At 46.5% G+C, this 135,324-nt stretch overlaps 2 protein-coding genes across 6 annotated transcripts; both read left to right on the top strand.

Moving 5' to 3' along the window:
* The first annotated feature begins 33,440 nt into the window (after positions 1 to 33,440).
* On the top strand, positions 33,441 to 96,784 carry LOC115081539 (oocyte zinc finger protein XlCOF6-like). 4 transcript variants are annotated; one of them, XM_029585974.1, is made up of 5 exons: positions 74,946 to 75,176; positions 84,679 to 84,805; positions 88,458 to 88,571; positions 91,981 to 92,094; positions 92,998 to 96,784. In XM_029585974.1, exons 1-5 carry the CDS (start codon positions 75,153 to 75,155, stop codon positions 94,554 to 94,556), a joined length of 1,938 nt encoding a protein of 645 aa, XP_029441834.1. In that variant the 5' UTR covers positions 74,946 to 75,152; the 3' UTR covers positions 94,557 to 96,784. The 4 variants fall into 4 exon arrangements, with proteins under 4 accessions (XP_029441836.1, XP_029441834.1, XP_029441833.1 ...); XM_029585973.1 differs by having other exon boundaries at positions 92,995 to 96,784; XM_029585976.1 differs by lacking the exons at positions 74,946 to 75,176; positions 84,679 to 84,805; positions 88,458 to 88,571; positions 91,981 to 92,094 and adding exons at positions 33,441 to 33,600; positions 38,567 to 38,693; positions 44,844 to 46,346 and having other exon boundaries at positions 93,553 to 96,784.
* A 3,391-nt stretch (positions 96,785 to 100,175) lies between these two features.
* LOC115081538 (oocyte zinc finger protein XlCOF6-like) lies at positions 100,176 to 111,912 on the top strand. Of its 2 annotated transcripts, none has more exons than XM_029585972.1 (3): positions 100,176 to 100,418; positions 103,769 to 103,895; positions 109,268 to 111,912. In XM_029585972.1, the coding sequence occupies exons 1-3, from the start codon at positions 100,395 to 100,397 to the stop codon at positions 111,436 to 111,438; spliced, it is 2,322 nt and encodes a 773-aa protein (XP_029441832.1). In that variant the 5' UTR covers positions 100,176 to 100,394; the 3' UTR covers positions 111,439 to 111,912. The 2 variants fall into 2 exon arrangements, with proteins under 2 accessions (XP_029441832.1, XP_029441831.1); XM_029585971.1 differs by having other exon boundaries at positions 109,265 to 111,912.
* Positions 111,913 to 135,324: the final 23,412 nt, after the last annotated feature.

The raw sequence follows: 135,324 nt of genomic DNA, 5'->3' as shown, positions 1-135,324 counted from the left end.
ATAGAGTGTATATTGCTAAACGGCTTAGTGCTGATTGCCTATTGAATACCATTAAGCGTATATTGCTCTCTGCTTAGTGCTGTGTGCCTATTGCTTATGGTTGTGCGCTTGTTCTCTTCAGCGCCCTATTGCTGCCGCATATTATTGCTGTTTGTGCGCCTGTTGTATTACGCGCCTATTGACGCCGCGTATTGTTGCTATTGTGCGCCTGTTGTATTGCGCGCATATTACTGCCGCATATTATTACTATTGTGCGCCTATTGCTGCCGCATATTATTACTATTGTGCGCCTGTTGTATTGAGCGCCTATTGCTGCCGCATATTCTTACTATTGTGCGCCTGTTGTATTCAGCGCCTAATCGTGCCGCATATTCTTACTATTGTGCGCCTGTTGTATTAAGCGCCTATTGCTGCAGCATATTATTACTATTGTACGCTTGTTGTATTGAGCGCCTATTGCTGCCGCATATTATTATTATTGTGCGCCTGTTGTATTAAGCGCCTATTGCTGCCGCATATTACCGCTATTGTGCGCCTGCTGTATTAAGCGCCTATTGCTGCCGCATATTATTGCGCGTTTGTTCTCTTTGGTATGGATCAGCGCGCAGCCGCATCCTCAGCGGCGCAGCCGCTTGTCTCGGGCATTTCAGCCCTTGGCCTCTGCTCTGCATGCCACCTTAGAGCCACACGCAGTACTGAGCCAGACTCACTATGTGCCCAATGTGCGGCGGCAGGGGGACCCTCCGGCCAGGACCAGTCTCAGCCGCAGTTTCTTGACAGTTCCCCTGGGGCTACCCCGGATTTGGGGGGCAGTCTTGACCATTCGGGAATCCCGGGGGATCTTGTACCCCGGCGATTAGAGGCTGCTTCCATTTCCTGGGTGGATCTCTTTAAGGGGATTCATGCCTTCGTCCAGATGCAGACGGCTTCCCGTCCCGGCCCTACTGTCCCTGCTGCTCCTGTGGTTCCTGCTGTTGCTGCGGTTCCTGCGCTGGCTGCATCTGCGGCGCCTGCTGCGGCCGCCGCTACGGTGGCAGCGCCTAGGGATCCTGTGCCTGGACCCTCACAGCCTTATCGGGAGCGGGACCTCCCGCCACTAGACAGTCCGGATCAATCGGACCAGGAGGTTTCGCCGGATGAGTCCGACCTCCCGGATGAGGGGGACCTCCCCCGGGGATTGAGCCATATAGAACCATGAGGCGGTTCTTCCTTATGGAGGACCTCTCGGACCTCGTGACTCAGTGTCTGGCGGAGTTGGATATCACTGGTCCCAGTGCTTCGGTACCTTCTGCGCAGAACCCCCTGCTGGAAGGTCTTCGTCCTACAGCTCGCCATTTTCCTTTCTTGCAGGCAGCTCAACAACTCATAGATTTGGAATGGGTGGCTTCCTTCAAAGGGGGCCGGGCCCTGAAAGGCATGTACCCGTTGGCACCGGCTCTCCAGGACCTGCTGGCATGTCCTCAGGTAGACGCCTTAATTAGCGCTGTGGTCAAGCGCACTACTATTCCAGTGGAAGGGGGGACGGCCCTCAGGGAGCCCCATGACAGACGAATGGACACCATTCTGAAACAAACTTTTGAGGTGGCAGCTCTTTCTTTGCGGATTGCGGCCTGCTGCACTGTGGTGACACGTGCCTGCTTGTCTCAAGTCGGGAACAACGCTCCAGCGGCTGACATGGAGTCCGCTCTTTCCTTCCTCACCGATGCCGCATCGGATTTGGTTCGCACTACAGCTAAGGGGATTTCATCCTCCGTAGCCGCCAGGAGGCAGCTCTGGATCCAGCCGTGGTCAGCTGATGCGCCTTCGAAGTCTCGTCTCACCAGGTTACCCTTTCAGGGCTCGTTTCTGTTTGGCAGTGACCTTGATAAGCTAGCCACTACCTGGGGTGCCTCTCCTGTGCCTAGACTTCCGGAAGATCGATCCAGGAGGGGACAGCGCTCCTTTCCACGGCCCTACAGGGGCAGGAGTTCCCAGCGCTTTGTTCCGTATAGAGGGCGCTATCAGGCGACTCGTCCTCCGGCCAGGAATCAGTCCTTTCGGACCAAGCAGCGCAAGCGGGGGGCTGGCCCGGGCTCGGGCCCCGGTCGCGCCCCGCAATGAGAATTTGCCGATTCATCTGGGGAACGAAGCCATAGGGGGCGGGTTGACCCTCTTCTACCCCAGATGGGTCGAGATTACGTCGGACCAGTGGGTCCTTGCCGTTATTCGGGAAGGATATTATCTGGATTTTCATCTTCTTCCTCTGGACAAGTTTGTGGAATCTTCATGTCCCCGGCACAAGAAGGCAGCGTTGGAAGCTACCCTGGCGAGGCTCCTGTCCTTGAATGCCATCCTCCCAGTACCTGCCTGGGAAGTGAATTCTGGTCACTATTCCATTTATTTCATGGTACCCAAGAAAGGGGGCACTTTTCGGCCTGTGCTGGACCTCAAGTCAGTCAATCGCTACTTACGGGTACCGAGGTTTCGCATGGAAACTCTGCGCTCCGTCAAAGCCGCAGTCCAGCCCGGAGAATTCCTCACGGCATTAGACCTGTCAGAAGCATATCTTCATATTCCAATCCATCCGGATCATCAGCGCTACCTGCGCTTCAAGGTTCTGGGCCGCCACTTCCAGTTTCGGGCTCTACCCTTCGGGTTGGCCACGTCCCCACGGACATTCACCAAAGTGGTAGTAGTGGTGGCAGCGGCACTCAGGCGGGAAGGGATTCTGGTCCATCCCTACCTAGACGACTGGCTGATCAGGGCAAAATCTCGAGAGGAGAGCCTGCGGACAACCGACAGAGTGATCGCCCTTCTAGAAAGCTTGGGCTGGGTAATCAACCTCAGCAAGAGCTGCCTACTGCCTTCCCAGTCAATAGAGTATCTGGGAGTGCAGTTCGACACTCGGGCGGACACGGTCAGTCTTACGACCAAGAGACAGTTGAAACTTCGACAACGTATCCAGTATCTGATGAGAGCCAGTCGGCCCATAGCCTGGGATTATCTGCAGGTTCTGGGTCTCATGGCATCCACCCTGGAAGTGGTGCCTTGGGCGCGGGCCCATATGAGACCTCTACAGCATTCCCTGCTCTCTCGCTGGAGCCCCCGTCGACGGGACTATTCCACGCACCTTCCTCTACCGGCCAGAGTTCGGACCCAGCTGCGGTGGTGGTTGCAGTCCAACCACCTGAGCCGGGGGTCGAAGATGTCCTCGCCCACGTGGACCTTGCTCACCACGGATGCCAGCCTGAGCGGCTGGGGAGCACATTGCGAAGAACTCACCGCGCAAGGGCGATGGAACAGAGAGGAGTCAACGTGGAACATCAATCGCCTGGAGACCCGGGCAGTCCGCTTGGCATGCCTTCGATTCGCTCACAGACTACGGCACAGAGCTGTCTGAGTGATGTCCGACAACGCCACCACGGTGGCCTACATCAACCTGCAGGGCGGAACCAGAAGCCGACAAGTATCTCTGGAGATCGCCCCACTGATGGTTTGGGCAGAGGCGAATCTGCAGGACATCTCCGCCGTCCACATTGCCGGGAAGGACAATACCACAGCAGACTTCCTCAGCAGAGAAAGCCTGAATCCAGGAGAGTGGCAGCTGTCCCCCACAGCTTTCCAGATGATTGTCGATCATTGGGGGATTCTGGCCATGGATTTACTGGCGGACAAGTCCAATGCTCAAGTACCCAGATACTTCAGCCGCAGGTGCGACCCGTTCTCGCACGGCGTCGATGCCCTGGTCCAGCCATGGCCTCCAGGGACTCTACTATACGCCTTTCCTCCGTGGCCTCTGCTGGGCGCCCTCATCCACAAGATTCAGACACACCGGGGCCTAGTTCTTCTAGTGGCACCAGACTGGCCAAGAAGACCCTGGTACGTGGACATGAGAAGACTACTGGCGGGGGAGCCTCTTCCCCTGCCTCCTCTCCGGGACCTTCTACGTCAAGGTCCCATTCTACACGAGGATCCAGCTCAATTCTCTCTTATGGTCTGGCCCTTGAGAGGGCTAGACTGAAGAAAAGAGGTTACTCGGGGCCCGTGATTGATACATTCCTCCGAGCTCGCAGGTTTTCCACATCCCTCACCTACGTACGGATCTGGAGGGTGTTTGAAGCATGGTGCGACACTCACGGCGCCAATCCACGTGCCACCACCATACCTATTGTGTTGGATTTTCTGCAGGATGGGCTTCAGAAGGGTCTCTCCCTCAGCTCCATCAAAGTTCAGGTAGCGGCACTGTCTTGCTATGGTCCCAGGAGGGATGGCAAGACCATCGCCAAGCACCCAGATGTCTCTCGTTTCCTGCTGGGTGTCAAGCATATTCGTCCGCCACTAAAGTGGCCTGTGCCCTTATGGAACCTTAATCTTGTTTTGGATTTTCTCGCGGGATCCACCTTCCGACCCCTTCGGGGCTTGTCTCTCCGGTCTCTCACCTTGAAGTTGGTGTTCTTGCTGGTGGTGTGTTCCGCACGCTGCATCTCGGAGCTACAAGCACTGTCCTGCTGTGATCCTTTTCTACGAATCACTCCGGAGGCTATCCATCTTCGGACGGTTCCCTTCTTTCTCCCTAAAGTGGTTTCACAGTTTCATCTTAACCAAACTATATCCTTGCCTACCACTGTAGGTTTGAAGAAATCTGAAGAAGGCCGGTTATTACGCCATCTCGACATCGGCAGATTGCTGCCCCGGTATCTGGACGTGACACGAGACCTGCGAAAGACAGACCACCTGTTCGTCCTACACAGCGGGAAGAAGCAAGGTGAAGCGGCCTCTCGGCCCACCATTGCCCGCTGGATTAAAGAAGTTGTCAGAGCAGCCTACGTGGAGGCTGGGAAGGCTCCGCCTCTACAGGTTGGGCTGAATCCAGGATGCTGTCGCCGACAGAAATCTGTAAAGCAGCGACGTGGTCCTCCCTTCATACCTTTTCCAGGTTCTACCGTCTGGATGTCCAGGCCAGGGAGGACTCGGCTTTTGCAAGGGCGGTACTACATGGTCCTCAGGCAGCCTCCCACCCCGGCGGGGAATAAAGCTTTTGTACATCCCATTGGTTCTGAGTCCATCTGGCTACACGCCAGGAAATGTTGAGATTACTTACCTGGTAATCTTCTTTTCCTTAGTGTAGACAGATGGACTCAGCATCCCGCCCAGCTGCCTGTGTACATGAGTTTTCACCCGTTCCAGGTAAGCCAGGGCATTTGTTTACATAAGAGCGTACACTCTACCAGTATCTGCGCTTTCCGGTTGTGAATGCTGGCGGTCTCCAGCCACTGTCAATCGGTCAGGGGAATCCTGTTTTCACTTTTCACTGAGCGTCTGTACACACATCCATAACAGCTTTTGCAAGGAAGATTACTGAATCGCTGCGCTTACTGTGGGGCTATATACCCCGTGCTGACGTCAGATCCGTCTCCAACTGCTAGCACGCGGATACTATCCCATTGGTTCTGAGTCCATCTGTCTACACTAAGGAAAAGAAGATTACCAGGTAAGTAATCTCAACATTTCTTAATCACCTTTTTGGCAAATATTAGGATAAGGGCAATGGTTTCTCAGAGCAGTAACTGAAGGTCACTCCAATACTTTGACGTGTCCGACCCAATAGAAACCATGGCTTTCCCAATAGGTGAAAAGAGACTGAGGAACCCAACATAAGAAGAAAGGATCTCGTGTTTTCAGGTCTTATATCTACTAATTAACGATGGCAATAATAAACAGACCACTGGCAAAGCTTCTATTCACCCTAAAACTTTCCAACAGAACTTATTAGGTCAATGGAAATCAGCAATTTTTAACTAAGCCAGTTTTTATGGTAACAAAAGTACTGCCGGGGATGATGGTGAAGGTAACAGCTTAGCTCAGGGCTTCCCAAACCTGTTCTGGGGACCCCAAGATCAGGGCCGGTGCAAGGGGATTTGGCACCCTAGGCGAGCCTTCTCCCTTGCGCCCCCCCCCGTTGCGCCGCCACCCCCCGGTCTCGGACCGGATTCCTACCTCATTCTCGATCACGCCCGCTGACTGTGTGGTTTTCCTGTCACAAGCAGGTTGGGCACTGCTTGCGGCCTGCCAAACTCCACTCCTCTTTGCCACCGCTTGCGGCCCCATATGACTCACACCCAGTGGCGCACCAAGGGTCTCCGGCACCCAGGGGCCAATGCATTTGTGCGCCTCTCCAGCATCGCCCCCTTAATCCTTCTTGTACTAATGCTTAAGGTCACCGAAAATCAGTGGTGTCTCTAGACAGAAGAATTTGGGGGGGGGGGGGGGCAAAATGACATTTCTTCATCACACCCACCTCTATAGCATGGATCCTGCTTTCAAATTGGTTATTTAAAAAAAGTGTTAATAAAAAAAGTCCAAAGGTTCTTCTGGGTAATTTTAAAAAGCTGGCCAGTTTCACACTATAAAATTATTTGATAGCCTCATTCAACTAATTCTATATGGCTATGAGAGTGAAATCTGGAATTTATAGGAAGGGACAGAATGTCAATATAAATCCTGCACCTCCAGTTCTGTAACTCTGTGCATCCACTGAAATTCCCCCAAACAATGGAGCTTGGATGTTTCCCTTACAGCTCATCATACTAAAGATATTTTCAAATTCTGGTGTCACCTCACAGAAACAGCAGCACAAACACCTTCCCACTGCCAGGCACATTGTGAACTAACACAAAACCCCGCAAAAAAGACACTCAAAATCTATACTGCAATCCCATCGTAACATAACAGTAATAACACCAAGGACTCAAACAACAATAACCCTACCTTTGAAAAAGCAAGGGTAAATATTACACTGGGTCCTAGAATACCAATACACCACCTACTGAGGAAACAAAACAAACCCGATTGCTAATGATCCCTATACAGACACTATATGCAAGCAGAATCTCTCATCATGGTCACACATACAGAGCAGAGACAGACCTCTCATCAAATACAGAATAAAGCCACATAAAGTATAAACAGAAATGTGCAGACAAAAACTGAACTGTAAAACGCATCACGCCAGACTCTATACAGTGTAACAATGGAAAACAAAAATTTCACCATTCCTTGTGAAACAAATCAATAATATAAAGATATATAAATCATTAATCATAATTATAAAACCATACAAATAAGATAATTTCAAAACAGCTGATGAATAGAATATCCAATAATTAAAGATTAATGCAAATTTTGAAAGCATTACCAAACACCAATAAAATATTTCAAACAGCAGACACATCACATACTACCCAATAATTAAAATGGTAGTCAATCAAGAAAAATGAACTTAAAAAGCCACCTTTACTTACCCTCTCCAGCAGTTCTCCTACTCCTTTCCCTTGCAGGCCATACCAGAAGCAGCAGTAGCTGCTGAAGCTGTCCTCACAGTCCTCTTCCTTAGGGACCACAACCAGTCTCTTCTCTCTCTCTCACACACACACACACACACACACACACAAGTCACACTCTCAGGACCAGTTTCTGTCTCTCACACATCACTCATCTCCCCAACCAGTCTCTCTCTCTCTCTCTCACACACACACACACATACCAGTCACCTCTCTGGCCAGTCTCAATCACACAATGCTCTCGCTCTCTCTTACTAACACACAGGCTTTCAATCACACACATGCTCTCTCTATTTCACTTACACACAAGCTCTCAATCACACACGTTCTATCTCACTTACAAACAGGCTCAATCACACACATGCCCTCTCTCACAGCCACAAGCCAGCCAAAAACATGCTCCATCTCTCTCACACACACACACTGACACACACAAGCACCCTCCCTGACTCACATATACACCACACATACAGAAGCACTCTCCCTGTCTCACATACACATTACACTCATAGAAGCACCTTGCTTTCAGACTTGCAGCATTTTTCACTTTTATTAAAAGTGAAAGTGATGCTCCCAACCATTAAATAAGAAAACCACATTCCTATCAGAAGGCGAAATGACACCCTTCCTTCAGGTTCTGTCCGCCCAAGGGACAGCCACCTACACCTTCTCTTGTTTTATGCTTTCGGGCAATAAAGCAAGTGTCTTTCTTCAAACTATCAGGCGTATGATTATTCATGTGGGAGATATGGAACAGAAAGACATCCTTAGTCAGCTTCCCTTTTAAATAGGAAGACTCCAGTCTTAGTCATTTAAAAATATACATTTTCTAAAGGCTTAAAAAAAAAAAAGCCAAACTGTTTCAGATTGGAACTATTCTAGTCTTCATGCTTAAATTATGCTTAAAAAAAAAAAAAACCCACCTGGCATCAGTATCTTAAATTTGTGATTTTGCTGAGATGAACATTTTAAATACTTTAATTTTTTTTTTTTTACTTTAGTATTTGTCTCTACCCACTTTGTTAAATTTTATTTTCCAGCAGAGGGATTCTTAAAATTTAGTAATTTCATCTTTCATCCAACTTTTCAACAACATCAGCCCAAAAGTCGAGGTATATGTATTATCACACTCCATTTTTTTAAACTGGCAGATTCCTTTCTCACATACACATCACATATACACACACACACACACACACACACAGAAGCTCCATTCCTTTCTTACATATACATCACATCACATACACGTATGTGTATGTGTATGTATTCCTTTCTTACATATACATCACAATCACATACACATACATACATACACACACACACACACAGAAGCTGCATTCCTTTCTTACATATACAACACATCACATACACGTATGTGTATGTATTCCTTTCTTACATATACATCACATACACATACATACATACACACACACACACACAGAAGCTCCATTCCTTTCTTACATATACATCACATCACATACACGTATGTGTATGTATTCCTTTCTTACATATACATCACATACACATACATACATACACACACACACACACAGAAGCTCCATTCCTTTCTTACATATACATCACATCACATACACATACATACATACACACACACACAGAAGCTCCATTCCTTTCTTACATATACATCACATCACATACACATACATACATACATACATACACACACACACAGAAGCTCCATTCCTTTCTTACATATACATCACATACACACACACACACACAGAAGCTCCATTCCTTTCTTACATATACATCACATCACATCACATCACATCACATCACATCACATCACATACACATACACACACAGAAAGAAGATCGGCGCAGCCGGTCTAGCTGATCACGTGGCCGAAGAAAGGAAGATCGGTGCAGCCGGAGACCAGCCGCCGAGACTTAAGGGGCACCGCGGCAGGCAGCCAGCCCCCGACTCTCCCTGCCTCCCCCCCAGTGTCACCCTCCCGACGCCCCCCTAGTGGTCCAGAGGAGGGCCCAGGAGCGATCTGCCACTCCCGGGGCCTTGGCTGCCACTAAGCAAAATGGCGCCGGGGGCCTTCAGCCCCTGTCACATGGTAGGGGCTAAAGGTCACCGGCGCCATTTTGCTTAGTGGCAGCGGAGGTCCCGGGAGCGACAGATCGCTCCCGGGGCCTCCGCTGGACCACCAGGGGGGCGTCGGGAGGGTGACACTGGCGGGGCGGCAGGGAGAGTCGGGAGCTGGCTGCCTGCCGCAGCGCCCCCTAAATCTCAACGCTTGGTCTCCATCTAGGCGAGTCGAAGGCTGGCAGAATTTTGAAAGGGCACTTTTTGCCCTTTCAAAATTCTGCCGCCTGCCGCGGCGCCCCCTAAGTCTCGGCTCCCTAGGCACAGGCCTAGCTCGCCTGGTGGTTCCGCCGGCCCTGCCCAGGATCAGCCGGCCTTTCAGGATATGCATAATGAATATGCATGGGAACGATTTGCGTGCACTGCAGATTTCCTGAAAACCCGACTGGCTGTGGGGGGGGGGTCCCCGGGACAGGTGGTGAAGCCCCGCTCTAGCTCTTGGTCCCACAGGAGGTGAAGGAGTGTCGTGCACTGGTTGGGGGCACAGGCAATCAGTAAGTACGTGGCAAGTAATAGACAACGAACTGTACCTGAGGCTGCAGCCAGAAGGCGTGGGAAGTCAGTCTGAGGGTACAGCAGGGCAGGCGGGTGAGCAGGGATGAACTGGAGACGATCCGAGCAGGCAAATGAGCAGGGAGAAGTAACAGGAACTGGAGACTGTCCAAGCTGATAGGTGAGTAGGAACAAGTCACTAAAGACTGTCAGGAAATAAGAGTCATCACAAAGTCTGCGGTAGTAGCAGGGAGCCAGTGCTGTGAGATGGTTTTGAATATTGTAGCCAGTCAGGCCTGGCCCCTGCTGGATGAATGAGCTGACACGGCTGGGCAGACCCAGAAGGAAAGGTGAACTTGCTGGGAGAAGCCGGGTCACACTTGAAGCTAAGGCTCGGTGTTGAGTCTTCCTGCTGATCCAGAGGTTGCTAATCTAAGATAGACTGGGCTTAACAGTACCCCCTTCTCCCCCTGAAAGGCAATTCCTGGGTCCACTGAAGCTGCCTTCCGGGAGTGCACGTGACGGAAGTTTCTGACGAGTTTGGAGGCGCATACATTTTGGGCTGGTTCAGCAATTCCTTCGTATCATATCCCTCCCAGTCCTTGAAGCTGGTCTTGCATTCTCTTGGAGCATAAAATTTCTTTTACCAGAGATTCCTTCTGTTCATCTTATCTTCAATGATAGCTGAGGGGGCATCAGGTAACCTGGGAATGGATTCATGTAATAAGAGTTTACAAATGCTACATGAAGGACTAGGTCCAGCTCTCATGAGGAGACAGAAAGTTTCAACAAGACACTATGCTTGTCTCTAGGGTTTCCATTGATTTTCTGCATGTCCAACAGTACAGAGTACTATAACACATAAAAAGTTTCTAATCCCATTCAAGTCAATTTAAAGTTCCCCAGTGCTCTTCAGAACCAGATTTCCTCATAATGAATACTATTCAGGGGCATCAACAAATAACTCAATTTGCCCTGATCTATGTTCCACATTAACTTATCATCAGGAATAAACAACGGGAACATGGAAATAGCCAGTCCCAAGAGTGAAAGGGGTCAGAGCTGCTGGGAGTGGATGTAGCAGTACCTTCAGAATCTCAGTTACTACTTTTCCAGTTGTTGGTTCTTCTAGGGATGTAGCTCCCGGACCAACTGGAGGCGGAGGTGACGGTGCAGCTGTCAGAGCTGGCAGGAAGAGTAATCTTGTGACAGCTTCCGGCGACATCTGAGGATTCGGCGCCGTCAGCGGCAGATAAATAGCCTGAGGATGCGTGGGCAGCACCAGGCTCCCCTAAGTTTATATTCTGCCATTTTCATTCTAGAAGAAAGGATTTATGTTTTAATTGTTAGCAGAGACTCAGTATATCAGTAAAAACATAGTTTACTTTATTGAATATTTCTTGTTTGCTCTTGTGAGCTTAGGAAATACCACATTTTCAAGGGAATTTGCCTTGAGGAGCTCAGCAGTAACCCGGGCGAATCCCCTCGGCTGAAAATTGCTCTCCCCTGTGTGGCTAAAAGTAATGTGGGCTGTTTCACGGCTCTGCGAGGCTTTCACTACAGCAAGCAAGGGCCTGGGCTGGTGGAAGCTTAAATTTTGAAATCCCTGGTGCATAGTTTACCCTGCGCACTTTGCATCAGCTCTAAACCTGGTGCAAAGTCCGCCCCCTCCAGTGATCCCAAATGATCCGCAGAGCCTTCCTTCGACAATGATCTTGCAGATCCACCCGGGGGCCGCCCAGTGCCCACAGAGGGTTTCAAAATTGCCGGTTTCCATCCGTCTTTCACTCTTAGTAACTGATACCAGACGTGCTAGCACAGCCTTCCCACCCCACCCCACCCCTCCATGCTGTCAGAAACTCTTGACCCTGAATAAAGGAGGGAGTTGGCAAACAAGAAGATGGGAACAAGGAGATTGATGCCTAAAAGTAACAAAACCAGACCGGAGAGTTGTTCTTTTTCATATCCACTTGGACCTCTCACCTGTCCATTTAGCTCTCTGACATCTTCCTCCATTCCATCATCTCTGATAATGGATTATGCCAATTCGGCTTTCGGGATAAGGACGACCATGTTTACTCCAGGAGTTGTTACAAAGCCAGACAGTTCACAAAAAATGGCAATTTTCTCTCCAGACCCTCTCCGTTATAGTATATATGTAACATCTATGTCCTGGAGTTTACTGGGGAATGGCCTAATTAATTACTGCTCCCACGGTTTGAATAGTGAAAAAGTCATCATCCATCTTCTACGCCTGGCCATTGCTGACTTTTGTTCCTCCTAACCTGTACACGGAGGCAATTCCTTGTGACACTGATGCCAAAGACTCATCTCACAGCATTTACCTTTCATCAAGAGCATTGCGAACTTCCTTAACTATCGATAATCCTACTCTGCCCAGACTGCCTATGTTTACTAAACCAGCACTGAAACGTAGTCGCCCGGTGATCCAGCCGTGGGTCTGCTTCTACTTTTAAATCACTTACTATATTGACTGATTAATATCCAGGACTGGGATCATCACCTGGTCCAGTATGCGCCCTGCCCGATGGGTTGGCACGGCCTTCAAGGGGCTTCATCCTAAAAGCGGACAATAGAAATTCATATTCCTGCAAATAAATCACTCGGCTGACTGTCAATGTGTAAATTTAAATCCCCAATTAACAAATATTTTACTAGAGTGAGATAACATAGCCATAAAGAAAATACTCCAAAATGGAAAGAGCCTTCCTGGTAAACCCAGGGGACAGTACAATAATAGAGCCAACGCCCAATCATTCCACCTTAAAACCAATCCTTCACTTCCCTCCCCAAGCTCTAATGAAATTTGCTTTAAAGAAAAGCAGGATTTGTAAAGACAAAATCACTCACATTCCTTTTCGTGCAGGCCCACATTTTTGTAAAGACGGGTACCCAACAGGGCAGGTTAACTGTAATAAAGAAACCTCCGGATCATCAGGCCGGGGTCTCTGAAACAAAAAAGAATTCAGACTTATTTTCGTGCAAAGGTTCCACCACCAATCCGACTTTGTGTCTAATAGAACAAGTAGGCTCTCGGGACAGGCTTGCTGTTCACATCAATAACGTTGCTTTCTGAAAGGTTTCTCTCCAAACAACACACTGTCTAAGATACGGGGCAGAGACTGTGCATACTCTCCCTAAATTAACATAAAGCCCACTGCTAAGGTACTGAAGGTATCTGAGTCGAGGAGCAGCCTAGGGGGGCTACAAACCAAGCGACCAGGGTTTGAGTTGCATTACCCTTCGTTGCCTTAGGTACAGGCCTACAGTACCTGAATGTAATCCACTTTGAAGCAGTGCAGAATTGAGAAATGGGATTGCTTTTTTTTTTTTTTTTCGAGTATCTGCGAGTAGACGACTCCTCCGGTGTGGGCAGGGTCCCTGGGGCTGATGTGAAGTGGCTATTGTGACTTCCTCGGGGTGTACGTTCTAACTGTACAGCAATTATAAGAGAGTGGGTGAAATCTGAAAACAAAACCCAAAAAACATTTCTGATGCAATTATTCTCTTTATTGTAACAAAAACCTCTCTAAATACAGAATTTCATCCTCAGGTTGTCTCCCTCTCCCCAAGTCCCTCTTTATCTATAGCCTTTTTCAAACCTCTATCCCCATCCCTCGTCCACTCTCAAGTACACACCCCCACTCCCTGCACCGGGCTGTTCTCTCATTCACGCAGACGGGCTTAGTCGATCCCCTCTCATCCTCCCCCCCCCCCCCCCGTGGGATCATTCTCTTCTAACCTTCCCCCTCCCCCCAGTCAAGCACCTCCCACTCTTCCCTTTCTCACTCCCTACTTCCAACCTACTGATTCCTTCTCTCTTCCCCTCCCTTTCCGATCCCCCCCCCTCACTTCCTGTCATGACTTGGTGTGGCCCATTGCACCTCCTGGCTCCCGTTCTACCTGCCACCACATCTATGCCTGCGAGTCGCAATCCAGTATCAATCTTGACTGGTGGGGGAGGGGGGGAGCGGGGAGGCTAGGGGAGGTGGGAGCAAGATGGCCGGAAGAGGAGGACCCCTCTTTCCGTAGCTTGTCAATACTCCAAACTGGCCCTGACCTATGTTCAGCCAGGTACCATTTGCAATATCAGCGTCAGCAATTATGGCGGGGACTGGGCATCCCTCTTACTCCATTTTGACCACAAGGATAGGATAAAATCCTGCCCCCTCCCCCCAATAGGACCCATGGATGGTGGGGTAAGATGCAGGGGAAGAGGGGGGCTGGGGCAGCTAAGGGGGAGGGGGGGTGGCTGGCAGCTGGCCCAGAGGGGCTTTTTTTTTTTTTTTTACAATTTCCCTGCCATACCGTTTACTTGGCGGGAAGACGGGACCAGGGCTGGCAGCCTGGCTGTTGAAAACGAAATTAAAAAAAAAAAAAAAAGCAACAACAACATTTTCTTTCTTTTTTAGAATGAAAGGAAACAAATTAGGAAATTTGGTTGAGATTTCCAGTTTTGTTTCAAACGAAAACACATCCCTAATACACATTTTATGAGAAAGAGAAAGAGAGAAAGAAATAGAGAGAGATCAGTATTGCTTAATGAGTTGGGAAACCCCCCCCCCCCCAAATAAACCTAAATACACCTTAAGCTTCTCCTTCTGGCATTTCTTGTGACCTTGGGAAAATCACTTCCCCATCCATTGCCTCAGACACAGAACTTAGACTGCAGGCTCTTTGGAGGAGGAAAACATAGTAACTCTGTACCTGGAGTGTAACTTGTCTTGAGCGTGAGTCAGGAAAGGTGAAGTTAATTGAAACCCAAATCTTAGGGTACCACAGCCCTGCAGTACCGTCTCTCACCTGCGGGCAGATTTTGGACTCTTCCTCAGGCTGTCCCAGTCTTGTCTCGGGCGGTTACTGCGGTCCAGGCAGTTAGGGTGGAGAGAGGAAGGCACTGAGACAACGAGGAGGAGACCCTCCCCATGACCGCCCGCCCTGCCGGAAGAGAGATGAGGCTCAGGGGGGGCAGACTAGGGGCGACCGTCGCAGAGTTGGTCCCGGCTAGGTCTTGCTGTGACTCTGGGGACAGAGCTGGTCCCAGCTGCTTCGAGTCCTGCTTCTGGGTGATCTTGCCCTAATACAGTACAGCTGGCCTTTGGGTTGGGCGCTCAGCTTGCCCGCGCGCGTCGCTCGCCGTCCCTGTGATTTCAGATGGAGATTGCATGGGGATTCCTGAACATCGCACAGTTTTTATTGACCGGGCAGACGGGTCCCCTTTCTTGGCTGCTTTTGTGGATTGTCCGTAAATCTGGATGATCAAAGATACATGGCAGCCGGGTACCAGGCCCAACCAGCTAATTTGGATTGATTCATTCCAAACGTTTTGTCCTTTCAAGGGTCCCCAGGTGCTCTCCTTGCTCTCTGCATCTGCTCAGTGTCAAGTGTACCAAAGAAATGAATCGCCGTGGTGAGAGAAGGAGGCATTGTTTCCTGCAAGCTTCCGTCGTCGTCATAATGCCCCATTCTGACATCAGAGAATCACGCTCTCTGCTAACTTGCATGGAGTGTCATTATAGGCAGCAGTCCTAACGTTACACCAACATAATGTTTATCCAGTGGGGATTTTGTACGTAAGCTTTTCAGGTCATGGAATGCCTGCGTCTTCATATTCTGCCAACGTGGAAGGAACAATATGTCTTTTAACATAATCAGATACTGAAAAACCTTAATAACTTAATCATTACACTTACAGAGAACTTGTCATGCTTGCGCAGGTGAATGTGTTGGAGCATTTTCCGTTGCCCTATAATGGCAGTGGTTAAGTGCATTTTCAAAGAATAAAAGCCACAGATTTGCAGAAATATGATCTTAAAAAGATTAGAAAATGATTACGTGGAGGGCAGATGGTACCCTGTGATCAGTGCAGACTGGGGACCCCTTTCCTGCTACAGGGGTCACGTGTCCTGTATTATACAGGATAGGCTGTTGTTGTTTTGTTTTTTGTTGTTTTTTAATATAAATGAAGGGGTCTGAACGCTTCAACCTGACAAAGGACTTCATGTACCAGAATTCCCTGCTTCATGACGGGTTTACTTACAGTCTGCAATACAGCTGTAATTAGGACATTGAGAAACTCTCTGTCAGCACATTGCACATTTTCATTTTTTTGGCTTCGCTGTTCTTATTCTCTGATAAGCTTTCACTGCTGTAACCTAGATTAGAACAATGGATGTATTATGTGATGGGCTGTATTACTGCAGACTCGCAAATTCCTTTCCAGAACTGCAAGTCCCAGCAGCCTCTCCTACAGAACATGGGAGAAGTTTCACGAAAGTTCCAGGGTGTCTAGGGAGGGGGTCAGTAGCCCCTTCAGCCGGAATATGCTTGCTCAGCAATGCTTAGAACGCATGTGTAAAAGATAAGAACTGTAAAGTGCATAAGAGTCTGCTCCTGGAGGGGAGGGGCATGCAGTTGTACTGAGCCTTTGTCTTAGCTGCATCTTGCTGGCAATAAAAGTCTATCTTTACGGATCAGTTGTCTGGACCTCCTTACTGACTAAAAAGAGACGGTTACATAAATATTTGGCCCACCTTCCCAAGGTGTCCTGTTTTTAGTCCACCTTTCCAAAGGATGTTCAACACAGCTTACAACATTATTATAATGCATGTACAATGGGTCCCTGCTCCAAAGAATTTGCAAGCTAAGTGACTACCTCAAGCATTAGGAGATAAAGTCACTTGCCCAAGGTCTCTAGGAGTATCATTGTGGGACGTTGAATTTCAATCTTAAGAACATAAGAAATTGCCATGCTGGGTCAGACCAAGGGTCCATCAAGCCCAGCATCCTGTTTCCAACAGAGGCCAAACCAGGCCATAAGAACCTGGCGATTACCCAAACACTAAGAAGATCCCATGCTACTGATGCAATTAATAGCAGTGGCTATTCCCTAAGTAAACTTGATTAATAGCAGTTAATGGACTTCTCCTCCAAGAACTTATCCAAACCTTTTTTAAACCCAGCTACACAAACTGCACCAACCACATCCTCTGGCAACAAATTCCAGAGCTTAATTGTGCGTTGAGTGAAAAATAATTTTCTCTGATTAGTTTTTAATGTGCTATTTGCTAACTTCTTGGAATGCCCCCTAGTCCTATTATCCGAAAGTGTAAATAACCGATTCACATCTACTCGCTCAAGACCTCTCATGATCTTGCTTTCCTTAGTTCTCAGCCCATTGTTTTAATCACTAGGCAACTCCTTGCAATGTCTCTTGTTGTTTCTATGTCTGTCCATGGACTAGAGGCCCTCTTCACGACCCAATTTGCCTGAAAGTGTAGGTCCATCTCTTTCTGACATGGAAGCACTTCTGCTAAATTTCCATCAGATTAGTGATTGGAAAAAAGAGTAAAAGAGCCTCCAATACTATGGTAAGACAATGGGGACCATCCAAGGATTAGGAAATGGGTCAGAGCAACACAGAAGCTCGGTAGGAGGTTGCAACATGGGAATGCTGTGACGGGGGAAGCCCAGGTAGCAGAGTGGCTGGTGGAGCCCTTCCTTCAGATCACCAGAGAAGATGGAGGAGCAGGGTGGCCAACAGAGTTCATCCCTCCAGCTGCCAAAGTATGGATCATGCTGCTCACACAGCGACAAGCATTTTCAGATCTCACAGGCCAGCACTTAATGGACATGCTCATCTTACAAATCCGTAAGGGAAATAGGTTTGGTCATGATTGGAACAAGTGGCTTGCCAGTGTCCTACCACTAAACCACAGGGCGACTCTTTTGGAGGGGATTCAGGCAGCAAAATATGGAAAGCTTGCCCCGAGTCTGGTGGCAGAACGAGTAATCTCACCTTTGATAAGCCTGATTGGTCCTCGGCACTGGAAAAGGGGTTGCTGAGTATGACCGAGCTGGCAAGTCTCCTGCTTTTGCAGGCTGCTGTCTCCCACATTTTTTTTTTTTTTGCTCAGGCATCCGGGACTGATCTCTGGAAGGGTGAACCTGAGCAATTGCCCTGAGCCCTAGGCATTAGAAGCCCCCATACCGGTGGAATAAAGCTCGCCCCCTTCTCTCTTCTCCTCCTCTACCAGTGGGGCTGGTTATAGCCGCTATCTGGCAGACATTTCTGGGTCGGTGAAATGCCATCACCCTGTGTCTGAGAGGGAGCAAGAGAGGGAGCAAGATGACACATTTAAACCCTACCACCACATTCACACATTCTTAAACCTCTGGGCCCTGCACCCTTCTAGAGTTAGCCTTGTAGGGAGCTCAAATTCTCACGCATTCCCCAGTGAGTCCAAATATAACCAGACGTTGAGTGTCCACTTACTGCAACCGGCTCACTATGCCTGATGACTCTTCTCCGCAGCAGCACTTCCTAGTTAGAGGGAGAAAGGAAGACAGCACAGGGCCAGCATCTCTCACCTGAGAGCTGTGCTGGTTCCCTGCAACCCTACCCTACCTCCTTTCCCATACTCTTGATTAGAAGCCATGGGGCGAGGAGGTGGGGCATAGGACAGATCACAGAACAGCTCCTTGGCTCCCATACCTCTGCATATCTTCAGTAGCAATGACCCTCTCAGTCCTGCCCCTGACTGTGTGCTTGGCTGGGAGGAAGTTGGAAAGCTGCTGAAGTCAAGTACCAAGTGGGGAAGAACAGGAGGCAGGATGGAAGATGGAGAGATAATAGAAGGACTAGGGGGCATTCCATGAAGTTAGCAAGTAGCACATTTAAGACTAATCATAGAAAGTTCTTTTTCACTCAGCGCACAATTAAACTCTGGAATTTGTTGCCAGAGGATGTAGTTAGTGCAGTTAGTGTAGCTGGGTTCCAAAAAGGTTTGCATAAGTTCTTGCAGGAGAAGTCCATTAACGGCTATTAATCAAGTTGACTTAGGGAATAGCCACTGCTATTAATTGCATCAGTAGCATGGGATCTTCTTGGTGTTTGGGAACCATGCTGCTTTTTCAGTCATCGGCGTTGGACGGAAGGGGTCCGTAGACAACAGGAGAAGCCTCATTGGTGTGGCAGTGGGACAGCGCATGATTTCCTTAACCAGCTTACCCCGGCAGCGCTGCAGTGATCCCCTCACTCACCCTCCCTACTCCTGAAGAACAGGAGGATCGCGGCCTTGCAGAATGCCAACAGCCGAAGAGGAGGAAGCCGCCCACGCTGCAAGGCCACTGCCCGTGGCGAAATATAAAGAGGCCTGGGGGACATCGGCATCTCCCCACCCATCTGCAGGGCAACAGCAAGAGGCCTAACCAGGCCTTCAACATCTTAGGCTGCTGAAACAGAGACCTAGAGTCTGTATATGTGTGAGAAACAATAAGTGTGAGAGAGGCTGTGTGTGTGTGTGTGTGAGATTGTCAGGGAGAGTGAGCCAATGAGTGTGAGAGAGGCTGTGTGTGTGTGTGTGTGTGAGAGAGATTGTCAGGGAGAGTGAGCCAATGAGTGTGAGAGAGGGTGTGTGTGTGTGTGAGATTGTCAGGGAGAGGGAGCCAATGAGTGTGAGAGAGGCTGTGTGTGTGTGTGTGAGATTTTCAGGGAGAATGAGCCAATGAGTGTGAGAGAGGCTGTGTGTGTGTGTGTATGTTTGTATGTGAGATTGTCAGGGAGAATGGGCCAATGAGTGTGAGAGAGGCTGTGTGTGTGTATGTGTGTGTGTGTGAGATTGTCAGGGAGAATGAGCCAATGAGTGTGAGAGAGGCTGTGTGTGTGTGAGATTGTCAGGGAGAGTGAGCCAATGAGTGTGAGAGAGGGTGTGTGTGTGTGTGTGAGATTGTCAGGGAGAGGGAGCCAATGAGTGTGAGAGAGGCTGTGTGTGTGTGTGTGTGTGAGAGATTTTCAGGGAGAATGAGCCAATGAGTGTGAGAGAGGCTGTGTGTGTGTGTGTGTGTGTATGTTTGTGTGTGAGATTGTCAGGGAGAATGGGCCAATGAGTGTGAGAGAGGCTGTGTGTGTGTATGTGTGTGTGTGAGATTGTCAGGGAGAATGAGCCAATGAGTGTGAGAGAGGCTGTGTGTGTGTGTGTGAGATTGTCAGGGAGAATGGGCCAATGAGCGTGAGAGAGGCTGTGTGTGTGTATGTGTGTGTGTGTGAGATTGTCAGGGAGAATGAGCCAATGAGTATGAGAGAGGCTGTGTGTGTGTGTGTGTGAGATTGTCAGGGAGAATGGGCCAATGAGTGTGAGAGAGCCTGTATGTAAGGGAGGGTAAGAGAGCCAGCGAGGGTGGCTCATACCATGGCTCTATACAGAGGCAATGGGATACTTTCAATTTTTTTTCTTCATTCCTTTTTGGATCAGTCCTAACATTCTAGTTGTTCCTTTGACCACGGCTGCACACCGAGCTGAGGATTTCAGCGTATTGTCCACAAGGACTCCATGGTCCTTTCCTGGATGGTGACTCCCAATACAGAACCCGGCAATATACACCCATGGTTGGGATTACTTTTTCCCTACGTTGCATCACGTTTCCACAGTAAATTTTATCGGTTGCCCAGTCTCCTAGTTTCAAAAGGTCTCTCTGCAGCATCTCGTACGCCATCACTGTTTTTACCGACTTTGAATAACTTTATGTCATCTGCAAATCTGATCAGGTCCCTTTTCGTTCCGTTGAACAGCTCATTTATAAATATGTTAAATAGCCCAGGTCCTAATACTGATCCCCCTGGTAGTCCGGTAATGACCTTTCTCCATTTGTAAAACTGATCATTCAGCTCTTCCCTCTGTTCCCTGTCATTTTATCAGTTACCAGTCCACGATAGGACATTGCCTCCTCTCCTATGCCTTTATCATTTGCTGTGTTACGGTAGATAGATTTGATTTTTGCAGCCTTTTCTTCTACTGCGAATTTCCTTTTCACATTACAGATTGTTCCAGATGTTCCTTCGCTCCCTTATTGTGGTTTTGCAGAGCAATTGTAGTGGATTCAAGACAACTTTTGCAGTCTGCCGTTTCTGTGGTCGGAAGGATTTGGAACGGTCCTTCCCGCTTTGGCTGTAACTTGGACTCCCTTCCACACCTTTATCTGCACCCAGACTCCAGGCCAGAACCGGTGCACCACAGAGTCCAGTGGAGAAGTCTGGGCCAATAGCCCCTTTTCCCTTAAATGAGATGAAGAAGAAGACAGTGCCAGTATATAATTCTTCTAAAAATAGGTCCTTTGTTTCGAACACTGGGATTTCTCCAGCCCCTCCCAGATAGGGCAATCCAAACATCATCTCATAGGGAGATACTCCCCTATCCTTCCTGGGGTGGGTCCTTACCCGTAGCAATGCCAGGAGTAAGCACTTGGTCCAGGACATTTTGGTTTCTAACATAATTTTTAGAAATTTGCTGTTTCAGAGTCTGATTCATCCTTTCCATTTTTCCAGAAAATTGTGGATGAGTATGAAAGTACCAATTGAGCCTCAATCCCTCCATTACCCCCTGTAGGACTTTGGAGGTGAACTGACTCCCCTGATCTGAGTCAGTGTGTTCAACCAGCCCATATCGTGGGATGATTTGTCCCAAGAGCACTTTCATAACCCCCTGTGCTGTAGCTGAGGCCTTAGAAAAAGCCTCAGCCCATCCAGTGAAATAATCTACAACTACCAGTAAGAATTTGAGTTGCTGGGACGGGGGCAGCTCAGTAAAATCTATTTGTATACTTTGAAAAGGCCTTAGGCCTGGATCCCTTCCACCTGGGGCTGTTTTTCTCAAAATTCTCCTAGTGATTTTCTGACGTCTGGAACACCACTCACATATCTGTTTAGCCACTGTGCAAATACCTATGCAACCACATTTTCCAAGGACTGTATCGCAGACAGCTTGAGCTCCCCCATGGCTTCCCTGATGCAAGACTGCCATATTCCTTTACTAGTGGCTTGTTTAGCATCTGGCACCTGTTGGAGAGGAGCCGGGCCCCTGCTTCGTTCTGAACTGCCTCCGTTTCAGCTTTCAGCGAGCTCAGCTTTTTCTTTTGAGTTAACTCTGACATAGCCCTGATTTAGCAGCCTTAACTGCTAACTGATTCCCCTGGCTTCCGGGGTGGTAGTTTTCTGATGGCCAGGTACATGAAACCGCTGCTACCTCCCTTGGTAACATCAGAAAACGCCGGACCGGACCATGGCTCGGGAATACCAGCATCAAATGAAAGATTAATAGTTCCAAGGACAAGCATGCATAGCAGTGCTGTCTACTAGTTTTTAACTTTTGTGGCTCTGGTCTGTGTAAAAATAAATACCCTGTTGTGCTTGCAATTTAGATGATTGAACAGTATTTTCCAACACACTCCTAGGCTAACCTATCATTCTAATGTGCCTGCATAAAGCTACTCCCTTGTCTCTCTTGTAAATGCCTCTAGGGGGCACTCCCACAAGCCATGGCGTGGCAACTGCTCTCCATTCCAATTAAACAACTCATCCACTCTCCTCTCTCATGCACTACCCTGCCACAACTCACTCCGTCTGAAATACTTATTCTTCCCTTCCAATAACTTACTGGTACCCCTCTGTTCAAAATGGATGCATTTTAACTTTCGCAGAAATTTATTTTATTTATTTATTTAACAGCTTTTATATACCGGTGTTCGTGCGGGCACATCACGCCGGTTTACAGTAAAACTTGCGAAAGGAGGAAAGTTACAAAAAACAGGGCGCGGGTGTGGGAGCAGGCTAGAAAATACGGGGTGGGTGTGGGGGGAAAGGAAAGGGGAGGAAGGTAAAGAAGCTGTGAAAAGTAAAGGAACGTAGCCATAGGTATGGTGGAGAAGTTTACAGCAAGGGGGCTGCGGGGGTGTGATAACTAAGGGGGGGGTTATACATATTAATTTACTTACATTCTGAATTCTATACATAGACACTTATTTACTTCTAAATTCTATACATAGTAACTTATTTACAACAGAATGCGCGAGGAGCAGTCTAATAGGCGGCATGGGAACGATAATTCCAGGTGGGCATGCAATGGGAAGCGGTTGGGGGGGGGGAGGGTGGAATGTGGTGGGAGGGGGGAGGATACTTCAAGGGGAAAGTTTACGGGGGTTGGTTTCAGGGTAGGCCTGTCTGAAGAGCCAGGTCTTGATGCCTTTTTTGAAGTTGGTCAGGGAGGGTTCAAGGCGGAGATGTGTCGGGAGGGAGTTCCAGAGGGCAGGGCCTGCGATGGTGAAGGCTCTTTCCCTGGTGGTGGAGAGATGTGCTGTTTTTAAGGGGGGCGTGTGTAGGGCGCCTGTATGGGAGGATCTTGTGTGGCGATGGGCAGTGTGAAAGTGGGGCATTTTTTTGAGCCAGGCGGGGTTACTTTTGTAGAGAGTGTTGTGCAGTATGGTAAGGGTTTTGTATTGAGAGTGGAAATGGATGGGCAGCCAATGCAGTTGTGCAAGGATGGGGGTAATATGCTCTCTTTTGCGTGTGTTAGTAAGGATTCTTGCCATGGCGTTTTGTAATGTTTGTAGTGGTTTGGTAGTGGATTGTGGGAGACCTAGCAATAGGGCATTGCAATAGTCCACTTTGGAAAATATTGTGGACTGTAGGACTAGACGGAAGTCTTGTGTGTGGAGTAGAGGCTTGAGTTTTTTAAGGATCTGGAGTTTGTAGAAGCCTGCTTTGAGCAGGGACTTGATGTGTGGTTTGAAGCTGAGGTGTTGGTCAAGGGTGACTCCCAGGTCTCTTACAGAGGGGGGTAGGGCGTGGGTGAGGGTGGAGGGGGAGGCATGTAGAGGTTGCTTGGATATGAAGAGTAATTCAGTTTTGGTAGTATTAAGTGCAAGGTGGAGATTGGTTAATAGGGAGTTGATAGCGACTAGGCAGGATTCCCAGAGGAGGATGGTTTCATGGAGGGTTTTTTGAATAGGGATGAGAATTTGCACATAGTCAGCATATAAGAAAAAGTCCAGACCTAGGTCAGTGAGCAGGTTGCAGAGTGGGAGGAGGTAGACATTGAAAAGGGTGGAGGAAAGCGAAGAGCCCTGGGGGACGCCTTGCTTGAGGGGAACGTGAGCAGATTCAAAGTTATCGAGTTTTATCAGGAATTCTCTGTTGGTGAGGTAGGAGGTACTACCTACCTCACCAACCTACCTACCTACCTCACAGAATTCTCTGTTGGTGAGGTAGGAGAAATTCTCTGTTGGTGAGGTAGGAGGAATTCTCTGTTGGTGAGGTAGGAGAAATTCTCTGTTGGTGAGGTAGGAGGAATTCTCTGTTGGTGAGGTAGGAGGAATTCTCTGTTGGTGAGGTAGGAGGAATTCTCTGTTGGTGAGGTAGGAGGAATTCTCTGTTGGTGAGGTAGGAGGAATTCTCTGTTGGTGAGGTAGGAGAAATTCTCTGTTGGTGAGGTAGGAGGAATTCTCTGTTGGTGAGGTAGGAGGAATTCTCTGTTGGTGAGGTAGGAGGAATTCTCTGTTGGTGAGGTAGGAGAAATAAAGCAAACTTCCTACTCAAGGCTCTCTCTTTTTTTTTTTTTTTTTTTGTCTGCAGAGAGGAGTGAATTCCTGAGGGTGGGGCTACAGTAAAACAAACTTGTAAAACAAATCTTCTTACCGCCGGCAGAAGTAACAACATAGTTTACTTTACACTGCAATCGATTTATTTATTGACAAAACACTTTCCTGATTAATATGCAAATGGATGGGCTCGAGCTAGGGCTAGCAGCAGCTCCTAGAAAAAAACATCTCCTCTTTTTCTGGTCCCACCTTTAAATTTACCAAGGGCTCTCGGCAGGACTTTAGCGCTAGTAGCCCCTGACTCTCCTATTTCCACTATCTCAGCCGGGGAGAAAATGTTCTCCTCTTTTTATATCCGGGGCACTCCCCTTTAAAGTGCCCTACTTGTCCGCACCTCAAAACAACCTGAGGGTTCCATCCTCCTCTGAACCCAGGGCCTGTACTGAAGCCCCTGCCTCTAATTTCAAAAGCTTTTGCTACTTTTCTGATTCCTCGGCACTGCTTCCTTAACCCCCTTACAATGAGACTCCGTAAGTCACTCATAGGGGTTCTGTCTGCTGCCTCATTATTATCCCATCAGGGGTCTGTGTTAGGATACTTTTTGTTCTGCGGGGTCTCTTCACCCCCCGGGTGGGTGTTCTCTTTCCCATATCCTCATCCCTGCTGCTCTGATCATAGCTCACTCTTCTCCCGTAAATAAAATGCTGAATGCTGACATCAGTCCTGCCCATGTGTATATATTAGGACCTAAAAACTGATCTAATTGATCCGCTAATCTACTGGGATCATCTAACAAAGATTTCATTTCCTTTTTAAAGTTTCTCACTTCCCCACTAGTGAGAGGATTACTCACGTATCCTACATTACCTCCCCCTATGGGTACCTCCCTCAGGGGATACAGGGGTCTGAGCTCTCTGGTCGTTCTGATCTTTTATCTTTTCACCTAGCCCCAGATTCCGGAGCATCTGGGAACGGATACTGCTCTATATCCTTTATTAACTGCTTTAATTCTTTATCTAGCCCCGAGACACCGTGCCAGTGCCTTTGTTGTTCTTGCCTTTCCTGTTCTCTTTGTGCCCTGGCTGCAGCTTCTTCTACTGCACCCCAATCTACTCTGGTATCACCATCAGTCTCCCCACGAACCCCCTTAAGTATTGGGTGTTTGTCTGATTATTTAATTATTTATTTATAACTTTTTTTTTTATACCGAAGTTCAGGTAACAGAATTACTTATCACTCCGGTTTACATTATAACAAGTAGAAAACAATGACAACATATGTCTTACAATGAACAAGGGAGTGAACAACTTGGATAATATAACATAACATAACTAGGAACAGTAGCAGTATGCACTATTAGAGCGAGACTAGCGCATGGGGAGGGAGGTTTGCTAATGGGGGGGGAGGGGGAAGGAAGGTTGTTCGTGGAGGGGGGGAGGAGGGAGAAATTTCTTATTGATGAGTAAAAACATGAGCATAGGTTCTGGACGTCAACAGTATGAAAACAGTCTATGGGAGCTGTGGAAGACTAAGTAAGTTAAGGGAATGCTTGACCGAATAGCCATGTCTTGAGTCTTTTTTTGAACGTGTTGGGGCAATGTATCAGCCTTAGCTCCAGAGGAAGCAGATTCCACTGTTTGGGCCTGCAGTGGATAGAGCTCTTTTACTTAAAGATGTTTTCATGATTTCATGATTACCCGACACCTTCACTCTCATATGCCAGGGGAAGGGAAGGGGCACTAGGGAGTGCATGCACCGGATCTAACTGTGGCAAGTGATCCAGGGGGGCCCATTTCTTTCCCTCTATTTCCCAGGGAGGGTCATTTTCAGGAACTGTCTTAGGCTCTGATTTTTTTAATGGGTATCATGATTTCCCTTCTGCCTGTCCAGCAGGCGGTATAACCACCAGGCGCATAACCACCTCCAACTCCTGTTACAATGTTACCATTTGTTATTGTAAATAATCTTTAAGTTATTTATGTTATCCCCATACAGTTCTCTTACTCCCCTCTGTTCCTTTTTTTCTCTCTCCCAGTTATTATACCCCTGGTTTTTTGTAACTGCATCCCCCTTGCACTAGTTTAGTTCTACTGTTCATTGCACCCCTTGTTTCTATGTAAACCGATATGATGTGACCTGTTCATGAATGCCAGTATATAAAAAAATATAAATAAATAAATAAATAAAATATTCTGCCTCTTCCTGAGAAAACGGTGTTTTCCTATTTACATACATATTTAATGTCTGACATAACCAATTCTCGTCTGCCCCATATGTTGGCTATAACAGTGCCGGCTGTTTTAGACTCTGTCTGGGCCATTTAAAGCAACAATATTTTATCATTTTCTTTTCATTTTTATTTCTTGTACAAGACCTGTCCTCCCAGGACCCTTAACATCCTCCCCATGGGGCTATCTGGAGAAATGTCTGAGGGGTCTTCCCAAATCTGTCCCCCTTTCTTCTTATCTCTGGCCATTTTATTTCCCATTGTGAACTTTATGAAGCCCTCTAATCTCTGCTCCCATCGTAGCCATCTCTGGCTTTCCTCCCCTTGTCCACGACATGTCTCAAACCCCTTCACCCTTCAAGGTTCACAGTCCCAACCAACAAGGTAATACTTAATAGTCATTTGTCTAACCTTGCTTCATGCACGAAGTTGCCCAGTTGAAGCTAGCTGTGCCTGTTTGTTGTCCTTTAAAATTGTTTCACCAAGTTCACTGCCACGGGACCATTTGCCAGTCCAGACACTGACCCCAGTGCCGACTCGAGGACTGTTGAAAATGCAACAGGGCGCACCTTCCTTTCCTTGGCACCCGACCTTCGGTACCTGGATGGCTCAAATCCCGGACGAGCCCCCAAGCTGTTAGAAACGGTACTGCAAAATTATATAGTGAACACAAAAATATGGTGAAACATTAATTATTTATTGTACGAACTTGCAAGAATGGGCGTCATACAGAAGTAGGCACAAAATTACATTGATCAGGCCACAAGTTATACACCCCTGTTATCTCCTCTCTGCGGTTAGCGTTTCTATGTAATTTTCCTTTCTTACTTCTGTCTTGCCCCCTATGGCAGGCTCGTCCTAGTTTGCTATTGGCTAAAAAGCTTGTGTAAGGGGGGGGGTGTGGATGGGAGTCTTTGCCTTTCTAATTTTTCTGTGTTCAGCAAGAACACAGGAAAATTTCTTAACTTGGTTTGACTTTTAATCAACCCTGCTTACAGCCTAAGGGGGGGGGGGGGGGAATAACAGAGTGGGCTGCTTTCAGCGTTCTGCCCTTTATTTTTTAATATTCAGCAAGAACAAGGAAGGATTTCTTAATTTAGCAACTAATGGCTCCTGCAGAAAAAGGATAGTACTACAAGTGCTGTGCAAGGTTCAAAGGAGTTTTTGTTCTGGTCCTATGCCCCTTGGACTTTGTAGAGGCCTGTTTATTTCACAGGCTTCTACGGTGACCTTAATAACATGGTGGGGTTTGTGCATGTATTGTATTTCAAGCGGGGAGGGGGGGGTTGAAGGGGGGGTGTCATACCCTTATATTCCTTTCCACTACCTTCTGCTAGAATGAGGCCTGTTTTCCACTGGCCTAGTTTCCAGCAGGTACCAAACTTGTGATTTTACAATCTGCTGAAGCAAAAATGATCTCTAAAAACAAAGATTCAGTGGTTTATACTGTGCTTAGCAGCAGTGGAATGGAATTGCAGCACGTATAAAATCATTAAGATTATATTTTAATCTCCCATCATATTACTGAAATAGCAACACCTGGAGTCATTTCTCACCGCAGATTAACACAGCTTCATTGTCCTGGCTTCCAGCTCAGGGAATGGGCCTTCACTAAAAAAAAAAAAATAGGCATCCACTCCAGACTAAAGGAAAGTCTGTAAGGACACAAAGGGAAAATCCACTGGCAGGGAGGGCACATCAGGGTTAGCCGCCAAAGAAACAAACACTGAGGGGATAGGCCCCGCTCTAAAGGAAAAATCTGAGGTGCTCCTTATTCCTCCAAGTCTCTAACAAGATCGCCACACCTGCTCCTATCCTGGCCTCATTAAGAAACCTGAGACAACCAATCACAACCAACATCAGAGAAGGGGTCGGCAGGATTGGGACTGTTATAATTTCTAATGTGCAGGGACATAGTGCCATCTGGTGGCTGACTGCAGGGTTCTAAATATATATATTTAGTGTAGCCCCATCCCGGGAGGTAGACTACACTCCGATGGGGCCTGAAACTTATTTGTAGTCTCTTTGGGGCTGGAACCCTGGGCTAGCTGCTCCTGAAACCTCTTTCCCCAGGGAGTGGATTCTTTTTCTATGGGGTAAAGGGTTACCTTTCAGGGCCCCGGGTGCTAAGGGTGACTTTCCTTTGAACGTCCCTGGGAGAAGGGTTTCACTTCTCTGTCTCTGCATCCTCATGGAGAGGGGTGTGTGTGCTGTGCTGCATCCCCATGGAGAGGGGTATGAGTGCTGTGCTGCATCCTCATGGAGAGGGGTATGAGTGCTGTGCTGCACCCCCATAGAGAGGGGTATGTGTGCTGTGCTGCATCCCCATGGAGAGGGGTGTGTGTGCTGTGCTGCATCCCCATGGAGAGGGGTATGTGTGCTGTGCTGCATCCTCATGGAGAGGGGTGTGTGTGCTGTGCTGCATCCTCATGGAGAGGGGTGTGTGTGCTGTGCTGCATCCTCATGGAGAGCGGGTGTGTGTGCTGTGCTGCATCCCCATGGAGAGGGGTGTGTGTGCTGTGCTGCATCCCCATGGAGAGGGGTATGAGTGCTGTGCTGCTTTCCCCATGGAGAGGGGTATGTGTGCTGTGCTGCATCCCCATGGAGAGGGGTGTGTGTGCCGTGCTGCATTCCCCATGGAGAGGGGTATGTGTGCTGTGCTGCATCCCCATGGAGAGGGGTGTGTGTGCCGTGCTGCATCCTCATGGAGAGGGGTGTGTGTGCCGTGCTGCATCCCCATGGAGAGGGGTGTGTGTGCCGTGCTGCATCCTCATGGAGAGGGGTGTGTGTGCCGTGCTGCATCCCCATGGAGAGGGGTGTGTGTGTCGTGCTGCATCCCCATGGAGAGGGGTGTGTGTGCCGTGCTGCATCCTCATGGAGAGGGGTATGTGTGCCGTGCTGCATCCTCATGGAGAGGGGTATGTGTGCCGTGCTGCATCCCCATGGAGAGGGGTGTGTGTGCCGTGCTGCATCCCCATGGAGAGGGGTGTGTGTGCCGTGCTGCATCCCCATGGAGAGGGGTGTGTGTGCCGTGCTGCATCCTCATGGAGAGGGGTGTGTGTGCCGTGCTGCATCCCCATGGAGAGGGGTGTGTGTGCCGTGCTGCATCCCCATGGAGAGGGGTATGAGTGCCGTGCTGCATCCCCATGGAGAGGGGTGTGTGTGCCGTGCTGCATCCTCATGGAGAGGGGTATGTGTGCCGTGCTGCATCCTCATGGAGAGGGGTATGTGTGCCGTGCTGCATCCCCATGGAGAGGGGTATGTGTGCTGTGTGTGCCAAAAATCCACTCAGGAGACACTTGTTTAGTATCTAGAAATTAAATTCTTTCCTGTTTAAAACACTGATGAAATATGGCACAACAACGTAATCTTCAGCACCACAGAATTTCCTCTTGTACCAGGGCACAGAAACATCCACCCTTCAGGGCATGGAAAAGTGAAGCGTCCAGGTGAACGGGGGATCCTTATGTGGGCAGGAAAACCCTTCCATCATGGCACAGAGACGCAATTCTCTCTCTTTCCCCAGGGGTGAAGGTGCCAGATGGGTATCCTCAATGGTCTCAAACTGGTTTTACTCATGGTTAGCAGATCGTCTAAATCTCTGTGGTTCTCGCAGAAATCGGCGCATGTCGGTGCGTGGAAGAGACTGGCGCACATAGTTGAGCCGCAGACGTCGGTGCGCGTCGGGTGCATCCAAAACATTGATGCACTTGGGAGCGCACACGTCTACAGCATCAGAAAAAATGACGCAGAAATCCAAGAAATCAACTCAGCACGCCCTGTCGACAAAATCCAAACAATCGATGCCAACAATCGATGCCAAACACGTAAAACCTTTGCACATTTTGTCGCACGCAAAAGGCGATCAGAACTTCTAGTCCCGCATCAAACAATCAACACTGAGGCGCTTTCAGAGTTCATCGTTCAACCAGATCTGTCACCTTCGGGAAGTACAATCGCAATAAAGCGCAACGCCTCTCCACAAGTCCAAAAACGAAAAAAAAAAGAGTGAGAGGGAAAAATATTGTGAATGAAAAAAATACCAAACTCTCCTAACCTTAAATGTCAAACTCTCTTCACCTAATATATTCACACTCGGCACCTCAAGAAGTTGAAGGTATCAGAGATGTTAGTGCCACTAAGGTAGTAATCCACTGTCTCTCACCCGCAATGGGCCCCAGACAGTATCAGTATTTCTTGCATTTAACGATTGTCAGTCATTAACCGTCAACCACCACCAACCCACCGTTTTGCGATGGCGTCGGGCTGAGGACAGCAGCTCGTGAGCTGCGTTCCTAACACAATAATTCCATCCTCTGCCTGTCGGCAGCCAGAGCTCTCTCCGGTAGGAGGCAGATACAATAGCAGCAGGACGAGGCGGCAGCAGCATCCCTGCACGTATTGCATGCACCTCTCTCCCTCGTGCTCCTGCTGTGGCTGCTCTGGCCAGCATGGAGATTCGAGGACCGAGACAAAGGAGCTTGATCTTAGCACAGATACCGCTCTGGACACAGTTGTTCAGGCCAGGGTCCCACTGACCCACCTCATTTGGATGCCCTATATAAACACTGGGGAAATCAGAAGTACAACTCCATGCAATATCATGGAGTTGACCTGGGGTGAGGTAGCAATGCACCCTCCCAGTGGAGGTAGGGGGGGGGTGTCCAGTCAGATTCTGTGGTGAGCTGGCAGTAAGGTGACCTGGGGGGCTCCAGGTCCTCGGGGGACAGCCTGCATCGGTGTGGTTTTTACCTTCGCTGCACACAAGGGAGATAAAATCAAGACTGACTCATTCTGTCCGTGATCACCAGGAGTATCCTATATTGGGTCTCAATCTGACTAAAAGAGCCACAGGTGAGTCCTCGGCCCAATCAGTGGGATCGGAGCCAGGCTCAAAATGGGCTCCTGGAAAGAGATCCAGCACTGATTTTCCAACTCTTACTTTAAAGCACTTTTAAGATCCGAAGTGTGATCTCATCCTGGTTTTATAGCTCTCCCTTCTTTAAATCTAACCATTGCGCAGATATCAGGGACCTTCGGGTTTTCCCTTACTGGGGGAAGTTCTGGGCAGGGCTCTGCTCCCCCATGTGGGAACATGCAGGTGGCGCGTCCTGTCTGTTTGTCATCCAGCGGCACAGTCCTTCCTCCTGGATTTTCTGTTAGACTTTCCAGGAGCGGCCTGCTCTGTGTCTTCTCCTTTTCATTGAAGGGAAAGGAATGAGGAAGTTCCCTTTAAGGGTCAGCCTCCAGTTGACTCGTCTGCCTGCATTTTAAAGATGCTTTGGACTCTCTTAAGTGCATTTTCTATCGTTCCCTGTGAGAGCCTTGGTGCCCCTTCGCAGTGGATTGGGGCGTCTGCTGTGTAAGAGAAGACTCTGGCAGTCTTCTGTCTCTTCTCCAGAGGATTTAAGCTGTCTGGTGACCCCCATGCAGAGGAATTATATTTTGGCATTTACTGTCTTTTTTGCTCTGTCTCCTCTGTTTGGAGGCAAGGAAGTTTTATTACACCCTTCCTGCTTGATTTTTTTTTTTTTTTTCCCCTTTTCGGGTTCATTCTTTTTATAAATTCGTCTTTATTGGGTCGAAGAATACAGAAAGGAAATGCAATGAACACCAAAGCCCAACAATGAAATAAGATTACATTTTACATTGCGTTAGAAATGGATTGAATCCCGGTCACCCCCGCTCGCTCTCCCACTCGTTCTGAACACCCGCACAACCGAAACCTTGAGCGGTGCGCACTCCTACTGATGAGTGCAGCACACATCATAATGAAGCACCGAGTGCGTTAAATAAATTCCCTGCCCCCGATCTGCAAGTCTGGATTTCAGAAGAACTTTATCCCAAAAAGCCAAGTAACCCCTGAAATATTTGGCTTCATTCTAATATTTTTTTTTTGCCCTTGGAGCTGATAAACCACGGAACCTAGGAGTCAGTTTTCCCGACCTTTGGAAGAGGGAAGTCTTTTATCCCAGAAAGATACGGAAGGTTAAAAATTCCATCCAAAGCAAGGGACCCCGATAAAGTTCACTAGCAGGAGAAACAAAGAAGATACAACATAAAGGTAACAAGAACCGTGTTGCTATTGAGGGTGAGAAGTGACCACCAGGCCACTGCCTAAGGAATTAACAGAGTGAATCACCCTTTTTTGTGCTGTCTGAGGATGTCCTTAAGGATTTCTTGGAAGATATTAAATCTGGGTCCGAGACCTGACTAAATATTGGGACAGTTTACATTCTAACCACTGTCAGTGGGAAGGTTTAAGACGTAAAGGAGGATTGAACTAACTTCAGTCTGCATACTGGGAGGAAACTGAGTAAGTGGGAGAAGAAGACATTTCAGAGCACATAAGGAGTGCTTCCAAAATTATTAAGAGACTTTGCTAGAAGAGGTGAAGTCACAAGTTTATTCTGTCTGCTGCCTTATTATTTATTGCTGCTAATCAATCACATGCCAGAGGTGAAAATATTATTCCGGCGTCTGATCAAATTGTCAGTAGAGAAGTTGGAAACCACCATTCTTCTCCCTATGTGTTTACTAAGATGCAAAGACCGTGTAAATTGGCAGTGCTGTGAAGTAAAGGATGGAGGCAGGGCTTGATTGCAGGGAAGCAGAGTGCAAGAGCTATCGTTTGTCCCTGCAAATGAGAACCTGGCCTCAGAGACCAAAGCAAGGGAGAGGTACCGTATATATAGAGACTGTGGACAGGTTTGAAGCAGAAAGCTTAGAGACGGGAGATTTACAAATCCAGACCTGGATCGGTGCCCCTGCTGGCATGGATGGAGCTGGTTGGCAGCTGGGATCATAACTGGAATCTCAGCAGCTTTCTGCCAGTCACAAGATGGCGCCTGCATGAGATCCTGAGACCGCAGGGCTTCCTGTCTCTTTCTCTGCCCAGATCCTGACTTCCTCCTAACCCGGAACATTTCCTGCAGCTTCTCCGCAAGCCTCAGCCATTGAGAGAGAAGCAGAGCCTGAAGAAAGCGAGAGAAGGGAGAGAGCCTGCAGCTTCCTCCTCCCCAGGAGAGAGCATGGCCGAGGCAGAGCCTGTACAGGTAGGGCTGGCAGAGGGGGAGCAGGCAGAGACATTTTCCTGCACAGGCAGCTTTTTAGGGAGCTTTGCCTGCATTTATGCACAGGGAGGGAAATAATTCTAAATTTCCTACCACCGTTTCCAAACTATAGGTTGTGAACCCCAAATGGAGTTGCAAAATCATCTGCTGGGATTTCTTGGCAAAATACAGCAGGAACAAGGCAGCAAGACTAGCCAAAGAAATTAGGCAGAGCCAGGGAGCAGAGCAGTGGCAGCCAGCGCAGGGCAGGAGTTCAGCATGGCCCAGGATCCAAATTTCAGCAGGAGCTGCAATAAGGTGAGAGTGAGAAAAGAAGAGTGTGTGGATGGGGAGAGAGACTAATGGGAGGGAGTGAGGGGGCTTAGCTTGGGGGGGGGAGACAGGTGAGGAGGAGCTGGGAATCCTGAAAACTTTAAGAGCTTGAAAACGAATCCACACATCCAAGGTTTGGGAATCCCTAGTGTTCATCTTTCTAATAGTAATTTCAAAAGGGATTAAAGAATTACAATTTAGATAAAAGAAAAGGCAGCTAAGTATAATTGTGTTGCTCCTTTAGGGGTAGATTTTAAAAGATGCGCGTGCACATGTCATAAAATCCGTGGGCCGCCCACAAGGGGGGGGGCCTAATTTTATAAAAGTATGCGCAGCGAAGAGATCAGGCCTCTCCCAGTTCCCTCTCAGTCCGCACCAATTAAGGAGTGGACTGGGAGGGAACGACCCTGCTCCCTTATCCACGCTCCCTCCCTCTTCCCCTCTTCTCTCCTCCCCACCCCCCTAAGCCCTGTCCCGTACCTTTTTTTGTTTGTTTTGTTCTGTTGCTTACTGCTCCGTTGGAGCAGAAGCAACTTGCGCGTGCCGGCCGACTGCCGGCGCTCGCTTCCCCGGCCCAGCGGGAAATGGCCCCTGTACCGGCCGCCTCCAGCCCCGGCCCCCGGACCGCCCCTTTCTCTGGGCCCGGCACTAACGGGGGTTATGCGCGTGGCCAGGCCCCTTTGAAAATGCGCACAGCGCTCGCAAGGCCCAGCCACACGCCCGTAACCCCCGGAATTTACGCGCGCTGTGCAATTAAAATCTACCCGTTAATTTGCAAATTCATACAATATTCAGAGCTTTCCAAATGTATGCAATGGACACACCACTGGAGTAAGCCTCACTCTTTGGGACAAGCCACACTTGGTATCTCTGCAAACACATCAGCTCAGTCTCCTCCTTCTGGCCTTCCTTCCTTCCTCAGACTAGGGGACATGCAAAAAAGTTACTAGGTGATACATTTAAGATAAATGGGGGAAAAAAAGGTTTTTTACTCAACGCATAATTAAACTATGGAATTTGTTGCTTGGGGATATGGTAAAAGCTGTTAGTGTATCTGGGTTAAAAAAGGTTTGGACAAAATCCAGGAAGAAAAGGCCATAAACCATTATGAAGGTAAGAGTTGCAGAAATCCACTGCTTATCCCTGGAATAAGCATCATGGAATCTCTCTGCCCCTTGGGATCCTGCCAGGCGCTTGTGACCTGGATTGGCCACTGTTAGAAACAGGTTACTGGGCTCGATGGACCCTTGGTCCGACCCAGTACGACAGGCCTTATGTTCTTAGGCTGCTGTCCTGTTCCTACAACCGCAATCACCGCTGTCACCAGCTGAGCCTGAATTGTGCTGCTGCGGTGGGGCTGTTTCCTGTCCCAATGCCCCCGCAATCACTGCTGCCAGCTAAGGCCAAAAATATCAGAGGAGAAAGAGAGAGCCTGAGATGCCCCACGCTCCTCACTCTGATCAAGGGCGAGTTGAATTTCAAATGGGGAACCCGCAGGGGCAAACCTGAGCTCTGTTTGTTTAGTGCCACCCTGAGGGACTCTAAAACCTCTGACGCCCTCTACTCTGCTTTCATAGATAAAGCACGCCTGGCTTCCAGCCCATTGCTCCTATTGGTGTACAGATGGAGTGACAGGCAGCCTGAACCAATCAGCAAAGTCCTTTCAGTTCCGAGGCCCGGCTCTGTTCTGTGTGTGTGTGAGAGAGAGTCTGGATCCAGTATAAATAGTGTAGGTGAGTGTGTTTGAAAGCTTTACAGGCCTGTGATTATAGATATTAATGTGCACTGAGCAACAGCTCAATGGAAGGAGTTCAGTCTGGGAGTAATTTTGTAACATCGCAATAAGTTAGCCAGCAAATATGCGCATAAATTTAAACCAAATTTTCAAAGCAGACTTACACACGTATTTTAGTTTCACTTATTGAAACTTGAAATACAGCCTTTCAGAGTTTGAAATTATGGGCACACTGGATAGGGCTGTACGCTCTTTTTCTGCCGTCATGTTTCCTTGTATGTTTAGTGTGTGTAGAGGTTTGCTGAGAGAATTTACTTAAAGGCTGGGACACAAGAGGCAAGACTGGCGAGGGGGACTGGAGCGCTTTCTTCCTTTATATTCTGCCTCTTGTGATGTTTCTGAACAAGGTGGGGAAATGAAGAAGGGTCTCTGTGGCTGTGGTTGGGAGAAAGTGCTGGAAGTGTGGGTTATGTGCGGAAGGCAGTGAGTGGGTCTGGCTTTATATTTGTGATGCTGATGCTATTTTACGATTGTTTTATTATGTTTTTATATTTTATCTTTTTTTTTTGTATGAAGAGGGATGTAAATTTTAATACAGTTGTTTTCTATTTTGTTTTTGTATTTTATTGTTTTCATACTATTTTTTGCATTTGTATCTGTTTACTATTTATGTTTTAACTAGCGGTACCCAGCCACGCGTTGCAGTGGCAGAGTCAGGTTCTTTACCCTCCCTCCCCCTTCCCCATTTACCTCAGTCACTCATCCTCCTCCCCCTTAGTCACTCACCCCCCCCCCTTCCCTCCCCTGTCTCCACTCCAACTCTCTCCCCTCATTCTCCCTCCCCTGACACTCCCCTCCCCCCCTCATTCTCCCTCCCCTCACTGTCACCTCCCCCCGCCTACTGCCTACCCTTCAGATCAGAAAACCTTTGTCTTTCTATTTCTGTGGGAACCCCCCCACACCAAACCCCCCCCCCAATCCCAACCCTTTAAATCAAATAATAACACCCCACTCTCCTGCCCCCTCCCAAGACCTGGGAAATTAAAATTGTTGGTGCTACATGTGGTCTGTCCCTGGGTGTCTGTGCACGTTATGTAGCCAAATAGGGGAGTGCCTAACCAAATTTGCACTTCCAAATTTGTTTTGTGGTCTGGGGAGGGCTCTTTTGGTGCGTTCCCGAGATCGTGCAAGTTTAGTGTATGTATTTGTGTGTGAACCTCCCCCTTCCCCCCCAAAAAACAACCCTATGAGAAAAGTTCTCTTAAACTAACCACCCCACACTCTCCTGCCCACCCCCCTGCCCCCCCAGAGTTGATGAATGAATGAAACCTGTCCCCCCCTCGTGACCCCTCCCCAAGATGTTCGCAATAAATTCATTGCCACCCCCCACCCTCCAGACCCCCCGAGACCTGATAAAAATGTCAGTCGGTGGAGCGGGTGTTCAGGAGCGGTCCGGGAGCGATGTATTGTTGTTGGTCCGTCGGCTGCGAGCACTGAAACGGGTTCAAACGGACCTTTGCCCTTACTATGTCAGTGGGGTGGAGCAATGGCAGCGGTAGGTCCTCTGACATAGTAAGGGCAAAGGTCCACCGGCTGCCAGTCCTGAAAATGGCGCCGAGGGGCCCTCGCCCTTACTATGTCACATGGGCTACTGCCGCCATTGGTGTCCCCGAGTGGCATAGTAAGGGAAAGGGCCTTCAGCGCCATGTTGATTGCTGGCAGCCGACAGCCGTAGTGCAGGAGATGTCTCGGACCGGTCCTGGCCCCCCGCTGGAGCCTCCCGGACTTCTGTCAGGTTTTGTGTGTGTTGTGAGGGCCTGGGAAGTAAATAAATTTTGGCATGTGTGTGGGGGGTGTGAGGAGGGTGGTTTTGTGTGTGTTGGGAGGCTGTGGGAAGTAAATCAATTTGGCATGTGTGTGGGGGGTATGAGGAGGGTGGTGGGTATATTTTATCTGAAAAGGAAATAGTTATCTTCCGGCGAAAAAAGTGCGTGAATGTGTTAAAATGGAAGTGAAACGTGTGCCTGGACTGGCGAAATGATTAGTGTAGCGTGTGCTAGTGTAAGGTGTAACAGATGGCGCTTACGTCCAGCAGATGTCGCTGTTTTCTCAAAAAAAAATTTTAAACCTATTTTACCTGTCACAGGTGTGACACATCTGTAATGTAAGTACAGAAGAACCTTCCTGTATGCGAAATGAAGGTTGTGTCCAAATTTGAAAGCAATCGGTTCAGTGGTTTCTGAGATTAGCGATTTTGTCCAAACTATTTAACATTTTTATTTATATAGATTGGTGTATTTTATTGCTCATGATTTGACATGTAATTTGCCATTAAATTTAATATATTGTTAATCGCTTTGGTTCTTTTTGAGAAAGGTGGTATATCAAAATCAATTAACCTAAACAAATAAATAAACCTCCATGCTGATGGACCCCTCTGACTCGCATGGCTCAAAACTCTTTGCCTTAAGCTTCCCCATTGGATATAAAACTCTGCTCTACCACCCTTCCTCACCAGCAAAGTCACTGCCTTAACCTACAGTAGTTTCTTCTTCCAACTGCTGTCTCTGAATTATCCACCTCAGTCCCTTCCCCTCTCAGACCATCATAGGATAACTTTCACATTCTTCCTTACAGCCTCGCCCGATCACTACCAACACTTTCAGGACTCTTCAGGCTATGGAACCTAGTATCCTGTCCACTGTTATCTCATTTCTCCTCTTCTCCACTCCATTGAGTCGATTGATGAGTCGTGTTCTTACAAAAAATATACTGTTCTCTGCTCTACACATTCTTGCCTCTCCCTTACCCAGCTTGTAGATCTTAGAGGCAACGTGTCAGGAGTTTGTGCTGCTGTGCCTGAGGCAGTGGGTGCTGAGCAGGTCCCTCTTCCTGTTCCAGGTCCCTGTAACATTTGAGGACGTCGCTGTCTATTTCTCCGAGGAAGAGTGGGAGATGTTGGAAGAATGGCAGAAGGAGCTTTACAAGGAGACCATGCAGGAGAATTATGAAACTGTAACATCACTGGGTAAAGATGATTTTTTTGCTCCATTATGAGAAGTTGTGCACTGAAATGTTTTGAATGCCTTCAGTATGGGAGTAACTAGATATTTAGTTGGAGTATTTCCTGTTTCTTGTACATAAACATCCAGTGGGTATTTGAGAAAGAATCTCCGTAATGTGCATTATCTATTTCATCCACTGTTCATCCATTCTTTCCTTGGGCATTGTGTCTAGAGACCTTCTATTTCAACCTTTCTATGCAGACTGTGGTTATTGTGTGATTGCTGAACGTTTCTATTGTGTTTGTCTTTGATTTGCACCAGCTGGTGTGTTCCAAATTCAGCTATAAAAGTAGTTATTTGGCAAAGTGCTTACAGCAGTGGGCTGAGAAGCAGGGAAGCCTGTGTTCTAATCCTGCCTCTCTCACTGACAAGTCCTTGTGACTTTCGGTGATTCACTTTCCCCTCAATTCCCTCAAGTACCAACTTAGACTATGAGCCCTTTGAGAGTGGTTTGAAACTTTCAGTAACGAAATCAATATCCAAGTTCTGCATCGTGTCCAGAGGTAGGAAGGAGAACTTGGCTTCTTCAATTCTTAAAAAAGGAACTTAAAATAGACTTGGTATTAGTGGAGCAAACAGGGAGTCAGCCAGTATCCTCAGAGGTCCTGCTGTCTACCCTACAGCTATGTGCCTAATCCAGAAGGAGCCTAGCAGTGGTGTCAGTTGGTGCTGCAGACATTTTTGCCCAAGGAGGGATGGAGCAGCCAAACCATGATGAGGACAAAGAGGGAATGGGTAGAAGGAGCTGATCTGTCTGGCATAGAGTCATGCAAAATAAAAGTCCTGCCAGAAATGAAATGTAATGAGGAATCCTTATGGATAAAAATTCCGTGCCTGGCTGGTAAAGTACAGCAGTGAGTGTACACTACCATTCACCTGGCCAAGATGAAGAAAAAGTAATTAGAAAGGCAAATACATTTGGTGACCTAATACTTATGGGAAATGTCTACAACTCCTGTATTGATTGGATCAATATCTCATCAGGACATGCTAGGGAGGTTTCTTGATGCCGTACATGACTGTTTCATTGAGCAGCTGGTCCTAGAACTGACAGTATGGGCAGCTATTTTAAATCTCAGTGGAACACAGGACCTGGTGCAAATCTGACAATCACTGGGGGGAGAGCTTGATGACTATGGCACAGTGAGGAAATTAGAAAACAACTAAAAGAAAAGTTAAAAGTTTTCATGAGGTGTGGACATTGCTTAAAATGCCGTCTTGGAAGCCCAGATAAAACATATTCCATGCATTAGAAAGTTTCAGAGGAAGACCAAACGATGGCCAGCACAGTTTAATGGTGAGGTGTAATAGGCAGTTAAGCCCAAAATAACATCTTTCAAAAACTGAAAAAGAGACCCAAATGAAGAAAAATAGGCAAGAGCAAGTACATTCAAAGCAAAAAGCCTGTTAGGGAATCGATTGGGCTCTAGATGACAGAAGGATAAAAGTTTTGCTTAGACAGTGCAAGGAAATAGCAAAATAACTGAAAAAAATGTTTCGCCTCAGTTTTTAATGAGGGGAATATTGGGATCATACCTACATGAAAACATTCTGTGTGGTAATGGAAGTAGTATATCAAATTAACAAACCATAGAGTAACAAATTATCAAGACTGGACTGTGTCTACCTCAGAGTCCTAAGAGAATGAAAACAGGAAATTGGAAACCTGTTGCTTGTAATCCTGAAGTCTGGAGAGTAGCCAATATAACGCCATTTTTTTAAAAAAGGGCTGCGGGGGCGATCTGGGAAATTGTAGACTAGTGAGCCTAACATTTTAATTTCTGTGTTAATAGTTCTTCAGATTGGGGAAGCAGCTAACAAGAAAGTGGGAAGAGGAGAATAAATCAAAGGTAAAGAGAGGATCAGAGGGGTGGACTGGTGAAGAGAGAGGGCCTAGGAAGGTGAGTTAGCCCTTGAGGATATACATGAGAGGGATCAGAGAGGGGATTTGTGGTGAGAGATGGGTTGGAAAGGAAGGAGAAACTGGGAGGTTGAATAAGGATTGAGAAATTACTACTTACCTGATAATTTCCTTCTCTTTAGTATAGACAGGTGGATCCAGAACAGGTGGGTTATGCACTTCTATCAATAGATGGAGGCGGTGCAAAGCTGACATCACAGTATATTACACCCCTGCACTGACATCAGCCCGCCAGTATTCTGTGGAAAAGCTAGCAAAACTTGATTATTAACAGTCAACCATTCCAGCACACAGCCAACAGGAAAACACTGAGCTCAGACAAAGAATGTATTAACACTAGTCTAGGAATTGTATTAACACTTACCACTAACCCCTGGAAGACGCAGGAGGACAATAGCACAACCCGTCAGCAGCCAAGGGAGGGAAGGTTGATCCACCTGTCTACCCTAAAGAAAAGGAAATTATCAGGTAAGTAGTAATTTCTCAATTCTTAGCATTTTAGATAGGTGGATCCAGAGCAAATGGGATGTACCCAAGCTACTCTCGAACAGGACGGGAGGGCTGCCCGAGGTCCAGTCAAAACCACATGTGCAAAGGCTGCGTCCTCCCGGGCCTGCACATCCAGGCGATAATACCTAGAAAAGGTGTGTAAGAAGGACCACGTCGCAGCTCGGCAAATGTCGATGGGAGACCACAATCTAACCTCTGCCCATGACACTGCCTGAGCCCTAGTGGAATGAGCCCTAACCTGACTAGGCAATGGCTGCTACCTCCTTAATCCAGTGGGCTCTTGTAGCCTGCGACACCGGCTCGCCCTGTTTACTTCCACCGTGGAGAACAAACAGGAGATCCGTCTTCCTGAGAGGTTTAAATACCTCCCGGATATCTCACGATATGCCTCTTGGCGTCAAAGTACTGTAACAGACGATATTCCTCTGTATCGCTTTCCCTATCCAGAGATGGCAGGGAAATGGACTGATTCAAGTGAAAATCCGAAACCACTTTTGGCAAAAAGGAAGGGACAGTATGCATCTGTAACGCGCCTGGAGTCACTCAAAGGACAGCTCCCGGCAGGACGAAGCCTGCGGTTCAGATACGCTACACGTCAAACAAATTACCACAATAAAAAAAAGGTTTTCAAGGTCACCAACCACAAGGAGAGGTTACAAATCGGTCATGCTATTTCAGCCTAACATTAGAGGCGGTCTACGGTTTCCGAACCTGGTGTGGTACTACGGTGCGGCGCAATTGCGGGCACTGGTGGCATTTCATGGTACTAGGGATGTTCCACAGTGGGTCAAATTGGAACAAGCTTTACTGGGGCCCTTCCCTATTGCTGCCCTCCCTTGGCAGCCCCGTTCCTCGTGGGGGGGGATTGTTTACGAACCCTTTGCTTTGCGAACCACCTTGCGTATCTGGAGGATTTGGCAGCCCTTGTTGGTGGGCAGGGAGCACTTCTCCATGATGATTCATGTATTCTCTAATCTTATATTGCCTCTTCGGGACTGCTCCAAGGCTCATCAACAATGGTTCCCGGCTGGTGTTCGTACTTTGGGGCATGTTTACAAGCAGGATGCTATAGGAACACAAGACTATTTACGGCAAAATCATGCTCTGGATCCTATTGATTTTCTTCTATATGCCAAGGTGTATCATTTCTTGCGTAAGGGGGTGCGGGAGGGCTCTATCCGGACTAGAGGTACTCTCTTTGAAACATTGTGCAAAAATGCATCCTCCATCCGGGGAGTGATGTCCAAAATTTACGCTCTTATCAATGGCAGAAAACTGGACCGTGAGAGACACCAGACTTTGTGGGAACTGGACTTTAACCAGAACTGGGATGATAAGGATTGGGAACGGATCTACACCACCGCCCACAAGTGCTCGATCTCCACAGGGCTACAGGAAAACTGCTACAAAATGATTTATAGGTGGCATTTTACTCCAGTTGCGCTTCACAAATTTGCTCCTGACATACCTGACACTTGCTGGCGAGGGTGCACGGATAAAGGCACTTACTTCCATATCTGGTGGACATGTCGTAAGATCAGACAGTGCTGGGGAGAGGTGCTCGACTGGGTGGCCCAGCTCATTAATGTGCGCCTTCATGTCGACCCTTGGCATGCTTTACTGGGCGCCCCGCTTCCGGACGTCTCCCTTTCTACCCAACGGCTAGTCCTACAAGTGTTTATTGCCACGAGATCCGAAATTGCGCTTCACTGGAAGCGGTTGGATGCTCCCTCATTGGCTACCATTCAGCAACGTCTGTACTCTTATTATCAATTGTACAGACTCACGGCACTTCATCAAGATCGTATTCTCCACTACCGGAAAATATGGGATCCTTACATCCGCTGGCTGGAGCAGCTGGAAGACTCAGGGATATAAGTCGTGTGTACCTGTACTGTTAGAGGGTGTCCTCTGTACGGGGGCACTGGACATTTAGTCTGCTTGTCTTAGGCTGTCTGGTTACTTACGGGTTATTGTACAGTTACATGAAGGCCGCCTTTGGTGGCTTATTGTAGATGTGCTTTCTGGTGACCTCTTTATTTTACTACACTTTCTTTTTATACCCTTTGCTATTTGCCATTTTCCCACATATCTCTTTTGCTCTGATTCCTATATTCCTTTTTTCGGTGTCACTGTGGTGTATTGCCTCCTCTATAACATGCTCTCTATTGAATTGGTCAGGGGGGTGGGGGGTATGGGAGGGTGGGGGGTTGTATTGTTGGGGAATATCATGGAGCCAGTTGATGCTTTCTCTGTTCTGATGTCAATTAAGGTTTGACTCACATTATGTTATTCACTCTGCTCAACATGTATTATGCTTCATACCTTGTACTGCTTTCTTTATGGTTCCTAATAAAAACCGTTTAAATATAAAAAAAAAATTCTGTATTTCTTTGTCTAATACACTTTTTTGTGTTGGAAGATATTTACAGTGTTACCGAGTGAAATTCCAGTTGTTTTTTTGTAATCAGGGGAAGCACTCCCTCTGTATGTCTCGCTGAGTGTGTATGTCTCGTTTTCTGTTTCTCACAGCTTTCACGCTCTCATTGCCTACCTCTCTCACAGCTCTTACACACCTGCCGCGTGTGTTGTCTCCTTAGTGTGTGTGCTTCTCTCTCACTGTGCCGTCACGTCACATCTCACATTTGGGGGTGGTGGAAGCCCTAAAGTGATATTTAACAGGTCCCACAGACCGCATTGAGGACAGGCTTTAAATCCCCCAAAATGTCACATGCTGAGTTATCACAAGCTGAAGCCAAAAGAGCAAAGAGAGAGGATTCATTTATCCCCCTTGAGAAAACACTTCTCATTGGCTCTTCTTCAGAAACCTACCTATAATCTGATTCACTATTTCATTCCCCCGTCATGACCACATACTTCCAGTACTCTATTTAAAATACAATATATCAAATTTAATTAAACTAGTAAAAATATATAGAGTATCATCGCATAAAGAAGGAAGTCATCTGAATTCCGTTTGATAACCTTTAATGGCAAAGATAAGAACTTTTATATCATCCCTAGCGGGATATAATATTTTATAAATAAATAAATTATAGGGCAGTGACTACATTGGATTTAATGATAGATCTGTCCAAAACTAATTTCCTTCTGAAAAGTATTTGTTGAAGTAAAACAGATGTCTAAGGACATAAGAGCATGCCATACTGGGTCAGACCAAGGGTCCATCAAGCCCAGCATCCTGACCCCAACAGTGGCCAATCCAGACTATAAGTACCTGGGAAGTACCCAAAATCTAAGTCTATCCCATGCTACTGATGCTAGTAAAAGCAGTGGCTATTTTCTAAGTCAAATTGATTAATAGCAGGTACTGGACTTCTCCTCCAAGAACTTATCCAAACCTTTTTTGAACCCAGCTACACTAACTGCACTAACCACATCCTCTGGCAACAAATTCCAGAGCTTTATTGTGCGTTGAGTGAAAAAGAATTTTCTCCGATTAATCTTAAATGTGCTACTTGCTAACTTCATGGAAAGCCCCCTAGTCCTTCTATTATCCGAAAGAGTAAATAACTGATTCACATTTACCCGTTCTAGACCTCTCATGCCCTTAGTTCTCCATTGCACATTCAGCTCTGAGGGTCTGAATATGGAGCCTGAGAACTTTTCCTATGCCACCAAGATATGAAATAATGTCTGCACTTTCTTTCTTATCCAACAGGTTATGGGATCAATCATGAAAATAAGCATCAAACGAGATGTGCTGAACACCAGGAAACCTGCAAGATGCTTCCAGAGAAAGACAAAGAAATGTTTATCCAGGGAAGAGACTGGAAAAGAGAATCTAACACAAGCAGGGAAAGAGAAATTCCTGAGGAACCCAGAGGAGAGGCAAACAGCATTTCTGTAAACCTGACAATCAGTACTAGACACCAGACAAGTACAGAAGAGAAGTTATTCACTTGCACCTTGTGGGGAGAAAACGTCACAAGAAAAGGCAATCTACCCTCTCACCAGCTAAGACACACTAGGGAGAAATCTTTTAAATGGACTGAAGACAGTAAGAACTTAAGCTTAAGTTCAATGTTACATCTAAGACAGATCCAGAAGATGAATAGAGGCAATAAACCAAGCAGTGAAGGGGTCAATAAAAAAATGCAGGAAACACAACCTCAGAAGACCCATACAGAAGAAAATCAACGTTTCTTGATGGTGCATGGTAGAGGTTTAAAACAGCAATGGGAATTTAAAAATTCAGTTACATGTCCAATCTGTGAGAGAAGGTTTACTCAGAAATCCATTTTAAAAGACCATCAGAGGATCCATACGGGGGAAAAGCCATTTATATGTCCAGACTGTGGTAAACGTTTTACTCAAAGATCAGGTTTAAAAGCCCACCAGGTAACCCATATGGGAGCAAAACCATATACCTGTCCAGATTGTAGTAAATGTTTTAGTCGGAAATCAGATTTAAAAGTTCATCAGAGGATCCATACAGGGGAAAAACCATTTACATGCCCAGACTGTGGTAAAAGCTTTACTCATAGATCGGGTTTAAAAACCCACCAGATAACACATATGGGAGCCAAACCATTTACTTGTACAGATTGTGGTAAAGGCTATAGTAACAAATCAAGTTTAAAATTACATCTTAGAATCCATTTGGGAAAGAAACCTTTTTCATGTCTAGACTGTGGAAAAAGTTTTACTGATAAATCAGGTTTAAAAGTCCATCAAAGATTCCATAATGGAGAAAAACCATTTACATGTCTAGATTGTGGTAAACGTTTTACTCAGAAATCAGATCTAAATGGTCATCAGAGGATCCATACGGGGGAGAAACCATTTGAATGTTCAGACTGTGGTAAATGTTTCACTCATAAATCGGGTTTGATACCTCATCAAAGGATACATACAGGGGAGAAACCATTTGCATGTCCAGACTGTGATAAAAGCTTTGCTCACAAATCTGGTTTAATAGCCCATCTGAAAATTCATATGGGAGAGAAACCGTTTAAATGTTCTGACTGTGGTAAATGCTTTACTCATAAAGCATATTTAAAATGTCACCAGAGGATCCATACAGGGGAGAAGCCATTTATATGTCCAGACTGTGGTAAAGGTTTTGCTCATAAATCCGGTTTAAAATACCACCAGGGGATACATATGGAACAGAAACCATTTGTGTGTCCAGACTGTGATAAACAATTTACATTCATGTCTGGTTTAAGAGCCCATGAGAAGATACATATTGGAGAGAAACAATTTGTATGTCCAAATTGTGGTAAAAGATATAGAAAGAAATCAAGTTTAAAAACACACCTGAGAATTCATATGGAAGAAAATCCAGATTTTAGTTTAAATATTTATTAAGAAATCTGTTTTAATAGCACAACACAATATCTATACAAGAAAGGCAGAGTTGCATATAGAACCAAAGACCTCTTGATGATGATTAAAGACAGCATGGCCAGCTGAAAGAAACATCAAAACTTCTATAGAGCATGGATTAACTTTATAAAAGCTTTTGATAGCATCTCACACTCTTGGATAATAGTTTGCCTTGAAATATACAAGGTGAACCCTGGATTGTTCAAATACATCAGGTTCATCATGAAAATGTGGCAGACAACACTCCCTCCTTATAATAAGAATGGCTAATTTGTCACGCCTAACATCAAGATTTGGCGAAGAATATTTTAGTAAGAATCCCTGTCTCTGGCCCTGAATTCACTGCATACTCTTATTAACTCCTTGGCTATGGATTTAGCCTTAATTTTAGAGATGACAATGATCCACAGATAACATCTCACCTACTATTTGTTGATGATTTGAAGCTTTATAGCTCTTGTGATCATCAATTAGTGGAATAACTCCAAGTAGTGAAAAGCTTCTTAGATACGGTCTTTTGATACGTTCCCACATAGGAGGCTTGTAACTAAAATGAGAAGCTTGGGAGTGAGCACCAAGGTAGTAGCCTGGATTACAAACTGGTTGACCAATAGGAACAGAGTGTAATGGAAAGTGGAACCTACTCTGAAGAGAGAGCCATGTTAAGCAGAGTGCCTCAGGGATTGGTGCTGGGACCGGTTCTGTTCAATATCTTTGTGAGCAACATTGTAGAAGGGACAGAAAGAAACATGTCTATTTGCGGATGATACTAAGATCTGAAACAGAGTGGACATGCCTGAAGGAGCAGAAAGAATCAAAAGTGATTTAAGAAAGCTGGAAGAGTGGTCGAAGATTTGGTAGCTGGGATTCAATGCCAAGAAGTACATCTGGGATGTGGTAATCCAAAAGAGCTGTATGTGTTGGGGAATGAAAAACTGATGTACAAGGACCAAAAGAAGGATCTTGGGGTGATAGTGTCTTTGGTTCTGAAGATGGCAAAGCAATGTGACAAAGCGATAGCTAAAGCCAGAAGAATGCTGGGCTGCATAGGAGAGAGGAATAACCAGTAAGAAAAAGGAGGTGATAATGCCCTTGTACAGGAACTTGGAGTACTGGGTTTAGTTCTGGAGCCCGTATCTCAAAAAGGATAGAGACAGGATGGAGATTGTCCAGAGAAGGATGACAAAAAAGGTGTGGGGTCTGTATCGGAAGACATATGAAGAGAGGCTGAAGGATCTGAATATTTATACCCTAGAAGAGTGGAGATGCAGGGGAAATATGATACAGACCTTCAGTTACCTAAAAGGTTTCAATGATGTATAGACTTTGAACCTTTTCCGTTGGAAAGAAAACACTATGAATCACAAAATGAAACCCCAGAAGGGATGACTTCTAGAGGAGGTGGTGAAGGAGAAAACAGACAAAAATTAAAAGGGGCATGGGATAAACACTGTGGATCTCTAAAGGCTAGAGGACAGAAATGAGATAACTGTACAGGAGGGTAACTTGCTGGTACGGCAGTTACTACTCTTAGCAGAAGGTATGGAGATTACTACCCTTAACCGATATGTTGTGATGCTTTTAATGCAACTGTGTGGTTCAGTGTGCTGCGGCAGTCAAAAGAGAAAACAGAATGTTGGGAATTATTAGAAAGGGAATGGTGAATAAAACGGAAAATGTCATAATGCCTCTGTATTGCTCCATGGTGAGACCGCACCTTGAATACTGTTACAGTTCTGGTCGCCGCATCTCAAAAAAGATATAATTGCAATGGAGAAGGTACAGAGAAGGGCGACCAAAATGATAAGGGGAATGGAACAACTCCCCTATGAGGAAAGACTAAAGAGGTTAGGACTTTTCAGCTTGGAGAAGAGACGACTGAGGGGGGATATGATAGAGGTGTTTAAGATCATGAGAGGTCTAGAACGGGTAGATGTGAATCGGTTATTTACTCTTTCGGATAGTAGAAAGACTAGGGGGCACGCCATGAAGTTAGCGTGGGGCACATTTAAAACTAATCGGAGAAAGTTCTTTTACTCAACGCACAATTAAGCTCTGGAATTTGTTGCCAGAGGATGTGGTTAGAGCAGTTAGTGCAGCTGTGTTTAAAAAAGGATTGGCTAAGTTCTTGGAGGAGAAGTCCATTACCTGCTATTAAGTTCACTTAGAGAATAGCCACTGCCATTAGCAATGGTAACATGGAATAGACTTAGTTTTTGGGCACTTGCCAGGTTCTTGAGGCCTGGATTGGCCACTGTTGGAAACAGGATGCTGGGCTTGATGGACCCTTGGTCTGACCCAGTATGGCATCTTCTTATGTTCTTATGCAACCTTTTTCCCCTCTTAGACGGCAGGGGGAAAAGAGGATGTTGATTCAGACAACAACCGAGGGCCCCGACTTCCATGGTCTGGGGCACTGATGCGCAGACATAAGGGAAAAAGCCCAGGACTGCTTCTAAGACCAAGTCCTAAAGAAAACGAAGAAAGTGTGCATGGGAGTAACTTGCTTGTGCTTTTCATGCAACTCCAACATTGCTCTCTGATTCAGCGGCAGGGGAAAAGAGGAACTGGATTTAGACAGTAACCAATGAGGGCCCCAGCTCTTAGGTCTGGGAAACTGATAAGCATGGGGAGAACCAGCACAGAGCAGTACTTACTGCCCTTAATAGAAGGCATGGGATTACTGCCCTTAACCAATAAGCCTTGATGCTTTTGATGCAAGTGCAACATCGCTCTCTGCTTTGAAAGAGAGGGGGTGGTGGTGAAAGGAAAGAGGAATTTGGATTCAGAGACAACCAATACGAGCCATGACTTTTTACAGTCTGAGGTACTGATGTGCAGCCATTAAGAAAAAAACACAGGACTGCTTCTACGGCCAAGTCCATAAGCGAAGCACGTCAAGGAAAACCGACTGATGCATGCACGGCATAGCAGATACTACCAGGGGAAGCTTGCTGGGCAGACTGGATGGACCACTGGTCTTTTTCTGCCCGTCATTTCTCTGCTTCTCTGTTTCTATGACATTTGGACTGCACAAACGTGCTAAGGTGAACGCCCTTAAAGGAAAATTTTGGAAAAACTGAAATGTCGACTGAAGACATTAACGCAAGAGAACTTGAGAAGGAAGGCATACAGAAATATCTAGGGGGTGTGTGAAGGTGCAACAGTCCAGTATAAATTACCGAGAGATAAAAACAGTAAAGAATATCATAGGAGATTAAAATTCATCTTGAAAAGCGCTTTAATAACATAGAATCAATGCAAGCTATCAATCAACTTACAATCCCTCACTCTTCTTTTGGAATAGTAAAGAGCTGAAGCAGCCCATTAGGGATCAGGGTTATGGTGAGACTGTACATTCCAAGAACTGAAGCTGGTATGGGCCTTACAGAAAGAGAGTGCACATACAGAGCTGCCATTATAGGCCTCCAAGCTTACCTAACAGCAGCAATAGACCCAGTACTCAAAGTGCTGAAGTACAAAAGTGAATCACCAAAATCAGTCTCCATCCTTACGCTTGGACAATCATTTTGACAAGTTGAAGGAATGAAAGACAATTTATTGGCAAACTTATGGAACGAAGCAAAAACATTTGCAAAACAGTAAAAAAAAATAAATCAAAAACCTCTTTAAAAGTCAGACCAGCAAAAAAAAAGGGCAAAACGATTAGCTAAAGCATGAATACATCGGGCAATGCAGAGAGTTACTCCTGCAACTAAAAGTAGATCAAGATCTGACACAGCAGTGGTAAAGGAGAGGTGAGCTCAAACCTATAGATGAGAGATTGATAATTACAGCACAGGACAGGGGACTATGGACAAGATGGATCACAGCTGACATAGAAGAAATTGGTAAAACAGATAACAATATACACTTCGTTGCTGGATGTGACACGCTGATGTCAGAAGGCCTGTTTACCGAAAGACATAATAAGGTGGAAGGGCTCATCCACTGCAAACACTATAACATCACTGTACTAGAAAAGCACTAGGATCAGGAACCTGAGACAGTTATAGAGAATGAAGAACTTGTGATCACTTGGGACGTTGCTTTTCCAACTGCTAGAAAGCTTGAACCAAAAAAAAAACAAACCCAACCCATTGTGTTAAAGGATAAAAACATAAGAATGGCACTGCTGATAGAAGTATCAATGTGAAGCGACTTCTGCACAATGCAAGGAGAGAGAGCGGATCCTCACGTATGAAAAGATGCAATCAGAGACCAAGAAAATGTGGAAGCGAGATAACAGAAATAGTCCATTTGTGTTGGGCCACCCCTGACCTGAATAAAAGAAACTTCCAATTCACCTCAGTCTGGGCTAGCAAGGTGCGTTTCAAGCCCTCCGGGCTGTTTCTTCCAAGCCGCTTTCTCCCGGAGGCAAACTCCCTGGCTGGCTCTCCCCGCTGGCAGTTTCATCCTGCAGGGCTTCCGGGTCACCATCCGGGTCTCGAGCATCGCTGGGTTTCTTGGCGCCTCCCTCCGCGTCGGGGATAGTGTGGTATCGGAGTCCGGCAGGGAACTCGGTTCCTCTCTCCTGACGTACCAGCTCCTCGCATCACGTGGGCGTCCATCGGGCCGAATTTTGGCGTTTCGGGGGTAGCCCCAGGGAGGGCTTTCTCCCGCGCACACCTTTTCCTGAGCCGAAGGGGGCATTTTAGCAAGAAAAAGTTTCAGAAATATCCGGGGAAGACAGCCGCGCCGCAACAGATAAGTTTAAAATCTTATTGTCCACAAAAACCAAGACAAATAACCTTAGAATCGTTATGGGAAACAATGGTTGAGCTTGGTAATTTAATGATCAAACAGACTGAGCCATTAAAAATAAAAACTGAAGACCGTGAAGTCAGAATTAAATCCTTGGAAAATACTGTGAAAGTTATATGTGGCCAAGAGACTGAGAGAGAAATTGTTTTCAACTCTGTGAAATATAAGCAAGAACAATTGGTCAAAGACAACATTGCTTTGTTAAATAAAGTTGAGAATATGGAAAATTTATTAAAAAACAAGAATCTTCGAATAATTAATTTTCCTAAAGTTCCTCACATAACTCCAAGAGAGATGTTTGGTAAATATATACAGGAAATCTTGAAAATACCTCCAGAACAAATTCCTCCACTTACTAGAGTATTTTATATACCAGTGAGAGATGATTTAAAAAAGGTTTCTGGAGGGATACTTGATCCTCAGAAAGAACCATTTAAGGAAAAAAATGGAATTGCAGGATTAAATCTTACGGACTTTTTGGAGTCTTCTGACCAGGCCCAAGCTGAATCAGCTACCTTGATAGCAAATTTTGCCCTTGAGATGGATAAGGAATGGATTTTGAAATTATACTTTAAACATCGTCTGGAGAAATTTATGGGGACGCAAGTGAAAGTGTTCCCCGATGTGTCTAAATCTACACAGAAAAGAAGGAAGCAATTTCTGATATTAAGACCTCAGGTCCTTCAGAGGGGGTCATCTTTTACACAAAGATTTCCTTGTCGTTGTTTAATTAAGTTTAGAGAGAAATCTTTCCTCTTTTTCCTAACATCACAATTAACACAATTTTTGGGTGAAAATCCAGCAATATAGCGTGTTTGTGTTAACCTATTACTCAGATCCAAATACCTTGGAAAGTCTGTGTTTTGTTCTTCCTCATATATTAGATAGCTCCTGCCAGTGCTAAGTTTAAATTTAAATATGATTTAAGATTATTAGATCACTTGGATCAGGGGTGGGCAGTTCCTGTCCTCGAGGGCCACAAACCAGTCTGGTTTTCAGGATATCCCTAATGAATATGCATGAGAGAGATTTGCATGCACTCTGCCTCAGTTGTATGCAAATCTATGTCATGCATATTCATTAGGATATCCTAAAACCTCGACAGGTTTGTGGCCCTCGAGGACTGGAATTGCCCACCCCTGATTCTTGGATCCTATATTGTGGACTTGGATTGTATACATGGTTTTTTGTTTTTGCTTTATGTATTTCCTTTATGAGAATTATGAATGATTGTAATGATATAATTGTCAAGAGAATTATCTTTATATGAATGTTAAAATTAATAAAGATTAAATAATAATAATGCCTGTGCATTTTACATCCTGTGAGCTCCAGAAGGAAGCTCTCTCTCTCTCTCGGGCACAATTCAAGTATTAAGAACAGCACTAGCAGTAAATTTGAGAGACTTAGATCAGATCAGCTTACTCTGGTTGACGAGTGAGGTTCATTCTTGTCGCAAGACAAATCCGTTTGGAGTAGATTAAGGTACGAGAGTGCAACAAAAGACACGCAGAGAAAAGATCAGCAACAATCGATACAGAAGGCGATAACTAACATGTAAAAGTGCTTTAATGCAGAGTAAAATCTCTGCAATGTTTTTGTGCTTTTCCAATCACACACTGGCCCCAGAAGGATCATTACCGATTCCAACAAGAAGCCAAAAGCCACTACCTAATAAAAAATAGATCACAAAACTAAAAAGGTAGGGAACAGCTAAGTAAGCTCTTATCTCTGATATGATATGTCGTCATCCTTCTTGGAGAAACTGAACGGGTAGCAGCAAAATTGCTGATTCACTAAAAGAAATGTCTAGCACTGCACCACTTATAATCATGTACCAGTCGCATTGTAGAAACGTTTTAGAGTAGTTTCTTGCAGCATTATACTTTTTTCATAGTAAAAAATTATATATTTTTCATTGCAAATAAAACTCAAACAATCCTTTTTCACATTCAATGTATTGTAAAACAAAGTTCACTCGGTCCCGTAGTCTCAGAGGTGAAAATTAGCTGCCAAAATCTATCGTAACTATCAACTCTTTGTCTCCTTACAACCCAACCGAGAACAGAAAAACAATTTTTTTTCGCTCCATGGCAGGGGTGCCCCTGAAGCAGGCATTAACACGCCAAAACATTGCAGTGTCTGGCGTTAATACGGCCTTCTCCGCAGGTTTGGCCTTTGTAACGGTCCTGGTCGCTGTATGGACCTCCTGCCTGTAGGGGCCCCCAGTGTGCCCCTGACTGACCCATGCAGGTTTGCCTCGAAGGCACATGAGGCAGCCCTGCCATGCCTTAAAAGTCTGCCTCTTCCACAGCTCCCTACCTTACTCCCTGCTGTGGCTTCCCTTGCGCTTTATCTTAGCCTTGTCCGGGTTCCTGTTCCAGGGCTCCTGCTTCTGCTTCTCTGCCTGCCTGCTTGCTTGCCATCTTCCTGCCTGCGTTTCTGACCGTGGCTGCTTCCCACCTTACTTTGCTCCTTTTCTTCTTGCCTGCCCTGGTTACGGCCTGCCCTGCTTTTCCTTCGCCTTGGACTGACTTCTCGTGGTGGACCCGGCCCATGGCTGGTGCTTCCAGGTGGTTGCCCAGAGCACCAAAATTTGGGGGGGGGGGGGGGGGGCAGAATCCCACCAGTATGAGGCCCAGAGGGGGAGAGCCAGGTACTGCTAAAGAAGGGAGCATTGTGCTGAAGTTGCCACCAATAGGTAAGCTGGGAGAGGGGGTTATGGCGCCAAGTACTCTTGCACCGGCCTTCACCCGGCCTGACCTTCGACATTGCTTTGCTTGCTGCCTGCTCTGACCTCAGTTTGTCTCCTCGACTCTGCTTGAACTCTGGCAGCTGTAGCCTTAGCCTGCCTTGCCTGTGTCCTGCTTGTTTAGTCTTGTTCCTGTCTTTGCCCTTCTGGTGTCTTGTCTATCCGAACCCTGCCTTACCCTCTGTTTCAGTTTTGCCCTGTGCTGTGCTTGTTTAAATCTTGTTCCTGTCCCATCTACTTGTCTGTACTTTTGTTGCACTCCTTGTTCTGTGTCTTGTGGGTACTCATCTGTATCCTGCAGCCTGTGTGGCCATTGTAGGTGCCTTCTTGTACCCCAGCTCCAAGTGCACTTCCTGAGTAATGCTGCTGGCCACCAAAATGTTATGCCCATCGGTCGCAGACAGCTGCGACTTACATAAGAACAAGCTATACTGGGTCAGACCAAGGGTCCATCAAGCCCAGCATCCTGTTTCCAACAGTGGCCGATCCAGGCCATAAGAACCTGGCAAGTACCCAAAAACTAAGTCTATTCCATGTTACCGTTGCTAGTAATAGCAGTGGCTATTTTCTAAGTCAACTTATTTAATAGCAGGTAATGGACTTCTCCTCCAAGAACTTATCCAATCCTTTTTTTAAACATCTACACTAACTGAACTAACCAAGTCCTCTGGCAACAAATTCCAGAGTTTAATTGTGCGTTGAGTGAAAAAGAACTTTCTCCGATTAGTTTTAAATGTGCCCCATGCTAACTTCATGGAGTGCCCCCTAGTCTTTCTATTATCCGAAAGCGTAACTAAACGATTCACATCTACCTGTTCTAGACCTCTCATGATCTTAAAGACCTCTATCATATCCCCCCCTCAGCCGTCTCTTCTCCAAGCTGAAAAGGCCTAACCTCTTTAGTCTTTCCCCATAGGGGAGCTGTTCCATTCCCCTTATCATTTTGGTAGCCCTTCTCTGTACCTTCTCCATCGCAATTATATCTTTTTTGAGATGCGGCGACCAGAATTGTACACAGTATTCAAGGTGCGGTCTCACCATGGAGCGATACAGAGGCATTATGACATTTTCCGTTTTATTCACCATTCCCTTTCTAATAATTCCCAACATTCTGTTTGCTTTTTTGACTGCCGCAGCACACTGAACTGACAATTTCAATGTGTTATCCACTATGACGCCTAGATCTCTTTCTTGGGTTGTAGCACCTAATATGGAACCCAACATCGTGTAATTATAGCATGGGTTATTTTTCCCTATATGCATCACCTTGCACTTCTCCACATTAAATTTCATCTGCCATTTGGATGCCCAATTTTCCAGTCTCACAAGGTCTTCCTGCAATTTATCACAATCTGCTTGTGATTTAACTACTCTGAACAATTTTGTATCATCTGCAAATTTGATTACCTCACTCGTCGTATTTCTTTCCAGATCATTTATAAATATATTGAAAAGTAAGGGTCCTAACACAGATCCCTGAGGCACTTCACTGCCCACTCCTTTCCACCGAGAAAATTGTCCATTTAATCCTACTCTCTGTTTCCTGTCTTTTAGTCAGTTTATAATCCACAAAAGGACATCACCACCTATCCCATGACTTTTTATTTTTCCTAGAAGCCTCTCATGAGGAACTTTGTCAAACGCCTTCTGAAAATCCAAGTATACTATATCTACCGGTTCACCTTTATCCACATATTTATTAATTCCTTCAAAAAAGTGAAGCAGATTTGTGAGGCAAGACTTGCCTTGGGTAAAGCCATGCTGACTTTGTTCCATTAAACCATCTCTTTCTATATGTTCTGTGATTTTGATGTTTAGAACACTTTCCACTATTTTTCCTGGCACTGAAGTCAGGCTAACCGGTCTATAGTTTCCCGGATCTCCCCTGGAGGCCTTTTTAAATATTGGGGTTACATTAGCTATCCTCCAGTCTTCAGGTACAATGGATGATTTTAATGATATGTTACAAATTGTTACTGATAGGTCTGAAATTTCATTTTTTAGTTCCTTCAGAACTCTGGGGTGTATACCATCCAGTCCTGGTGATTTACTACTCTTCGGTTTTTCAATCAGGTCTACCACATCTTCTAGGTTCACCGTGATTAGGTTCAGTCCATCTGAATCATTACCCATGAAAACCTTCTCCAGTACGGGTACCTCCCCAACATCCTCTTCAGTAAACACCGAAGCAAAGAAATCATTTAATCTTTCCGCAATGTCCTTATCTTCTCTAAGTGCCCCTTTAACCCCTCGATCATCTAACGGTCCAACTGACTCCTTCACAGGCTTTCTGCTTTGGATATATTTTTAAAAGTTTTTATTGTGAGTTTTTGCCTCTTCGGCCAACTTCTTTTCAAATTCTATCTTAGTCTGTCTTATCAATGTCTTACATTTAACTTGCCAACGTTTATGCATTATCCTATTTTATTCTGTTGGATCCTTCTTCCAATTTTTGAATGAAGATCTTTTGGCTAAAATAGCTTCTTTCACCTCCCCTTTTAACCATGCCAGTAATCGTTTTGCCTTCTTTCCACCTTTCTTAATGTGTGGAATACATCTGGACTGTGCTTCTAGAATGGTATTTTTTTAACAATAACCACACCTCTTGCACACTTTTTACTTTTGTAGCTGCTCCTTTCAGTTTTTTTCTAACTATTTTTCTCATTTTATCAAAGTTTCCCTTTTGAAAGTTTAGCACGAGAGCCGTGGATTTGCTTACTGTCCCCCTTCCAGTCATTAATTCAAATTTGATCATATTATGATCACTATTGCCAAGCGGCCCCACCACCTTTACCTCTCTCACCAAATCCTGTGCTCCACTGAGAATTAGATCTAAAATTGCTCCCTCTCTCGCCGGTTCCTGAACCAATTGCTCCATAAAGCTATCATTTATTCCATCCAGGAACGTTATCTCTCTAGTGTGTCCCGATGATACATTTACCCAGTCAGTATTGGGGTAATTGAAGTCTCCCATTATTACCGCACTACCAATTTGGTTAGCCTCCCTAATTTCTCTTAGCATTTCACTGTCAGTCTCACCATCTTGATCAGGTGGATGATAGTATACTCCTATCACTATAGTCTTCCCCGACACACAATGGATTTCTACCCTTCTTATGCTCACCTCTTTTTTTCCCTGCACCGACCAGGTGGACAGTATTATACTCCTATCACTGTAGTCTTCCCCGACACACAAGGGATTTCTACCCTTCTTCTCATGCTCACGTCTTTTTTCCCTGCACCGTCAATCATTGGGAGAATGGCGGCCTCCACCATCCAACGCTGACTTCCCCGGGATAGCGTGGGCGCTGCCGACCACCATCTTCCTTCCGGTATCACCTAGGCGTGCACGCGAAGGGCCTCCTTATGAATAAGTCAGGCCGGGAACCTTGGAGGTGTCCCCTCCCGATGATGTCAACACCGCTAGTGTACTTACACTGATTGGCCCATTGCTAAGACGAGTTAGCAAGGAGTTCTCTTGCTTGTTAAATCCACTCTAACTTGGATCTTCTGTTCCAGACTCTCCTCCTGGCATTCAGATGCTCTTAATATCCACTCCTCAGAGGCTCTTCCGCGTCTTGGCTATCCGCTCCTCGGAGGGCCCTCTTGCCTGGACTTCTTGACCCGCTCCTCTGGTATCTCCGCTGGGACTTCCTTGTGTGAGTACATTCTCCAACTTCTATCAACTTTACTGAAGATTCCACGGCGTACACCATCCTCGGGACACTACCATTCTTCAGCCTGTCTATGCTACTCTATCTGTGCCTAAGAATATTACACCATCCATCCGAGGTCTACGGCTTGGTTCCTGTATCGCCGACCTCTGCCTCCTCGGCATACCCCCGCACTGCAGGCCACTTCCGGATCTGCATTCAGAGGTATTCACGTCGGCCTGCAGGAATCCCCGGGTGTACCCCGCGCTGCGGGCCACTACAAGACCTTCGTATCTACATCATCATCCTGACTACTGTATTTGCTCTAAGACTATGTTTATTACATTTCCCGCTCCTCGGGTTTGTGATAGAGTATATGACAGAGAGCCTCAGACTGCCTTAACAGACCAGCTCCAGCTATCTGGCCCAGTCCACCTTAAGACAGACAGGAAAGGGATCCTCGGGTGGGGGCGTTTCCCTGAGGTAAGGGTTGCAAAGGTGAGGCCCTGAGAGAGTTAGAAAGGCCCCAGGGAAAAGAAGGAAGCTGTGCTCTTTTGGGAAAACTGTTCTTGTATTGTCAGTCTGCTGAGGTAAGCAGCCATTTTGATTCTGTCTTGCTGAACTCTTTGTAATTAAACTGTTAAAGCAGAACAGACGCCAGCCTGGTCTGTTCTCCAACCTTCTCCTGTCTTTTGACTGCTCCAAGGGCATCACAGGGTTATGTACTGTATTCTCTCCTTAATAAAGTCTCTTTCACAGCTGTGTCCTACATCGCTGAGACCATGCTCACCGACGGCGAAGCCCACGGGGCTCCTCCCTGTGGGTGGAGACATCTCTCACCTCGGCCCGGGGTTCACAAATTCATCAAAACCATAACACAAAACCTGTAGACTCAACCCAAGGGGAAAGAGGCCAGTCAAGCAGAAGACCCAGTACTAGCCTGTCCTTGAGTCCTGTGCTGCTCCTGCCTGGGGATTACATAAATTAACTGGCCTGTACGGTTGTGAAAACCATGGGGCATAGGAAACGCCGTCCTTTAAGAACAAACATTATAATTATCCTGTTGGAAGCTTACGGAGGAGATCCCATCTTTCATCTAAGATTAGTTGCTTTCCAAGGACGTTAGATTTTGGAAGCTAATTTTCATCTCCGAGTTTATGGGACTAAGCAAACTTTGTTTTGCCATACATTGAATGTGGCACAGGATTGTTTGAGTTTTATTTGCAATTAAAAATTTACAATTTTTTTTTTTTTTTGTATAACTGGTACACTTGAATTTATTTATTTAGAAGTAATAATTAACTGCCCCTCCAAAAAAAAAAAAAGTCTGGGGTGGGATATAATAAAACATACACAATTTTCGTAAAAACATGATTAAAAGTGGTGCGATGCTAAGCCACTTCCTTTGGGGAGTTAGCACTTTTTATGATACCAGTTCACCCTGAAAGATCGTAAGAAATGAGACGTAAGAATATAACGTTTCTGTGCTTAGCGTTTCATCTGTAAATTCCATGAAATCCCAAGAGCTGAAGGAAGAGGTCTGAGTCTCCCAGAAAATACTTACAAAGATGGAGAATGCTGTACTCCAACCTACTTAATCACATCAACGGACCCCGACATTCAGAAAGTGTCAGCGTGTGCATTAAAATGGCCAAACACAGCTTCCATTACCAAACTCAGATCAGCCTGCCCCAAAGTTGAAGGAATTGGTTATAACCTGCCGGCCCATGGGAAAAGGAGCAATAGACAAAATGCTCTGAATGTTAGATTTACAACGAGAAAAAGTACCAGAAATACAGGGGGGGACGACACAAAGATCTCCTGCACCAGCCAGAAGCTGCCCAAGAGCTGGCACATGAATGGGTAAAGAGAGGGCGGCTGAACCCTACCCTAGGAGTGATTGGTAACAGCAGTGCAGGACAGCCGACCATGCACAAGATGGTGACAAGGAGGCAGGGATGCTTTGGATTGGGGGTTGTAATTTCCACGATGATGCTTTCTCATTCTGTATTTCTGTACTTGATGTGATATTTTCTTTCATTCAGTATAATTCTGTAACTGTTAAAATACAATAAATAAAAAGTACAAAAAAACCAGAGCAAGAGCTGGTTACACAACCTGAGGGTAATGATGAAACAGTCTGTGTCGGATAATGTCTATAGGTACTTTTAACCACAGACTTTACCCAGAATTTTCAAAGCAAAATTATGCATCTAAAGCTCAGTTTTGGTGCTCGGCCATTTTATCTCAGGCCAGGTTTTACTTCTTGCCTGGTATGTACCATCTATGACGGGATATAAAAAATCCACTTCCGTTAGTGAAATAGTGAAAGCGTTCAAGCGCCATATTTGAATGTTGTGAAGCATCGGGAGAGGTAGCGCTGAGCTGAACAGTGAGTACCATTGAATGTACTGTCAAATAATAGGAAGAAAAACAAGATAAATTTGGTAAATTAGCTAAATTTGTTTTCACAGGTATCTAGTAGTAAGCCCCTGAAGCAGGTGCAATCGTTGCGCCGAAACATTGTCAATGTCGGGCGGGAAGACAGCTGACAGCAAGCAAGCGAGCGCAAAAAGCGAATTGGAAAATTAGCAGTAAAAGCACAAGCAAAGAGATAAGTGATTTAGTATATAATTTCACGTAACAGTTGAGTGTGAATTTTTAATAATTTTTATTGGGTGAGAGAGGTTGAATTTTTCACATTTGGAAAAAGAAAAAAGTCAATATTCTCACTTGGGAATGGTAGATGACGTGATTCAACAGTGCAATAACATGAGAAGGGTTGCAGCCCTGTAAGGGCAAGAGACTGTGAGCACTCTAATCTGATACCATTTCCAGTGAGTTTTGTTCGTTGAATCGCAAACATACAGTGATTGTTTCTTAGCAATTATCCTCAAAGGTACAAAAAGTTCTTTTTGTTGAATATTAAGAATTTGAGGAACTGAGCCATCATTCTAGACTAATTTTATTAGATTCGGAGATATACTGAGGTAAAACCAGCACTGAATCAGCCTGTCCAGCTGACCTGGGATGAGTGGCAATGCTTCTTCTCAGTGCAGTCAGGGGGTGGCCAGTCACATTCTGTGTGACCTGGCAGTAAGGTTCCCTGAGGGCTCCAGGGACAGACTGCATCAGTGTGGTTTTACCTTCACTGCACACAAGGGAAAGAAAACCAATCTCTCACCAGCAGGTAAAAAAATCATACATGTGACACAATCAAAAGACTGGAAAGCCCCCCTCTTGCTGCTGGACCGCTGCCTTCATTTTAGTTTTATTGAGTTCCTAGTTAAGTTTAGGCTACTAAGGGAGTTGGAATGAGAGTACTTAAAATTTACAGGTGAATTTACTAATTAATCAGCTAGTGTCCTACAAGGGGGTGATTAAACTTTCAATAAGGGCTGGTACAATAGTATGATTTAGATAAGACCCAGATTGATTTTTAATGAGAAAGTGTCTCATGCCTAAAAATCAAGGGTTGAGGGGGTGGGATAGACAGACACTAAAATTAACTATCTCTGGCTTGCTTATTACCTCAGACACACACAAACTCTAAAAAATATATCTCTTAATTTTACTTTTCACCAAACTTTTATAAGCCCAAAAGTTTCTGAAAGCTATACTTACCAATCCTCTTTAACCACCGTTAAATTAATCTTCATTCAGTTAATGGAAGGGTGTCCTCCTCTACTGCAAAGAACACGGGGCCTCTGGAAGCCGGGGCTGTGGAAGTCAATCCCTGGATCGCTTGCGGTGATCTCTGGCCTCCTCTCCCGGGGGATGCTGGAAGCAGTATGCAGATGAGCCTTCCGGGAAAAACAGTGGAAACTATTCTCAAGATCAAAATCGTAGAGCATATAGAAAGACATGGTTTAATGGAACACAGTCAACATGGATTTACCCAAGGGAAGTCTTGCCTAACAAATCTGCTTCACTTTTTTTGAAGGGGTTAATAAACATGTGGATAAAGGTGAACCGGTAGATGTAGTGTATTTGGATTTTCAGAAGGTGTTTGACAAAGTCCCTCAAGAGAGGCTTCTACGAAAACTAAAAAGTCATGGGATAGGAGGTGATGTCCTTTCGTGAATTACAAACTGGTTAAAAGGAAAAAGAGAGTAGGATTAAATGGTCAATTTTCTCAGTGGAAAAGGGTAACAGTGGAGTACCTCAGGGATCTGTACTTGGACTGGTGCTTTTCAATATCTACTAGATAAGGGAGCCCTGACCGACGTGCCGCAAATGCGCAGTAGAGAGCAGCTCTACCGCACATGCGCAGGCGAGCACGTCGGCCAGAGTTTGCCTATTTACAAAAATGGCGCTGGGAGGACCCGTAGCGGCGGCGAGGACCAGGACCCTTAGCGGCGGCGGCGGCGCACGCGCCATCTGAAGGGGTTGTGAATGAGCTGGGAGAGGAGGGGAGTGACTGAGGGGAGGGAGAGGGGGGAGTGACTGAGGGGGGAGGGAGGAGAGAGTGAGGTGAGAAGAGGTGGGAGGGAGAATGGGGGAAGGGAGAATGAGGGGAAGGGGAAAGGGAGAATGAGGGGGAGGTGGAAGGGAGAGGAGGGGGAGGGAGAATGAGAATGAGGTGGAAGGAAGAATGAGGAGGGAGGTGGAAGGGAGAATGAGAGGGAGGGGAAGGTGGAAGGGAGAATGAGAGGGAGGGGAAGGTGGAAGGGAGAATGAGGGGAAGGGAGAATGAGAGGGAGGGGAAGGTGGAAGGGAGAATGAGGGGAAGGGAGAATGAGAGGGAGGGGAAGGTGGAAAGGGAGAATGAGAGGGAGGGGAAGGTGGAAGGGAGAATGAGGGGAAGGGAGAATGAGAGGGAGGGGAAGGTGGAAGGGAGAATGAGGGGAAGGGAGAATGAGAAGGAGGGGAAGGTGAAAGGGAGAATGAGAGGGAGGGGAAGGTGGAAGGAAGAATGAGGGGAAGGTGGAGGGGGGAGGTGGGAGGGAGAATGAGGGGGAAGGAAATGGACCGAAAATTTTTTTTTAAATGTAGCCCGTTGTTATGGGCTTAACGGCTAGTATATATATAAATGATCTGGAAAGGAATACAACGAGTGAGGTTATCAAATCCTCGGATGATACAAAATTATTCAGAGTAGTTACATCACAAGCAGACTGTGATACATTACAGGAGGACCTTGCAAGACTGGAAGATTGGGCATCCAAATGGCAGATGAAATTTAATGTGGACAAGTGCAAGGTGTTGCATATAGGGAAAAATAACCCTTGCTGCAGTTACACGATGTTAGGTTCCATATTAGGAGCTACCACCCAGGAAAAAGATCTAAGCATCATAGTGGATAATACTTTAAAATCGTCGGCTCAGTGTGCTGCAGCAGTCAAAAAAGCAAACAGAATGTTAGGAATTATTAGGGAGGGAATGGTTAATAAAACGGAAAATGTCATAATGCCTCTGTATCGCTCCATGGTGAGACAGCACCTTGAATACTGTGTACAGTTCTGGTCGCCGCATCTCAAAAAACATATAGTTGCGATGGAGAAGGTACAGAGAAAAGCGACCAAAATGATAAAGGGAATGGAACAGCTCCCCTATGAGGAAAGGCTGAAGAGGTTAGGGCTGTTCAGCTTGGAGAAGAGGCGACTGAGGGGGGATATGATAGAGGTCTTTAAGATCATGAGAGGTCTTGAACGAGTAGATGTGAATTGGTTATTTACACTTTTGGATAATAGAAGGACTAGGGGGCATTCCATGAAGTTAGCAAGTAGCACATTTAAGACTAATCAGAGAAAATTATTTTTCACTCAACGCACTATAAAGCTCTGGAATTTGTTGCCAGAGGATGTGGTTAGTGCAATTAGTGTAGCTGGGTTCAAAAAAGGTTTGGATAAGTTCTTGGAGGAGAAGTCCATTAACGGATATTAATCAAGTTTACTTATGGGTAGATTTTCAAAGGGGTACGCGCGTACCCCCCGGAAACCTACCCCAAAACCCTCCTGCGCGCGCCGAGCCTATTTTGCATAAGGTCGGCGGCGTGCGTAAGTCCCGGGGCTTGCATGGAGGGGCGTGTTGGGGGCGTGCTGGGAGTGACGCGGAGTTTTGGGGGTGGCGCCGTGGGCGTGGTTTCGGCCCGGGGCGTTCCGGGGGCGTGGCTGTGGCCTCCGGACCAGCCCCCGGGACCGGAACATGGAGCGGGGCAGCCGGCCGGCGCGCGCAAAGTTACGCCTGCTGGAAGCAGGCGTAACTTTGCCAACAAAGGTAGAGGGGGGTTTAGATAGGACCGGGGGGTGGGTTAGGTAAGGGAAGGGAAGGTGCAGTGGGGTGGAAGGAAAGTTCCCTCCGAGGCCGCTCCGATTTCAGAGCGGCCTCGGAGGGAACAGAGGCAGGCTGTGCGGCTCGGCGCACGCAGGCTGCCGATTTTGGGCAGCCTTGCGAGCGCCGACCCTGGATTTTAATGGATATGCATGGCTACGCGCGTATCTATTAAAATCCTGCGTACTCTTGTTCGCGCTCGCGGTAATTTATAAAATCCGGCCCTTAGGGAATAGCCACTGCTATTAATTGCATCAGTAGCATGGGATCTTCTTAGTGTTTGGGTAATTGCCAGGTTCTTGTGGCCTGGTTTGGCCTCTTTTGGAAACAGGATGCTGGGCTTGATGGACCCTTGGTCTGACCCAGTATGGCAATTTCTTATGTTCTTAACCAGGGCTGCTTCACTCTGTCATAAGAAGTTGCCGTACTGGGTCAGATCAAGGGTCCATCAAGCCCAGCATCCTGTTTCTAATAGTGGCCATTCCAGGTCACAAGTTCCTAGCATGATCCCAAAATGTTGACATCTTTCCATGCTGCTTATCTCAGGATTAAGTAGTGGATTTCTGCAGCTCCACCTTAATAATGGTTTATGGAGTTTTCCTCCAGGAACGTGTCCAAACCTTTTTTATTTTATATTCCACTTTTTTTTCAGTGCTTCAAAGCAGATTACATTCAGGTCCTGTAGGTATTTCCCTATCCCCAGAGAGTTTACAATCTAAGTTCGTACCTGAAGCAATGAAGGGTAAAGTGACTTGCCCAACGTCACAAGGAGTGACAGCAAGACTCAAATCTTGGTCTCCTGGTTCATAGCTCACTGCTCTAATCACTAGGCTACTCCTCGAAACAGCTACACTAATAGCTTTCACTACATCAGTGATGGCCAACCTTTTGAGCTCAGTGTGTCAAAATTCATTAAAAAAAAAACGAGCATAACTCGGGTGGTGTGTCACTTCTAGAAAACTCCATAATTTTGTGATATTTGTAGCTCTAATTAATAACAAAGAGTTATAATTTTAATATATGTACTGTATTTATTAATAAAGCAAAAACAAATAATTCTTTATCTTACCTGCTTAGTGACTTTTTTTGTTGCTGAATTTCATTGGCTAAATCTTCAATTAAAACACTCTCTCTCCCTCCCCCCCCCCCCCCCCCCCACCACACACACAGACACACTCTTACTTCCCTGGATTTTCTCATACACACTCATGCTCTCACACTCACTGGCTCCCTCACATACACACAAACACACACACCCAGGCAAGCTCCCAATCATTCTCACACACACAGACCCCCAGGCAGGCACCAATTCATTCTCACACACACACACGCATACACCACCCACAGGCAGGCACCTATTCTCACACATACAAACCCCAGGAAGACACCCATACATTCTCATACACAGACACACCCTCAGGCAGGCACCCATGCATTCACATGCACACACTAAAGGCAGACCCCCCTCTCTTTCTTTTGCCAGCAACCTCGGAGCCTCTCTCATTCCTCTGCTGCCACTGTCACTGCTGCCGCGTGGCTATTTGGGAGACGCTGATTGCTGCTACTGACACTGAAGCCCATTCTGCTGCCTCCTCTGTGCAGGCCCCGTGGGCTTCCACTTCCTCCATGCTGATCTCGTACATTGTGAGATCCGCATAGAGAAAGTGCTATTCTTGCACATTCCCAAAGATTACATGTGCCAATCACTAAAAAGTAATTTTTTTACCTTTGCTGTCTGATCTTAGTTTTCTAATTGGTTGGTCACAGGCTTTTTTTTTCCCACCTTCCCTTTCTTTTTGCCAATTCCTTTTATATTGTCTTTTTTCTGTTTCTTTTCTCTGCATCTTCTTCCCTCAACCACACAGTCAGGTTCTCATTCTCACATGCATTTCTCTCTCTCTCACACACACACAGGCTCTCACTCTCACATGCTCTCATATAATCATTCATACACACAGTCTCTCACTGGCACATGCTGTCTGACTCTCACACACACAGGCTCTCTCTCACTCCCACATGCTGTCTTGCTCATGCACAGACTCTCACTGTCACATGCTCTCGCTCATACAATCATTCATACACACAGGCTCTCACTGTCACATGCTGTCTCTCTCTCACACACACACACAAGCTCTCACTGTCACATGCTGTCTCTCATATAATCATTCATACACACAGTCTCTCACTGGCACATGCTGTCTGACTCTCACACACACAGGCTCTCTCTCACTCCCACATGCTGTCTTGCTCAAGCACAGGCTCTCACTGTCACATGCTCTCGCTCATACAATCATTCATACACACAGTCTCTCACTGGCACATGCTGTCTCTCTCACACACACACAGGCTCTCTCTCACTCCAACATGCTGTCTTGCTCAAGCACAGGCTCTCACTGTCACATGCTGTCTCTCACACACACACAGGCTCTCACATGCTGTCTCTACAAACATTCAGGTCCTCACTCCCACACACAATCTCTCAACTCATCTCATACACGCACACACATACCCTCTACAGACCCTCAGCCTCTCTCTCACCTCTGGGCCTCCTCTTCGTGGGTCGCCGCAGGATGGACTCTGCAGCGGCCCTGATCTTCTCGGGCTCGGCGGCCCTGCTACCGGGCCTCTTCCTCTTCTCGGGCCGCTGCGACTTGGGATTCTTGGCGGCCCGTAAGCGCTGCTCCTCTTCTGCATGCGCTGATGCTTCTCCTCCTTCCTGCCCACGCGGCTCCGGCAACGTTTACTTCCGGGGCCACACAGGCAGAAAGGAGGAGGAGCATCAGCGCGTTTAAACGCGATCTTTTTCTTTGGGACGTGGTGACGTGAGCCTCACCACGGCCCTGCCTATCTGCCTGTTGCTGCGCCGCATGAGCCTCCCTGCGCCCGGGGGCATTGGGGGGATACTAAAAAACTAATTTTAAAGGGTCGGCGCAGCCGATAAAAAACAAAAAATTCCCAATAGTCCACGACACGCAGCACGTGTCAGCAAAAACGTCTCGGCGTGTCATAGGTTAGCCATCACTGCACTACATCCTCTGGCAATGAATGCCAGAGCTTAATTATATGTTGAGTAAAAAAATATTTTCTCTATTAGTTTTAAATGTATACTTCATTGTCCCCTAGTCTTTGTGAAGGGGTCTGAACGCTTCAACCTGACAAAGGACTTCATGTACCAGAATTCCCTGCTTCATGACGGGTTTACTTACAGTCTGCAATACAGCTGTAATTAGGACATTGAGAAACTCTCTGTCAGCACATTGCACATTTTCATCTTTTGGCTTCGCTGTTCTTATTCTCTGATAAGCTTTCACTGCTGTAACCTAGATTAGAACAATGGATGTATTATGTGATGGGCTGTATTACTGCAGACTCGCGAATTCCTTTCCAGAACTGCAAGTCCCAGCAGCCTCTCCTGCAGAACATGGGAGAAGTTTCACGAAAGTTCCAGGGTGTCGAGGGAGGGGGTCAGTAGCCCCTTCAGCCGGAATATGCTTGCTCAGCAATGCTTAGAACGCATGTGTAAAAGATAAGAACTGTAAAGTGCATAAGAGTCTGCTCCTGGAGGGGAGGGGCATGCAGTTGTACTGAGCCTTTGTCTTAGCTGCATCTTGCTGGCAATAAAAGTCTATCTTTACGGATCAGTTGTCTGGACCTCCTTACTGACTAAAAAGAGACGGTTACATTTGGCGAGCCTCAGCCAGGAGGTACCGGGGACGCTATTTTAGCCCCCCAGTTGGTCCAGGGGATTTTGTGGCGGAGTGATCCCCCAGACTTGCCTGGTGAGTGGCCACCGCTGAGTTCAGTGATCAGGTATCTGAGGGGGTCATTCCACGGAGATCCTCTGAGACCTTTGGGCTGGTGATCTGGGAAGAAGGCTTTCATGACGTTCGGAAGAACCCTGCAGGCGAGTATTAAGGGAATGATGGGAAAAGTGAAGAATAGCTAAAAGAGTAGCAAATAACCGGTCCATCCGTGAGGGGACCGAGGGGGCTTTGATCACACCCCAAGCGGTGGTTTGGTAGGAATTGCATTCCGAAAGCCACGCGCATAAAAAGAGGAAAAAGAAGTAACGCATACGATAGTGGGAATAGGTTTCTTGTTGTGTGAAAGTGACCCTTTTGTGTCTGACGGATACGGACCCCTTACCTATCCGTCTTCCCTTCCCTCCTTTGTCTGTGATTCTATCCTGATGGGAGGGGGCGGTTCGACTCCATTAAAAGTCATGACGGAACACTATAGGGAAGTGTTCGATAGACATAAATGTACTAAACCCGGAATGATTCAACGATGCACCCATAGGTGGCCCGGTTTGTGTGTAAATTGGCCTCCGGAAGGAACTTTCAATTTCCAAACGGCCACAAGGGTCCTGAAAATAGTTAGTGAAGAAGGGAATCCGGGTTGCCCTGAGGATTAACCGTACATAACTGCTTGGATTGCAGTTATTGAAAATCCTCCGTCGTGGGCAAAGAAGTTAGTGGAGGGAGCCGCCCTCGTAATGGTGGCTCAGGCGCACAAAATGGGGAACTGGAAGTCCCCATTATTAATTAAGGATTGTAATGTATGTAACTGCTATCTGTGAATTGCAAGCACATGTACCAGGGATTCTTTGTTTTTAATTGTTTTAAACCCTAATAAGAAGAGATTTTGGGTTACAGATGCTGCACAAGACTACTATACAACAAATTAATGTACAGTGTTAAGTTAAAATACTGATTTGATTACTGAGAATGCATTTACTGGTGTTGAAGTTTAGAACTTGATGGCAGTTAAGGGTTAACGGCAGAGATAATTACAGGAGAGAGGAGGGAATCGAGCCAGAGAGAGAAGAGAAAGGAAAAAAAAAAAAAAAAAAAGGGACATTGGCTAGCCTGGGTGAATGAAGACAAAGAGAAAGAAAAATTGTTTCGTTTGTTTTAACAGAACATTATTGAAAGTTAGTTCATGGTGTGCGTATGTGAATAAAGATAGAATTGTGGTATGTTAATTAAAAGAAAGGAAGATTGTAGCTCCAAGTTTCTGCTGATTAAATTTATTCTCCAAGGTCCTTGCTAAAACTGTCTGTAATCTGACAAAGGATTGCTACTTGCAAAGAAATACCAGAACCAAGGGTCCCTTACAAATCATTTAGTGCCTTATGATGCAGGCTATTTTTAAGACATTTTATAGCAGCAAATTAATTGTTACAGTACAAAGTGGAATGGTGGTGCGTCCCACTGCGTGTCAGTACGTAGTGCGTAGGCATTCAATATGGCTGTGCGTTTCAATGCTGGCATTGCTAATCAGAAGTTTTAGTTTTCTCATATCTTCTATCCCAGTGTCCTCCCTATGCTTATCTTTCTATTCTCTAATACCATGTTAATTATTGTTCTTACTTGTCTCCTATATATTATCTGTTATTTAAAAGTTACATTGGAACGCATGATAAAGTATGAACTCTCTTTTGCTGACGCAGTTTATTTTGAAGCTGTCTCTGGGAAATTTAGAGAAATGATTAAGAATGGGTTCTTTGTTAAAGTTTTTCTTGTTGCTTCTTTGGCTAGCAGTAGTTAAATATGCAGAGTTACTCCCTGTTTTAAGGAACTGGCAAGATAAGACAGCCAAGCATGTGCAGCGCTGACTGTGGGAATTACAGGATGCCGTTTGTAAAAAAAAAAAAAAAAACAAAAACGGAGAAAACAAAGACTTAATATTAAAAATTTTGATTCAGTGGCAGGCGCAAGATAAGGATTATTGGAAGTTGTGGGCAAGAAAAGGGGCCACTATGCAAGATTAGGAACAAGAGCAAATATGAGTCGGCCCAAATGATAAAGTAGTGGCCCCCACACACATATATATATATATTGCAATTATGTTCTTTTACCACTGGTGGGGGCTGGGCTCTGGCTATTACCATATGTTCTTAGTGTTTGCAATGTAATTGATACAAGGCTTCCAAGGGTTTGATCATCACTCCTGCACACCTAAAGCGCCCCCCCCGGATCCTTGCCTGCAGATCCAGGTTGACTTTATTGAATTAACCCAATGCCAAACTTACAAGTATGAAGGAAGCAATGTTTTGCAGCTTCTCAGCCTCGTCAGAACTGATTTGCCTCCAGGCGCAAGTCACCTATTCAATTTCCAGATGGACTGTGATCTTTTCATCGTATTTTGAGATGTATGGGAACAGGGATCAGGAAGAGAAGAAAAGGGCCCGTCCCTGCAACCAGGAACTTAATAATAGAGACCCGACATCCGAAAGAAGCTGCAGAAGGCCGAAGGCTTTGAGGGCATGAGCCTCAGCCAGTTAAAAGCTATAGCAGACTAGGTATGTGGAAATAGAGAAGTGGAAGAGAAAAGAGAGAAGCAAGTAGACATATGAAGGAGAAAGTGACTGTTAGCCGCCGCTCTCGAGGACACGCGGACGGGAAGGAGCCAAGACAATGGCAGACCGCGAAGAGGAGGGGGAACAAGACCCCCTTTGGGAAAGAATCAGTGTGCGTACTGCAAAAATGAAGGCCATTGGAAGAGAGACTGTGAAGAATGGCAAAAGAAATACGGGAGCCCTGCAGTGAATACTAACGACAAAAATGGACCTGCACCGAGACAAAGGGGCCGAGGAGGAAGGAGATCGGACAACCCCCACTGGCAGATGGCGGGGGAGGCGACAAGGAGCATACAGCCTGAAGAGACCGGGAGGGAAGAATCCCCACTGACCCTCTGGTGGAGATCCACGAGGTAACACAACAAAAATCAGGGGCCTGTTGGACTCAGAGGCCAACGATCTACGAAAGAGACTGTTTCTGTAGTGGGTGCCTCAGGTTAGGTACTCACTGCCCCTCTGCAGAAAGAATGAACTATACAAGTAGGCGGGACCATGGTATCCCTTATCGGATGGAACCTGCTGTGTAAGCCTCAGACCACATTGAGATTTCAACCAACAGGGGAAGTTAAAGCCTCCTTCGGGGACCATCCAGTGATACTCATCTGTCCCCTCCAAGAAGAATGGAGACTACATCTTCCCATAGTCGAACGAACCATCGAACATCGATATGAAAACAACACCCCCCTCAACAAAAACGAAGACAACTGATGGATAGTGTACCCCAAGTATGGTCCGAGCAGAACCCGGGAGGAATAGCTATCGACACTACCCCCATATGGATAGAGATGAAACAGAATGCACAGGTGATAAATCAATCTCAATACCCCATTCCATATATGGCCAGACAAGGAATCCAGATACACCTGCAAAGACTGTATGATTTGGGCATTCTTCGGCGAATCCGATCTGCTTGGAACACCCCTTTGTTGCCAGTAAAGAAGCCTGGATCTAATGACTATCGACCAGTACAAGACTTAAGAAAAGTGAATAGTCAAGTAGCAGATCTAGTAGCCCTCGTCCCAAATCCGTATTCAATCTTGGCTCAAGTCTCTCCTGCATCAAAGTGGTACAGTGTCATTGATCTCAAAGATGCCTTCTTCTCCGTCCCGGTGGCGGAGGAATGTCAAAAGATTTTTGCTTTCACATGGGAAGATGCAGATACTGGAGTAAAGCAGCAGTACACATGGACTCGGTTGCCTAAAGGGTTTAGGCACTCACCTACGCTGTTCGGTGAGCAACTGGCAAAAGATTTAAAGATGTATCAAGTAAAGTATGGGCCAGTCATACAATACGTGGATGACCTTCTGTTGTTTCGAGAGACGTACCTCGAATGTGCGGTATCCACTCTTCAGCTGCTAAAGATGTTGTACTCAAAAGGGTATCGTGCAAGTAAAAAGAAAGCGCAAATCTGTGAATTGGAAGTAGAGTATTTAGGCTTCCAAATACGTGGAGGAACCCGATGTCTGGGGATTTCTCGCACCAGTTCTATAAGAGATCAACCTGTACCCACTTGCAAGAAAGAGCTCCGGGCGTTCCTTGGAGCTGCAGGATACTGTAGGCTGTGGATTGCTAACTATGCAGTTATTGCCCAACCCCTGTACGACAAGCTGCGGGGTAAAGAGGCAGAATCTCAACCCTTCCAATGGGAAGGAAACGAACTGGCAAGCTTACGTCAACTAAAAGAAGCCTTAATTGAACCACCTGCCTTAGGATTGCCAGATGTGATGAAACCATTTCATCTATTCGTCGATGAAAAGAAAGGAATGGCCATTGGGGTATTGACTCAAACTCTAGAATCATAGGAACGACCTGTTGCATATCTGTCAAAAGGAATGGACAATGTTGCAAAAGGATGGCCAGGTTGTCTTCGAAGCATTGCGGCTGCATGCTTACTAATTCCAGAAGCAGTCAAATTAACTTTTGGTCAAACTCTGAACGTAACAACTCCCCACACCATTCAAGGACTGCTAGAGACCCATGGACCAAAATGGATGACTAATTCACGTCTCGTCAAGTATTAAGCCTTACTGTGTGAAACACCTGAACTTCAAATACAGGACAGCAAAAACTTGAACCCGGCCACTCTTATGCCGGCACCTGAACCAGTTGCCCATGATTGTGAAGAAGTCATGACTACAATACATTCCAGTAGACCAGACCTGAGGGATCAACCCTGGCAAGGAGCTTGGACTTTATTAACTGATGGGAGCAGCCAAATCATTCATGAGATACGTTCTGCTGGATATGCTGTTGTATCCGAAGATGAAATCGTTGAGGCTCAACCTCTTCCCCCAGGAACGTCTGCACAAAAAGCTGAACTAATTGCCCTTACTCGAGCTCTGCAGTTGGCAGAAGGACAAACTGTAAATATCTATACAGACTCTAAATATGCCTTCCTTACAATTCAAGTGCATGGAGCATTATAGAGGGAAAACAATTGAACAATGCATCAGAAGTACGTGAATTACTAGACGCAGTTTGGCTTCCTCGCAAGGTGGCTGTAATGCATTGCAAAGCACACACCAGGAAATCAAACCCTATTGTCAAGAAAATCAGAGAGCAGATGAAGCAGCAAACAGGGGCAACTCGGGAACCCTTCCAAGCAGTATTAATTGCATCGAATCATCAGGCTTCAGGCAGTCCTGGAGCTCATCACCAACGACTGCTTTCGCTCTTAAACTCTGGGCAAAACAAAATACCAAAATTATGACTGCAGTGTACCAGAATAGATTGGTTTTAGATTACCCTCTGGCCCAGGAAGGAGGGTTTGTGGAACATTTAACCTCTCCAATTGTTGTTTACAGGTAGATGACCAAAACAAGGTTATCCAAGACATCACTGATCGCATGGTCAAGATGGCACACGTCCCTGTCCAGCAGTGGAATAGTGCTTGGGACTGGACCAATGGATTCCGTGGTTGGTTTTCCATGATCGGTGGATTTAAGAGCTTGTTTGTTATCCCAGCCAGTTTAATTCTGTTTTGTTTTTTAGGACCCTGAATTATTCCTTTCTTGCTCAAACCGCCTTCGTCGGGTGATGAAGGACATTGCTGAACGCAAAACAGCCACGCAGCTCCTGCCACTGTACATGTATTCCTCTGAACCTATAGAACCTGTTTAACCATCCTCATGTTTTATCCTGGGCCATCTTCCCATACATGACAAGTTCGGGCTACAAAGGGGGGTGGAGCCAATAGGGCCCATCCGTCTCAAACCCGTGAAGAAACCATCGGACTGTTTGGGAAATTAGGGCCCCCTGAGAACTCAAATTGCTAATTTTTCTTGTTTCTGTTTCTTTCAGCTCCACAGTTGCGTTGTGATGGTGTGATACTTTTCATAGAGAATGATAAGTATCAAAGGGGGGAATGAAGGGGTCTGAACGCTTCAACCTGACAAAGGACTTCATGTACCAGAATTCCCTGCTTCATGACGGGTTTACTTACAGTCTGCAATACAGCTGTAATTAGGACATTGAGAAACTCTCTGTCAGCACATTGCACATTTTCATCTTTTGGCTTCGCTGTTCTTATTCTCTGATAAGCTTTCACTGCTGTAACCTAGATTAGAACAATGGATGTATTATGTGATGGGCTGTATTACTGCAGACTCGCGAATTCCTTTCCAGAACTGCAAGTCCCAGCAGCCTCTCCTGCAGAACATGGGAGAAGTTTCACGAAAGTTCCAGGGTGTCGAGGGAGGGGGTCAGTAGCCCCTTCAGCCGGAATATGCTTGCTCAGCAATGCTTAGAACGCATGTGTAAAAGATAAGAACTGTAAAGTGCATAAGAGTCTGCTCCTGGAGGGGAGGGGCATGCAGTTGTACTAAGCCTTTGTCTTAGCTGCATCTTGCTGGCAATAAAAGTCTATCTTTACGGATCAGTTGTCTGGACCTCCTTACTGACTAAAAAGAGACGGTTACATTTGTACTTTTTAAAACAAGTAACAAACAACTAACATTTTCTACCCCACTCATTATTTTATAAACCTCCATCATATCTCCCCTCAGCTGTCTGTTCCCCAAGCTGAAGAGTCATAACCTCTTCAGCCTTTCTTCATAGGGGAGCTGTTCCATCCCCTTTATCATCTTGGTCGCCCTTCTCTGTACCTTTTCTAATTCCGCTATATCTTTTTTGAGATGTGGTGACCAGAACTACACACAATACTCACAATGAGGTTGCACCACAGAGCAATACAGAGGCTTCATGATATTCTCTGTGTTATTCTCCTTTCCTAATAATCCCCAGCATCCTATTTGATTTCTTGGCTGCTGCTGCTGCACACTGAGCAGAAGGTTTCAACATATTTTCAACACTAACACCTAGATCCTTTTCCTGAATGGTGACTCTAATGTGGAACTTTGCATTGTGTAGCTATAGTTTGGGCTACTCTTTCCTAAGTGCATCACTTTGCAAGTCTCTACATTAAATTTAATTTTCCATTTGCATGCCCAGTTTCCCAAGGTCCTCTTACAATTTCTCACAGTCCTCTTATATAAGAGAAGGAACGCTTAGAGATGGTAGATTTACAAACCCAGGCCTGGATCGCTGCCCCTCCTGGCATGGATGGAGCTGGTTGGCAGCTGTGACTGTAACCGGAGCCTCAGCAGCTTTTTGCCAGTCCCAAGATGGCGCCCGCACGAGACCCTGAGACAGAGCTCTGAGACCACAGGGCTTCCAGTCTGTTTGTCTACCTAGATCCCGCCTCCCCTTCCCCTCCCTCCTAACCCGGAACATTTCCTGCAACTTCTCTGCAAGCCTCAGCCCTTGAGAGAGAAGCAGAGCCTGAAGAAAGCGAGAGAAGGGAGAGAGCCTGCAGCTTCCTCCTCCCCAGGAGAGAGCATGGCCGAGGCAGAGCCTGCACAGGTAGGGCTGGCAGAGGGGGAGCAGGCAGAGACGCTTCTTGGCAGACCAACTTCTTAAGGAGCTTTGCATGCATTCGTGCAAAAGGAAGGAAATGTTCTTTAAATCCCTAGGTCAGCAGTTTCTAAATTGTGGGTTGTGAACCCAAATGGGGTTGCTAAATTATCTGCTGAGCTATTCAAGACCCACCAGCAAAGGAAATAAAGGAGCTGTGGGAAGAAAGAAGTGAGAGCAAACAAATGGGCCGATACAGTAAAGTCTGCGGGAGAGCGGGGTCTCCCGGCGCGCGCACGGGCCACTCTCCTGTGCGCGCGATTCAGTATGCAAATTAGACCCGGCGGTAAAAACAGATAAAAGGAGGCGCTAGGGACACTAGCGCGTCCCTAGCGCCTCCTTTTGGCCCGGAGTGGCGGCTGTCAGCGGCTTTGACAGCCGACGCTCAATTTTCCCAGCGTCTGTTCTCGAGCCCGCTGACAGCCACGGGTTTGGAAACCGGACGCAGCAAAATTGAGCGTCCGGTTTTCGACCCACAGGCCGACTTAAATTTTTTTACTTTTGGTAACTTTTGGGACCTCCGACTTAATATCACTTTCCCGGTGCCTGAAGAAATCAGCGCCTACCCAAAGGTAGGCGCTGATTTCAGAAAGTAAAATGTGCGGCTTGGCTGCACATTTTGTTTTCTGAATCGCGCGGGAATACCTAATAGGGCCATCAACATGCATTTACATGTTGTGGGCGCTATTAGGTTCGGGGGGGTTGGACACGCGGTTTCGGCCCCTTCCTGAATAAGGGGCAATGCTAGCACGTCGAAAAATGTGCGTCCAATCGAGGGTTAACAGTGCGCTCCAACTGTATTTATTTATTTATTTATTTATAGATTTTTCTATACCGGGGTACGTAAATAACATCACCTCGGTTTACATTCAAACAGTAATTCAGCATTGCGCTTTACAATTTAATATGGTAACTGAACAAATACAATACAGTATATAACTATGTATTAAAAGAATATAAGCAATATATGAGAGATTGTGGCGGTTAGGAAGAGTAGTTGAGGATACAGATCATTGATAGTAGGCTTTTTTAAATAGCCAGGTTTTGTATCGGCCCCAAAGAAATTAGGCAGAGCCAGGGACCAGGGCAGTGGCAACCCATGCAGGCCTGGAGTTTAGCAGGGGCTGCAGCTGCAATAAGCTGAGGATAAGTAGTGGTAGGATCTGGGGAGAGCATCTGGAGGGAAGAGTGGGGCTGGGGAAGAGAGAGAAAGTTGTGGGGCTGAGTTAGATTGAGGGAGATAAAATAGGGTGGAAAATGGGCAGAAGCTGGAGGCAGAAAGAGAGACTGGTAGGAAGGGAGTGGAAGAGAGAGACCGGTGGGGAGGGGCTGGGATTCCTCAAACCTCTGGAGATTGATAAAACATAGAACATAAGAACATAAGAAATTGCCATGCTGGGTCAGACCAAGGGTCTATCAAGCCCAGCATCCTGTTTCCAACAGAGGCCACAAGAACCTGGCCATTACCCAAACACTAAGAAGATCCCATGCTACTGATGCAATTAATAGCAGTGGCTATTCCCCAAGTAAAACTGATTAATAGCCATTAATGGACTTCTCCTCCAAAAACCCATCCAAACCTCTTCCGAACCCAGCTACATCAACTGCACTAACCACATCCTCAGGCAACAAACTCCAGAGCCTCACTGTGCGCTGAGCGAAAAAGAACCCCCTCCGACCAGTCCCAAATGTGCCACCTGCCAACCCCATGGAATGCCCCCCAGTCCCTCCACCATTCGAAAGCGAAAACAACCGAGTCACATCTACTCGTTCAAGACCTCTCACGATCTCAAAGACCTCCATCACATCCCCCCTCAGCCGTCTCCCCTCCAAGCCGAACAGCCCCAATCCCTTCAGCCCTTCCCCACAGGGAAGCCGCTCCATCCCCCCCAACACCCTGGTTGCCCCTCTCTGTACCCTCTCCATCGCAACCACATCCCTTCCGAGATGCGGCGACCAGAACTGCACACAGCACTCAAGGTGCGGTCCCACCATGGAGCGACACAGAGGCACCACGACACTCTCCGTTCCATTAACCATTCCCTTCCCAACAATTCCCAACACTCTATCCGCCTCTCTGACTGCCGCAGCACACCGAGCCGACGACTCCAAAGTATTATCCACTATGATGTCCAGATCCCCTTCCTGGGTGGTAGCTCCCAATATGGAACCCAACATCGTGCAACTACAGCAACGGCCATCTTTCCCTATATGCAACACCCTGCACCGGTCCACACCAAATTCCATCCGCCACCTGGATGCCCAATCCTCCAGTCTCGCAAGGTCCCCCCGCAATGCATCACAGTCTTCCTGTGACTTAACCACTCCGAACAACTTTGTATCATCTGCAAATTTGATAACCCCACCCGTCGTATTCCTTTCCAGATCATTTATATATATATTGAAAAGCACCAATCCAAGTACAGATCCCTGAGGCACTCCACCGTTTACTCCCTTCCACTGAGAAAACTGACCATTTAATCCTACTCTCTGTTTCCTGTCTTTTAGCCTGTTTGTAATCCACGAAAGGACATCGCCTCCCATCCCATGACTCTTTAGTTCTTGTAGAAGCCTCTTATGAGGGACCCTGTCAAACGCCTTCTGAAAATCCATCTACCGGTTCCCCTTCATCCACATGTTTATCAACCCCTTCAAAAAAATGAAGCAGATTTGTTAGGCAAGACTTCCCTTGGGTAAATCCATGTTGACTGTGTCCCATTAAACCATGTCCTTCTATATGCTCTACGATTTTGTTCTTGAGAATAGTTTCCACTATTGGCAGATAAGTACTAAATGGTCCATCCAGTCTGCCCAGCGAGTTGCTCACAGTAGTAATTTCCGTTCCATGCAGTTTACCCCCTGTGCTTTCTGGTAAGGATAGTAACTGCTGCTCTAGCATTTAGGGATCCGCGGTGCCTATCCCTTGCCCTTTTTGAAGTCATTTATCGTTTTCGTCCTTTCCACCTCTTCCGGGAGCGCATTCCAGCATCCACTACCCCCTCTGTGAAGAAATATTTCTTGATGTTGGCTCTGGGCTGAGCCCCCTAGAGTTTCATTGCGTGATCCCCCTAGTTCTACAGTTTCTTTTCCAATGGAAAAGGTTTGAAGTTTGTGCATCATTAACACCTTTCAGATGTCTGTATCCTATCTCCCCTGTGCCTCCTCTCCTCCAGGGTATGCAATATTCAGGTTCTTCAGCCTCTCCTCTTCCGATAGCGATCCCACACCATTTTGGATGCCTTTTCTCTGGACTGCTTTCATTCTGTCTTCATCTCTTTTTGAGGTACGGTCTCCAGAGCTGAACGCAGTACTCCAGGTGAGGCCTCAACCAAAGATTTGTACCAGGGGCATTATCACCTCCTTTCTCTTACCTGTTATCCCTCTCTCTGGGCAGCCCGGGATACTTCTGGATTTAGCTATTACCTTGTCACATTGCTTTGCTGCTGTTATGCCAGCGCGCTCATCCAACCCCGCTGACCGGCCATGCAGCAGGACGCTGCCATCATGACTCTTCACGGCCGGCCAGCCACCGCCGTTCTAATCCCCCCTCTGGCGTGCTGGACTTAGCTCTTCTTAAAAGGGCCCATTGCGAGAAACTCCAGCAGCGCCTATCGATGACATCGGGTCCCAGCCCCTATAAAAGGCCTCCCACAGTACTCACTCTTTGCCTCAGCAACGGGTTGATAAGAGGCAAGGCTTTGTAGCAACTCACACTGTCTCTTCAGCCTGCCCAGCCTTGTCTTCTTCTCTCAGCCGTGCCTTCATCCCTCCTGCCTCACCCCGCCACCTCTCTCCTGTCCTTGGGACAGATTATCAGTATTTACCTCAGCTCGGACCCTTGCCATCTCTGCCTGCCTCTGACCACATCCTGGGCTCTCGTTATCCCTGCCTGCTTCCGACCTCAGCGTTTTCCCAGATCCACTCTTCGGCCTACGTTCCAGAGACTGGGTTACAATAAAACCTACATAAAATCATAAGACAGTAGTTCCTGCTGACTTAAAATGAATAAACATAAGAACATGCCATACTGGGTCAGACCAAGGGTCCATCAAGCCCAGCATCCTGTTTCCAACAGTGGCCAATCCAGGCCATAAGAACCTGGCAAGTACCCAAAAACTAAGTCTATGCCATGCTACTGTTGCTAGTAATAGCAGTGGCTATTTTCTAAGTCGACTTAATTAATAGCAGGTAATGGACTTCTCCAAGAACTTATCTAATCCTTTTTTAAACACAGCTACACTAACTGCACTAACCACATCCTCTGGCAACAGATTCCAGAGTTTAATTGTGTGTTGAGTGAAAAAGTTATATATATTGAATGGTTATACTTTGATGCCACACATCCTCCGATGTTTGTTTGATATTCATTTGCATGTGTGTGTTGTTTACCCCACATCATCGGTTTACAATAGGCCTGAAACCATATGGGCTCCAAGTTGCATGATATGAAAAAATGCAAACTGATGCAAGAGAGGGAAGATACAGCGCTCTCGATCCTCAAGTGACCAGTTGTGAGCTGTGGAAAAGCTGGCAACCCTAATTCCTCCCCACCCCTCATTTCACTGCTAAGAAATAAATGTTTTAACCTTGACAGCGAAGGCCCCAGTACAGTGTGTGTGTGTGTGTGTGAGTGAATCTGGATGCAGTGTAGACAGTTTTAGTGAGTTTGAAAGCGTTTCAGGCCTGTGGTTTGTGTAACAAACTATAGTAGCAATTTTGAAAAGCCAGTTTAGAAAACCCATTGATCATTCAATGCAGCAATTTTCAAACATACAAAGGTAAATTGCATTTACACATATAAAACCCAGTTTTAAAAGTGTAAATAGTTTTGAAAATTGGGCCCGATGTGTGATATTGCACAATTTCACCCTTTGGGGCCAATGCAAAACAGCGCGCTCAGCCGAGCGCGCTGTTTAACCCGTGGATGTATGCGTGATTTGGACGCGTGTCCCCAGCCTCTTAGGCTATAAGGGGATTAGCGCGTCCAAAACACACGTCCAGCCCCCCCCCCCCCCCAAAAAAAAAAGTAATAGCGCTCATCACATGCAGATACATGTTGATGAGGCTATTAGTTATTCTCCCCAGATCTAAAAAAGAAATGCGATCTTAAGTCGGAGGAGCCAAAAGGTTAAAAAAAAAACAAATTTTTTTTTTAATGTGCGGGCGCTCACCACCGAGTGCGCTAGGAAAGAGGGCGCTCACCACCGAGTGCGCGCTAGGAAAGCGGGTGCTCAACACCGTGTGCGCGTTTTCCGCACTCTGTTGCATCGGCCCCCATATGCTAAGTGTAGCCAGACTTACCTCCTTCTATTGTGTACCCAGCATGCATCGATCCTTTGAAAATTCACCTGTTAGGTAGCGGGGAAATACTCACATACATCACTTATGTGCAAAAGTCAGCTTTGAAACTTATCCCAGGAAACACACACACACACTATTATGCTTACTGTTTGGTACGCATGGTTTTGCTGAGAGAATTTACCCATACATTTTAAAAATCCAAGCATCCCAACTCCACTCCAGAGTCCACCCCCCCGGATCGCCTCTCTCCGTTGCATGGAAAAGTGCCCACGTGCAGGGTATACTCACGCAATTTTATACACTGTATTGGTCACACAGTTTTCTTATGGGCCACTTCAGGGGGTAAAGCACTACTTGACTACTTTGCAAAATGGCCCTTGACGTGGTCACCTGTAATCCTGTAACTCTGCCACCAGCAGCCTGAGTCTGCAGGGACTTCTGAGAGGCTCCCGAGTGGCCTGCTGCTCTTCCTCCGATCTCTGCCAGGTCTCCCCAGTCAGTAACGTTCCCTGCCCTAAAGCCACATGGGCGGGTCGATAAGAACATGCCATACTGGGTCAGAGCAAGGGTCCATCAAGCCCAGCATCCTGTTTCCAACAAAGGCCAAACCAGGCCATAAGAACCTGGCAAGAACCCAAAAACTAAGTCTATTCCATGTTACTGTTTCTAGTAATAGCAGTGGCTATTTTCTAAGTCAACTTAACTAATAGCAGGTAATGGACTTCTCCTCCAAGAACTTATCCAAGCCATGGATTCCTCCTGTGTTTTTTTTTTCTCTTATGATTTAAAGGAAGACAGAGCCTGGCCTCCTACAAGACACACTCCAGATTGATTAAGCTCTCCCAGTAGAAGGGAGTAAGTCAGGAAAGTGCATATATTTACCTCTACTAACTTTTTAATTCATTAGATCGCTGCCCAGCAGCCTAACACCCCTCCTCTTCCTATCCCAGGAAGTTGGTTTCTTGTACTGGGGGAGAGGGAGGAGCAGTGGCTCTCATCCTTCCCTCCTTTCCCCAGAGGGAGTACCCCCTGGGAAGTCTGCGTACATGTACGGCGCGGAATTCCCCTCTTCTAAAAGCATTTTTATATTTTTTGTGCCGAATTTGGCTGCAGTTGGCTGGGCGGGAAACAGACTACCTGCATCCACCGGCCTATGCAGGCCACCGGCAGGGGCTTGTTCCCGCATCGGCCACGCCATGGGAGCCCACGTGACCCGGAAGGAGGCAGGTCACGTTGGCTCACGTAGGCAGGAGGAAGGCACGGGCATGCGGCCACATTGTTGGCCTATAAAGAGGCATGAGGAAAGCAAGTTGTGTCGCTGTTGGCCCCCGTGTGGCCAAAAAGGAAGCAGTTGGAGACAGCCAAGAGGGAGGCAGATGGGCAGTAGTGTCGGTGATGAAGGTGTCAGGCCTTTGGGATTGGGAGGATGGAAAGAGAGAGAGTAGAGGAATTCGGACCTTGGGGGTGGGGAGGGAAAGACAGCAGAAGGGATCAGGCCTGAGGGGGAGCAGGGCCGGAGTAAGAACATGGAGGATATTAGAGATGGGTTAGGAGTAAAAGCCACGAAGGTGCAGGGAGATGAAGAAGGCGCAGGGAGAAAGTTAGGGGTGTGGCAGCGGTTGGGCACAGCGAGTACAAGTCAAGAAAGAAGGAGAGCCGAGAGGGGTCGGAGTCAGGCCTAGGTTAGGGGGGGAAGAAAGAGTGTGGAAGGGGCTGGGTCCATGGGCCCCCGTGAGGTGCAGAGAGAGAGAGTGGAGGGCGTCAAGCCTGGGGGTGGAGAGGCAGGAGAGAGAGAGTGGATAGCAGAGGGTGGAAGAAGTTCAGACCAGTGGAGTAGGGAGAGCAGGTAGATGAAGGGTCTTATGACCCAGTCTTATAGCGTACTTCAAGGGGAATTGTGCACAAAAACATTTCAAATTCTACAGCTTTGACTCATAAAGTTGTATTTTTAATTAATTACTCAAAGACCCTGAGGCTGATTTCCCCAGGGTTTAGGTGCCTGACTTTGGGATTTAGGATTCTAAGTTGGCCCTTTTGAATAGTTGCTAGGGCCGAGTGCCTACATTTAGGCTTCTAGTTCTCTCCCACTCCTGTAGGTTTCAACTCCTTTTTCCACTTTGAGCCCTCTCCATCTGTCTATTCACCCCACCACCTCTCCAGGTGGCTGCCATTTTTCGACCCCCTCGGTAAATCCCCCAACCTCCTTTTGCACCAACTTTCCTTCCCGATTTCCCCTTTTTCCTTGAATCATCTTCCCCTTTCCCTCGTTCTTGGGTACTTTAATCTCCACATCAGTGACCCCTCTCTGTCTCTTTATGCCTCAAAAGTCCTTGGCCTCAATCTCCTCCTCTGACTTCCAACTCTGCTCTACCGCCCCATACTCACAGGCATGGCCACTGCCTTGACTTTAGCCCTTTCTTCCAACTGCTGTCTCTCTGTTCCACCTCGGTTCCTCCTCTCTCAGAACATAATCTGATCATTTTCACAGTAAACCAGCCTCCCTACAACCTCCTCCAGACACCACCAACAATCTTCAGGTCTCGGACTCTTGTATCCTTTCCACTACTTCTTCACCTCATCTCTCCTCTCCGCCACCACATTCTCCGAGTCCGCATTGAGGCAGTTTCTTCTTCTTACAGCACTATATTCTTCTCGGCTCTGCACAATCTCGCTCCTCTCCTCTCCTGTAAGGAGCACAGTGCATTAAAGTGTAAATCGTGTATTTGGGTCACAAAAATCAGTTAAGCCGCTTACAAACAAGGAGGCCAAGAACTGGTGAGATCCAGGCGTAATCATCTCAGATGAGCTGAAGGGTCCAGTGTGCTCAGGGTCATAAGTGGAGGCAGTATCAGCAGGAAGCAGTATTGCCCTTGACCAGCAGGGCCAGATTTACAGGCCTGGTGCCTTGAGCATTGGAGGGGCCCTCTCCAAACATTTGGTATAGTGGAGGGAGGAGGGGGGGGGGGGGGGGGGTGCTCTCACAGAAAATGAAAGTGGGGAGGGAGTAGTCTACTTAAGGTAATTTGAAAACGGGGCCTAAGTCCGACCTCCACCTGAGTACTGCGTACACTTCTGGAGGCCGAGCCCTCACCCAGATATTAATAGGAAGGAAGCAGTTCAGAGAAGGCCTGACAAAGTGATGCAAGGCCTACAACACAAACTCTACACAGAGACATTGAAAATCCTCTCACTGGAGGATAGAAAGTATAGGAGAGATGTAAAAGAAATGGTGAGATATTTAGCAGGCTTATATAGAGTACAGGAAAGTACAATTTGAAACGCTTCTTTACTGAGAGGGTGGTAGAGACCTGGAATATCCTGCAAGTGTAATTGCTGTAAACCAAAAGTGTGCCACGATATGAGACAGATACAGGGAACAGTGATAACAGCAGAGTCTAGAGGCTGGCTACAAGAAATAAGAAAGGGGGACGGTGGGGGAGTGGTTTCCTCTAGATATTGCTAGAAGTTCAGGAATTTGTGTGCTCAGCTATTCAAATTGCAGAGGACCGAAGATGGAAGACATCAAAGCTGATCTAGAGAAGAAGCGATATCCTGCAGGTGGTCAAGCTTGCCCAGCTAGCAGCAGGGTTATATTCTTACCTAAAACAGGGTACATGGGAACAACCAGGCAGACTTGGTGAGCTAAATGTTCGTAATCTGCTGTCATTTACTGTGTTGTTATGTTTCTTATTCTGGGAAAACACAGAATGTAATCACTCATCATCACCCAGACAAAACCAAGTCCCATAAAAGTGTTTCAGACTTACGGGAAATTTGTCATTTTGTTTAAAAGGTTGCTCCTCAGAATTAACATTGCTGCTGATGCCAACTGAGGGCACAAAAGATCCTTTTTAATATTTTGTGAACTCTAGAGCAGAGGTGGCGAATAACAGTGAGGAGTGCCACAAACAGGCCAGGTTTTCAGGATATCCACAACTAATATGCATGAGATAGATTTGCATACAGTGGAGTTCAGTGCATGCAAATCTTTATCATGCATGTTCATTGTAGATATCCTGAAAACTTGGCCTGTTTGTGCCTCTTGAGGACTAGAGTTCGCCATACCTGCTCTAGAGGCAGCGCGTCAGGAGTTTGTGCTGCTGTGCCTGAGGCTGAATGGGTGCTGAGCAGGTCCCTCTTCCTGTTCCAGGTCCCTGTAACCTTTGAGGACGTCGCTGTCTATTTCTCTGAGGATGAGTGGGAGATGTTGGAAGAATGGCAGAAGGAGCTTTACAAGGAGACCATGCAGGAGAATTATGAAACTCTGAAATCACTGGGTAAAGATTAAATTTTGTTCCATTATGAGAAGTTGTGCACTGAAATGCTGTGAATACCTTTAATCTGGGGTAACTAGAAATCTAACTGGCGTGTTCCCATTCTCATATACATAAACATTCAGTGGGTATTGGAGAGGGAATCGCAGTTACTGTGTGATTATCTGTTTCGTCCATTCTTCCTTTGGAAACCTGTTTCAGAATTTCTAGCAGAGTGTTCTGGTGCAAGGTCCCAATGTGTTTATAATAACTTAATGCAGTGTTTCTCAACCACTGGGGCCTGGCAGCACTTTTGCCAGTCCATGGATTGGCAGTCGTCAGAGGAGGAGGAGGCAGACCCATGCTGCATCTGCCTTCTGCAGCCACACAGGTAACCGGTTGTCTTCCAGCCGCCCGTAGCAACCAGTGCGACATTCTCTACCGCCCTAAACCCCAGGGTCAGAATGGTCCCGGTAGTAGGATTCACTCTGGGGCCCCACCAGCACTGCACACTCCCGCTGCTGCATCCAGCCGTGGGGATAGACGTCTGGCACTCTCTGGCTCTTCAGTACTCCTGGCACTAACGGGCTGGTCGGGCCAGCAGACTAAACATGAACACTGGGCTCAGCTGGCTCTGCAAATAAACACCAAAAGAAAAAAAACACAACCCTTCCAAAGGGTATCTGGCTATGCAGCCACAAAGGCTGCTGGAAGCACCAGACCCTTTAAAGGGCAGCATCTACCCCCACTGCTACCAGTGTAAATATTTTTAGCCCCTGGAGCGGCAGTTACTACCTTTAACCGAACACAAGGGGGTAACCTGCATGGCACAGCGGTTACTATCATTGGCAACTTGCTGGGCAGACTGCATGGAGCATTTGTTCTTTATCTGCCGATCATTGCTATGTTACTATCGGGCCGATACAGTAAAAAACGCGGGAGAGCAGGCGAATGCCCGCTCTCCCGGCGCGTGCACAGGACACTCTCCTGTGCACGCGATCCAGTAAAAAAAATGTATTTAAATTACGGCCAGCGGTAAAAAGAGACGCTAGGGACACTTGCGCATCCCTAGCGCCTCTTTTCGGACAGGAGCAGCAACTGTCAGCGAGTTTGACGGCCGACGCTCAATTTTGCCGGCGTTGGTTCGCAAACCCGCTGACAGCCACGGGTTCGGAAACCGGACGCCGGCAAAATTCAGTGTCCGGTTTTCAAGCCACGGGAATTTTTTTTTTTTTTACTTTTTTAAACTTTTGGGACCTCCGACTTAATATCGCCATGATATTAAGTCGGAGGGTGCATAGAAAAGCAGTAAAAACTGCTTTTCTGTGCACTTTCCCGGTGCCTGGAGAAATTAGCGCCTACCTTTGGGTAGGCGCTAATTTCTGAAAGTAAAATGTGCGGCTTGGCTGCACATTTTACTTTCTGTATCGCATGGGAATGACTAATAGCGCCATCAACATGCATTTGCATGTTGATGGCGCTATTAGGTTCGGGGGGGGGGGGGTTGGACGCACGTTTTGGCCACACTATTACCCCTTACTGAATAAGGGGTAAAGCTAGCGTGTCGAAAACGCACGTCCAAATGCCGGCTAATAGTGCGCTCCGTTGGAGCGCACTGTACTGTGTGGCCCGTATGTTAGGTAATGTTATGAAACCGAGGCACTGAGTTATAACATCTGTGCAGTACCAAGTCTCATTTAAAGCCTCCTGCACTTTGATCCTGTTACATCTCAGGAGCTAAGCAGAGCTGGGCCTGTTTAGTTCTTGGAAAGGAGACCTCGAGGGATTGCAGGGCACCGGGTGCTGTAGGAGATCCCGAGAGTGGTCCAGTAGGGGACCCTTCTTTTTCTGAATCCACGTTGAAGTGGTTCCCAAGAATTGTGTTGGGTGCTTTTGCAGCTGGGGACAGTAGGTTTGGACGAGGTATGAAACTGAGGCCCTTTCTGCTCTAATGTCATTAAATAACACCGGGGATTTATTGCAAGAGAGCTAAAACCAACAAGGTGTAAAGGGTGGGCACGGATGTGAGTCCTCGGTGCTGCGCTGTCATTGACGCAGCCTCGCAGGTGAACCTGAGAAGCCTACGGCGGCAGCTGCGGACGCGCCCCGTAGTGGGATAGGCTGGAGCTTCGCCTGTACCGGCCGCATCACCTGCAGGTTAGGCCCTTGGGTCACGGCGGCCGGCGGGTCCTAGGCGGGTCCCTTGGGCGGTGGCTGGAGAGAGAATCCAGAAGTATGCTGGGGTCAGGGCTGGCAGCAAACAGACAGGAACGGAGACGGGGCCAAGGTCGGGGCAGACGGCAGACGAGAGGTCAGGACCAGGCAGCAGGCAAAATGTAGTCGGGTTCAGGCAGGAGGTCAGAATCCAAGAGGTCAGGCCAAGGGTGGCTGGAGACGCACTGAAGACACTGGGCGAGATGGACAAGGAAGGGCTGGACAAGGCTGTAGAAGACTAGGAAGGCTGGACAAGGCAAGGCAGAAGAACGCAAGGCACTCGGGAATGCTGGCAAGACGCGCTGCAAAGTACGAGGCCCGATGCTCCTCTGAAGGAGCCTTAAGTACAGGAGTGCCAGTGATGTCATCAGGAAGCGCCGTGGTATGTTTCCCGTCATGGGCCCTTTAAGACAGGGCATTCGGGCACGTGCGCCTGTAAGAAGTCCGGAGGAGCGGCGCCTGGCAGTGTCCCGTGCCGCGCCGAGTGGCATCTGATCTCCGAGGCGGCATTGGAGGTGGGTGTGAGGTGGCCCGCAGGGGCTGCCTTGCAAGCTGCCAAAAGTAACGCATGATTACTGAACTCGAACACAAAGGAGGCAGATTTTCAAAAGGTTAACACGTGCCGGGCCTAAAGCCCCGGGACGCATGTAAGTCCCGGGGCTTGCAAAAAGGGGTGGGGCGGGGTGGGGGTCAGAGGCTCCCGGCACAATGGCCATTTGCCGCTGTGCCGGGGATCGCGCGCCGGCAGTCGGCCGTCGCGCGCAACTTACTTTAGCCCCAGGGCTGAAGTAAATTTTAAAACAAAAGAAAAAAAAAAGAAAAAGGTAGGGGGGAAAGGGCGGGGGAGGTAGGGGAAGGGAAGGTGGGGGTAAGGGAAGGCAGCGTGGCTCGGCACGGGCTCGGCGCACGCAAGGTGCACAATTGTGCACCCCCTTGCGCTCGCTGACTCTCGATTTTATAACGTGCGCGCGCATGTTATAAAATCGGGCATACGTGTGTGTGCGCCGGGCAGCGCACACAGGTCTGAAAATCTACCCCAAACTGTGTAATCTGGCAGCTGACAAAAAATCTCTCCCATAGGAAGAACCTATTTAACTTCTGAAAGATCCCTGCCTCTCAGCATCCCTGCAGGTATCACTTCTGATGTACATTTACATTTACAAAAAATATAATAAGAATTAAACAATCTTGACATTTGAGGCTTTTTGGAAACTAAGCTGCCTGCCTTTCTGTCTCCATTTAATTTTTCAAGCTTAAATGTTTTAAGCTTGAAAACCACCTCGCCTCCACGTGTTTGTTTATTTATTGATATCTGTAATATTTCTGCATCCATTCAGAATGAGCTTCACATTGTGTTTGAAGATCCGTTCTCTCTCTCTCTCTGTACGAACATTTTAATTTGAAAAATGATTTTCTTTCATTTTGGAGAAACCTGATGCGATTTCTTTTTGGCTTGGCACAGGCCCTTCGTGTGAGAAGCCTTCTCTGATATCAAAGATTGAGCGTGAGGAAGCTCCGTGGGTCAGGGAGCAGCAGGACCCGAGAGGCAGGAGAAGACTGGAAAGCTCCTGGAGAGGTGAGGGGAGAGCTCAGGGGCAGGAGAGGAGCCTGGGGCCTCCTCCTCTCTGTCATCCATCCTGTGAACAGGAAGAGGTGGTCTTCCTGTTCTTAAAGGGTTTTGTCGTTTTGGTGGCCTTTCGTGCCCACAGACCCTGGTGAATTCCAGAGGTTTGGCCGAGCGTTGGTTATCCTGTGATGGAAAATGCGGAGCTCAAATAGGGGGCAAGCAGGCCGCTGATGAATGTTACAGGAGAGGCAGGGGAAAGTCCCATCTTTAGCCCCACAATTAGAAACACTTCTTCCTGCTCCACCTTATTTTATTTTATTTATTTATTTAGAGTTTTTCTATACCGGCATTCGTGATTAGAAACCACATCATGCCGGTTTACATACAACGAGGGGGTGTGAACAAAAACGGAATATAAACAAGTGCAAAGAGATCTTAAAGTTACAATGCAACAAGGATCATATAACTGGGGAGAGAATTAGAGTAAGATAACCGAGCAGTTAGGATAAATTATTTACATTATATTGTGAAGTCTCTTATAAGATGTTGCTTCCCCCATGGCTCAGGACTGACACCGGAAGCATGATCCTGCTTTAAGTAAACGGTATGCAGTATTCTTGATTTCACCTCAACCTTTCCAGCATGGTTTTCGGTTTCTTTGAGTACTCGGTAGTTCAAATATGGAGTTTAGCTGCTTGTCCTAACAATGCTGTACGCATCTTGAGGGTGAAGACAGTGGCTACATGACTGAGGGGGAGACAAGTCGCTCAGCCGACTGTTGAACAGATTTTAGGGGAGGAGCGAGTCGCAGTCGTCTAAACAGGAGGCGTTAACAGAGTGGAGGAGCATTTTGACAGTGGGCTCGGAAAGAAAGAGGCAGATTTTAGCAGTGTTATAGAAGAAGAAACAACACGTTTCATATGTGTGTGTGTGTAGACAAGGAAGGAGAGAGAGAGAGAGGCATCAAAGATGCCCCCGAGGTTACGGGCTGAGAGACTTGGGAGGATATGGGAGTGCGATCCACGGAGGGGAAGCATGTTCGTGGGAGGATGACAAGAAGATGATATAAGCAGGCAGAGTTTTGAGACTGGATTATCGATGACATTTCTGGTGTAGCGACGTAGATCTGGGAGTCGTCAGCATCAAAGTGGTTCCGAAAGCCATGGGAGGAGATGGGAGCACCAAGGGAGGAGGAGGAGGAGGAGAAGAGGGCCCAGGACAGAGCCTTGAGGTGCACCGACTGATAGTGGAATAGCAGTAGAGAAAGAACCGCTAGAGGAGACAGTAAAAGTACAATGGGAGAGGTCAGAAGAAAGGCAGGATAGAGCAAAGTGCCGAAATCCAGTCGCGTGCAGCGTGCCAGGGCGTAGATGGTGATCGGCAGTGTCAAGACCAGCAGGATCAGTGGAGGAGGAGGAAGAGGATGAGTAAAGATCCTTAGCCTTGACCATGAAGAGGTTGGTGCAGACACTGGCAAGCGCGATCTCCGTGGAATATTAGAGGGCAACAGCCAGGATGGAAACGGCTTTGTTTATTTATTTATGTTCCAGAAGGGTTGAGAGGAAGGGAAATTAAGAGAGCAGAAACGGAGGGCAGTTTGGATGCAGAAGGGAGGAGGGAGGTGGCACAATAGTTAGCAGGGCGGGAAAGGTCCACTGGTTTCAGAAAAGTAAGAGAGGATGGCAGGAGAACAAGAGGAAGGGGAGGTGAAAGAAGTGGGGGTGGAGGAGGCGGTCGGGTGCAGGGTTCGTGATTGATCCAGTCGGTCATCCATCAATCCAGTTCCTTATGTCTCTAGTGACACCGGAGTTTCGGCTCGTTCCTCTCTCCTGAGATGGGAGGGTCCTCCCAAGGGTTTCTGAATCTCTTAGTGGCTCGATCAGCCCGCATTGCCGGCAGGAAACGTATCCCCCCCACCTCTTTAGCCATAAGGAAATGTTAGGAACCTGACTAATGTGTGGCAATGAAAATGGAGAGGACCAGCAGGAGGTCCATCAAAGCCTGTCCTGATTCGCAACTTTTGTCACCTTGTTGAAGAACTCGGTCAGGTTGGGCAGGATCTTGAAATCATGTGGTCTAGGGCACTGGTTCTCAACCTTTTTTCTGTGGGGACACACCTGACAGATGGTTCTCACATGCGTGACACACTGAACACGTGATCGTCACGGGGCTAGATGTAAAAGTACAGTTTGTATCCACGGGAACCCCCCTGACCCACAATAATGGATGTAAAGCAGAATTATGACATTCCCCATACAACTCACCCTACAAAAAAGATATTCTGGTTCTGGTGTCATCTCAGTAACAGCAACTCAAACTCCTTCTACTTCCAGGCTCAATAGCCCTACTTATGAAAAGACAGCAGTTTACCACCAATGCATGTCCTCTTGAGAAAACACAACAAATAAGACTGATAAACGCTTACATGCTAGTAAAATATCTCGGTAACAGACACAGAACCGACCTAACATACTCCCAGGATCTGTAGTAATGCACATAAACTAATCCGCACACAGTTACACCTGTATTATGGAATACACTCAAACAGGAGCAACCCTATCTATGAAAAGGCAACACTACAAATATTAAATCAGGCCCTAAAAACCAATACACCCCCTATTAGGAAAACAGAACAAGCCAAGCTGCTATAGATCCCAACACAGAAATAAATGTATAACTATACTAATAAGCAGAATAAATGTTTCACAACAACTATGAACAGAATAATATCCAACAATTAAAAACTCATTAAAATTATTTAAAATTCTCCAAACACCAATAAGATATTTCAAAACAGCAGACACATCACATAATATTCAGTAATTAAAATGGCAATCAATCAAGAAAAATAAACTTAAAAAGTCACCTTTACTAACCCCCTCCAGCAGCTCTCCTACTCCTCTTCCATGCAGGCCAGTAGCACACACCAGAAGCAGCAGTGGCTGAAGCTCTGAACTCATGGTCCTCTTCCTTAGGGCTCATGACCAGTCTCTCTGTCTCTCACACACACACATATCAGTTACACCCCCATGACCAGTTTCTGTCTTTCACACACCAGTCACCTTCCCGATCAGTCTCTCTCTCTCATGCACACACACACAGGCTTCCCACTTCCATGTTCTATCTTACATATACAGGCTTCTCACTCCCAAGCTGTGTCTCACACACCCCCCAGGTTTCTAACTCCTATGTTAGCTCTCTCCACATGCACAAGCTTCTCATTCCCATAATCAGGTTCTCTCTCTCTCTCTCTCACACACACACACACACACACACACACACACACACACACTCTCCAGTCATCTCCCTGACCAGTCACTTCCATTGTGCTCAATGCTAATATGTTATTTGTAGAAAATAAAACAATTTTGTTAATCGAGGAAAGTGATGATGTAGTTCTCTTTTTTCCCGGGAACAGACTCTCCAGCCGAGAAACCTGATCAGACAGTAAGGACTGAGCAGGAGGAAGATTCCTGTGTCTGGGATCAGCAGGACCCAAGAGAGAGTGGGTGGTGTGAGAGCTCCTGCACAGGTGAGTGACAGCTCGGGTAGAGGAGGGGACTCCTGCGTTAAGTGCCTGTGCAGCCTCGGGGGGGCGACCCCCTCTGTATCTGTATGGGGGACGAGCTCCTTCACACAGGATTTTATCATCATCGGTGGCTTTCTCTTCCTTCAGAGCATCTCTTTTTCTACTTATACATTATTCTTAATGGCTTTAATGTGGCATTAATAGATCTGACATTTAGCTACCAAAGAAAAGAAATAATTATGTTTTCAGGAACTAAGTTCGTCCTCTTAATTTGACATTTTATATTATAAATCTAAGGAGTCTGGGTGTATGCTGGAGGATAGGAAATGTACACAGCCTTGAGCACGGGCTTTAAATTCCCAACTAATTCATCACAGGCAGAGGCTAAAGGAGCACAGAGAAAGGGTGAACAGATCCTCCATGAGCAAAGACGTCTTATTGGCTCTTCCTCAGAGACCCACCTTCAAATCTTTTGGTTTATTTAATCACCCTGCCGTGTCCAAATGCACCAGTCCTCTAGCAGTAATAATACATAATGTATCATCACGTAAAAAAGGAAGTCATCTGCATTCAGTCTGATGACCTTTTATCACATCCCTGTTGATTATATATTTATTTATTTATTTATTTTAAGTTTTTCTATACCGGCATTCGCGATAAATATCGCATCATGTCGGTTCACAATTAACAAGTGGATAGGAACAAAATCAAAATATATGAGTGAGTACATTGGATTTAATAGTTTATCTGTCCAAAACGCCATTTCTTTCTGAAACTCTTTGACGGAATAAAACGCATGCCCTTAGCTCTCCATTGCACATTCAGCTCTGAAGGTCTGAATATGGGGCCTGATAATGTTTCCTGTGCCTATGATTTTACTTCTGCACTTTCTCGCTTACTCAGCAGGTTATGAGATCACTCATGAAAATAAGAAGCAGCAGACAGGATGTGCTGAGAACCCGGAAACCCACAAGATGCTCCCAGAAAGAGTCCAAGAAAGGTTTATCCAGGAGTCAGAGGGCAGACGAGACTGTGGGAAAGGGTCTGAATCAAGAAAAGAAACGAGGATCGAAAAAGGCGAAAAAGACAGTACTTCTGGAAAATTAACAATTGCTACTAGACCACAGCCAAGTAGAGAACGGAAGTTGGACACTGGCACATTGTGGGAGGAAAAGGACACAAGAAAAGGCAACGTCATCTCTTACCAGATAAGACACACTAGGGATCTAAGAATGCTCCAGAAGATATATGGAGATGATAAACTATGCTGTGAAGACTTCAAGCAAAGAATGGAGGTAACACAACCTCAGAGGATCCACATGGGAAACAATTCACATGTATGTTTGGAGTGTGGTAGAGGTTTTAATCATCAGTGGGAATTTCAAAAACACTGCAGAAGCCATATGGGAGGGAAACCATTTACCTGCCCCATTTGTGAGAAGAGTTTTACTTGGAAATCAGTTTTTAAAGACCATCAAAGGATACATACAGGGGAGAGACCATTTACATGTCTAGAATGTGGTAAAACCTTTAACAAGCGATCAATTTTAACCTGCCACCAGAGGATACACACAGGCGAGAAACCATTTACATGTCCAGTATGTGGTAAAAGTTTTAATAAGAAATCACATTTAAATGCCCATCAAAAGATTCATACAGGAGAAAAACCATTTACATGTCCAGATTGTGGTAAAAGTTTTACTCATAAATCAGATTTAAAAAATCATCAGAGGAGTCATACAGGGGAAAAACCATTTAAATGTCCAGTTTGTGAGAAAAGCTTTACTCGTAAATCAGTTTTAAAAGACCATCAGAGGATCCATGTAGGTGAAAGACCATTTATATGTCCAGACTGTGGTAAAAACTTTAAAAAGAAGACATGTTTAACATCCCACCAGAAGCAGCATACAGGGGAAAAACCATTTATATGTTCAGATTGCGGTAAAAACTTTAGTAAAAAATCAGATTTAAATTCCCATGTAAAGATTCATACTGGAGAGAAACCATTCACATGTACAGATTGTGGTAAAAACTTTACGCATAAATCAGATTTAAAAGTTCATCAGAGGATCCATACGGGGGAGAAGCCATTTACATGTCCAAACTGTGGTAAAAGCTTTACTCATAAATCAAGTTTAATAGCCCATCAGATAACTCATATGAAAGAGAAACTATTTCCATATTGTGGGAAGTATTTTACTCAGAAATCAGATATAAAAGGCCATCAGAAGATCCATACAGGGGAAAAACCATTTATTTGTCCAGAGTGTGGTAAAAGCTATAGTAGGAAATCAGGTTTATATGTACACCTGAGAATTCATATAGGAGAGAAACCAGACTGTGGTAAACAGTTTGCTAAGGAATCATTTTTAACAGCACAACACAGGATCTACCAGAGTAAGACAGATGAACATATGGAACCAAAACTTGTTGATGCTGAATATAGCCATCGTGACCAATTGTAGGAAAAGTTAATACCTCAGTATAGAATGGATTGACTATAAAAAGCTCTTGGATAACAAATTGCCGAATGTGCACAGTGAATCCTGGACTGATCAAGAACATCAAATTCACCATGATAATGTGATAGACTCTATGCCACCTGAATTATAAAGATAGATAATATGTCATTCGTAACATTGAGATCCAATGAGGAATATTTCAGGCAGTTCCCCCATCATCATTCTTGTTTTGTCAGGCACTGAATCCGCTGAGTTCTCTCATTAACTCCTTGGGCTGTGGATTTAGCCTTATTTCTAGAGACATTAATGAAACACAGATAACATCACAACTACTATTTGTCGCTGATTCTAGCTTTGGTGATCGTCAACTGGTGTATCAACTCCTTATAGTAAAGAGTGTCTCAGAAGACGTCTGGAGAAACTGAAAGTCTCTTTGTAATATAAAGGGAACTTGAGCAAGAAGATGCATCTAAATATCTAGGTGTGGATGATGGCGCAACAATCCAGCATAAATTATTGAGAGATAAGACCAGTAAAGAATATTATCAGAGGCTGAAACTGATATTGAGAAGGGCTTTAACAGCAGAGAATGGAATGCAAGCTATCAATCAACTTGGCATCCCCTGCACCTGGACAAAGCAGAGCAAAGAGTATTGGAGCAGCTTACTCTGAAATGGGGATAGCCACATGGCCTTGTTTTTCGTGCCAATTTTCTTGATTTCTTTGGTGTGGGAGAATGGCCAAGGGTGAAGACACAGGGTGAATGCCCGTAAGCCCCAGTGCGTTTGCCACTGCTGGTGTGTTGGTTTACTGGTCCCACTGCTGCTTACTGTGCCGGCTTCGTGGCTCCCTTTTGTCTCTGCCCCCTGTTGACCAATCTCGGGGAGGGGGATAAAGGCAAGAGAGTGAGGGGGATGAGTGTTATGTGTCTGTGTCTGTGAGTTAATGACCCAAAGGAAGAGTGGGGGGGTGGAGAGAGGATGAAGCAGGAGAGTGTGAGGGTCAGAGGGAGGGGAGAGCGAGTAATTGAGGAGATCAAAGGGAGGGCAAAAGAGTGAGTGAGCAGATCAGAGGGGCTGTGATTGCTTGGAGAAGTGGGGGAAAGAATGAGTGGGATCAAATGTGATGCGGGGTTGAGTGAGGGGATTAGAGGAGCTAAGGTGTGAATGATCAGAATTGGGGGGCAGTCTGTGAAGGAGGGGATCAGAGGGTTTGGGGATAGAGTGAATGAGGAGAGGGGCTAGAAGGGGGCAAATGAGTACATGTGGTGGTCCATCCTCCTTCCTCCAAGGAGGCAAAGAACAGGCCATACTTTTGGTTTGTAAGTCATCATGTGTTGGAGAACGGGGCAATACATGCCAGTCTGCTCTTATTTCCCAAGACAGAGGAGACTGCCTGGGTCAGAGAGGGGAGGTCTGTGCCTTACTTGCTGAATAGGGAGAGTAGGAAAGTAGGTGGAGAGAGTTGAGGGCTACCAGGGATTAAGGATGAGACTCGGAAGCCCTAGGATCACTGGGCCATTCATATTGGGGGGGGGGGGGGGTGTGCAGCAGAGGCTGAGGATCAGGATCCTTTTTACTCTCCTCCTCATTACTCCAGTGCTCCTCCATCCCCCAGCTATCCTTCACCCTCCAGTACTCACCAAGCAAAGAGTGGATGGGGATTGAGCACTGATGAGGACTGGGGATGGAGGAGCACTGGGATGAGGGTGTGAGGGTGTGTGGGTGTGTGTGTTGATGTGGGGAGAGGGAGTTCACACTGTGCCATGCTCCAGCTCTCTCCTCCTCCCCCTGCCCCCCCTTCCCCCTTTTCCAAATTCTGCTTCCTTTTTGTCTGCAAATTAAACCCTGCTTGGACTCAGAAGTAAATCAAGGCCTCACACAGGAATTGTTAAGAAGAAGGGAAACTTAAAGAGGAGAGATTGATAATTGCAGCACAGAACTGTGGGCTATGGTCAAAGACTGGTGAAAGAGATAGAAGCGGATTTTTTAAAAAAAACAGAACTAGAAACAGTTACACATTTCATGATTGGGTGCGACGGCATGATGTCCGAAGGCCTGGATCCAGAACGGCAACACATGGAAGTCCAGGATCTATAAAACAGATGTTTTTAGGATTTGGTTTGTAATTTCCTTGCTGCTGTTTTCTCGTTCTGTATTTCTGTACTTGACGTGGTATCGCCCTTAATTCAGTATAATTCTGTAACTGACAAATTACAATAAATAAAAAGTAAAAAAACAAACTGAGCAGGAGCTGGTTACAGAAGCTGAGGGTAATGATGAAACAGCCCCCATAGCTACTGCTTGCGAGTACTTTTTATCCACAGACCTGACCAGATTATTCGTAGTGGGGTAGATTTTAGAAAAGTACGCCGGATTTTATAAGATATGCGCGGCTACGGCGTATCTTATAAAATCGGCGCACGCAAAAGGGGTGCACATTTGTGCACCTTGCGCGTGCCGAGCCCTGTGCGCGGTGCCTGTACCCTCCGAGGCCGCTCCGAAATCGGAGCGGCCTCGGAGGGAACTTTCCTTCGGCCTCCCCCCAGCCCTGTCTATACCCCCCCTACCTTTATCGTGAAAGTTACGCCTGTGCCACTCGGCCGCCGCCACGCGATTCCCCGGCCCGGGAGCGATATCGGAGACCTCGACCACGCCCGGGAAACGCCCCCGGGCCGGAACCACGCCCCCCGGAATGCCCCGAACGTCGCACCGCCCCCCCCCCGACACGCCCCCCTAGCATAGCCCCCAGGACTTACGCGCGTCCCGGGGCTTGCTCGGCGCGCGCAGGGGGGTGTTTTAAAGGGTTACGCCCATAACCTATGCACGTAACCCTTTTAAAATCTACCCCAGTGGATTTGGGTGTAGAAATTTGGTTTGCACGTTTGCGAGTGCGCCCAGCACCCTTCCCCTCTCCATGGCATACAAGCACGAAATTATGCCTGCTTTGCCCAGCAATATCGCTGTTTCACCAACAGGAACTGATGTGTGTGTGCTGGAGGGGGGTTGTTATCATGAAGTTTCGATTTCCCATGCTGCTTTCTTATTGATTCATTTGAAATTCTTACGCTGATCTCATTGGATGTTTGTGTTCGTTGCTTATTGGTTCATTTACATTCATTTCCGTGGGTGCTTTATTTTCTGATTTGTTCTGATTGATAAGTAGGAGGAGTTTGCCTTTTAAATAAGGGGTGAGCAAACGTTTTGTAGCCGCTGACACCCCCCCCCCCTTTCCATCCATGCCATTGGTTGGGCCCCCCTCCTCAAGTTGCATTATATCATACATATACTGTACATACCCATAGGAAGGGTTATCCTGACTTCCTGGCCAGGTGTCAGAATCTCTCACCAACCAATTAGCTGTTGAATTATTTGTCAAGTAGCAGGTGATCACACTGCCAGCCAGCAGCTCAAAGACCCATTTTTGCATTCTCTTCTAGTTGCTGAAAGGAGCAAACCAATACACACACAGTGAGGCACACATCACACTCAGAGAGTCACAGGCACACTGAGATAAAGTCAGACAAAGAGAAACATAAGATATATTACACCCAGGCAGAGGCAAAGAAACAGGGACACACTGACTCCCCACATCCAGAGGCAGAGAAACAGATACAGAAACATCATAACCAGATTCAGAGAGACACGCTCCACCCTCAGATGCATAAAGAAACAGACACACCACCTCCTACAAGGTAGACACAAACACATTATTTATTTGATTTATATTGCGTCTTTCAGCCACTTGAAAGCAGATTACATTGAAGTAGTGTAGATATTAGGCTCACAATCTAAGTACATCCAAACAGACAACAACCAACAGAGATTATACAGGCAGAGAGGCCCAAAAAGACACAGATACACCACACCATCTTACCCCGAGAAATACACACCACAGCAGACAGATCTACCACAGGTCCCACTACAGCTTGCCAGAGAGGCAGATATATGACCCCACACATAGATACTGTCTTGGTATAAATCAAATATTCCCTTGAGGTAAATTCTGCTCTATTGCTGCTTCTGCACAAGTATTTTTATGTACCCAATATACTTGAATTTAGTGAGCCCCTTCTATTTTTCCCTATATACCTTTTTGAGCATTTCTTCCTGTAACACTACCTATTGGTTGCTTTACCTATAGTTTAGTCACAAGCGCTCACAGATGTGCTCTGGTAGTGTGACACTTCTGTTCACCTAAGCCCATTTCTGTCTATGACCAGAACGTCTTATTTTTGCAATACTTTTATAACTTGACACCCCATAACCAGAGAGATACACATCCCATAACTAGACCACATTCAGATAAAGACACAGACAGACATCCTGAGGTCCATATTCAAAACACCATTTAGAAGATAACATAATAAGTTACCCATCTAAATGGCTAACTCAGCTATATTCAGCCCGTATCCAGCTAAATTCCTGCCAGGTAACTAGGTACCCGGCTCTGGGAAGCCGGGCTCAGCACAGCAGCTTTTGGGGGTTTATTGTTTTTAAATGACTAGGCCTGCAGCAGCCGGAAGGCTTGTTCATGCTCCCTGTTTTAAATGACAAAGAGCATGGGCTTCTACATTTTAAATGTCATTTTATGGTAAACTGTGTATGTAAGAGGTAAGCAGAGTATAAGGCCTTATCCGTAATGTGGATAAGGAAAAAGCCTTCAAGAACAGAAAACAATTGGAATTCATCCCCATGGAGACTTCCTTTGCCTGACCCCTCTTTTATGCTCCCTGTCCACATCTGCTGCACATTTCTCACACTAATGCCACAGCTAGGCCTTTGGTCTTCCACCTTAAGAAAGGTGGAAAGAAGGCAAACACTTACCGGCATGGTTAAAAGGGGAGGTGAAAGAAGCTATTTTAGCCAAAAGATCTTCATTCAAAAATTGGAAGAAGGATCCAACAGAAGAAAAGAGGATAAAGCATAAACGTTGGCAAGTTAAATGTAAGACATTGATAAGACAGGCTAAGAGAGAATTTGAAAAGAAGTTGGCCGTAGAGGCAAAAACTCACAGTAAAAACTTTTTTAAATATATCGAAAGCAGAAAGCCTGTGAGGGAGTCAGTTGGACCGTTAGATGATCGAGGGGTTAAAGGGGCACTTAGAGAAGATAAGGCTGTTGCGGAAATATTAAATGATTTCTTTGCTTCGGTGTTTACTGAAGAGGATGTTGGGGAGATACCCGTAATGGAGAAGGTTTTCATGGGCAATGATTCAGATGGATTTTCAGAAGGCGTTTGACAAAGTTCCTCATGAGAGGCTTCTAGGAAAAGTAAAAAGTCATGGGATAGGTGGCGATGTCCTTTCGTGGATTACAAACTGGCTAAAAGACAGGAAACAGAGAGTAGGATTAAATGGACAATTTTCTCAGTGGAAGGGAGTGGACAGTGGAGTGCCTCAGGGATCTGTATTGGGACCCTTACTTTTCAATATATTTATAAATGATCTGGAAAGAAATACGACGAGTGAGGTAATCAAATTGGGATGAAACTCCCAGGAATGGGAGATTTACAAACCCAGCCCTGGATGGCTGCCCCTCCTGGCATGGATGGAGCTGGTTGGCAGCTGTGACTGTAACCGGAGCCTCAGCAGCTTTTTGCCAGTCCCAAGATGGCGCCCGCACGAGACCCTGAGACAAGAGATCTGAGGCCACGGGACCTCCGCTCTGTTTCTCTGCCCAGATCCCTCCTCCCTTTCATCTTTTTTCTCCTCCCTCCTAACCCGGAACATTTCCTGCAGTTTCTCTGCAAGCCTCGGCCATCGAGAGAGAGAAGCAGAGCCTGAAGAAAGCGGAGAGAGAAGGGAGAGAGCCTGCAGCTTCCTCCTCCCCAGGAGAGAGCATGGCCGAGGCAGAGCCTGTACAGGTAGGGCTGGCAGAGGGGGAGCAGGCAGAGACATTTTCATGCCCAGGCAGCTTTTTGGGGAGCTTTGCCTGCATTTATGCTCGGGTTGGGAAATGTTCGAAGGTTCCCAGGACAGCAGTTTCTAAACTTTGGGTCGTGATCTTAAATGAGGCGGGGGGGTCCCCAAGCCCTGCCAGCAGAGAAAATAAGAGATCGGCCAGCGAGCCGCTTGCCGATGCCCCTTTGGCGATGCACTTTGGCGGCTTACATTGGATTATTCTACACGTGCGCTTTCTGAACGATTATTGCTGCTTATCCTGGGGTTTAATTTCTGGGAATACAGCGCGCTGTCACTTTTTTTTTGGGGGGGGGGGGGGAAGAGACCTGAGAAAGAGAGGGCAGAGCGGGGGGGAGGTGTGAATCAGTTCTGACTTCCCTCGCCGAAACGGGAGGCAGAGGATCATTTTCGGCCCTGCCAGCCCCTGGAGGAAGCAGAGCAGGGAGGGCAGGAGCTGCTCGCTCTGAGAAAAGGGGGCAGCCGCCCGGCCCTGAGGGAGAAGCGTCTCAAGATCAAAGACAGGGGGGGGGGGGGGGGGGTGAATCCCTGTCAGCCCCACTGTTTCTGCCACTGCTGGTTGTGTTGGGTTCCCCACTATCAGGCTGTCCACGGCCACCTCTGCTTGTGGTGATCAAACTGGTGGAGGGGAAAGGGACGAGTGAGTGAGGGGAGAAGTGAGGGAAGGAGCATGAGATTGGAGGAGGGGCACGAGTGAGTGAGGCAAGAGAGTGAGTTTGGGGATCGAAGAGAGGAGAAGGGAGTGAAGGGATCGGTAGGTTGTGTGGAGGGAAGATAGTGGGTGAGGGGCTCAAAGATTTGGAGTGTGAGCGAGGGGCTCGGTGGGACTGAATTGTGAGTGAAATAGTGGTGGGGGAGGGGAGAAGTGTGTAAGAGAGGCTGGGGAAAGAATGAATGAAAGGAGGGTATAGAGGGAGGGAGAGAGAAGAGAGTGGGAGAGAGGAGCATGCAGGGCCGCTCTCTTCCTTCCACCCCGAGGAGGCAAAGAGCAGGCTGTGCCTTTGAACTGCCCCCCAGCTCCCATCCGAGGACAGCAGGCGGTGCCCCCCAGTGTGCTCCCATCCGCAGTGCAGAGGAGAGGCAGCAGATCCTGGACCTCCGCCTTACTGTCTGAAGAGGGCAAGGAGGAGAGTCGCTGGCGAGGGTAATTGCCCAGGGGGGAGGAGAGATTCAAGGACCACCAGGAACTGGCAGTGAGATTTGGAGGCTCTATGAAAGATGTTTTTGCAAATACCAGAATCTGCTTTTCCTCCAATTCAGAACATTTTCTATTTACCTCTGACCAAGAAGACAATGAGAAAAGAGTGCAGCAAGATATCTCTCTTATGGGCCGATATAGTACAGATGGAGCGCACTGTTAACCGGCATTTGGACACGCGTTTTCAAAGCACTAGCTTTACCCCTTATTCAGTAAGGGGTAATAGCACATCCAAAACGCGCGTCCAATACCCCCCCGAACCTAATAGCGCCCACAACATGCAAATGCATGTTGATGGCCCTATTAGGTATTCCCGCGCGATTCAGTAAGTAAAATGTGCAGCCAAGCCGCACATTTTACTTTAAGAAATTAACGCCTACCTTTGGGTAGGCGCTAGTTTCTGCCGACACCGGGAAAGTGCACAGAAAAGCAGTAAAAACTGCTTTTCTGTGCACCCTCCAACTTAATATCATAGCGATATTAAGTCGGAGGTCCCGAAAATTTAAAAAAGTAAAAAAAAAAAAAATAATAATTTGAAATAGGCTCGCGGTTTGAAAACCGGATGCTCAATTTTGCCGGCGTCCGGTTTCCGAACCCGTGGCTGTCAGCGGGCTCGAGAACCGACACCGGCAAAATTGAGCGTCGGCTGTCAAACCCGCTGACAGCTGCCGCTCCTGTCTGAAAAGAGGCGCTTGGGACGCGCTAGTGTCCCTAGCGCCTCTTTTTACCGCTGGGCTTAATTTAAATACATTTATTTACTGAATTGCGCGCACAGGAGAGTGGGCGCTCGCCCGCTCTCCTGCGTTTTTTACTGTATCGGCCCGTTAATTTGACCGATTTTCTTGAGAACTCTGCTGCGCAAACCTTCTCTCGAGTAACTTGAGTGATCTCATTTGTGGTCTTGCAAGACAGGAACAACGTTCTCCGTGTTTTGGGGTTTGTTTTTTTTCTCATCATGGTGTCCTTTTATAAAGGGGAAAAAGTTTGGATTTTTCCAGACTTAGCTGAACCTGCGGGAGAAGGAAGGAGGAAGTTTCTTACCACGGGACCTGAGGTCATTTCCTTGGGGGGGCTTCCTGCATTTTCAGACACCCGTGTAACATTCAGCTCTGTCAGATGTAGTTCCTTTGACCCTTGGTAATTGAGGGACCTCATCGATGCTAGACGCAGTGCGTCCTGCCCTCCCTCTTAGGGGTTGGTCTGTATAGAGAAGGTAAGCTCTGTTCAGGGTCTCCATCGTTATTTAGAAATCTGTTCATTTATATGGTTGTTTGCCCCTGAGACCATTTTCTGATCTCCTCCCCGGTTTATTGTGATACATAAGGAGGAGGATACTGCTGTTTAGCTTCGTTCGGATATTTTTAAGTTTATTTTGTGCAATTATGCTGTACCTCTGTTTTTCCTTTTTCGAGTGTGTTTGTATGCGAATTAATCTTAAATTCTAATAAAAAAAAATAAAGTGAAAAAAAAAAAAAAGAGTATGAAAACCAGGGTATGTTGGTTTAAGTATCAGAGCTTGTGTATTCAGCTACCCAAATTATAGAGAACTGAAGAGGGAAGAGAGCAAACAAGCTCTTGTTAAGAAGTGGATGTCCTGCACGTTGTTAGCAGCGGGTTTATAACCTTAGCTGGAGCAGCACAGATGGGAACGACCGGACAGACTGGGTGGGCTAAATGGGGTCCTCAACTGCTGTCATTTACGATGTTGTTATGTTTATTACTATTCTGGAAAAATGCAACCTTTAGGCATCCCCATGAGACAAGACCAAGACCCAAAAAGTGCTATTGAGGAAAAGAAAAATCTAGAAGGTTTCAGACTAATTAATGTTTTGGGTACTTGCCAGGTTCTTATGACCTGGATTGGCCACTGTTGCAAACAGGATGCTGGGCTTGATGGACCCTCGGTCTGATCCAGTATGGCATGTTCTTATGCCATTTTGTATAAATGCTCCTCAGAATTAACATACCGGCTGATACCAAACGTGGGCATAGAAGATCCTTTTCCATATTTAATAAACTTTAGAGGAAGTGTGTCAGGAGTTTGTGCTGCTCTGCCTGAGGCTGTGGGTGCTGAGCAGGTCCCTCTTCCTGTTCCAGGTCCCTGTAACATTTGAGGACGTCGCTGTCTATTTCTCCGAGGACGAGTGGGAGATGTTGGAAGAATGGCAGAAGGAGCTTTACAAGGAGACCATGCAGGAGAATTATGAAACTCTGACATCACTGGGTAAAGATGATTTTTTTTGTTCCATTATTAGAGGTTGTACAGTGAAATGTTTTGAATGCCTTCATGGTGGGGTAACTAGAAATCTAGCTGGAGTGTTTCCAGTCTCTTCTACATAAACATCCAGTGGGTATTTTGAGAAAGAATCCCAGTAATATGTGATTATCTGAAGGATCCATTGTGCTTCTGGTCTTGCTTTGGATATTGTGCGTGGAAACCAACTATTTCAATATTTCTGGGCAGAGTGGTGGTTATAATGTGAATGGTATCTATTTCGTGTTGTTTATTGCATAACTGTTCTGGAAGAATGAATAATGTTGAATGTTTATCCTGGAGCTGCACTGGCTGGTGTGTGTCAAAGTAGGATATAATAGTGATGGTGGTGCCCAGTGGTTAGAACAGTGGGCTGAGAACCAGGGAATCCAGGGTACAAATACCCTCTCTCTCTCTCCCACTGGTATTCCTTGTGACCTCGGGCGAGCCCTTTCACCTTCAATTGCCTCAGGAGCCAACTTAGACTGTAAGCCCTTTGGGGGAAGAGACCAACTACTGGACTGAAAAGCAGCTGAACCTCGAGTTTGGGCTTGGAAAGCGCAGTGAGAAAATCAAAATCCAGTTTCCGTATGGCGTTCAGAGGCTTATTGAAAGAGGAGAAATGCCAGGCAGGCAGGGAGAACTGGGCTTCTTGAGTCTAAAAAAAAAAAAAAAGGACTTAAAATAGGTCTGGCACCAGTGGGGCAAACAATCAGCCACTCTCCTCAAAAGTTCCTGCTCTCTACCCCGCCACAATGCAGCGGATCTAGAAGGAGCACAGCAGTAGTGTCTGTTGGTGCCTCAGACACTTTTTACACAAGGGAAGTTTAGGCAACTATCCCATGTTGGGGACAAAGAGGGAATGGGTGGAAGTTGCTGGTCTGGCATGCAGTCGAGCAGAATAGCAGTCCTGCAGGAAATGAAATGCAATGTGGAATCCTTATGGATAGAAATTCCATGTGTGATGGGTGAGAGTATAGCAGTGGGTGTATACTATCGCCCACCTGGCCAAGTTGAAGAAACAGACTGTAATATGCTTGCAGAAATTAGGATAATACATTTTGGCAACACAATAATTATGGGAGATTTCAATTATCCCTTTTATTGATAGGGTCAGTGTCTCATCTGGATGTGCTAGAGAGGTTAAGTTTCTTGATGCATGAATGACTGTTTCATGGAGCAGTCAGTCTTAGGATAAGCTAGAGGGTCATCTACTTTTAGATGTAGTCCTCAGTGGAACCTTCAACCTAGTGAAAGGGGTTACTGTAATGGGACCACTTAGCAATAGTGATCATAGTACAATCAAATTTGACATTTTCACAGGAAGGAGGATATTAAGTAAACTGCTGTGGTAGAATATAGCTTTAAAATGGGATGCCTGGAACGCCCTTCCGGAGGAAGTGGTGAAGGCCAAAACTGTGAAGGATTTCAAAGGGGCGTGGGATAAACACTGTGGATCCATAAAGTCTAGAGGATGTGAATGAAGAGAAAAGGCATGGGGGTGGCTTGCGGGAATGATGGCTACTACCTGATGATAATACCCTTATTCAATAAACATACACACGGTTAATGCAACTCCAACATTGCTCTATGCTTCAACGGCAAGAGGAAATGTGGGGAAAAGGATTTGCATTCACAAATAAGATTGGAGTAGCTTGCGTGTTGCGGTGGTTACTACCCCAAACTAAATAAGCCTGATACTTCACTTTCAATGCATATCCAGTGTAGCTCTCTGCTTCAATGGCAGGAGGGAATGAAGATAAGAGGATTTACATTCAGACAACTACCAAAAAGGACTGAATTGCATAGTCTGGATAAACAAATAAGCATGGGAGTAGCTTGCTTGTTGCGGCGGTTACTACCCCTAACCAATTAGGCTTGATACTTCACTTTGATACAGCTCCAGGACTGCTCTCTAGATCAATGGTGGGGGTGGAAGGAAATTAGAACCAAAAAGTTACTAATAAGGGCCCTGACCTCAGCGGTCAGAGTAACAGATAAGTATGAGAAAAATAAGTGTGAAGCTTGCTGGACAGACTGGATGGGCCGTTTGGTTGTCTTCTGCCGTCATTTCTATGTTTGACGTTGATAGAACAAGGAAATTAGTTAGACAAAACCTAAAAAGAGCAGTTGTAAAGGTTAGAGGTTTCCATGAAATTTGGACATTGTTAAAAAATTAGAGATGTCCGGCTTTGTTTTTCCCGCGGTTCGGGGGTTTTGTTTTTTTTTCGGGGGCCCCGATTTTCAGATTAGTGTGCGCTAACCTGGCAGCGTTAGAGCGCGCACTAACTCAAAAATGAATATTTTTCCATAATTTCGGAAAAAATTAAATCGTTTTTCGGTTCTCCCGAACCATTCCGAATTAGGCAATATCGTTGACATTGCCTAATTCGGGAAAAATGATTGCACATCCCCATTAAAAATACCATCTCAGAAAACCTGAATAAAATATATTTCATGCGTTAAAAAAGGTTGAAGGAAGACCATACGGGAGGCAGGCGTAACTTATTCAATAAAGGTAAGGGGGGGTTCTAGGTAGGGCTGGGGGGCGGGTTAGGGAGGGGAAGGTGCGGGGGGGCGGAAGGAAAGTTCCCTCTTCTAAACCCATCTTACCCAGAGCATGGCTCCAAAATGCCTAAATGGGGTAGAAGCGATCCTCAGGCACTTCTAGCCCACCTGCTGGTATGTAAAAATGGTGCAGGTTGACCCTGTCATCAGCATAATTTGTTGTACAGAAGTACCTCTGTTCCCTTGTAACATGTGTTGGCTGTTGCCTTGGCTCTCAAAAAGCCAGGAGTAAACTGATTTACAATTGCAGTATAGTAAACCTCCCTTAGCAAAACAGCACTAACTCCCAATACTCAAACAGTAACAACCCTATGTATGAAAAGGCAATACTGCAAATATTACACCAGGCCCTAAAACACCAATATACCTGTTAGGGAAACAGAACAAGCTAAGCTGCTGTAGATCTCTACACAGAAATTACATATTAACAGAATACCTCACCCTTGGTCACACATGCAGACACAGACAGAACCTCACCATATACAAAATAAAGAGTCCATAAAGTTTAAGTGGAACTGTGCAGAGAAAAACTGAAAGGAAACTGCAAAAAGCCAGACTGTGTATGCAGTGCAACAATGGAAAAACGGAAATAATGCATTCTTCATAAAACATGAAACAATAAAACCAAGTAGATAAATTAATAATAGTAAAATCATACTAATGAAAAGAATAAATATTTCAAAACAGTTGATTAATAGAATAACATTCAATACACACACACACACACACACACACGCTCTTTCTCACATAGATACACATGCTCTGTCTCTCAAGCAGGATCCTCTTTCATGCCTTGATTTTTTTTTGGCCGCTGGCCTGCTAAGATGAGTTTCAACTCTGATCACTATCTTTCATCCTCCTACCGGAAGATCTTCATCGATTGCCCCCCCCCCCCGCAGCTCGGCCATGTGTCTGGGCGAAGAAGGCGATGGCTCTGCTTCTAGGACCAGCGCCTTCTCTGCGGGCTTCCACTCCCAGGCTCTTTCCATGGTCTCTAGAGAGAACCTGGCCCTGTCCCAGACTTTGGTTCTGAGCGATGCATATGAGATCACCAGAACCAACGAGAAGGAGCCCACCGTAGGGTCTCCACAACCACTTCGCTATGTTGCTGGCCATGAGGCAGAGGCAGGTGGGACCCCCTCCCAGCTGGGGGAAATCTACCAGCGGGAGATGTGGGAACTGCGGGCTCAGCTGGAGGAGCTGAATGCCGACGAAGCTCAGATCGGCGAGGAGCGGGAGAGCCTGAAGAGCGGCGGCCCGAGGGGAACTCGAGTACACCTCATGGGGGTGGTCCGGCAGCCCCATTGCAGCTCGTTCTCTCTCTCTTCCATCGGGCCTGCCCATGGGGGGGGGGGGGGGGGTGGGGAGGATCACGGAGCAGGTCTCAGTGAAGGCAGCAGCAGGAGCCTGTTGCACTGCTCCTCCTAATGTGCCCCGGCCCTGCAGCTGTTCGAAACCCACAGTACTGTTGCTTCCTTTGTGCTGATCTCCTGCATCACGAACATAGATGCATGAGCTCAGCCGGATGAGTTTTGAATACATTCGCACACACCAGGAGAAGTAGTGGAATGGGCTTCCCTCTTCTGAGTTTGGATCAGGTATGGGCAGAGGTGTTGCTTGCATGAAGAACGCTGTGCAGGACTGCACCTTAGAGGGAACGTTGACGTGCATGTCTCTCTCTCTGTCTCACTGCGCTGTCACATGACATCTTGGGCTCCAGATTCCGTGGCATTTAACGGGGGAACTGGTGAGTTTTCTGGTTAAATGCCAACTTCTGAATATTTCTCCCACTTCTCCGACTAAAAGTTAGCCCGGGTAACTCATTATCCATCCTAAACTTTAGCTGGATAAAATGGGCATTCTGAGTGTGCTCCGAGCTGGAGCTAAGCTAGACAGGTAACTTATCCAGCTAACTCTCGTCATATTGTTGAATAGTTGGGTGTATTCAGCGGGGTGGCTGCACCACTGAATATCCCACCAAAGTTAGCTGGTTAAGTTTAGCCAGATAAATTTGCAAGCTGGTCAGTGGCTTGAATATTACCTCCCTTGCTTCTCGGGTAGTATGAGGCCTAAATGAACAGACCGTCGCATTTAGGATGGGTTTCAGATCTCCAACATGACTCGTAATGGGCTGAAGCTACAGGAGCATAGAGAAAGGATTAACTGAGCCTCTACGAGCGAACGCCTCGCCCTGGCACCTCTTCAAAGACCCGCCTAGAAATCCGATTGGTTGATTCCTTGTCCTGTCAAGTTCAGATCGACGAAGTCTCTACCAGTAATAATAATTAGGGGGGCAATTTTCATGATTGTGAATTTTTAAAGTGAAAATTTGGATTAGTGAGATAAAGTACTTGCAGGTAATTCATAGTGAAATTCCCACATGGACTTTTCATAATCAATGACCCAGGCTTGCCCCTGCACTAGTCAGACAGCAATTCTGAAATCACATTTACCCGTGTTAGATTTCAACATTGCCCCTATATTGCATCACCATGTAAAGAAGGAAGCCATCCAAATTCAGACTGATAATCCTTAATGACTAAGAATAAAACCTTTTATCTCGTCCCTATGATAGGACAGTGATTACATTGGATTTAATGCTTTAGCTGTGCAAAACTCCATTTATTTCTGAAAACTCTATATTGGAGTAAAACGCATGCCCTTAGCTCCCCATTGCACATTCAGCTCCGAGGGTCTAAATATGGAGCCTGAGAACTTTTTCCTGTGCCCCCAACATGTGAAATAACGTCTGCATTTTCTGTCTTACCCAGCAGGTTATGGGATCAAACATGAAAATAAGCAACAGATGGGATGCGCCAAGAACCAGGAAACCCACAAGACGCTCCCAGAGAAGGCCAAAGAAAGGTTTATCCAGGGATCTAAGTGGATAAGAGACTGGAAGAGAGAGTCTAACTCATGTCAGGAAAGAGACAGCACTGAAAAACTCGGAGGAGAGTGTATTTCTGGAATGTTAACAATTAATACTCTGCCCCAGTCAAGTACAGAAGAGAAGATATCCACTTGCACATCATGGGGAGGGAATTTCACAGGAGAAGGCAACCTAATCTCTCACACGCCTAGAGACACGAGGGAGAAACCTTTTGAATGCACTGAAGATGGTAAGAGCTTCGATTCACCATCTGAGAATCAAATTATGCTCCAGAAGATGCACAGAGGCAAGGAACTATGCCTTAAAGGCTGCATTTCAAGAGTGCAGGTAACGGAACCTCAGAAGATCTGCCCAGGAGACAATATTCATTTATGTACGGAGTGTGGTAAAGGTTTTCTTAAAAAATGGGAATTTAAAAAGCACTGCAGGATCCATAAGAGAGAAAAACCATTTACATGCCTAGTTTGTAGTAAAATCTTTACTCGGAAATCAGTTTTAAAAGAACATCAGAGGATTCATACGGGAGAAAAACCATTTTCTTGTTCAGATTGCGGTAAAGACTTTAATAAAAAATCAAATTTGAATTCCCACCAGATGATTCATACAGGGGAGAAACCATTTACATGTCTAAACTGTGTGAAAAGCTTTTCTAGGTTAGCAGATTTAAAAGCCCATCAGAGGATCCACACGAGAGAGAACCCATTTCTGTGTGCAGTTTGTGACGTAGGCTTTCCCCTGAAATCAGTTTTGAAAGACCATGAGAAGATCCATAGGGGAGAGAAACCATTTAAATGTTCAGATTGTGGTAAAGACTTTAATAATAAATCATATTTGCACTCTCATCGGATGATTCATACAGGACAGAAACCATTTAGATGTCTAGATTGTGGGAAAAGCTTTAGTTGGAAATCAGATTTAAAAGCACATCAGAGGATCCATACGGGAGAGAGACCATTTGCTTGTCCAGATTGTGGTAAATGTTATACTGTGAAAGCAGGTTTGAAAGCCCATCAGAGGATCCATACAGGAGAGAGGCCATTTACGTGTGCAGACTGTAATAAAAGCTTTACTCAGAAATCAGGTTTAAATGCTCATCAGATGGTACATACAGGAGATAAACCATTTACATGTTCAGATTGTGGTAAAAGCTATACAAAAAAAGAAAGTTTAAAAGTACACTTGAGAACCCATACGGGAGAAAAACCTTTCATATGTCCAGTTTGTGATAAAAGATTTACTCAGAAATCAAGTTTAAAAGCCCATCAGATGATACATATCGGAGAGAAGCTATTTACATGTTCAGACTGTGGTAAAAGCTATCGTAAGAAAGCAAGTTTAAATGTACACCAGAGAATTCATACTGGAGAGACCCTATTTGCATGTCCAATTTGTGATAAAAGGTTTGTTAATAAATCAATTTTAAAAGCACATTCAAAGATCCACACAGGAGAAAAACCATATACCTGTTTAAACTGTGGTAAAGGTTTTAATAAAAAATCAAATTTAACAGCACATCAGAAGATCCATACCGGAGAGAAACCATTCACATGTCCAATTTGTGGTAAAAGCTTTACTCAGAAATCATGTTTAAAAGCCCATCAGATAATACATATGGAAGAGAAGCTATTTACATGTCCAGACTGTGGTAAAAGCTATCGTAAAAAAGCAAGTTTAAATGTACACCAGAGAATTCACATGGGGGAGAAACCATTTATGTGTTCCAGTTGTGGTAAAAGCTATACTAAGAAATCAAATTTAACAGCACACTGCATGATCCACACGGGAGAGAAGCCATTCACATGCCTAGTTTGTGGTAAAAGATTTGCTAATAAATCAAATTTAATGGCACACTGCATGATCCATACAGGTGAGAAACCATTTAGTTGTTCAAATTGTGGTAAACATTTTAATAAGAAATCAAATTTAACTGTACATCAGAAGATCCATACAAGAGAGACACCATTCACACATGCTAGCTCTGGTCAAAGCGTTAAAGTCAAATCAAATGTTGAAGCACACCAAGAGAATCCACATGAGCAGAGACCAATTGAATGAGAGCAGAATTATCTTGCAAAGCTTGCTTACTACCTTCATGTGGTGACCTCACAGAATAACTTCTACACCAAAATTCAGCAAGGCAACCATTCCTTTTGAAGTATAAGAAGAAATACATACTGATCATACATCATCCAGGATAAAAACGGTGCTGACCCTAAAGAGAGGTGAATTTAACCTAAAGATGAGTGTGAAAGGTGAGTGATGTGCTGAGCATGCTTGTTCTGATATATTTCGATGGCTGAAGAAATGTAACATAATGAGGAGGCTGAACGTGGAGAAACTTGATACTCCCAACTCAAAGAACATTGTGAGTTGGAGAACTGAATACTGGGAAGTTGTCTCTGGGGGAAGGGTGCTGTGCATAAATGCTAATATGGTACTATGAGCCTCCCCCCAACTGAAGGCTGAGGCCAGCTCAAACAAAAAAAAAAAGTCAGGTGGAGCAGATAATGGCTGAAAAAACTTCCCTTCTGTGACAATAGCTGGCTGGGACTTGCCATCTAAGGATTAATTAACCTTTGATCAGTTAAAGACTTGAGTGCTTGTGACCTCCGCTCATGATCTCATCATCTGGAAGAGGCAGTCAACTGACATTTGGCCTGGGCTACCCATAATCTCCTCATCATCCAGAAGTTTCTGGGAGTGGTCTATCCCGGCTGACCACCTGACCTGGATCCGTGACTTTACCTTCCAAACTCATCACTGAAAATGAGTCTTGCCTCTGCCTTGTCCTGCCACGTGATTGGATCACCATACAACATGGGCCAGAACCACTGAATACTAAAATAGTCATAAGCCTAGTGGAGCTGTAAACCCAAGCCGTGGAAAACCTTCCCACTGAGGGAGGAGAACTGAAGGACAGCAGCAGGCCTGGCATGGTGCCCCCCCCCTTGAGTGAGGAGACCCCAGCGGCAGATCTGGAAATGAAGCGGTCTCCCTTGAGCAAGGGGGACCCCAGCGGCAGACCGGGAGGAGGAGTCTGGTCCCCCAGGAGGATGTGGACCCCAGGTGCAGTCCAGGAGGCGAAGTCAGGTCCCCCAGGAGGGTGTAGACCCCAGCGATACACCAAGGGGTCTCTCAGAGCAGAAGGAGATGATTTAGATACAATGGACCTTCCCCAGGCCAACACTGCCCACTGCCCAGTTTCATCTTTTCACAATGGGTGAGACCTGGGATAAAGGGGGGAGGATAATAATAATACTTGAGTAAGTGGACACGCAAGTAGACCCTTCTATCCTACATTGTGGTATACTGTGGGGGGGGGGCCAATAACCTCAAATTGCCAAATATTAAATGTTCTTGCTACCTTGTAGAAACGTGTATAGTTGTGTAGACTGAGACCACTACCCACAAGTAGATAAGTGAGCTGCTTGACGTCCTGTTAGCAATGTACATGGTCATATAGAAATGTATATACTTGTATAGTCCAATAAACCTGTTTATATTTGTACAGACTGCCAGCCTTGTTCACAGTCCCATTTGTTTTCCTGGGGTGAAGGGAGGGAAATCCCACCCACTAAACACCTTCCCCAGGTGGGAGGCACCAAGAACGTGAGGACCGACAAGAGTTTGCCCTAGGGGGGGCTCCCGCCAGGTCGATCCTGGACCCAGGAATTCCCTGCGAGGTAAGCGGTCAAGGGGGCGTTACATCCCCAAGCCCTAGCAGTCACTCTACCTCAATACCCCCATTCCCTCAATCAAGTCTCTCGCTTTCTCTGTTCTCCCCATCCCCAGCAGTTAAGTCTCTCTCTCCCTCTCAGTCCTCCCATCCCTAGCAGTCACTCTCAGTCCTTCCAGCTCAGCAATCACACTCCCTCTCATCTCATCCCACCTATCCCCAACATTCTCTCTCTCCTCCCCATTCCCATGTCATTCCTCCCCATCCCCAACAATCTCTCCCTCTCAATCATCCACACCCAGTAGTCACTCTCTCCCCCCTCTCAATCCTCTCCTCATCCCCAGCAATCGCACTCCCTCTCATCTTACTCCACCTATCCCCAGCATTCTCTCTCTCAATCAACAGTCTCTCCCTCCTTCCCATCTCCAACAATCTCTATCCCTCTCTCAATCCCCATCCCCAGCAGTCATACTCTCTTTTGCCTCGCTCCACCTGTCCCCAGCATTCTCTCACTCTATTTCCCTATTCCCAGCAGTTACTTCAATTTCTATCTCAATCCTCCCCGTCCCTACTCGTCACTCTCCCCCACATATCCCCATCATTCTCTCTCTCGCTTCCCCCATCTGTCCCCCCGTAGTCACTCTCTCTTTCTTTCTGCCTCGCACACAGCAGCACAGGTCACAGACACAGACTCCTTCCTACAACCAGACACTTCCCTGGCACAGCAGGTGTGTGCAACCTCCTCCTCCTTGCCCAGGACCCATCTCCCGTCACTTCACCTGTGTCAGCCGAAGAGGCAGCTTCCATCCCAGGGCCTGGCAGTTCACCAACAAGCCAAGCTGCCTCACAGTGACTCCTCCTGCACCCAGCGTGGGTCTCGGCCTTCTTCAGTACTCCTTTGTACATGCCCTCTGGTACTGAATTGGGGAAAAAGGCAGCACAAGCCGCCTTCATGCCTTTGTTCCATGCAGAGGGAGCTGAAAAAAAATAAAAAGCAGTGTGCTTGCCCCGTACGGAAATAGGGTGCATAGTTTAATTGTGCCTGCCCCAGGAACAGGAGATGGTGACCGATAACACAGCCTGGGTCCGCGTGGGCCGATGGCGAAGATGCTGCCTATTTGTTTCTTTGGCACTTGCGCTGCTGGACACAGGCATGGAGAGGGTGTCTGTGACTCATGTTGCTGGTATTTCTCCTCCGCTCTGGTGGTGGAGGAGGATTTGCAATGGGGCATGAAAAGGGACACATGATTGGGTCCCAATTAGAATCTCTTAGGAATGAGCTGAAAAGTTTAACATTTTGGGAGAGCTTGGACAAAGTCAAGCAAGAATACTTTGAAGGGGGCAATGAAGCTAGTTGCATTCTTGCTAGAAAATTCATAGAGAAAACGATGCAAAGTCAGATCTTAAAGATTAAGAGCAGAGTGTGGAAAATGATCCACGAGATAGAAGGAATTGGTAGTCAGTTTTCCCAATTCTGTCAAGAAGGAGTATATAGATAAATATTTAGAGGGGTATTCAGTTGCCAGTTGTAGAGAAAAGGAGCATCTTAACTAGGAAATAACAGTCTTTTGAAGTGGAACAGGCAATTAAAGAGCTCGAGCAGGATAAAGCACCAGGACCAGATGGTTGCAGTGTGGCAGAGAAAATTCTTTAGATTTATTTGGAAAAGGAAACCTCCCAGGGTAGTGTGAAGGGTGATGTTTCAGATGGGGGGGGGGGGGGGATATTGGGGGGGTTCCTTGCTTACATACTAAACTTGTAACGGCACAGACTAAAGCGATTATTGATGTGCACGGCAGTAGTGAGAGGAAAAGGTGGGTTTTGTATGGGACAGGTTATGATGGGGGAATAACCCCTGGAAGTGCTAATATGGCCTCCTAAAAAAAGGAAAGAATTTTATCGACTACAATGCCCGCTCATCCCAAGCCTTGACCCTGGAGGTCTGGGATAAATGGAGATTCTTATAGTAGGAGATAGGGAATATAATTTTAGAATGTCATTCCATTACAAAGTAATAGGGGTACCCCCGCCCCCCCCCCCCCCAAAAAAAAAAAAGGAAAAAATGGATTTCCTGGGTCCTGACCTGTATGTCCCAGAAGGACTGCAAAGCAGGTTGATGTAGTGGGGAGCAGTAAGGGATTAGTAGCATGGCCACAGAGAGAGAGAGAGAGCGCTATGCTAGTGCTTCTCTCCCAAAGTTAAAAAAAAAGAAACACTAGCAGGAACAATAAAATACACAATAGAATGAATGTGTTTGAATAATGCCTAATTATTTAAGAAGCGGCGAAGGCATAGTTTAGGTAAAGTTAATTGGATCAGGGTCGGCACTGATAGTTAGTTTTGATGAATGAAAAGAGTAAATATTTACGGAGATGGCTTATGAGAGAGAGAAAAAGTAAGCATTCCAGAAAGAAAACACGTGAGATTCCCAGAAACTCCTCTTCCGAGGGAAAGCCTGAAGTGGAAACATTCACTCTGAGTCTTCCGGTGAATTCTAAACTGGAAAAATATCTACTAGGGCAACGACTCCCCCGCTGTGGTGGCTAAGGTGGCTACTAGGATATGGGGTTTCGGGTGTTAATCTGGGAGTCACTAGGTCCCCAAAAGAGGGGTTATGAGAGGAAAAGTTTGCTCTCCTTCCTGTTGGGTCTTCCAGTAACAGGAACCAAAGGACTGACACGGACCCAACCAGTCTCTCAGGGGGGTAGAGAGGGAAGGCAAAGTCTTTGAAAGTACAGTGGGCCCTTGACTTACGAATGGCTCGGGTAATGACCAACATGTCAGGGTTTGACTTACGAACAAAATTCGAGTTACGACCATAATTTTCGGTTTCGAGGAACGACCAAATTTTGAGTTACGACCCCTGCCACATGCGTGCCGCGTGTGTGCGGGGTTTTTTTTTCCGCGGATTGGTTGTGTATCACATTTTTTTGGTCTTGGAGGGCGGGACTTCTACAGGGATTGGCTGGCTACTGTTGCTGCTTCTACTAATGGGACCCAGGCGCACGTGGGCAGACCCGGCACGCAATTTCAGCAAACAGCATCGGGGGACATCGGGGGATATCACTCAGCTGGCAAGGTACAGTAATGTGCTCAGAAGCGATTCGGAGGGGGGAAATAGTTTCTGGAGGGCAAGAGATGTGCTCCGAAGCGGTTGGTAGGAAGAAAAGAGTCTGGGGTTTGTGTTTTTTCTGTTAGGTTTCTTTTTTTTTTTTTTTCCTCCTGCAGAACTGCACTTTTATCAAAGAAGTGTTCAAAATGGCCCCAAAGATAAAGAAAGCAATCACAATCGAGAAGAAGAAAGAAATTGTGCAGAAATTTGAGAGTGGCGTTTGAGTGACCAATCTCGCCGTGAGAGATGCCCCACTTTCCTGATACTCATTGATGAATGTTCTCAAGAAGGTCTTAAGTGTGCAGTTCTTTCGTTCTGCCTGACCACTGGCTTGCGGGTGGTAGGCCGTGGTAAAAGTCTAGCACTATGTTAAACTTCAGACATAATGCGCACCAATAGATGGCCATAAACTGGATGCCTTGATCAGAAGCAATATGTAGAGGCAAGCTGTGTAGGTGAAAAATGTGGGGGGTGAACAACTTCGCCAGTTCTGGTGCAGAAGGGAGGCTTGGAAGGGCAATGAAATGGGCCATTTTGGAGAAACGATCGATAATGACCCAAATTATACGGCAGCCTTTAGAGAGGGGGAGGTCCACTCTAAAGTCTGAGGACAAATGGGTCCAGGGTTCTTTGGGGGCAGGCAACAGTTGTAACAGCCCTCAAGGTCATCCCACCATAGACTTTTGCTGGGTGCAGATAGGATAAGAGTCCACATAGGCCTTGCAATCTCTTTGTATCTGGGGTCACCAATAGTACCGTCAGAGTAGCGCGAGAGTCTGGGCCTGGCCAGGATGACCTACGACACGAGAATCAAGGGACCATTCCAAAACCTTCTGGTGGTGTTTGTGGGGGACAACCATCTTTCCCTGGGGGAACGGTCTCAGTAGCAGCCAAGAGAATCTGCGCTGGATCAATGATGTGCCCGGGGGGGGGTGGATCGGACATATCTTCTGTTTCAAAGGACCAGGAGAAGGGGGGTCAGCCTGGGCATTCTTGGTGGCAGGCCTATATCTCACCACAAAATTGAAGCAGGTAAAGAACGGGCTTGGCAAGCATTCAAACGCTGGGCATGGCAGAGATGTTCCAAGTTTTTATAGTCTTTATATACTGTGATGTGATGTTGTACTCCTTCCAGCCACTGATGCCACTCCTCAAGAGCTATTTTTATGGCTAGTAATTCTTTATCCCCAATGCCGTAGTTCCGCTTGGCAGGAGAGAACTTTTGGGAGAAAAAGGAGCAAGGACGGAGTACCCCTGTGTCAGAGTGTTGACTCAACACAGCCCCTACCCCTATGGAGGAAGTGTCAACCTTAAGAATGAATGGATACGTGGGATCTGGGTGGCAGAGGCATGACCCCTGGAGGAAAGCCTGCTTTAACTTACAGAAGTTGCTGGTCCATGGTGATCACCACCGGGAGGGTAAGTTGGGAGCAAGAGTGATATAGCCTAGGGTCATCTCTCCGCTCACTCCTAGGTTTGATAGTTTCCCTGCTTCACGGACATTGCACAAGAAGATGCCCCTTCCTAGCACAATTGAAACAGAGGCCCTGGGTACGACGACAGTGCTTCTCAAGCATGAGGCAACTCTGCCCAAGATGCATCAGTTCCTCAAGTCAAGATGAAGTAGGAATTGTCACTGAGCTTGGGACCAGGGGGTGTGAAAATGACAGGGCAAGCATTACCTGCCTTCATGACCCCGCAACTCCCGGGACCACTGCTGGAGACGGTCGATCCTCCCGGCTAGATCAATGAGCCTAAAGGGATTTTGGGAGCTCCCTCACTAACTCATCCTTTATTTGGGAGGATAGTCCTTCCAAAAAAAAGCTCCGAAGACTGGCCTCTTGCCAATTTAATTCGGTAGCCAGAATATGGAATTCGATGGTGTAGTCCATCAAAGGTCTAGCACTCTGCTGAAGATGCAGCAAATTGGATCCAGCGGTAGTCAGGCGGCCTGGCTCATCAAACACTTGCTTGAAGGCTTGGTCAAACCGCTGAAGGTCCTGGAGAAGGGCAAATCCTCACTCTCATAAGGGGGAGGCCCAGGCCAAAGCCTTCCCATCGAGAAGGGAGAGGATGAAATTGGTTTTAATAGTGTTGTTGGGGAATTGCGCTGGCTGAAGAGTGAAATGCATGAAGCATTGATTTAAGAAACCCCGGCACTGCTTGGGATCCTCCGCATACCGAGGCGGTACTGGGAGGCGAAGAATAGATGCGGTGGGCATGGGCACTGGGACTGCAGGGGTCGCAGTGCTGGTCAAGGTGGTGGCATTAAGGTGGGCACTAAGGCATTGCATAGTGCCTGCCAACATTTCCAAGAAGTGCCGCTACTGTTGGATTTTCTGAGCCAGAACCAGGATGGCCTGGAGACCTGAAAGATCCGCTGGGTCCATGGCCTCAGCAAACTGTTAGGGGGTAGACTCTTGGACCAAGACGAGGTTGATGCTACCTGCAGGGAGGAGCCCTGCAGATCCTCGGCATCAGCAGGTGGAACTGGCCTGTGCAGAGACCCAACAGGACCTTCACCAATACCAGCCCTCATTCCCCGCAGGTTAAGCCCTTGGGTATTGGGGCTTGCTGGACTTAGGCGCAGGTCTCCGATAACAAAGAATCCCACAAAGGGCAGTAGACGCAAATAGAGTCAAGTTGTTCCATGGGTCGGGGCAGGCAGCCAACAGCGAAGTCCAAAAGAAGTACCAAGACTCGAGGCAGGCAGCAATTCAGCGAAGTCCAAGAAAGGTACCAAGGGTTGAGATGGACGGTGATCATGCAAAGTCTAGGAACGACCTGAGGTCAAGGCCAATGAAGCAATCCAGGAGAAGACAATACGAGGACCGGGAGTCAGAAACACAGAGTCAGGCAATTAGCTACTCTCTAGGAGCTTGACCTGTTGCAGAGGCAAATGCTGAAGGCAGTGACTGGTCTTAAGTAGTCCCTGAGTGATGATGTCACTGGTGAAGCCCGTGGGGAATTTCTCGCTACTGGTCCTTTAAATAATGCAGAGAGGCGCACACGTGTGCCTAGGGAGATGCCGAGGGGGCCTGGAAGTTGGCAGCAGGATCAGCGGCTCCATGCCATGAAGAGGCAGTGCGGTATCGGCAGCAGTTCCCCACTATCAAGAGGGGGCCCTGGGCTGGTCCAGCCATGGTGATGCTGCGAGGGGTGATTGAGGCCTGCCATGGAGCTCTGTGGCTGGTGAGCACAACAATAATTGATATTTAAAAAAGTAATATAGTAATGACGGCAGATAAGGACCAAATGGTCCATCTACTCTGCAATCTGCTTATGATATGTGTTCTGTTAAGAATAGTAACTGCTGCTCCATGAAAGTTACCCCCATGCTTTCTGTTAAGGATAGTAACTGCCGCTCCGTGAAAGTTACCCCCCATGCTTTCTGTTAAGGATGGTAACTGCAGTTCTGTGTGGGTTACCCCCATGCCTTCTGTTAAGGGTAAGAACTGCTGCTCCATGTGGGTTACCCCATGTCTCCTGTTAAGGGTAGGAACTGCTGCTCCATGTGGGTTACCCCATGCATTCTATTAAGACTAGTAACTGACTCTCTGTGAAGATTGCCCCCACGCGTTCTGTTAAGGGTAGTAACTGCAGCTCCATACAGGTTACCCCATGTGTTCTGTTAAGGGTAGTGACTGCTGCTCCATGCATGTAATCCCCATGTTTCTGTTAAGGATACCAAATGCTGTTCTGTGTGGGTTACCCCCATGCCTTCTATTAAGAGTAAGAACTGCTGCTCCATGTGGGTTACCCCATGTCTCCTGTTAAGGGTAGGAACTGCTGCTCCATGTGGATTACCCCATGCATTCTATTAAGAATAGTAGCTGCCGCTCTGTGAAGGTTACCCCCATGCATTTTATTAAGACTAGTAACTGCCGCTCTGTGAAAGTTACCCCCATGCATTTTATTAAGACTAGTAACTGCCGCTCTGTGAAAGTTACCCCCATGCATTTTGGTTAAGGACAGTAACTGCTGCTCCGTGCAGGTTACCCCATGTGTTCTGTTAAGGGTAGTGACTGCTGCTCCATGCATGTAATCCCCATGTTTCTGTTAAGGATAGTAACTGCCATTCCATGGAGTTTACGCCCATATGTTCTGTTAAGGGCAGTAACTGCCGCTCCATGCAGGTTACCCCCATACGTTCTTTTAAGGACAGTAACTGCTGCTCCATGCAGGTTACTCCATGTGTTCTGTTAAGGGTAGTGACTGCTGCTCCATGCATGTAATCCCCATGTTTCTGTTAAGGATAGCAACTGCTGTTCTGTGTGGGTTACCCCCATGCCTTCTATTAAGGGTAGGAACTGCTGCTCCATGTGGGTTACCCCGTGCCTCCTGTTAAGGGTAGGAACTGCTGCTCCATGTGGATTACCCCATGCATTCTATTAAAATTAGTAGCTTCTGCTCTGTGAAGGTTACCCCATGCATTCTATTAAGACTAGTAACTGCCGCTCTGTGAAGATTGTCCCCACGCGTTCTGTTAAGGGTAGTAACTGCAGCTCCATACAGGTTACCCCATGTGTTCTGTTAAGGGTAGTGACTGCTGCTCCATGCATGTAATCCCCATGTTTCTGTTAAGGATACCAAATGCTGTTCTGTGTGGGTTACCCCCATGCCTTCTATTAAGGGTAAGAACTGCTGCTCCATGTGGGTTACCCCATGCCTCCTGTTAAGGGTAGGAACTGCTGCTCCATGTGGATTACCCCATGCATTCTATTAAAATTAGTAGCTTCTGCTCTGTGAAGGTTACCCCATGCATTCTATTAAGGCTAGTAACTGCCGCTCTGTGAAGGTTACCCCCATGCATTCTGGTTAAGGATATTAACTGCCGCTCCATGCAGTTTTCCCCCATACATTCTGTTAAGGACAGTAACTGCCATTCCATGCAGGTTACCCCCATGCGTTCTTTTAAGGATGGTAACTGTTGTTCCATACAGGTTACCCCATGTGCTCTGTTAAGGATACTGACTGCTGCTCCATGTATGTAATCCCCATGTTTCTGTTAAGGTTAGTGACTGCCATTCCATGCAGTTTACCCCCATGCATTCTGTTAAGGGTAGTAACTGCCATTCCATGGAGTTTACCCCCATGCATTCTGTTAAGGATAATAACTGCCATTCCATGGAGTTTACCCCCATGCATTCTGTTAAGGATAGTAACTGCCATTCCATGGAGTTTACCCCCATGCATTCTGGTAAGGGTAGTAACTGCCATTCCATGCAGTTTACCCCCATGCATTCTGTTAAGGGTAGTAACTGCCATTCCATGGAGTTTACCCCCATGCATTCTGTTAAGGATAGTAACTGCCATTCCATGGAGTTTACCCCCATGCATTCTGTTAAGGGTAGTAACTGCCATTCCATGGAGTTTACCCCCATGCATTCTGTTAAGGGTAGTAACTGCCATTCCATGGAGTTTACCCCCATGTATTCTGTTAAGGGTAGTAACTGCTATTCCATGGAGTTTACCCCCATGCATTCTGTTAAGGGTAGTAACTGCCATTCCATGGAGTTTACCCCCATGCATTCTGTTAAGGGTAGTAACTGCCATTCCATGGAGTTTACCCCCATGCATTCTGGTAAGGATAGTAACTGCCATTCCATGGAGTTTACCCCCATGCATTCTGGTAAGGGTAGTAACTGCCATTCCATGGAGTTTACCCCCATGCATTCTGTTAAGGGTAGTAACTGCCATTCCATGCAGTTTACCCCCATGCATTCTCTTAAGGGTAGTAACTGCCATTCCATGGAGTTTACCCCCATGCATTCTGTTAAGGGTAGTAACTGCCATTCCATGGAGTTTACCCCCATGCATTCTGGTAAGGGTAGTAACTGCCATTCCATGCAGTTTACCCCCATGCATTCTGTTAAGGGTAGTAACTGCCATTCCATGGAGTTTACCCCCATGCATTCTGTTAAGGGTAGTAACTGCCATTCCATGGAGTTTACCCCCATGCATTCTGTTAAGGGTAGTAACTGCCATTCCATGGAGTTTACCCCCATGCATTCTGGTAAGGATAGTAACTGCCATTCCATGGAGTTTACCCCCATGCATTCTGGTAAGGGTAGTAACTGCCATTCCATGGAGTTTACCCCCATGCATTCTGTTAAGGGTAGTAACTGCCATTCCATGCAGTTTACCCCCATGCATTCTCTTAAGGGTAGTAACTACCATTCCATGGAGTTTACCCCCATGCATTCTGTTAAGGGTAGTAACTGCCATTCCATGGAGTTTACCCCCATGCATTCTGGTAAGGGTAGTAACTGCCATTCCATGCAGTTTACCCCCATGCATTCTGTTAAGGGTAGTAACTGCCATTCCATGGAGTTTACCCCCATGCATTCTGTTAAGGGTAGTAACTGCCATTCCATGGAGTTTACCCCCATGCATTCTGTTAAGGGTAGTAACTGCCATTCCATGGAGTTTACCCCCATGCATTCTGTTAAGGGTAGTAACTGCCATTCCATGGAGTTTACCCCCATGCATTCTGTTAAGGGTAGTAACTGCCATTCCATGGAGTTTACCCCCATGCATTCTGTTAAGGGTAGTAACTGCCATTCCATGGAGTTTACCCCCATGCATTCTGTTAAGGGTAGTAACTGCCATTTCATGGAGTTTACCCCCATGCATTCTGTTAAGGGTAGTAACTGCCATTCCATGGAGTTTACCCCCATGCATTCTGTTAAGGGTAGTAACTGCCACACCATGCAGGTTACCCCATGTGTTCTGTGACTGGATGGGCCGTTTGGTCTTCTTCTGCCGTCATTTCTATGTTTCTATATATGTAAGGGTAGTGACTGTCACACCATACCAGTTACCCCCATGCAGAAATGGTATAACATCTCTTTCTTCAAGCCTTTAGGGATCCACAGTGTTTATTCCATGCCTTTTTGAATTCATCAACTGTTCTCGTCTTCACCACCTCTTCCAGGAGGGCATTCCTGGCATCCACCACTCTCTCTCTGTGAAGAAATGCTTCTTGACATTGGTTCTGAGTCATCCCCCCTGGAGTTTCTTTTCATGATCCCTAGTTCTACTGTTTCCTTCAGCAAAAAAGGTATGAGGTTTGTGCATCGATAATACCTGTTAGGATGCAGACCTTCAGATACCTATCTCCCCTGCACCTCCTCTCCTCCAGGGTTTACATATTTAGATCCTTCAGGCAAAATTCTGTTACTTGATGAGTCCACTGCTAGGTCTCTGAAAGAACACGTGATTTTGTTTGTAAAGTTCCTGAATGACAGAAAAGGCAGAAGAGCCGTTTTTCTCTTGTGTGTCATTAAAAGATTCCCTCTGTTAGACGTTACCCAATGGCCATCCCCGCCCAATTACAGGATCTTAATTTAACACAGATCCTGTCGGAGAAACACGCAGTAGAAGCCAGAAATGATGGGGCTGCTTGCCGTATGTCCCCAATTCAATTAGGGCCTGATTTTTAAAAGCATTTACTTGAGTAGAACTGGGCTTTATTCGAGTAAATGGGTTTTTGAAAATTGCTACAATATATGCCATTGAATTGTCCATAGGATTTACTCACATAAATGCACTTTACGTGAGTAAATAGCGTTTGAAAATTGCTACAATAGTAGTTACATTTATGCGCATAACTCCTTTTGAAAATTACCCCCTTAAGATTTCAGCCACACTTTTGCAGGTGAGATGGTCTCCATCGTCGGATGGGCATTCAATAGTAACAGAGTGAATGATGGCAGATAAAGACCAAAAGGGCCCATCCGGTCTGCCCAGCAAGTTGATGATGGTGGTAGCTGCCGCGCCGTGCAGGTTACCCCCGTGCAGAAATGCTACCACAGGTTACCCCATTGGTTCATTTCCAGGTTCTTGCCGCCAGGGATCTTCAGTGATTTTATCCCATGTCTTTCTGAATTCCAGCATAGTTTGTTTTGGTTTTTTTTTTTTTTATCTTCACCACCTCCTCCTAGAGAGCACGCCAGGCTTTCACCACCCTCTCAAAGGAAAAAAAACATGCTTCACGACGCTGTTCCTGAGTCTAGCCCTGGAGCTTCATATCATAGCCCCCTAGTATTACCGATTCATGTTTATTGGGAAAAGTTTGTTTCTAGTGCATTTTTAATACCTTAGAGTAATTTGAAAGTCTGTAGCATATCCTCCCTGCCCCTCCTCTCTTCTCAGTTATGCATATTTAAATCCTCAAGTCTCATGTCATGTCCACATCATCGTGGTTGCCTCTCTCTGGGCCACTTTGATCTCTTTTTTTTTAATTTTTAAATTTTTTTTTTTAGATATGGCCTCCAGAAGTACTGCGGATAGGGCCTTACCCATGATCCGTCCAGGCACATTATTGCCTCCTTTTCACCACTGGTTACGTCTCTCTCTGAGCAGCCCAGCATCTCTCTGGATCTAGCCATCGTCTTGACTCATTGCTTTGCATTGCACTGCACATAATTTATATGTAAGTGGTCCTGCTCTTGTCCAACATGAAATTCGTGGAAGATTCTGACCGTTTCCTGCAAACACGTTACAAGTGTGCTTTGTAGCTTACAACCTGGGTCATGCCAGCTCTGAGAAGAAATTCTATAATGCACATCCAGACAGCCTGCAGGAGTATCTGATGTGGATAACCTTACAAATACCTTTATTATACAAATTCATTAGCATTAGGGAGCAGTTCAAAACACTTGTTTGAGGTAGCAAGATAATTTTATTAGCAGCAGAAGTAAAAACAGCTTAATATGGTACGATTATTTGTTTTATTTCTTTTTGGTTTATTTTGCTACAGCACTGTCATGTAAGATAGTCAGAACTTAAGCATTGTCTAAGCTCAGCTTTGCACTTCGGAATTATGCAATGCCAAGCCAAATAGCCCAGCAGAAAAATAATCAAGCCGGCGTTCTCACCCTTCAAAGTACTGCACAAGTCTGGGGTCATTTCTGTTAACAGGACGCTGTTCCGATCACCATAGGGCGAATCCAGCAAAGCCCCTCATGGTGGACGGCAGCTGAAACGCCCCAGAGTCTCACAGAGATGGCCTCTGTGAGGTATGACGGCAGAAACAGGGTAACTGTACTAGCTAGCCGAGGTTTTTCAAGGGATGTTGGCAAGAAAAGCTACTTCTTGATTACAGAGCAACTGTACTGAGCACTTGAAACTCAGGCTTCCTGCAAAAAAAAATAAAAAGTTCTGTAAGCAAAGCCCTCTTAGCAGAGCTCTGGGTAATTCACGGGAGGCGGAACCACGGCAAAAAAAATCCCATGGAAAAGGATAGTTCAGAGTCCTTTTTTTTTTTCCTCTGAAAAACAAACCTCACAGAATATTCAGTTCCATAGGCTCCAACGTTGATCTGGATTGGTCGCTGCCCACCTCCTATAGACACAGGATTGGTGGGGATGCAAATGATGTCGTCTGAGTCCCAATGCATGGGAATATTCTCATTCGGGTTAATGAAGTCCATTCAGAGAGAGTTCATTAGCACAACAGGTGCTAGAACAATACCCATTTCAATAGCTGGATACAAAGTTTTTATCAAGGCCATGCTTCACAGTTCTTGTCCAAGGTTCCTTCTCTCATTTGGGAGGTGATGACAGCTCTCTGATATGAAGAAACAAAAGTAGTCTTTTCCCCTCTGTGTGAAAATCAGTCTCTAAAAAGTTGCCAAAATCATCACAGGGCTGCAAAGCCCTTGCTTTAGGCCCACACCTTTTACTCACTCTGGGGCAGATTTTCAAAAGGGTACACGCGTAAGATACGCGCGTAACCCCCCGAAAACCTGCCCAAAGCTCCCCCTGCGCGCGCCGAGCCTATGTCGCGTACGCTGCCGGCGCGCGCAAAGCCCCGGGACGCGCGTAAGTCCTGGGGCTTTCCTGGGGGGGGGGCGTGTCGGGGGGGGGGGTGTTGCGGCTGGCGCGTCATCGGGGGGCGTTCCGGGGGCGGGGCTGCGGCCTCCGGACCAGCCCCTGGACCGGAACATGGCGCGCCGGCAGCTGGCCTGGCGTGCGCAAGTTACACCTGCCTCGGGCAGGCGTAACTTTTGGAATAAAGGTGGGGGGGGGGGGAATTAGTTAGGGCCGGGGGCTGGGTTAGTAGGGGAAGGTGGGGGGAGGCAGAAGGAAAGTTCCCTCCGAGGCCGCTCCGATTTCGGAGCGGCCTCGGAGGGAACGGAGGCAGGCTGCGCGGCTCGGCGCGCGCAGGCTGCCGATTTTGCGCAGCCTTGCGCGCGCCGACCCCGGATTTTAAAAGATACACACAGCTACACGTGTATCTTTTAAAATGCGGCATACTTTTGTTTGCGCCGGGTGCGCGAACAAAAGTACAGGCGCGCGTAGTTTTCTAAAATCTGCCCCTCTGTGTGTGCATAGCAGTAATCCTCAAGTTCATTATGCACATCTTGTTCAGGGTCACTGCAAGCCCAGGTTTGGATTATGGACTTCAGGGAGGCAGGGATCGAAGGTACGAAGAGAGAAGCAAATATTACAATATCCAGAACACACACACACGACAGCACATAGAGCTAACAAGAGTAAAATGCCACTGGTGTCGGATATGTCAGCTATAATTTAAAAAGTACATGTAAGAAAATAACTTTCCAAGTCTCATTATCAGATAATTAAAATAAAACATGCTTACCTTTTTTTTTTTTTTCTTTTTCCTGATGTAATTCTGTTCTCTCTCCTCTGCTGTTACGCTCGCCGGCCGCGGGGAAACTGCTGGCTCCGCGGCCTCGAGCTGCCAGCCTGACGCCGTGGATTCCCCCCCCCCCCCTTCACGGCAGGAACGCCACCGACCCCGCCGACTCCCTCCCGTGTCCGGCGTCCTCCTAGGCACACGCGAGTGCCTCTCTCCTTCATTTAAAGGGCCCGCGGCGGGAGAATGCCCGCGGCCCTCCCGGATGACATCAGCGCTGGAGGACTATATAAGACTGGAGCCTGCCTTCAGCCTTTGCCTTGGCAACGGGACTCCACGCTCCTTGCAGTGTGTGCTGCTGTCCTGAGGTCCTTCCTCGTTCCTTGGATTGTCTTTGGCTTTGACTTCAGACTGGATACTGACCACAAGCTACGCTGGCTGCCTCGACCCTTGCCTGGACACTGACCACAAGCTACGCCGCCTGCCTCGACCCTCGCCTGGATACCGACTTCAAGCTATGCCACCTGCTCGACCCTTGCCGAAACATTGTCTGTGAGTCCGCTGCCTTTCTCGGTCCTTGCCTGGACTGCCTCTCGGGCTTCATCTCCTGCTCCAGACCTGGCCTGCGCTGCTGCTTCTTGTCCCCCTCCTTGGACGTTCATCTCTGCGGAGGTCCCACATAAGTCCGGCCGGCTCCGGCACCCGAGGGCTTAACCTACTGATGGTGGGGGTCCTGTGGGGCTCCTCCCCGCAGGCAGCGCCGTCTCCCCCCTCTGTCCAAGGGTCAACCAGCATAACAGCTGCTTTCATCTCCTGCTTCTTCTCACTCCTTTCCCAGTTTTCTTTCCATTTTACTTTTCCTTCTTTGACTTTTCTCCAGCTTTCCCTCAGCTGACTTTGTTTCTCTTGCCCGTCACCTCTCTTCATATCTTTCCTCTCTGCCTTTCTTCCATCCATCAGCACTTCACCTCTTAGCCTTTTGAATTCCATAACTTTTTTTTAACCTCTCTCCCTTCCCGCTTTCATCTTGTTCCTCCATCTCCACATTCCCCACCTTCACGCTTCTCTCACTCCCACCCAGCTATTTATTTATGCGTTTTATATACCATCGTTCCAAAAGTAGATCACAACGGTTTACAAATTTATTTATTTAACGTTTTTTATATACCGACATCCGTTAGAAACATCACATCGGTTTCCATAAAACAAGAATGCAGCCAACATGTACTATTGGAGTATTGCATATCTATGTCCTTTGTGGAAAACAGAACACACACACACAAACTAACTGAGTTCTTGATCACATCCTTAAACAATTCTTTCAGGTCAATTAGGCAATTTTCTACTAAAAAAAGGTTTATCTATTTGTGCGTATCATTGTATTTACGTTTGTGCATTTCATTTAAATTATTTAAATTTTCTTCTGTATGTTGTCAAAATATGTGCACACAGTGTAAGTTCATTTCATTTTATTGACATATGTATGTCACCATTATTTATTTATATGTATTTATGTGTCATGTGTATCTTTACTTTAATTTTCAAATTTTGCCCTTAACAGCCCCTGAGGCAGCTCCTGCGAGAGCGAAACCCAGCCAGAGTCTGGCAACTCTTTTTAATAAAGGCATTTTTTACACCGATCTTCTTTGTCTCGTCGCTTACTAGTAATATTGGATCGGCTTCTGCTTTGTTTTTTCAGAAAAATACCAGAAAATGACTTAATGAGAGGTCTAGAACGGGTAGATGTGAATCGGTTATTTACTCTTTTGGATAGTAGAAAGACTAGGGGGCACTCCATGAAGTTAGCATGGGGCACATTTAAAACTAATCGGAGAAAGTTCTTTTTTACTCAACGCACAATTAAACTCTGGAATTTGTTGCCAGAGGATGTGGTTAGTGCAGTTAGTATAGCTGTGTTTAAAAAAGGATTGGATACGTTCTTGGAGGAGAAGTCCATTACCTGCTATTAAGTTCACTTAGAGAATAGCCACTGCCATTAGCAATGGTTACATGGAATGGACTTAGTTTTTGGGTACTTGCCAGGTTCTTATGGCCTGGATTGGCCACTGTTGGAAACAGGATGCTGGGCTTGATGGACCCTTGGTCTGACCCAGTATGGCATTTTCTTATGTTCTTAACTTTTGTAAGGAAAAATACAAGATTTGCATTATTTAATTTGCAAAGTTATTCATATGAGCCACATAATTATTGCAGATAGTCAGAAACATTGCTGCAGTATTTTCAGACTTGCTGCAGAAATCTAGGAGCTGTGCCTTGGACCCTCTCCGTTCTGTCCTCATGATCTCCTTTCCGCTTGTTCACCTTTCTTTCTTTTTCTCCCTCCTTCTTTATTTCTCTGTTCATCACCCTTCTCTCTCCTGTGGCTCTCTCTGTCCCTCTTCCCTGCCTCCTCCATAGCCGCTTTCTTCTCTCTCTTCTCTCCTTCCCCCATCTTGTGGCTCTCCTCTGCTCCTCTTCCGTCGCTCCTCATACCTTTCCCCTGTGACTCCCCTCTGTCATTCTCTCCTCTCTGATGCCCCCTGTCCCTCTGCCCCTCCCTCCAGTGTTGCCAAATGTTTCCTGATGCAATGCACCAGCTTTCCAGGGAAGAAACGGGAAAGTTGCCACAATTAAGAGGTGAAGCCAAAAGATCAAATTGTGAGGGTGTTAAAGCAGAAAGGAGAGAAGCACTACAGTTTGTTAACCACTCCCTTCACCAATCAATGTGGCTGGAAGAGGGAAAAGATGGAGAGTCCATTAATTAGAAGTTGTTTTTTTTTACTTTTCTTTGCTCTCCCTTTCCAGAGAAACTTAACCTTGCTTCCTAAGCCATGAAAAATAAAAGCTGAAAGCTAGCAACTCAGGTCCTGCCAGAGGTATAGATAAAAAGCAAGTCAAACCACTTACAAAAACATACAATGTAAAACTGAGAAATAAAGTCCTGGTGAAAAGCAGTACACTTTCTGCTTTCTAATCACTTTCGCTTCACAAAAATGTGAAGCGAAAGTGATTAGAAAGCACCGTTGGTTCCTCGCGTTTGTGTGGCTTTCAGGTACTATTGTGTTTGCTGTCACTGATGCTGCCCTGGGTGACTGCCCAGTTTGCCTAACGGTGAAACCGGCCCTGAAGGGTAACAACTCTATTGACTGGATTAAGGGCCCAGGAGTGCAGGATTCTGGAAGGAGCTCTGGTGCACGACCTTCAATGGAGAAATTTCACTGCAATAACTGAACTCAAAATATGCAATGAAGTCTCATATGACACCAGGATTCCTTTGAAGAGAGGTTAAGTGAAAAGGAGAAACTTGGGTAGAATGAAATTTAGTTTAAATGTAAAGTTTACCGGCAGAGAGGCACGAAAATAGAAATCTGCTGCAGTTAAAAGACAAGAGTGAAGAAAAACTCAAATGGAATCTGTTTAATTGTGAATGTGGACACTAAATCCAAGGATTCGTCCCATCAGAGGAGGGTATTTAAATCAGAAGCTATAAACCCTGACTGAAGCACAAGTACTCTGGCAGAATGAACCGCTGTTTGTCAAAAAAAACAAAAAACACAAAGCAGTTTTTCTTTGAAACCTGCACAGAGTTTGGAACTAAATTTTCTAGATAATAACTGAGGAGAGAAAATCTAAGGAAGATTTCTCTCTGTTAACTAAAACCCTTGTTTACCAGACTTGTATTCTAGTAAGGCTGACAGACACATAGGGCTGAATTTACTAATTTTATTTATTTATTTTTATTTATTTATTTATTTAAGGTTTTTTTATACCGGCATTCAAGAACTCGTTCTCATCATGTCGGTTTACAGAAAACAGGGGTGCAGAAATATAACCAAAAACATAACTAAACGTGGAGAAGAGAAGCAGTTACAATTAACAAGGGATCATGAACTGGGATTATAAGAAATAAAAGAGATAGAGGAGGATAATTATATACAAGTGTACAATGTAAATAAGGAGTTCTCTATAAATACAAGAGAACAAAATAAATATGGAGTCCATTATATACAGCTACTTAGCATAGGAGTCATTGATGGATCTTGTTAGGTGGAGTTCGGGAAGGCTTGCCTGAAAAGCCATGTCTTAAGTCTTTTCCTAAACGTTAAGAGGCACGCCTTAATGCTGCAAGGCATAGTGAATCCCGTGGTAACGGGGGCGGGGGGGGGGGGGGGGCGGTCCTGCGATAGCCGGCAGCGATCGTACCTTCACGGTGCGATCACTGCCGGCATCGCGCCAAATAACCACCATAAAAGGTGTAGTCATTCGGCATGAAACTGACAGCGATAAAGGCGATTACCTTTATCTTCGTGGCGTCAGCCCCGGTGCCGCCACGACTCTTCCTCTTCCGGGGCTGACGCTGCCCCGACTCCGCCCCCATCTTGGTATCGCACGCGATAAGGGACTTTTCGCGTGTGAAACGTCCCTTATCGCATGCGATCTGCTCGGTAAATGACCCCCCCCCATAATCAGAGAAAAAAGTAAATTTGAGTAGCTGGCAAAAAATGAGATAAAGCCACACGGTTTTTTTTTATTGTTTATTTTTGTATTAGTTAGTTCAGAAACCAGTTCAGTGGTTGCAGCGAATGAGGCATACACATACCTAGATTCTGCCAGAAGATAACTCGTGAAAATAGTAGATAATCTCTCTTTTTGATTTGGAAAAGCTCAGGATACTAGGTGATGTGGCTGTATACGGACCAAAGGACCCAAAGATCAGATGATCAAAGATTTGAAGAAGAAAAAGGCGTACCCACACACTCCAGCAATACCAGCAAAGATTGCAGAACAGAGAGCTATTTCTTGCACCCCTGTTACCAAGACAGTGCCTGTCTGGCCAGAAACACAGACAGAAAATACCTACAGAAATGCTCAGGGGCACCTAGGAAATGCTGCACAGAGTGCGGCACATGTAGGAAAGACCGACAGAAATTCAGTGTTCTCACCGCTTGAGTACTGAAGATAATCTATGTTTACCTGGTGATTTTCTGAGTAAGAACTGAAACGAGCAAGAAACAATGAGGGAAAATCTTTTGAGAAAATAATTACACTCTTGGCTTATGAAATTTGCACTACAAGTTTGTATTGATCATTTGAACTAGAACTTATCTGATTTTTTTCCAGTGTTGGTGGTGAATCGTTGTACCTGCGAGTTAAAAGAAAATAAAAGTTTTAATATTTGAAGTTCTTTGAAAAGAAAAAAGGAAAGTAGTTAATAGTGAAGGGCAAACACTTAACGGAAATGGAATTACCTTGACGGTGTTAACAATGTTCTGTAAAGTATTTTAAAAAGTTTTGTTTCCAAAATAAAATTGTCTTCAATTCGTGTACTTTTTAAAAATGCATTTTATTGAAGTTGAAAATTTGAGTCAAAGTATTTATTGCTGTTAATTAAAAACTAATTGTATCTCAGGATTTTATTACTGATTTTGTTTTTTTACAACTCAATCTCATGGCACTACTTCTCCCTCTTAGCTGGAGAACCCACTTGTGTTTTTAATAATCACAATACAGGGAAGACGTGTTCTTTTATGTGTGACTGCCGCTGGAGAAAAAGCGAGGGAGTGAGAGTTTTTTTGCTTTGGCCCAGTGATAGCTTTAAAGCTTTCCCTTTCCTATTCTGCCCTTGGGCGTTACATTAAGAAAATCAATTGAAAAAAAAACCCAGAACTACAAATCAATGTTGTACATGTAGTGGCAGAAAAGCCAGGACTGGATCAGTCTAGTCCTGTTAGGGCCTATTTCAGACCGTCTAGTCCTCTTAGGGCCTATTTCAGACCGTCTAGTCCTCTTAGGGCTGTCAAGATGATAATCAGAACTACAAATCCCTACATGCAACAGGGGGGGGGGGGGGGAACCAGAACTGGATCAGCCTGTTCAGTTGGCTTGGGGTCAGCTGGCAACCCTACTACTGCCTCCATTATTGCTAAGTAGGTAGGGGGTTTTCCCACTGAATTGGGCTGCTTTTTGGAATTTATATATATTTTTCTTTAGAAGTAATGCTGGGATTGGATAAAATAATCCTCTCTATTGCAGACAGTATTTATTTTGTGTGAATCTGCGCATGGTGCTGCCAGAACTCTGTTGGGGAGGGAACAAAAGGGGCAGGGTAGGGTAGGGTAGAGCAGCTGAAGTCAGCTGGGAGAGGAAAAGCTGGAGGCACTTTTGGTCTCTTTTGTCTTCTCTCAGGACTGTGAGACTTCTTTTCGTAAGAGATCCGTTTTGTTCTATGGCCAGAGAATTTGGATTTACCAGCTATCACCAGGTCAACCTAGGAATAAAGGAAAACGTTTCTAGTCAAGTGAAGTCCTGGCTATAGATGCACAATTTATACTTCATTACCTATGTAAATGTCAAGCATATATATTTTGAGCCATCTCATTTGAGCTTTTTTTTTTTTTTTTTAGTTTCTCAGGCTAGCACTGTTTACCTTTTTCCTGTGAAACTGGCATTATAATTACAATTTGCTGTTTACTTCTCAGCTTTTATTTTCTTAGTTTGGATTTATTCATTCTAATACGATGTGCAAACGGTTATCGGTATATAAAAAAAAAACCATTTAAATAAATTAAATAATAAGATCCTGGGTGCTCCTATTACTTTAAAATGAGAGGGTCATTTGTATTTATAACTTCCGTTTAATTGCACTTCTTTGTATTTGAGTTTATTCTCTTTTTTTTTTTTATGGATGTCCTCCCCCCTCAGTTTCGCTTGTGTTGAACAATTTAAAATTTCAATGAAGGTAAAAAAAAAAAAAAATAGTATCTACAATCGTATTGCTTTGCAGCGGTACCGGTACAGTGCGACAAGGAAATGCTGAATTCCCATTGCCCCCCACCTCTTGCTCTCTCTGACGCCACGGCCACCCCTGTGTCCTTTGTTCACGCCCGCACTGTAAAGCTGCCCCGCCTCCCGGGTGATGTCATCAGCGTGGGCCCGCACTGTAAAGCTGCCCCGCCTCCCGGGTGATGTCATCAGCGTGGGCCCGCACTGTAAACCTCCCCCCTTCTCCTCTGGAACGTCATCAGCCTGCCCTGGGCGGGAGGTGGAGCAGCTGCTCTGTACTTTTTCCATAGCCCAGCAACGCTGGGTTCAGGCAGAAAGAAACTCACCAGTCCCCTCCCCAGCTCGGATTCTCCCCCCCTGTAACAGCAAGAGCGCAACACTCAGCTCTTCCCTACCCCGATTCATTTGTAATCCTGAAAGCAGCAAAAGAAGCCAGGAAAATGCCTGCAGGAGCTTCTGCTCAGGTAGGAGATTGCACCCCCCCCCCCCCCCCCCATCCTAAGCTAGGGTATTCTTTTGTGCTCAAATGTTCTGTAAGCAAATCTGTTTAATTACAGACATTTGAGGTCACTGTAGGTTTTTAAGGGCAGTTTTAGTGTATCTTGATATTTATTTATTTATTTAGAGTTTCTTCTATACCGATTTGCACATCGTATCGGTTTACATACGTCTAAGAACTTTTGGGCATGGCCCTTACATAGAACAATAATAATTGCATGAGAAAATGAAACAGTAAAAATATCAAAAAATGTTGAAAACGAGGGACTATATAAAACTGGGTATCTTAGGCAGATACAAGCTTTTTTTTGATTCCTTCGGGGTCCAGCGGTGAACTTGGCCTGCGCGATCGGCGCTGAAGCCCGTCGGGGTAAGGCCTCTTGTTCCGCTCACCCCGATCGGGCTCCCTCGCCGATCGCCGGCCCTTCTATCCAGCAGCCCTCCAGCAGCTCACCTTCCTGCAAGGCCGCGAACTTCTGCTCTCTTCGGCCTCGACCTGGGCCACGAGCCCTTGCTTCCTGCAGGCCCCGACCCGAGCGAACATCCGGACCCGGAGACCTCGTGCCCTGCAGGCCTCGACCCGAGCCGCGAGCCCACGCCCCAGAACCGCCAGCACAAAACAAGAAACGCCCACGAAAAACGTCGCGGCGGTGACGTCAGAGGCGCGACCGACCGGCGGGGTATTTAAAACTGCCGCTCTCCTCTACTTACTCCTTTTTGATTCCTTCGGGGTCCAGCGGTGAACTTGGCCTGCGCGATCGGCGCTGAAGCCCGTCGGGGTAAGGCCTCTTGTTCCGCTCACCCCGATCGGGCTCCCTCGCCGATCGCCGGCCCTTCTATCCAGCAGCCCTCCAGCAGCTCACCTTCCTGCAAGGCCGCGAACTTCCGCTCTCTTCGGCCTCGACCTGGGCCACGAGCCCTTGCTTCCTGCAGGCCCCGACCCGAGCGAACATCCGGACCCGGAGACCTCGTGCCCTGCAGGCCTCGACCCGAGCCGCGAGCCCACGCCCCAGAACCGCCAGCACAAAACAAGAAACGCCCACGAAAACGTCGCGGCGGTGACGTCAGAGGCGCGACCGACCGGCGGGGTATTTAAACCGCCACCCTCCCTGGCGTCGCGCGACAAAGGGGCCTGCCCCTTTGTTTCGCCCCTTCGATTCGCCCCGAGCAGTACCCCACCAGCACCGTACTAGTGCTCACCCTATGCCCACCCTGCACTCTACCTGCTAGCGCTCATCCTGCAACAACTTCCAGCGCTCACCAAACA

This window comes from Rhinatrema bivittatum, unplaced genomic scaffold (assembly GCF_901001135.1).
Source record: "Rhinatrema bivittatum unplaced genomic scaffold, aRhiBiv1.1, whole genome shotgun sequence".
In the NCBI taxonomy this organism is placed as follows: Eukaryota; Metazoa; Chordata; class Amphibia; order Gymnophiona; family Rhinatrematidae; genus Rhinatrema; species Rhinatrema bivittatum.
The sequence above is the reverse complement of the archived record's forward strand: the minus strand, read 5'-3'. Positions and strand labels throughout refer to the sequence as shown.

Coding starts and splice junctions, on each gene's coding strand:
- LOC115081539 (XM_029585976.1), top strand. CDS start 33,577: ATGGCCGAGGCAGAGCCTGTACAG. Junction 33,601..38,566: donor CCGAGGCAGAGCCTGTACAG/GTAGGGCTGGCA, acceptor TTCCTGTTCCAG/GTCCCTGTAACATTTGAGGA. Junction 38,694..44,843: donor TGAAACTGTAACATCACTGG/GTAAAGATGATT, acceptor CTTATCCAACAG/GTTATGGGATCAATCATGAA.
- LOC115081538 (XM_029585971.1), top strand. CDS start 100,395: ATGGCCGAGGCAGAGCCTGTACAG. Junction 100,419..103,768: donor CCGAGGCAGAGCCTGTACAG/GTAGGGCTGGCA, acceptor TTCCTGTTCCAG/GTCCCTGTAACATTTGAGGA. Junction 103,896..109,264: donor TGAAACTCTGACATCACTGG/GTAAAGATGATT, acceptor TGTCTTACCCAG/CAGGTTATGGGATCAAACAT.